The sequence below is a fragment of the Idiotropiscis lumnitzeri genome, chromosome 12 (assembly GCF_059441095.1).
Source record: "Idiotropiscis lumnitzeri isolate Australia: NSW breed Sydney's pygmy pipehorse chromosome 12, RoL_Ilum_1.0, whole genome shotgun sequence".
Classification (NCBI taxonomy): Eukaryota; Metazoa; Chordata; class Actinopteri; order Syngnathiformes; family Syngnathidae; genus Idiotropiscis; species Idiotropiscis lumnitzeri.
This window is the reverse complement of record NC_142402.1, coordinates 8,710,800-8,842,677: the sequence shown is the minus strand read 5'-3', so window position 1 is coordinate 8,842,677 and position 131,878 is coordinate 8,710,800. Positions and strand designations below refer to the sequence as shown.

Here is a 131,878-nt window from a genome sequence, read left to right as displayed (position 1 = left end):
AGATGAGCTTGCCTATTTGGGATCATGAGCAAATCTTTCCGGGCTCATTCCCATCACAAAATATTTTTTTATCAGCCCATATGTCTTGCTGCCAGAAAGTGGCGTACACACTGCATGTACTTAACGATATTCCTGCTCTCTGTTGTTGGTGATGTCACAAACATTTGATGTTTTTTCTTTACAGCTCTCAAAATGTGCCTGTTTAAAATGTATTACTTAGTACACTCGTGATTTCATTCTTCTTCAGCAGATTCCAAATGGTTCTCCTGGCTTTGGCCAATATTTGTGCAGCGGCACTGTTTGATTTTTAATCTTCTCTCAGTTCGCTATTGACAGCTCTCTGATTTCTGTTTTGGTTTCACCTCTACTTTGTAGAACTGTAGTCTGTAGGCAAAACTCATATTTGTGATGACATCACACACTATTTATTGTTTGTATAAACAGTGGAATGGAAAAAAACATTTTCCAAGTAGTGTATCTTGCTTCAGATGTAAATATCTGCAAATAAAAACATAATTCAGCCAACGACAAAAGAAAATACAAAAACATCAAAAGGCTTATTTGGGAGTCAAGTACTTTTATTTGGCGTTGGCATTGGCGGTTAAAAAAAAAAGTTTTTTTTTTTATGTCCCGACACACATCCCAACACAAATGTGCGTGTGGTCTGATGTAACTGACAGAAGTTCATGTTAATTGGCAATTGTCCCTCAAACTTTGTCTCTCTCTGCTACATTATGAGTCATGTGTTATGGCTGAATATTTGCATATTTTAATTAAATAGCCTGAATTTAGAATTAATCACTTCCCAAGTTTATTGGGTAATTACATGCTGGTTGTCCTTGACTTGGCAGCATCGCCCACCCATGAATATATTCATCATCGTCTTTTGATGGCTGCAAAAGTTACGCTGACACTTGCAAACTTTGTCTCCTCCGCTAACCCTTCAATTACCCTCGTTTTCCTTCCTTTCTGACACCATAAATCACATCCTGTCACATTATCTATGTCATCAGGCCCTTGTGACAAATTTATCACAGTGGTGTGTGGGTGGAATCGGTGTGCATTGTCTGAGTGTGTGTGTGTGTGAGAGAGTGAGACTTGGGAGTTCAAACTACTCGGTGCACTTACCAAAATGAACAGCCTGTTTGTCAAATCGGACATTAGCGAGATGCAGTTTGTTTCCATGGTAGCCTAATAGAAGCAAAGTGAAGACTAAAATTCGAAGGGGACAGTTTGACAGTGGATACAATTATATTTATTTAATTAGTTTATCACAGTATAAATGTAGCAAAACATGAAAGTTTGGATGCAGTTAAATATGGTAGGGTTATGCAAAAATAATTGGCAGAATATATTTGCCGTTACTTTGCAGACGACATTAATCTTTTGCTTGCTTTTAGTGGGGAACGGGAAGAAAAGTTAACCATTGAATATAGCTCGCTATATATAAAATGATAATAACCAAACAGTGGCAAGTCTTGCCTCACGCCACCAACATGGTAGACATGCCGATGTGCTTCTGTTAGGTAACTTATATATGAAGTTGGTAATAATAATAATGACAAAAAAACAAGCTAAACCGAACAGGTGATAATTATGTCTTTGAGAGTATAATTTGTTGTTGTATTTTTATGGAATGTAGGATGTAGTCAGAGTGAAGATTCGCACCCAAAATCTCTTGAAAGTTAGGCAGACATGCTAAATGCTTTTCCATCTTGCTGCCAGGAAATTAGATGTGTATCATTTCCTTCCAACGTCTATGACCTCGACAGGACACCTGTTGTCACTGCAAGCGATGAATGAGCAGCTGTTTGGCTTTCCCACAAGTCACAACAATGGCAGAAAGATGCAACACATGAAAAGGAAGGACAAAAAAAAAACAATCCACTTGTCAGTCCTTTCGTATTATATATAATATTGTCTTTGGCTAACGTTTCCTTCAAAGTGGAACACTGCTTATATTATAAATAAAAGAAAAAAAATGATGTCATCCATCTATTTTCCATGACCACCTTCTCTGTTGGGGTTTGCTGTGAGTTGGAGACTTTCCGAGCTGACTTTGGGCGGAAGGCAGACGCCATCTTGTACTGATCGTGATCGCCACTCAATCGCATTAGAAGCAGACAGTCATTCACTATCGCATTCACAGAATCACTGAGTGGGAACTGAATTCAAGCTGCATGGAAGTCAGGCGAGTGAACCGTGACCCCACCGTAAAGGATTGGGCTAAATCTGCCCCATATCAACGGCTGCTCACAATAACATGTTTTGAATCGCGAGCCTTTTCAAACTCACTGCTGTTGCTACAATTGTGACAATTCAGCGCTGGCTTGGCCCCAGTGTAATGCCCCCATCTCACCCTAAAATATCTTTGAGTGCCTACTATCGGAATAAATTCCTGAACCAGAGACGTCCGATAGAATGAAGGTCAATTTTTCAATAATCCCAGCATTGAAGGTCAAAGGTCACGTGTCATTTATCGACATCAGGCATCTCCCTGCTGAGCTTTTCTGAATACTAATCATTTCGATACAACAAAAAAAAAAAAAAAACTGAAAGGACCCATTAGCATTGAATTTGGTATAGGAAGTACGTCTTCCCTTCTCAATGACATTGTGGAAGCGTTTTCACGAAGCAGGAACACGAGATGTCCGATCCTCAACAAGATACCAACCCTGTTCAATGAGACCACATGAGAGCGTTTTTTCATGTGCGCTGATGCTGCAGCTGCTTCTTAGTAACCAAGACGGGGTTATTGGTCCATGGGGGTGCACCAGTTAACCATCTTTCCTCTGGGAGACCACTAATCATTTGGTGCAGCAATGGAAATTTTGACTGCACTAATCTCTGGATTGGAGGGAGATTAACCACCATGTGGGGGTGATGACTTTCCTCTTTGTTTTATTTTTTTTTTTGTGTCTGGGGATCTGCTCGCTGTATCTTATCTCTCTGCCTCATTTTTCCAGGGCAGCTCGCAGCCATTATCAACATCAGCGTTATCTACACGCAAATCAAAGCCTTAGCAGACTGAGAATATGATTAGCGACGGGAATGGGGGGGGGGGACATCTAATGTCGCCCCTCCTAATTCATGCTAATATTACACTGTTGCAATCAATGAATACAGAGTAGGGAAGAGTACACTAAACAGGTGAAAGGATGCAAGAACAAGGTGCCACAATGTGTCACAATGTGTCATGTGTCTCTTGAAACATTTCATCTGCAAGGCTTCCTTTTATCTGCGGGCCTTGAAAATGAGGATTAACTCTCGCCTCATAGGACCCAGCTGCCTGATTCCTCTTCTGACACTGACCTCCTTTGTTTTATTTTTTTTTCTAATGACCAGAGTTGAGGCCTGCCTTTACTTGTACTTGTTTGCGGGGGTGTGTGCGTGTGCGTGTGTGTTTGCAGGGGTGTGTACGCGCATGTGTGTTTTTGCTTGTGTGGCAGCAGGGGTGGCCGCTAAAGGGAGGGAGCATTATAGAGGGGATTAGAACTCACACAGGAGCCCCCACTCGCCAGTAAACAAAAGTAAAAGGTACTGTACTGTATATGTGTGTGCGTGCGTGCGTGTGTGTGTGTGTAAATGTATGACATGCTGGTGACATTACACAAAAGAGGGAAGTGGAAGACTGAGTCCATCTGTGAACGGAGTGGGATTAAAGCTTTGCTCAAGCCAAGAGCTGCATGTCAATCATCAACTAAGTGTATGTGTATGCGTGTGTACTTTACCGTAGGGGTGTGAGTGTGTGTGTGTGTTTTCGCTGTTCTGTGGGGGAAGGGAAGCCCCCCACAATGTTGTTTTCATTTCATCTGGTGGGATGGAGAAAAGCCACAGATAAATCCATCACACTCCGTGGATGAAACACAATAAAGAAATAATAAGAAAATGTCTTTTATTGTTGTTTTTAACATTTTTTTTTTGGGGGGGGGACAAATGACATGCATTTTCTTCATTGTCCCGCAATCAAGAATTTGGCAAAGACCTCTCACTTTTTTATTGATCGTAATTCTTCACTTAACCAAAATATTCTGGACAACTCTATGTCGGCAACTTTTTAAAATCTGGCCTGACTGGCACAATTTGATGGATCTGGCAGAGGAAGACTTTTCGGCATTTTAAAGTATACACCATCAAGTCGTGTGGCCGGAAGTAGTTAATATTGAAATCATGATATCTTCAAAGTCTGGGGCCTTACAGTAAGCCTATGCACAAAGTTCCATAAAGACATGCGTGGATGACCTGAAAGTCTTGACCTTAACACCACAAACTTGCGATTGTGTGCTTGGGGTCCTTTCATCCCCGATTAAACACCAACCCCATAATTTCATAGAGTCTGACTTTTTGTAGCTGCACGAGCACTTCTATGCATATTTTGTATACATGAACAGTGGTGGACACAGGATGGAAATGAAGGTGGGAGCTGAAGCTGGCTTGCTCCCCTCCACCTTTCACCTCAGCTATGGGGGGGAAATTGAAATCGATACTGCCTATGATGAGACGACTGGACTGGGACAGCCCAGAGGAAAGACGGGAGGGAGTGGTGGTGGCGGAGGGAAGTGTGGTGGGCTGGTTTGATGGATGGCTGGATTTAAAAAAAAGGGGGTTGATCAATTACTCTGATGGATTGCTTTTTGGAGATCTGAGAAATGAGATGCATGCATGCATGTACCTTAAAGAACGACTGGGGGGGATATTCAGGATGAGAGGAGCACTCCACAGTTTGCATAACATGCTGCAAGGGTGGAATCTAGTGACAAGTGGCACATGGTCCACCCCTCCCTCACCAGTCTTTTTATTTTTCCAAAATGTTTAATCCCCCCCCCACCGTCCCTATTTCATCTCGCCTCTAACGGCTCCCTTCTCTCTACATTATTCTCTATGCATTTAAATTTTTCTCCCGTCACCGGGGGCCCAGATTCCCCGCCCACTCCCCCTCATTTTAGCCTGAATCTAGAATAGTGAAGCCAAGAAATAGTTAATCTCTCCGGCTGCCGCTATGATTGGCCGCTGCACGCAGCGCCTCAGCCTCCTTGAATGAGAAACAGGGGTAACCAGGCAACTTCAGCGCTGCAAAGGGAGACAGAGAGAGAGAGAGAGAGAGAGCGAGCGAGCGAGAGAGCTAGGAAAGAAGAAGATAGAGCTTTACGGAAATTTAGATTTGGACAGTAAATTAGTTTTAAAACAGCGCGGTAATGTGATTCCACCTTGTGTGCCCGGCAAATGGAATTAACAAATGGATTTTCTTGAACACGCTCTCTTCATGCTCTTCTGTTGGCGCGCTCACATGAAGAGGACACAGATATGGATTAAAACGAATACATGGGACACTCCGCTGGGAAAAGGTGAGTGACTTCCTACTTGCGAGTCTTTCTTTTAAGTTGCTGTCAGAGTGTTTAAGGATGCATGGCAGCTCTGCGCTGTGTCAAGATTTATGGCCAGGACGTGTGTTGGCGGCTAAATGAAAATGGGCTGCGGACCGTCTTCTGTATGCACCATTTAGAGGCTGAAATAGAAATAAAAATGATTCAACTTTAAGATATATAAATGATCGTATTGCTGCTATTCCCACTAATGTTCAATTTGCTCAATTGAATGTTGTGCTTTGGCATAATTTAAGCAGCCGTGTCCCACATTGCATATATCTATCTCGCATCCAGTACACTGGAGGTCATTTTATTTAGACTAATGCGACTATGTGAAATAAATGCATCACGTAGATAAGGTATAAACGACTGAAGCATTTTTAAATTCATATCACCTGCGTCCTAAAATTGAAATGAAGAGATGCGCTAACAGTTCCAAGTACGGTGCGTAAATATTGCACATTCACCGGTCAGTGGATCTGATTGAATGTGTGTTATGTACGATGTTGAGAAGTGACAACTTGATGTCGCGGGCGCACACACCAACGCGCACACACCCACACACGTACACGCGCGCACACAGAGAGGAGCAGTGTGTGCTTGAGACCTGTGGGTGCATGAATGGTTGGATGGATGGATACGCGCAGCCCAGCGCAGTCGTGGTGCACGCAGAGCGAAGTCTGCACTGAAGTGCGCAGCTGTCTAGTCCATGTTCTTCTCTGCATAACATTCAGGGTCATAGGTCGTGAGCGGGATAGACACACCATCGTGTTGCGGAGGCACGGGGGCGTGTAAATCAGGTCAGAGTGTCAGCTGGCCCTCATATTTGGACACAGAACATTTGCTCGGGATCTAGATTGATGTCCGGAATCGTATGTCCCCCCCCCCAGCTCTCACCCAGCCCCACTTGTGCAACTAAATTTGTCTTCTAAAGTCTGGAATAATTAGGTTGGTCGTATTAAATGACCAACTTTCATTTCTTTCTCCTTTTTTTTTTTTTTTTTTTTACAACAGTCTATTCTCTTCGTTATTTCGCATTTTTCTGAGCTGACTTTAGCTTCTATGGTTCCATGTCTGTTTAATCTGCCCTGGGCCTTTAGACTCAATAACGCCCCGTTGGCGGTCAGAAAGGTTGGGGGGCCACGGTGTTAAGACACCAAAAACCAGCTTACAAAATACGTGGCCTGCCACGGCAATCTACTCCTGTCATAATATTAGGTATGCTTCCACGCTCGTGTAATAACCAGTGAAAAATAGTCTCTGAAAATCTTGTCTTTTCAAAGACAAAGTTCACTTTCATAGACTCTGCACTCTTTTGTCATGTCAGATAATCGACACTTCTTAGTATGGTGTTGTGAAGCTGTTCACAACTGTTAAGAACATAAATCTCAATAACATTATTGTAAAAACAATACCTTTCTGACAGTGGCAATCTTTTTCCTGTAGAAAGAATTGTTAATAAACAGTCGCTCATGTATTAGATCTTAATAGATTCCAGAGGACATAGTATCGATTGTTGCTGTTTGCTATATGGTAACTAATTATATCCCACAGAAATAAAAGAGAATAACAACGTTGCTCAAATGTTAGATGAACATTGATGTTGGTCTTCTCATTGTTATTCTATCATGATGTTCATTTTACCCCAGGGCTAAAACTTAATGAGTGGCAGAATGACCAGTTGAAAGATGCACAATTCATTACTGGACCATATGTCTATCACAGCATTGTTTGTGCTTGACAGCCTATGGAAGAGAATGGAATGCAGCCTTGTCATTTATTGTGGACGTACAGCAAGAAAATAGATAGGGGCAATAAAAGGGACTTTTCCTGGAAATTTGTAGTCCAACGTGGTGTTATTGTGGCTTGGTGAGATATACAAGACAATAAAGAAAAGACAAGGTCAGTATTTGAAACGGGAGTTCATTGGTGACCTTTGCCAAACTGCCCCAAGTAATCTCCTTATAGAGGATGTTTTGCAACAGATCTTAAGATGGACTCCCTGACTCGATTTTTAGACAATCGGGACATTGTACAACCCCCCCATCAGCACAAAAACACACTCACATATTTTTCTGTTGTTGTCCAAGCCTGTTCTTTGCTGCATAGTGTGATTTGTGAATCTTAAGACAGGTCTGAACAAAACAGCAGAGAACATCACTTCTCCAGTAAGAAGGTCTTTGTCGGGTTTCCCAGTGGAAACACGACTCTTAATTTAGCTGCTGACAGCAAAAGCTGAGAGTGGTTTGGGGAGCTATATCTCACCCGATTAAGACCATAATGGCTTTTCCACTTAGACACAAGAATTATAGACAAAATAGGGGAAGAGGTTTTGGCATTTTCTTTTCATCACACTTTTGCGACACATGGCCATTTAACAGAAAGTGAACACGAAGGGAATATAAAGTACCGCTGATGCACTGGCAGGAAAGATGTTGGAGTGTCTGTGAATTTTTGTGAATTAATTCAGAAGAGCATTTGGGGGGGGGGGGGGTCAGATATTACAGATGTTGAAAGATTGGACCTGAAACACAACCGCTGTTTGACGTCATCCCAATGATGTTTTGTTTGGTTGCTGTCACAGATCTTCTCCACAAAATTCCGCATAGCTATTTACAGTATGTCAAAAATGTCTTGGGAATATCCTCAGTAAAAAATACTAAACAACCTAGAGTACGGCCTAAGGCTGAACGATTTTAGGATAAAATCATATTTCTGACAGATATTTCGATTTATTTTGCGATTTTCTTCACAATGTACAGCTGTATTTCACGTCACACGCTGAGCAACCCCTCTTTCGCCTCCTCGTTTAAAATGCTACTTGTTAGTGGGGTCGTTTATTTGTCATCACTCAGCTCGTTGCTGCTGCTGTGCACGGACTTGATGATAGTACAAATAAAGCCCGTAGTGCTGTGGCGCGAGATAGCTTAGCGCCTAGCATTCAAGTAATGGCGAAAGAAATTTCTTCCGGGACTTTCGATCCCGGCCATCCTGTGTGGAGTTTGCATGTTCTCCCCGTGCTTGCGTGGGTTTCCTCCGGGTACTCCGGTTTCCTCCCACATTCCAAAAACATGCATGGCAGGCTGATTGAACACTCTAAATTGCCCCTAGGTATGAGTGTGAGCGTGGATGGTTGTTCGTCTCTGTGTGCCCTGCGATTGGCTGGCAACCAGTTCAGGGTGTCCCCCGCCGACTGCCCGAAAATTGCTGGGATAGGCTCCAGCACCCCCGTGACCCTAGTGAGGAGAAGCGGTACAGAAGATGGATGGATGGATGGACGAAGAACAGCGCGACCTGCTTTGTGAATATGGCTTACAAATCGCAGGTTTGACGAGCTTGAAATCGCACTGTCTGAGAACGGGATTTCGGTCCCAAAACGAACATCGTCCAGTCTCTCATTGATTAATAAATTGATTAAGAGGTGCCACAATCTTCCATTATGTTAGGCCATGTTTTGCTGAACACCTCCTATGCTGCTACCTTGTTGCTTCCCCTCTGATCACTAGACATGCATTACCTCCACTTGAAGCGAGGTCCTTTGAGATAATACGGCTGACTAACAAGGTTACACCGACGTGGATGTAGAGTGTTCATATTAGACGCACAGTTTTCAACGTGCCCTGAATCTTTTATGAAAAGAGCTTTAATAACCTTGCAAGATTGTTCTCGTTTGCTGGTGGCCTTATCACATCTATTTAATTCGTTCATGAAGATATGCCCCCTGGCAGAGGCAGGTCAAAGGTGAGGGGGCTTGCCCCAGTTGAACAAAAAAGGCGAGATTGCTCCGATAGTGGCGCATTGTGGAGAGTTGAATGATGCACATGCTGTGGGGACTGAGGGGGGTTTAATCAACACGACAGGTGCTGGGGATGTTGACAGTGCATCAAAAGGGTTGTTTGGGCCAAAAGCACAAAAACGATGTGCTTTTCAAAGTATACTAAGCAAAATAAAACACTGTACACATAATTAAAATGTTAATTTCGTCTCCTGCGAGGTTATATGTCATGATGGAAACGACAATGGCTTATATTGTCACACTCAGGAGTGGCCTTGTAAAACCACAAAACATTTTAAATGAATGTTTCTTTGCCGAGGTTGTTTGGTCAGACCTGACTCACTGATGAGTACGTCCGTGATGTATTACAATACATTTAATTAAATATGACAATCAGAAAACAACATTTCATTGCGTTATTGAACATGAACATACACCAGCTACATAGTCCGCAAATGAACAATTCCACAAAGAAGATGCTATGAACATTTGAGAGGATTGCACTCCGAAATACATTTGTGCCATACTGACTCATCACCAAGTCATCAAATCGCTTGTGCTGCCTTTGAGGCTTGAGTCTCCGAAAAATATTTTTTAAATTTCATTTTATCATTGTACAAAATACAACTAAGTCCTACTATGTTAACCTTGAGTATGGTGACTAATTTGCAAACTTTGCATAACGTTGTTGCATGAAAAGTGTGTTTACGTGATTCATAGTGATAGGCGTGTTTGTTCTCTTATATGAACTGAATCATTTGAATCAGTTCATCAAAAAGAATCGTTCAAACTAGGCCTTCCCCAAATTGTTTGAGTAAAATCCCTCCTCCACCTGACGCTGGCTGCTGATTGGTCAATCACCAAGATCGATATGCGCATGGCTCAGTTCAAATCAACTGTGAAAAGAACGAATCACTTGAGGAAGTGATCTATTAACAACCCCATTGTTCTTTTCAACATGTGTGTCACATGTGGCTCGATCTCCGGAGACGAAGTGGCGATGATTTCCAGGTGCCCGTTCTTAGGTAGTGGTCGTCACGTTGCGAAGCCAGGTACCGGAAATCGCGCTAATTTAGTTTCACAATAATATTAATCTTGCTTGCTTAAGCATGCTTTGTTTAACGTGGCTTGAAAGTGTCGTGTGATGTACACACGTTTATCAGCCTTTTTTTATCATTTAAACACATCCTTACCCAATTAGCCATAGCACACAATAGTGTATCAACGTTGTATGAGGATATAAGCGAATTGAAAGTGGAAAACTGGAGACGAGCAAGGAAAGATAAACTTTTCCTGTGTATTTATTGGGAATCATTTTGGGTTAGCCTCAGGTGGTGTTTAGCCGACACACTGCTGTGAAGACGGCTCAATGACGTCAATCAGTGAAAAAGAAGCAGAACTCCTGGACAATCCCAGGTTCTATTCTTGGGTTAAGCAATGCTAATGTTGACGTTGTTTATCACAAAGACATTAAAAATATAAAGACACCATGGGGTTTTGTTTGATTGATGGGAATCTCTGGTCTTTATAAATATTCTATATACTAATGTCTCTCAGCATAATTTTCAAATCATTAACTGTTAGATAATAATTTTTATGTTTTTAACAAACCTCCCAATGATAGTATTTTTTCAAAAATAAAAACAGTTTTCGTTAAAATGCACTATTTTAAATTATTCTGCATAGCAGTGGTTCAAGACCTTTTAAAAGTAGTAAAAAACTGAAACTAGTCATTTGTTGACTGTGCAGCATTAGGAGGTCATATTTACTGAAACCAAAAGCGGTTTCAAGACAAAACATCTTAACATGTCAGGTTAAATTTTAATATAGGACCTCTTGCATCCTTTGAACACAGTGCAGCACCTGTCAGGTAAACTGTGAAATTCACTAATTAAGCAAGATTTTATTTTTTTTCTTTTATCTTAAACTGGCCCCTCACTCATGATTGTGAGTGTCAATGATTGTCTGTCTCTACGTGCGCTAGGGTTGATGGGTGACCATCCAGAATGGAGTCTGCATTTTGCCTGATGTCAGCTGGCACAGGCAACAGCTCCCAGCCACCGCAAACAGGATAAGTGGCATTAAAAAATGGATGGATGGAGGGCTAGATAGATGGATAAATGGATGGGTGGCCCCTCACCAGAAAATGCTTGCAAAGTTCTGTATTTTTGCAACCATAAGGCGCACTTTAAAGTCGCAAATGTTCCTCTTTTGAGGATATGAATGGCATGAGAGTTAAGATGGGGGTTAAGATCGGGGATGTCGATTGTGGTTATGTAAAGCCCTTTGAGACTGTCTGTGATTAAGGGCTATACAAATAAAATTTACTTGACTTGACTTGACTTGAGAGATGCATGTTTTGTGTTAATTTTATTTCTTTGTTTCATTTTTTGATTGTATGCTGTTCAGAGATATTTTTGGTTTTGATTTGAAACCGTGACTCTTAAGGAGTGTGGTGACCAGTGACATCCCTCCCCTGACAATGTTGATTAGATGTGGTGCCATGCGCGAGCTAGCATGCGCGAGCTAGCATGCGCGAGCTAGCATGCGCGAGCTAGCATGCGCGAGCTAGCATGCGCGAGCTAGCATGCGCGAGCTAGCATGCGCGAGCTAGCATGCGCGAGCTAGCATGCGCGAGCTAGCATGCGCGAGCTAGCATGCGCGAGCTAGCATGCGCGAGCTAGCATGCGCGAGCTAGCATGCGCGAGCTAGCATGCGCCTCGTAGTGCGGTGCCCAGTGTAAGTGTTAAATACAGAAATAGCGCCCTCTACTAGTGCTGCGCCCTTTGATACCGTGCGACTTTTGGTCGTAAAAAATACGGTACACAGAGTCAGAGTTGCTGTGTGGTGTGTTTGTTTCTTTGTTGCTTCTTGTAAAGCTTTAACAACATGAATGCGAGCCTAACAAAAAAACCAAATGCCCAAAAGTGTGAACCCGAGTGTGAATGGTTGTTTTAATATGAGCCCTCAGAATGACTGTCTGACAACATTTAAACATCATGAAAAGAGTTGCCATGTGCCTTCGCACACAGCCCAAATTGAGTTGTCAGTGTCTTGGCAATCTCGTGTTAGGTTGCTCGTAGTCCTTGTGCCTTGTCCTACAACATCTGGTGGGTGAGCGAAGTATTCAGCACGAGGCCAACAGAGTCCGGATGACTAGCATGTTGGGGGTCACAGCCTGCCTCACTTCCAAAGGGCATCTCCAATGCATCAACGACACAAGCCATCATGAGGGACGTGTAACATGCCAAAGCAGTGATTCATTAGGACTCAATTAGCTGGGAGGCATGAGTCGCCTCGCCATATGCCTCGAGGTGCTGCGAGAATCTGTACCAACTCTCCGTACGTTTTCTCTCCGTTCTGCAGTGTTGCATCAGTGGCGTATAGGGGCAGCCCTGTCGAATTCCTCATGCGGGGCTGTCGTCTTTGTTCTATTAACACAAATCAGTAATAGACATTAAACAGCGCAGTCTACAGCCTCCCTTCCTCCGCGCCGGAAATGAGTCAAGATGACCTTCAGCTCAACTCGTGTTGTGCCAGTTGGCACCATGCGAAATAATCATCCATCTCCTGAAATATTCGGCGGCAGAGCTACAGATATTAGGTGGGAGAAAGACCCCGCTCGATATTGACTAAGCACAGCATGCGCTGTCGACAAAATCTATCTGCCTTCGAATCTCGTTTGTCTTCTTATCTGTGCCAAGGTAAACGGACCTTCTCACAGAATTCTCCCACCCACCTTCCAGTCAGTTGTCCACAAATGGTAATAACTCCCAATTAGATCAGTGCCGAGGATTGAACAAGGAAAGTAAAGTCTGTAAAGAAGATATGCGCAAAGTGTATTAGAAGCGAATCCACGACGCATTTTAAAACTGCTGAGAAATTAGGTCATTGTTTTACATTTCTCAAAAACTGCATTGTGTTGTCTCCCTGAACTGAATAATACAACATATTTCAAATTAAAATAATTAGAACACGACACGTTCAGATGGTAAACTGTTTCTTATTCCTTATATAGACCTGATAATATACTAATACAAATTATTGGTCATGCCTGCACTCCACTCTGCTGCAACGGCCAACTAATCCTGGCTTAATTCAACTGCTTTACTTTTACAGTTTATAGCGCAGACGTGGGCCGTTCAAATGTCGGAGGGGCGCACAATTTTGCATCAGTACTACTGGGGGCGGAGGTTTGGGGCACTCAGAGTGGGACCATGTAATTCCAAACCAGATGTATGACAAAAGATATTATTTTAAATATGTACAAGGTGCGTGCCAGTCTGTGAATAGCATATATGTATTATTGACTAACAGGGAGTCACATGTTCACTGATTTTTTCACCCCAATATTTTTAAATGTCTATTTTTGTTTCATTTTACCATATTCACCCGTTTTTCTTTTTTTTTTTAAGACATCTTTGAATAGCGGGGGTCCACTGTGCACGCGCGTCTGCATCATCCTATATAGAACAGAACTCTGCAAAACCAAGTACAGTCCCATCCGCGGAACATTCTCACTTAAGTAATGGCAATAGTTGTAATATGTGTTTATCACACAGTGAATAGCATGCAAGTCCTCGGCCCATTTTTTTCTACACCAACCTTATGTTGTTATATCAAAAGAGAACCAGTTCATCTGACCAAGAATCTCTTCCTGTCATTTTTCAAAGAAGCAGACTCTTCCTCGATAAATGAAACACCTATCCAGTCACATGAGGAAAGCAGGGGGAGCCAAAGAAGAAAATCAAGTTCGTGAAGCTGTGCCCCAGTTGTAGACACGCGCAACCACCCAACTGCAGTCCTGCAGCGTTTTCACCACATTACGCCGAAATGCTGGGTTCGTGTGACCCAATTCATCAGCCACTCCTCCTCATTCATCTGCTCTCACAGTTGCACTACACGAGGCCCCACGAGCAGCGCAGCATCCATCACCTTTGAGTGCTGAGGCCCTTTGGTTGCATCTGGTTGGCCCGTGCTCCAATCCTGTTCCCCGCAGGCGCGACCGCAGCTCCATATGTGGTTGATGATTGTCGTGTGGTGGGCTAGCGGCGGATGACACATATTTGTGTTTTGTCTTTTATGAAATACGTCATCAAATCCAAGCTCAGCAGGGGTTTGTCTTCCGCTGACAGATGATTTAAATATTGGCTCTGAGCCGTTTTTGAACTGCTATACTTTTTCATCTTCAACCAGGAGGCAATTGAGATGTTTAGTTTAGCCTGGAGGAGAATTCTAACTTAATTCCCTTGTCATTTCATGTCATGTTTTCTTTCCTTCTTTTTGCAGCGTTTATCTCTTCTAATTTGACCATTTAACGATTTGACTCGTTGAAATTGAAGAATATCATATCTGTCCATGAGATATTCGATTTCAGCTTCGATCATTTGAAAAACAAAACAACTTGCTGGCAAAAATTGGAACAAATTCAGGATATATTCATGTTGTTGTTTTCTTTCATTCAACTGACTTTTAAATCTTTTGATGTATTTTCATGACCATAAAGCGTATCGTATTTCGGGTGATATTTTTGTATTTAACGCATACATACGGCTCACCGTATTATTGGGCTCAGGCATTGTAAAACATATGGAAGCTTAAATGTAGAATGCATGAACGCTATAATGCATGTATACCAGCGTATGTTTTTTAACTCATTCACTACCAGCCAAGTAAAAAAAAAAAAAGAATTGACGTCTTTATCCGTCAATGGCAGTAAATGAGTTAAAAGGCAGCGGGACGAGAGCAAAACTCAGTTCCGTTGTACTTTTTTTAAGTCATTGCGGCTCCTCAGAAATTATGCCGATGCCACTTCTAGGTCGGGGAAAATTCAAGATTTTTAAGTGCTCCTTATGGTCTAATTCTACAAAAACGTCATCATCAAGCTGTGTAATGTTACTACATAGTTTATTACACAGCTTACTAATATATTCAATGAAGATGGATAAACCAAAATAAACCGTGACACAAAACCGAAGTACACCTACCGGAGATCGGTCACTCGAGTCATATGACGTCGACTCGAGTCACTGCATTTATTATTTTCCAGGCAAAAGCCATACTTTGCATCGTCTTGCTTCATTCTTTCATGATAAATTCCCTTAAAGGAATTCCTAATTATCCCAGTGATTAATATAAATCAGGCATTAATAAAACGTTGATGCCTTTTCCCCTCCTGATGGTGGCTGACATTTACTAAACATCTGTTCCGGCTGAATAATTTGAGCAATTTTGAAGTGCAACCTTTTTAATTAAGTTGAAATCACTTTTGTAGTGGCACCTGCAGGGTACACGCTCTGTGTTTCTTGCTGTGGCGTTGCAGCGAGCAGCGAGCATCTGCCGCTGCGACAGCGGCCAGCGTGACGTCTCCTGACAAGACTCTTTAGATCACTTCTCACCAGAGCATCGCAGTGGGGAAACCACACTGATGTTTTCGCTCTAATCAGCCATCAAGTGTCATGGCTTCGAGGCTTCACTCGAGGTGCTCGTATCTGCTTTCTGTTATGGGTTTACGCAACAAAATGATTTTGAGAGAAGCTTTGCAGAGACTTCCCCAATGCAGTCTGAGCGAGATCTTCACCTTGCTATTTCTGTTGCAACTAGAAGATGTGGAATATTTAATTTATCATTTGCTGCATGATTAGATGCCAATGGGCTGTGCCGGGCATGATTTAATTCTCCCTGGTCTCGAGAGTGCGATAACATATGAGATGACAACAGTTTCACACCCAGTTTCACGCCTCCCATGGCTCCATACGTCGCCGCAGCCTAATCGCTCAAGTGAGAATAATGAGAGACGTTGAGGTGTGTTGCAAGACTCACTAATTACATGCATGCATACTGTCGAACAGCCAGATGAACACACGGAATTGTGAGTGCGAGTCCATATTTGTTTTATGTTAACTTTTGTCGTAAAAATGCACACATACTCAGTGCAATTGGATCATATCTGCAAAAGCATATCCACATCGCAACAAAGTTACTAAATTACTGTTTTAAAAAGGCTCTGTGTACTTTGAATAACCCTCATGCCTTTGGATTTATATAGGAAACTGACTTATAATGGAAGCAAATAACTTGTGAAAAGTCTTGTTAGACATGCTAACTTTCCTTTTTGTATAGTGTCAGTCACTGTAATTTTTCTCGCAGGCTTTTTCTGCCAAAAAGTGCAATCTGGAAGGGAACCAAACCGAGTGTCAAGTTTTCATCGCTTATGAAATGTGTTTCATAAAAGGAGGATTTGAAAGATGTGACTTCTGTAGACGTGTGATAAATAAATGAGTCGCAGTGTAGATAATCACTTTCCCGCTTGCAATCAAACATGTTTGGGACTTAGGGACTGTAGGAAATAATTGGAGTAGGGAGGGCGCCTGAACTCTTTTGATTCTTTTACCGTTCCATTAAAAATATCCAATAGACGTGCTTCTTAACTTGGGAAACAAAATACTGTCTTCGCCTGATAACACTCCAAAAAATCTTACAATATTCTGGAGGAATATACTTCAAAAGTCAAACTATGATGATGCATCAAATTCTGCAATGAAAAAATCTTGTATCTTTTTTTTTTTAAATTTTTGTATTTTTTTGGGGTACCACTAAATAAGGGCCTCAGTGATGCGGGAGAGAAAAGTGTGATGATAACCATAAAACCAGAAATTCTACTTTATGTGACAGATGAAAAGCCCCTCAGAACTGTACAAAATGACTGACTAAATTATGTCTTAATCACACTTCTAATTTTCAATTCAATTCCATCCAAACACAAAATGTGACGTGTTTTCAATAACATAGATAGCAAGTATAAAAGCAAAGGAGTTTTTTTTTTTTTTTTTTTTTGGGAGCGTCTGTTTTGTGCTTCTGCAGTGCTTCATTAACATTGTTTCCTAGACTGTGCATAATGTTTTGGAGCACGCAAGGTTTGATCACGACATCTCAACTACAATGGACCTTTCTTTGCTGGCAGCATGTCTTCACATCATGAAAGACCAAAAGCCGCAATTAGAGAAACGTGTACAGTATAAATAATCGGGCTTGGAAGGTAATGAAGAAAAATCTTTTATTTTGACCTCATGCTCCATTAATTGGGACAACCTTCGACTACGAAGCTCAAAAAGAACAGTGACGAAATGAGAAAAAGAGAGAGGACGGGGGGGCACTTCCCTCATTAATTGCTTTGAGTAAATGAAGTAATGACCCAGGCTATGTAGCCACAGTCTTTTGAAACTCATAAAAGAACGCACGGGTGGGGGCGAGAGCAAAATAAACATGCTTCAGCCTCTTTTCACAAACAGCCAGTCTGTTTGCCGGAGAGCCAGACAAAGAAAATGAGGGCACAAGAGAACCGGATTGGCAAAAATATAAAGAAAGATAAAAATGAAAGATGCTGGAGCGTCAAATAAAAAAGATCACGATGATAATGAAACAGAGGGAGGCCAATGAGGGCGACCACACGGGCGAGTGTGGTGTTTGGAGAGGCCTTTTGGAGACCGACCAGCTGTCTTCGTCCCAGCAAGATAAATAGCCTGTTTCGACAAACAAAACGGTCACAATCCTAATCAACACTACACTAAAGACGCCTGAGGGAAAAAACATCACGTGAGGGGTTTTGGACAATTGGATGAAGCATTTCATAGGAAGGACAAGAGTTCAGTCGTTTTGCACTCATGGGCTCATTTTCAGATCTGCTCTAAGGGCTGCGTGGAATCAAATTAGAACCAAAAAAATTGTGCTTTATTGTTTCCTGTTGCTCTTACAGCTTCTAATTGTATCAGAGAAAAGTAGCATACGAAGAATTATAAATAAACACCTTTCAGTGGAACTTCGAAAGTTGAGGTTCTCTAATTATTTGGACCAGATTTTGGAGCACAAAACTTTGTATTTTAAATCTTGTTCAGTGTTAGAGGGTCACGTAAGGCCTCAGTTCAGCGTACGTCAAAGGATTAGTTTGACTTATTCTTTGAATTTTCCAGACTTTTTCAAGAAGGCTTAGCAAGGCTCAACGGGGCAAGTAGAACATAAACCAAAAGCTGACTCATAGTCAAAGTAGTAGTAATAATACCTTTATAAGAAAAGTAAAAAAAAAATAAAATAAATAATTTGCTTCACATTATGTCTTAATGGTTTCAGCACAGTTTGCTGACAACAATATGATGGGATCAAAAATTCTGATTCGATGTTGGTATTCAATGGCAAATTTGCAACTTAATTCGAGTCATAGTGCCATGTCAAATATTCATCCGTTTATCATTCGCTATAAATGAAATATTGTTCTTTCAGCCGAGTTGGTTAAAAGGGTAATGGTGTAACCAACACGGAGGGCAGTAAGCCGCCCTCCGTGTTGCCGTGCCCGGATGGGTTAACCATGCCCGAGTCCGTGCACAGCTCCGAGGCTCTCTCGCTTGACACAAATCTGCACAGCCAAGCAACCGTGTGGCACTGCCTATTTAGCTTTCCAGCTGTAGCTGCTCACCCCGAAGCAATGGGGCATTGCTCTTCAACAGAAAGCAAATGAGGGTCCTCCAAACATTCAAAATGATTTTTTTCCCCCAATGAGTGCCCAACAGCCCCCACCCCCCCACACACACTCTGACACTTGACTGTTCCATCCGTGTCAGAGGCTCTCCATCTTGTCAGAATGAGGTGAAGCTATGAGCCGTGGTTAAACAGGGTGAGCTCAGATGCTGGCTGTTCCCCCACCTTGGAAGACAACAAAGGCAAAAAAAGAAGAAAGGACCAGCGCATCATACCTTTAGCGCCAGGATTTCGGATTTCAGTTTATTGCTCCATGCTATTGTGCATGTCCCCATTTTCTGCTTCTATTGTATTTAATTGTTATGCTCTTATTCTGTTCTCCTAAAAAAAAAAAAAAAAGCAAGGTTATTTTCTTCCCACTGCCATTCATGCTTCAATATTGAGCCAATGTGACCATTCTTAGTCCACACTGGAATATCACAAAATTTGGAGGGATTGCCATGAAATTTGGTACAATTGAGCAGACAATGTGCCTTCAGTATGAACACTAATCACTTTGCTTGACTTTTCCCCCAGCATAGCCATCTCATCAGTGTGGTAATTAGTCCATGTTAATGAAGCAGAAAGGTTTTCATGCCATCATTCCAAACCGTTGTTGTAAAGATGACATATTACACATGCTTCATGGTTCTGCCTTATTTGAAATTTAAGTGCACGCATCTAAAATAGTAATGATGTGTACTAATTCTTTCAATGTGCAAGCAGCATATGTGGAAGGTAGTGAACTTGTTTCACTCTCATGGTTTTGCATGATTGGGACCCAAATGCGGGGGAGCAAGGAGGCAAGGCAGACGTGCGCTCAAAAAGGCAAATGAGGTACTGGGAGGAATCAGAAATTAATTAACAGAGCCAAAAAAAATAAGATACAAAGTAACAAACTAAATCTAGGCATAGTTTACTGAACACTTGAAACAACAGAATTTCTGGAATTTCACAATGCATGTTAACAAGTGTCAACATTGAGCAGTAAAAAATAAGGAATGCATCATACAAATGTTAAACGTGAGCGTGTCGCTGGTCTAAAGCTCACATTGAAAGCAGACTAAGTCCAAACTGTTAACCATCTCGCGGCAATAGCAGGTAGATATCGGATTTCTACCCATATTTGACAGGCTGATTCTAATCTGCGGCAATTTGATTCCATTTCATTTTTGGCTTTTTCCTACCATGACTCACTCATAGATTTTTGGACTTTGGTGCAAAAAAGTCAGAATTACATTATTAATATTAAAATAAATTATATATATAATATATATATATATATATATATATATTATATTATTATATTTCCATTGTTCCCAGTCTCTCCTACTGTAAAGCTTTCTAAATCTTTTTGAGCTGCTTCAAACCTGATTAACCCTTTGAGTCAGATGGTCACAAGTGTTAATAAACTGCGCATTTACACAAAGAACCGTATGTCAGTCTTCCACTCCTTAAGTCAGGAATCTAATTAGCCCAACAAAGAAAATTAACCTCAGTTTGAAATCAAGGGCTCATAGCAGCTTGTAAGGCCACATGAGACTACCTGATTGTTGATTGTGAGGCTTTGATAAAGACTAATTTCGTACCAAAAAAAAAAAAAAACAATACTCACATATGGCCTGCATATAACACTCGAAAGTGGGCCTTTGACGGTTACGCAGTGGGGAAAGCTGCTTGGCTCGGTTGTGACAGTCATGTCCCGCTCCATAAGCTGGGGGGCATTTTGCAACAAAGATGACCAGTGCAAGGTGCCAAAGCCCCTCTGCTGAACAAACGTTCTGTCGGCCCTGGGCCATGCTAATAGCGGTGGTCCTGCAGACAGGGGGCTCACCATTCCACACAATTCGCATGCAAGCTGTAAAGCGCAGACGGTGCCTCGCATTGTGTGGGGGGGAGGAGGCATGATTGACCATATGCAGAGGTAGATAGTTCATCCGTGGGTTCGCCTTGATGACAAGATCCACAGAGGCGTGTCCCTCAAAATAAATCCTCAGCATAAGATAGTGCAGTCTATTAAAATAGCCTTATACTTTGTTAGTTCTTTCTGCTTAACCCAATTTAGAGGTCGCCGCAGCGATCCATCCCTGTTTTGTGCATATTCGGCTTTAATTCCAGCTGTCTGCAAATCTTCCCTCTCAACATCCATAACTCTGCCCGTTGTTCTTTCTCTTTGCTTTACACCTGGAGGTTGTATTTCCAGAATCTTTATTTCACTTTATCTCATGCCCTTCTGTCCCATATCATCTCAGAGACTTTCAAGTTATTGATTTGCATATTGGATGTGGACAATTATTTAAAATTAATTATCAACCACTAAACAGTCAAGGGTACACAAATATGCTGAACTTGACGCTGTCCTCCACTTGAAACAAATACGCATTTTTTTTCCTTCCTCTGTATCCTGTGGAAACTATAATACCCATAGTTTGCTTTTGAAATTATTATTTGAACTATGCTGTTGATTCTGTTGCCAACCAAAAAAGCACCACCTACCTGGGTTCGTCTTAACTGCAGTCAATCGGCTGTTTTTAACTTTTAAGTTTAAGTTCCTTCTCAGTGTTGCAAACAATGTCATTGTACTGACGATGGTATTTTTTATTTTTTTTTTGCTAATAATTAGCATTCCCAATTATTTTTTTACTGTCAATCAGTCATTAATTTTGTTTGTTCCACCAGATTTAGTTGGCATGCGCAGAAGGCATCCAGTTTTGTCCTTGTGCTGTTCAGGTTTGGTGGGAATTGACTATGTTTTATTATATATATATATATATATATATATATATATGAGGCATTATTTAATTGGACTTGAAATGTTAGATAATATAATATACTTTTATACAGCAAAAATCCACCCCACCCCCTCCAGCAACCATTTTTTGCCCCCTCGACAACACGTCAATAAACACCTTCACATTCACTGCGACGATTATACTTGTCACCACTGTGAATGTCAAGCTTGAAAACAACTTTACTGACCCACAACCACCAGTAGATGGCAGTAATTTACCATTTTAGATATGAGACCAGCCCTGTTTGTGAGTCCACTGGGAGAAGCGACTGCATTTTCTTGAATCTACTTTTGTTGTATAGCTTATCTTCAAAGAAAAGAAAGAACGGAAAAGCGCATATTCAAAAAATGTTTTCACTGGTGAAGAGGAGAGTCTATTCATTCATCTGGTCGATTCGGTGTCTACAATAATAAAAACATAATATCCTGTGGGTTTTGAAAAATGCTGGCAGTGAATTTTAAAAGGCACTTGAAGAGACTGGACTAAATGAGGAATGCAAGAATAACCAGGTCTGTTTGGCTCGGCGTAGCTACAACTTTTTCCCCACACAAATCAATGACATGCATGACTGAGGGCTGCCTAATGTCAAGAAGAGTAGGCAGGTTTTCCTCACAGCATGCCTGTTTCCGTTGAATAGTCAGTTTACGGTGCACAGATCGTGACGCAGGCAGGAAATGAACATCTTCGTAGGTGGTTTGCGAAATGCAGGCCGACTGATAAAGACAGCCAGCCGTAGATTGATGGAGACAAATAATGTGAAATGCTAGCAGAAATGAAATTGACTTCCATCAGTTTTTTTCCCCCTTCACACTGGAGAGAGACGGCAGTAAAATGAGCAAAAATATGAATAAGAGATGGATTTTGTCGAGGGCTTTGACATCCTGTAACAGTCGAGAGTAGTTGGAGGAACGAGCGATGCTCGTTAACTCTGACCCAAATCATACAAGGCAGTGGGAGCTGTTAAAACACAGAGAACACGGTGGAGTGTGGGTGACCTAGATAGCATTGGTTTTACAAAAAAAAAAGCAGTTGTAAATCACATTAAATCACTTTCATCAAATACAATGAGGCGTGTCTCTCTCATTGGTAATGGAAACTGCTTTCTGATAAGGTTTTTTTGTGACAAGAAAGATACTTCCCCCATCGCCATTTAAGGATCGGCCCGTTTGTCTGGACCCGACGAATATGATCGGTCTTTTGAGCGCGCATGAGGCGAGGCACATGGTCGAGACGCATGAGGAGAACTGGTGCTGATGAGGCAACTGCAATGAGCTGCTCAAGGAAATGAAAGGGAAAGACAGGAAGACAAGCAGGCGGTGGTGTGTCTCCATTTGTGCGTTCGTTTGCACGAAGCTATGCATATGTTCACTGAGTAATGGGGAGAGGAACAAATAAACAGATCGCACACTCCAGGGCTCTGCGTCTGTTTATTACGCCGGAGCGACATTTTCAAGAAATACAGACTTTCAGGAAATGTATGAGTTCTTAAAGAATGAGTCACTTATATAATCATCACCATTGGCTTTGCATTCATACCTGTTATGCCGTTGAGGTGCACGATAGTTATAAAGGTATATTACAATGTTTACTTGCCAATGTCATGTGCTTGAACATCACAGAGTGTAGCATTTCTTGAGGAAGTAAGGGATCATTTTGAATTTTAACTTAAGAGAGATGGGAAGAACTATTTTTCATTTTTATTTGTTTGATGGTTGGCTTGTTGGCAGGAATATGCAAAAGCTCTGCAAGTGATTTTAAGGTGAAAAACCTGTAAAATGAATTTATCTCTTGTTGAGATTGATACACCAGTCGTCCCCAAAACATGATAGGTTAAATAAATACACTAAACCAGTGGTCCCCAACCATCGGGCCGCGGCCCGATACTAGTCCGCGGGCCACGTCGGAACAGGCCGCACAAAAAAAAAATAAAATAAAAAAATACTTGCATTACTTCCAGTTAATTTATTATCCAAGGCTGAAAAATAGAGGGGAACCCATCTAATCTTGTTGTGCACTGAGTAAAATGATAATGAAGGGCATTCTGATTCTAATTAAGCTAATATTAAACCCGCAAGCTAGCAAAATGAGGAAAAAACAGACCACGTACGAAGCCCACTCTGCACCCGCCGCTGGTTGACGATCCGCAAAAGACTTGTATAAACTGGTCCGCGGAGGAAAAATGGCTGGGGACCACTGCCCGAAACCATTGCTATCAATCGTAGGCCTGAACCAACCAGTAAGAACACATTCACGTCAATAAAAGTGCTACTTTTGTCCACAGACAAGCGCACATTTCACATTCTGAAATTGTTACTCAGGATTTGGCACCTGAAACTGATGCCGTGAATTCTGAAAGATTTCATGTTTTAAGAGTAAAGCAAGCCCGCAGCGCCACCTTAAAATGAATACCTATCGTAAATATTATTTTTAAAACACTTCAAAATGTCATTTACCAGCTGTAGTTCAAAAGTAGTTACGTATTTATTTTTTGTAAAAAATTAACTTAGCAGTGATAGAAATACGTGTGTCACAGAGCATGAAGTTCAACAATATTTGGGCTTGGTCAGGAAAAACCCTTCTTCTCCAACAAAGACCCATCACCGTGCCAACAGAAGTAGTGGCAGCCGCGGTGCCAGTTTGGCTCTGCGCCATTGTTAGCAGTGGATGATTCAAGGGCATTAAAGCTCAACATGGGGGGTTCCAGTTTAGAGACGGCCTTGCCAGGATTTCTACTGCAGTCTGTCATTTGCCGCTCTCTGTTACTTCCCTTCCCCTTGTGCGGTGGGGCTGATTTTGTAAAAATCAAATAAAGAAAAGTTCTTTGCATGCACGCGCTTTAATGTTCAGTATTTACTCACAAGCAGCACATTAAAATGTTCCACCACAGTTCTCCTACAAGGGTGGCCGCTGAGCAGCACACACTTGCAGCTCTTTCATTAAGGATTGATGATCCAGAAGAGATAATAACATCTTTGTTGATTTGTAAAATCGGTGCCCGCCATGTGTCATGTTAAATTAATCTTGTAATCAACAATCTGGGGACATGTGTCGGTTGAATTTTGAACCACCTCCACTCTGACATTAACATTGTCCCCTCCTTCATCTCCTTGCAGGGTTCAGAGCCAGTGACTGTGAGAGGCTGTCGGATCACGTCTGATGTTCTCTCTGAGGGAATAATAGCCACTCCTGACCTACTGTGAAGAACAATCTTTGATTCAATCAATGCCGCCGCCTCCCTTGCGGGGAATTACTCTCGAGCGATAGGCGAACATTCAGAAAAGAGCACCGGTCGACCATGTGATACTTGACCTTCAAGGAGCCTTACTCCAGAGGATGTCAAATCAGATCTGAAGATTTTCTCGAGAGGATCACCAAGCTCATCAAGCTCTTCATGTGTTGTTTGCTAATACGCGCACATCATGGCCAAGTGAAGAGGGCTGTTTATCAATGCTGGATCTTCATTTGCGGAGGAGTACCAGGCATCACAGCATGAATATGGGATTGATTATTCCGACCGTGAGGTGCCCGTGAGAGAGACGGAAGTAAGGGAATTCAGCTGTGGGAATTGGCGTTGGATTAACTAGTGTGGCCGCGAACCCATGGTGGACTTGCTGTGAGCCGGACACGGGACTCAGCAGTGGAGGATGTCAGCAGAGGCCGAGCTCCAGCCGGGTGTTAAAACCATCCAGAGAAAGGAGTCGAGGAGGATCAAAGGTAAACGATACTCTTGGAACTCAAGGTTTATATTGGCACTGCACTGTCAGTCCACATGAGAACAATGAAGAATCTTACAGACTGATTGCGTAAGGCTGTTTTTACTGGGGGGTTTTTTTGTTTTTTGTTTTTTTGTTGTTTTTGCTGGTCACTGCAATTTTGGATGTGAAAATGTTTTAGAGGGTTATTATATACACTAAATTAATATTGTGAAATTAAAAAAGGGTGGCACGGTGGACCGACGGGTTAGCACGATGGCCTCACAGTGAGAGACAGCATCGGGCGTGGGTTCAATCCCGGCTCCGGCCATCCGGTGTGGAGTTTGCGGCTCGACTCTGAGTCCCTCTCAGATGGCCGAGCTTCTCACCCTGACTCTAAGGGAGATCCCGGCCGCCCTTCGGGGGAAACTCATTTCGGCCGCTTGTATCCGAGATCTCGTTCGTTTGGTCATGACCCACAGCTCGTGACCATTGGTGAGGTTAGGATCGTAGATCGCCCGGTAAATTGAGAGCTTCGCCTTTTGGCTCAGCTCCTTCTTCACCACGACAGACCAATTCAGGGTCCGCAATGACAGTAGGCAGCGTTACCAAAATCTCGTGGAAGCCTCCTTTGAAGAATAAACCTCGATTGATATATCGATAAAATGTGTGACAATCAACCTCTTTGGTAATGAATGTCACAATTGAACTGCATTTAATCCTAGATAAAATTGTGTTGTGTTGTTTGCACCGTGAAAATATATTATGAAAACAACTTTCCATTCCACAAGGATGGAGAAATGGAGTCGAGACGAACAGTGAGCCTGACAGCGTTAACTTTCTCCTCTTTTGGCAGACAATGGAATCTAAAAGCAATGTTTGAAGAGTGCTAAATAATTTTGGACTACACGGCAAGCAGCTTCGCGCGCCGAGAGGCTCCCTGTCTCATCTCAGGGATCCAGATGTAGTAACAGCTATTCCATGTAGCCCCGGGCTTTGGGTAGCGGCATGATTTAGGTGTCACGGACAGGGTAATTCACATCCTGTCGCTTTGATGAACGGCATGCGTGATGTAATAGGACGAGGCATTCTCCAAACAGTTCACTCTGAGATTGAAATGAGACTGAGGGAAGGGAGGAAAAAAAGAGGAAATAGAACAGTGAAAAGAGTGTGATTCAGGGAGACGGGTAAGTGAGCAACAAGAGGAGTCTTTCTCATTTGCCTCTCTCACTTGACTTTAGCCGCTCTCATTTTTACTCATTTTTCCACCCATGAATAAAAACCACTGCAGTCAGTTCAGTAAATCCAGCTTCTGCTGCCTGGCTGTAACAAGGCCGCAGGGCCGAGTCCTCTGTGGCTCTTTCACCGCCTCTGTTGGCCTGCTTAGTTAAATGTCGGTGCTGGAAGAAGCTCCATCGATTCAAGCTAAACGGAGGGGCTATTACACACATGGCCATGTGGCTCATCATGGAGACTATCTGCCCCTGACTTCACCACGTTCATCAGGGAGCGCTGTCTCAATCCACTAAGATGCTATTTAGATCCATATAAATGGAAATGGGGCAACAGACAGTAAATGGATGCTCTGCTTGTGAGCACAGGTGAAGGACACTATCAAGGACCGGGATGATGACACATACTTAAACGAAACATATAGTAGGAACGATGAGAGATTTTAGAGCGTATGAGTTTCTTTGCCACTGGCCTGGAATAACAAAAATAAATAAATAAAAAGAAATGCATTTGATATTTGTAATGTAACGTGAAATGTGCAAGATGGCAATCATCCAGCATGGCAGCTTATTAAATGTCCAAAATCCTTCTTTTACTTTCACATTCTGCTCTGTGAAAAGTCGCTCTTTCTTGGATATGATATTCATATTAACAGTGTGGTGGATGGAGAAAAGCTTCGTGCATTTGGAGCATGTCCACTTAATTCACTTGACGCAGTTTATTTATGTCTTCTTCCGCATTAGCAGACGGGGATTAATGAAATTAGGCTAATTGTTACTGTCCGCTAGTCAGCCTTCCAACTCCAACACAGATATATCATTTCTCTCCCATGTTTTGAGAAACATTTATGCTCGTGTGAACACCAGATGCAAATTACATGAGCAACCCTAGGCATTGCTATTGTCAGCTTTTCATTTTAAGATGAAAATCTGTGAGTTAAGTTCATCCATGTACCGTTGGCCATTGAAAATCTTTTTTGCAGCAGCAGCTGGAGAGTCTCTGACGTTATGAACTTTTTTGCAAAAAGAGCAGACAATTTTCTTAACAGGCTTTGCTTTCATTTCACTTTCAGACCCTCTCATATGCCTGGCAGGATTTTTGGCAAAATTATTCACTATATTCTTGTGTAATTTCTATGTTTTGTTTGAAACTAGGACTCTCACAAACAAATCTTTTTGGAATTGATTATCTTATAGATTAGCCCTTTGATTCCATAATTAGTCCCCGGTGACCATTTAGCTCTAGAACATTGTTGCGTTTCATCCATGAATCACACTGGCTCCAGTTATTTTCTTTACTTAAGCACCACGAAAATGTTGTTATCCTTCTGGTAAAATTGTTCAAGTGGGGACAAAAGCTTCTGCGAGAATGTCCAACGGACAGATGACAAGTCTGGGGTTTAACAGACGAAAAAATGAATCATACAAAGAAAACAACAATATACCGGCTGTGAAATATGTTCCAAAGATGCTTTTCCAAATCTGCCTCCATCATGTTGTGTCCTGAAATTATGCAGGCACGATGAAATCTCCAAACCATCAATTCTGGACTGAAATGTGATACTGAGTGTGAGAAAACCTGGTCTCGGCTTCAGCTCACTGGAACCAGCAACAGGATGGTGAAGCCAAACACAATGGCTATGAAGAGAAAACTGGACTATTCTCAAGAGCTCTGATCTAAATCCAATTACACATTTGTGAAAGGAGCTGAAATATGCCGTCAGGAGTGGGAAAATAATTGTTTTATTAGGACGTTCAAGGTGCCCTTATTTTTTATCCAGCCCAGTTTCATTACATGTTGATCAGAAAACCGTTCATTGCAAAACTAAAGTGGTCATTAGTTAATTTTCAGGACAAAATGATCAATTGTCTTCTTAGCTTTCAGAATAGTGAGAATTGTGAGGTTTGTGGCCACACCACCGGTCATTCCTGATCAAAATATTTGCAAAATTCAAACCTGATGCTCCTACAGTCGAGCTAATGCACCTCTCTCGCCACCGACAGAAATGCTTTACTCTGTCACCATAGCAACTATACTGCTCCCTCACTGTAATCTGTCCACTTGTGATCGGATCACCCAAGAAGACGTATGTCATTGGCATTGTCGTTGGACGGGAGTGGGGAGAGAGAAAGGAGGTGTTGCAATGTCTAAGACAGAGGCAAACAAAAGCTGATCCATCGCATTGGAAAGATAACGCGCCTTAATTACAAGCACCTTTTTCCATTTACACAGTTTCGACAACAACACCACAGAAAATCTTTGCGGCAAACAATTAAAATATTTACTTTTTTGATCATGTAAACAATACCCCTCATTAATTCTGTAAGTGTGTACCATCCATCATTTAACCCTCAGTTAATTTTCGCTGGAGGAGTCTGCTGCCTGTAAAAGTGTGTCTGTGTTTGCTGAGGCTTATGAAAGTTATTTTGTTTGCATGGGGGAGGCAGATGGCAGGGACAGATTTGCCTTCTTCAAACATCATCCATTGGAGATCTTACTCCTGCTTAAATTATACGAGGTCAGGGAGGACACATCATAATGACTGTTGTCATTTCCTCTGCAGGGATTAACTACCCAATGTATAGCGTCAATATCGTAAGTAACCGAGGCACAGGAGGCTTCACCACTGCAATTAGGAATCTCCAGAGGGGCAGTATTATTTTAACGCAAGGAGACAAGCAGACACCGGTACATGCTCGCAGGGGGTCAAAGGTTAAACTTCCTCGATGCCCGTTTCCCCAACAAAAAGTTTGCCGTTGCCAAGTCCGTATATCTGGAGGGACACTTCTGACACTCCATCTGCTGCCATCTGTCCCCTCGCTGTCCCCATTCTTGTGTGGCATGAGCGCTGATGAGAGACAAGCCCTGAAACAGTATGGAGGAGCATGGCTAACTGTCATTCTTTTCTCTCTGGTCCTCTTCCGCAGCCAGTTTGGCTATTGTAGCATCTGGTCAGAGCTTTAACTGTCCAGCTGTCTTCCATTTTTTTTTTTTTATATCCAGCAAACTGTTCCGCAGCATTTTTGAACAATGTTAAAACAAGGGCGGCCAAAGTGGCAAAGGTCTCTGTTGTGCTCCAACCCCTTTCAGACCACCAGGACTTCTTAATGGCGGGCGTGCAGTGCCGTGTTAGGATACACTCAGATGGGGACCAACAGTAGACAATACTTTAGGCAGGCCTCTGTCAGGCACATTATGAGCATCAGGCCAGAAATGTTGTGAGGACCATTCAACCTTGGGTAATTGTAAATCCCAAAAAAAGCCAGAGGAATATGTGTCACCTCACACACATACGCACACACCCCCCCACGCACACACACACCCCCTCTTCCTCGCAGTGTGTGACTACATGAAACTGCATGCCTCACAGCCCTTTAGTCTTCAAATACAGCGCACTCGCTTGTCTTGATCTGAACTCAGAGCACGTTGCATACGAGTTATGCCACTGTGTCAAGACTCTCATTCAGTATGCAAGGTCTATTTTTTATTTATTTAATTTATTTATATTTTTTTTTTTTAGGGCACTCTGCATGAAGCTGTAAATCTCTCCTGAAGTGTTATTAGAGGAAATGGCACATTGGATGTAAAGAAGCAAATGGCACAGAACATCTGGTTAAAGCTCATCGGAGAGAGCTGTACTGAATCGGACGGATGGTGTTTAAAATGTAACTGGAGCAGCATGCATTTTAAAACACATTACAGTATGAGTCAGTAAAATTGGGATAGAATGCTTAACACTATACGAATAGACTGTGGAGCCCTTGTACAAAGGATTGTTTGATCCGGGAACAGTATCGGGCATTTTTGGTTCATGTGCATCTTTCCTGAAGCATTTAAGCGAGAACACGTGATACATGTAGCGCATGCAAATCTAAACGTATTGAAGAGGCTCCCCCACCTTTTTAACGTGTGCGTGACAAGATTCAGTACATTGAGGTTGTATTTAAGACTCATCATCCTTTGGCAGAGAAACAAGTCTAAATTAGGCTAGATTTGACATTCACTTGCTGAGAGACTTTAATGACTTTAGCATCATCAAGTCCTCCCCCAACGTTTGGAGGATTGTGCCCTCATGAATTAATGAGAGAGTGTGCATAGCCAAGACAAGCACGTGCGTTAGACCCAAGACTTTGCATTCATTTGAATAACCCAGATAAGTTTTTTTTTTTTAATTCAGAAAAATTATGTTCCGAAATGAAGAATGAAAATGCAGAGATTGCGAGGAAATGTCTTTGTTATTTGTTGTTGGCATATTACCCTCTGATGTTTTTGCACATGCTGTAGCTGAAACAAGGCGTCTGGCGTTAAGTGATGTGCTCGTGACCTAGAATTGAGTGAGTGAAGGGCCTTGAAAACTACAATTCTCCAAGGTGCTTGAGACCTTGACAAATCTTCTGTGTGCACACGGAGGGGGTCACCAATGTGATGACCCCCGCGCAGGTTACGCACATTGTAGCGCCAGGCTCATGTAATTACTGATAAATATGAAAACGATGCAGATAAAATGATCGTCAACGTCACTGTCATGTGTCAGTCGTCAGCATGGATGGGAGGCGCACAAAACCTGAGGCGATAGACACTCTCGGGAACTAGCCCATCTCTGAATCGTGCTTCCGTCCTGATCGCGGAACGCCGGCTCGCCTTTAAAAGGCACCTATGGGATGATAGGGTGAGGACAGTAAACCAATTTTTTGCTTCATTATTTCCTCACTCGCCGCTAATTTATGATTCACTCTGCATTTCCCGTTCCATAAATATTTATGCCAGAGCGGCCGACTCATGCACCCTGTCCTCTCCTTCCCCCTTTTGTCTTCCCGCCGTAGGTCAGGACCGCACCGAGGCGGGGCTTATTAAGCGTTTCCGTGGAGATGGCGTTCGCTACAAGGCCAAGCTGATCGGGATTGATGAGGTGACAGCAGCACGCGGGGACAAGCTGTGCCAAGACTCCATGATGAAGCTCAAGGTGCAGACTTCAGTGTGTGTGTGTGTGTGCGTGTGCGTTTGTAATTGAACTCTTCACATCTCACTCACTCAGATTTGGACAAGCGATGTGTGAGCATGTCTGAATTGTCAATGAAATGAGTTGGATCCCTGCCTCCGCACTCACAATTTATGATTCACTTGAGCGCTCTAAAGAACTAAAGAGACAGAACAAATAAAAGGCAGAACCTTTTTGGATTGTACTGCAGGATCAATTTTGTCTTCGACAAACTAGCTGCTTAACTTTCATTTGTCCCCTAAAAAGCGTTTTCTGTTTCTCAGCGCTTCGTGTCGATTTGTGTTACCATTTGAACCAAAGTAGCTATGCATTCAAAGATAAAATCATCAAAAATATGAGTTTCTATTTATTGCAGTGAAAATACAACTGTGTGCTTTTTATTTGACCTCTATGGCAGCTATTTGAGTTTATCACGACAAGGTAGCAATATTTTCTCTCTATTGCCAACAGTTGTGCAAATAAGTTTGAAAATAAATGTGGTCGTCCCCTTTCCCTGGAGGACTGTTACTGGAAGTGCAAAAGCCTCTCCAGTACCATATTCACCCCCAGTAGATAAGTCCACGAAAACAACCTTTTCGCAGCCTGGATCTGACATTCCAGCACTAACCTCTATATGACACCAGTCGTGAGCAGCCAACAGCCAGAAGTAGTCAATACACAACTGCTATTATCTGGACTGAGGATAAAGGAGGGGACAGGGTCTCTATTGAGCTGGCTCTCACTGCCGTGAAGCCTAATCCACCAAATGGAGAAGGCGATGGTTGATTGACAGCCGCTATCGACTCTCCCACTGGTCCGTTGCTTGTGCTGTTTATCTGGGCTCGCCCCCACTGCAGCTACGTGGAAGTAAATTTACTATCGACTGTATAATTTGAGGAAAAGGGCAGCCTTTTTTCCACAACAAGTTACAACAAAAATAAATTTAGGTACATTTTTCAGAGAGATTGTCGATGTGGAGTCGCGCTATGAATAATAGTAGTAAGCTTAAAGACTTCTCAAGGCTTTTATTAGATATTCTATTCCAAATTAACAACCTGAAGCAGCAAGGAGGCCCAAAGGTTCCTGCGTTCGGCCACTTCACCCAACTCTTCCAGGAGAATCCCCAGGCATTCTCCACCCAGCCACTAATCACAGTCCCCCAAATGTGTCTAACATCATTGTTGGGGTCATACCTGGAAGACATCACCAGGCAGTTGTCCAGCAGGCATTCCAACCAGATGTTCAAGCCACATGACTGAGCTTCTCCCTCTGTCAAAATGAAGAGCCCAGAAATCCTATGGAGGCCGTGATCTTGTTCTGTTTGTCACTACTCACAGCTCATGACCATACAAGTGGATGGATGCGGTTTTGTCACACACAACAGACCAATGCAGAGTCCACAACTCTGCAGATGTGTTAGACATGTTCACATCCCACACCGAAACGTGAACTCCTCCACTTGGGGTCGAATGTCATCCCTGTGCCGATGAGGGTACTTCACCCTTTTCCGACTGAAAACCACGAACCCAGATTTGGAGGTGATGATTTTTATCATAGCCTCTTCACACCACTCCCATGAGAGTTGAACTTCACAGTACGTGACACCAACAGAACCACATCATTTGGACAAAGCAGAGACCCAATACGCTGCTGCTGTGATGTTGCAGAGACATGACAAGCTAGACAGCTGCACTACATCAAGGCACTTGAGAATCTCTTGATGGATCTCGTTCAATATTGGGTCCCTGGCCCTTAAATCTTTGTAACCACCTCAGAAACCTAGCTCCAGATACCAACCCCTGAATCCCCAGACTCTTCTTCATCATTGGAAGGCATGTACGTGGAATTGAGGAGATTTTAGGAGTATTCCCTCCCACGACCCATTACATCCACAATCTCAGAGTCATCAGGTCTGCATAACTCGATACTTAATGCTGCACCACGGCACTGTCCTGAGCCACCAAAGTCATCCTGAAGTCTTTCTTCATAGCCTCACTGAACTCCTCCTGAAGCATTGTCAACATCATTGAGAAGAGAGGGATTGGCAAGTGTAATCATGACAATGATAATAAAGCAAGAGTCAAGCTCTGTGTGTTTGTCGTAATGCAGATAAAAGAAATCAGAATGACCTGCATGTGCTGAGCTGTAAAGTTTTGAGGTGAAGGGAGGCTGATTACAAATGAGGTCGACCGCTTGTTAATGTCACTGCGGTTTTGTCAGACATTAGGCAGGTCTTTTCTTCTCCTCCCCTTTCTTCTCTGGAAACCTTTGTTCTATGAAAGACACGTCAAACACACTGGTGGTGTCAAAGGGAACATAGTGAAAAATGTTAATAGTGTTTTTTTTCCTTCTTTCTTAATTAGAGTTGAGCTGCTCCCTGAAAAAAAAATTACTTCAAAGGCTGGCTCAGTTGTTCAGTCAGCAATACGTGAGAGTTGCTTGAGCGAACGGGTCCCTGCATTTTCTCCGCAAATTCCGACTTACTGTTGTCACCGAGCACTCCCGTATGACACTGAAGTGCAGTCGACCTACATGAAGAAGATTGGAAAAAATTGGGCCTGAGAGGAGAAAAAGACTGCAATTATAAATCCAACTCGGTGCACAAGGTGAAGTGAATTCCCGTGAGAGTAATACATCCCGAAAAGGCGTCAGAAAGAACAAGATGTCCTATCTCACCTTACGTAACCGCTGTCACCCTATACCCCAATGTCTTCCTTCAACGCCCACTCACCTGAGAAGGAAGCTGCAGACGAAAACTCCGCATTTCTCATTCAGAACTCATCTCACATCCACTTTTTTATCTCCTGCAGGGCACGGCTTCGACAGCACGTTCCAAAGGGGAGCACAAGCAGAGAATCTTCTTGACCGTCTCTTTTGGAGGGATCAAGATTTACTGTGAAAGATCAGGGGTGAGTATCTAGTCAGCGAGGGTACAGGTGCAGGTATTTACTCATCCCAGCTACACCAGGAGGGCTTCGCCAGCTGCTGTACTGGGAAGCTTCTGTGTAGGACATCCAGAGGGCAGATGTTTGCGCACTTGACTACACAATGGCTGCCAGGTCGGCCATCTTGTGAGCTTGGCATAAAACAAGCTCCTGCAACATAGGAGAGAGCTCACTCACAAGGTTATTGTGGTCATTTTTTATCACTGGCTTCCTCAAAGCTTTCCAAAGAATATCTTCCGGCTCGTGAGGGATGGCGGCAGATTTTTGGCAGGAGCTAATTCAATGAAACTGGTTTCATTTATATCCAAGTAAAAGCAACGCTATGCTTGGGGAAATACTTCAGATCATTCGGGCCCTGTCTGCTTGCTAATGATGCAGCACAGTGCAATGAGCAATATTATGGTAATGCTAGGAGACGGGCTGTTTCTACCTCCATCTTGGCCTTTTTCCCCTTGGCGAGCTCACAGGCCTGCTGTTCCATTACGGGATGATCGAGGGGCCTGACTCAAGCACCCACCCACCTCACCTCCCCGCATCCTGCGGCAGAGTGTCAGCTAGATAGGCCCACTCTGCTCATCAGAGCTAACTGATAATTAGCACGCTGTTCCACCCCTTAATGATCATTGCCACTAATACTAATTACACTGCGGCTCCACCTCAGCTGTGTTAAACTTAGAATTATGCAGCATTTGTCCCGTAGCTTTTGACCTCCATGGCACAAGCCCCTACCCGCCTCTATGATAACATCTATTTTGTATATGACTGATGTTGCTAATGGCGTGCCAGCGAACCGGCTCAGCACGTTTGACAAGCCTATTTGTTGTTTGGGAAATCATGTCCCCTAATGCTCGTCATTTAATTCACTGATTACTGGCGGTAAATAACACTTCACTCGCAATCTCTCTGTTGAGTTATTATGGAATGGGGATCACTCCCGTGCAGGCGGTAAGCATTTTGATGGAAACACTTTATGTAAAGCTGACGTGATTCTCGACTGAATGGAGTCGTATTAGTTTTGTATTCTACATTAATTCAAGCGTCGCTTGCCATGCTCCCCGCTGAATTTGTCTGGTGTAAAGCTCCTCCTCTACGCCTGAGCTTATTTCTGCGAATAGGCGGGAAGCAGGTGGGTGTGCATGGGTGACAGCTCCTAAAAAAAAGACCATGTGTGTTTCCAGTATTTTTTAAATTTATTTACGTCCTGATATGTTCAAATTCAGCAAGTCAATGTAATAATTTTACAAAGCAATCTCGTTTTTTTTTAGGCAGCACGGTGTGAGCACGCTTAGCATGAGTTCATGCGAGAATCCTACCACAAAACCAAGCCTGCATGTTAGCTTCAATGAAGACTCTAATTTGCCCATAATATGAATATGAGTGTGAAATGATATTTGTCTTTATGTGCTTTGCGATTGGCTGCTCACCAGGCCATTGCATACTCTGCCCTTTGCCCAATGTCAGCTGGCACAGACGTCAGCTCAACCGTGAACCCGATGAGGACAACCACGCTCTGAACTCTTGCACACAACTACCCTAAACTTGTAGAACTGCAACAGAATGTGTTTTATTTATTAAATTTCAGATTTATTTTCTATTTAATTATTTACTCTTTAATTAACTTAATTGATATATTTAATTAAATTATTTGTTGTAAAAAAAAAAAAAAGAAAATGTTTCTTTCAATTTCTTTCTCTTGTTTGGAAAATGAAAACCCAATAAAAAGAAAGAAAAAGAATTTGCAGCTGTGAGCGATAGTAGCGGCCAGCGGTGTATCCTTCAAACAAGCAGCGAACGAAGGTCACATTTGTTGGCTGCACAGAAGGAAGCCTTTGAAATGAGACAGCCTTCATGTAGCATTTTGATAGCAGAACTTGAAAAAAAAAAACAGGATTGGCAAAACATTACTGAATGAAACACAGTTACGTGCCGTCGTTACGGTGTCCTATATTCAATGCATAACTAGCCACATACTGCTTGTGAGCAAACTGATGATTATCAATGTATACTCAATTACTCTTTTCCCCTTTTATATCCAAATACCATAGCCCTTAAAGTTACACATTGAGGCGCCTAAATATTTCTTCTCTTCCTCTGTTGTCCAGGTACTCCAGCATCAGCATTCAGTCCATGAAATTAGCTACATTGCTAAGGACACCAGGGACCACCGGGCCTTTGGCTATGTTTGTGGAAAGGAGGGCCACCACAGGTTTGTCGCCATCAAGACTTCCCAGTCGGTGAGTATTTTGATGAAAACGCTTATTAACACTGAAATACTCGACATTTGAATCCAAGATGCATTAATCCCAACGAGGGAGCGGGACCGTATGCCAGCTACTCAAATTCTCCGTTGATCCACAATTTTTATTTAATGTTTTGATTCTCATTTATCTATATGACGTATCAAAAATATTAGAAACACCTTTCGGTAAACTGCAAAACAGTTGTACCACCTAACTCTACATCCACAATATGTAATATCCAATTTAGGACATATTTGCTTGCCCGGCTTCCGTTTCCAAATTCTCCTCCTTCCTCGAAGAACTGGCTTACTTTGCATTTCTCACACCGTATTCCTTTGATTTTCACTCCTCTGCACAGGCGGAGCCTCTCATCATTGACCTGCGTGACCTCTTTACACTGATCTATGATATTAAGCAGCGGGAGGAGATGGAGAAAAAGGCTCAAAAGGACAAACACTGTGAACAGGCCGTCTATCAGGTAGGACAAAACGAAAATATTGTTGCATTATATTTCATATTTAGAGGCATGATCACGCATTATAATTCATTCACACAAGATTTCTTTTTGATGATCACAAGAGATTGTGTTTCTTAGCCCATTTAACTGCACACTCACACACCCACTTTATTAGGAACACCTGCAAAGTCTACTCAATTTCAATACAAATAATAAATCATATTCAAAAATATCTCCCTGTCAATGTCAATAAAACTGAATCCTCAATATGTTTGTATATTGGCTTTTCAAATACATCTCCTAAAACGGATGTCATTATATTGAGTTTGTATACACACGCGTGGTGACACAGGAGATGGATTCCCCCAGTTGTCGCAAATTCTGGTTGCACGCATGCTTGCTGGCAAAAAAAAAAAAAAAAAAAAAAGACAAAAATTCCACAGTATTTCACTGTAAAATGTGTCATGTGCCTTTTATTCTCCTGCCGCACAGACCATTCTGGAGGACGAAGCGGACGATCCAGTTTATCAGGTAGGTTTGTAGGCACACTTTGCGAGGACCCTCATGGCTTTCTTGTTTGCCGCAGCTTCTCTTTACCCCATGGCAATTCGAGAGTATTTGATGCGTCATACTTGATCTGGTCTCTGATCTGCTCAAATGAATGATTCAACAAGTTTCACCACCCAAGCGACCCCCAGTGGACCATCTTTGCAGATAGTTTTGTTCAACCATTCAACTTCCATTTGCCAGTGCGATGTTGTAAAACCATATTTTTTTTTATGTTGATTTGTGTCAGTGTTCCAGTTTCTTCCAAAGATCTGCTCCCCCCCCCCAGAATTGTGATTTACCCCTTCGTTTTTTGGCTGCACTTGATTTGATGTTTTTGTGTTTCCGCTCACACTGAATACAGACAACACTAACTCTTACTCTGACCTCATATGTCCAAACACCTCCCGAATCATCTGTTTGTTGCTCTTGAATATCTGCAGTCATTCATTTTGCAGTGTTCTTTTGAAGTTGGTTGACAAAACTCCAGCTAAGGGGTCAGGGATTCAAAGGAACAGTGTCTACATTTTTACAAATCACTTTGATACCGATTATTGTGTCGTCCAGATAACAATAACTATTACAGTATGCTTTTCGTGAATCAAATTTATCCCGTTTATGAAGCTCCGCTTTGAACACTCTACTTTCTTTAAAATGAGTACATAATTGGATCGGATTGCTTTGTGACCTTTTCCAAATTGAATTCAAATGTTATATGATGCTGACGCTCCCGATCAAATCAAAACATGTTTCCTATTACTAAAACTGAGAAATCAATTTCATATCAAGTGAGCTACCCGTCTTTTCATCTTGGAAATTAATTTGTTTGCTTTGCCATTTTTTTTTAACATGACAAGATGTAAAGACATACAGATAAGGCTTATAATTGATGAATTTTCAAGGCTAGCTTCTGCCAAGGATGTAGAGTCTCATGTTTCTGTTGACCTCTGGTTACAACCTTCACATTGCTGTGAACTGCTACCTGACTTATTATACTTGTGCTCTTTCCCCTTCCCACCTTTTTTTTTCTTTCTCTCCTCATGCCCCCGCTCCTCTCTCTTCTGCTCCATTTTGTTTTTTTTTTTACACCCGCCCTGGTCTCTTTTCACCCCCCACTCGATACCACCCACACCCCACCCCCTTGTGTGCTCTCGTTTATTCTCATCATGTGCCCCCCCCTCCACCACCCCCTTATCATCTCATTTCACATGCAAACCTGCCGTGTGTCTCCCCTCTCTGCACTTCTACACTTTGTTCCGTAGTACATAGTGTTTGAGGCTGGACACGAACCCCTCCGTGGCCCCCAGTCAGAGGAGAGCGTTTATCAGGTACAAAGACAAAGCATCGCCCCTTTCCTTCTCCCTTATTTTATGCCCTGTGGTAGAAGATAATAGTACTAACAGCAACCGCCCGTCGAGCTCATCACTTTGAGACGTTTCTGCAGATTCAGGTTTAAATGTGATGTCGAAGGGCCTTTGTTTAAGCCGAGAATGAAAATCAGCAAAGGAAGTTTGCGTTTGAGATGTCAAGTGAAATAGCCTCATGTAGCATCGAAGCGCAGTCAAGGTCAGTTTCTTCTATGCGATTTAGGCTTTGGACTTTTTTTTTTTTTTTCCTCCAGACCGTTTGAAGGAGCAGCTAGAACTTCAGGGACCTGTTGTATGGTTTAATCCGACACCCTCCTCCCAGCCTTCCTTTCTCTCTGCTGCTCTCCTCCTCTTCCTTTTCCTCCTCTGTATCTTCCTCTGAAGATGAAAGATGCAGAGAAAGAGAGCGAGAGAGATTAATCACTTGCCATGCCATTTGATCTGGCAGTGAAACAAGATCAATAGACTTGGGGGGGGGGAAAACATAAGCAAAAGTTAACCAGCACAGGGAGCGGAGAGAGACGGGTGGAGAGGTTAAAAGCGACGGCTCGTTCTCGTAACTGGGAGAGAAATATTAGCTGAGGCAATTTCTTATTGTCAGATAAGCTTTACTGGTGCAGAATAACAATAGGCTTTCTTAACGCTCAGCCAACATCCTCAGCCATTGTTTGCAATCAATATTGATTTAACTAGAATTGATTCAGCAGCACTACTGTAGAATTCGCATAATTCCATCGCTACAAAAGATAAAATTATATAAGAAATGGACTAAATCAAAATGGATGTAGTAGGCCTTTTATTCTTGAGTAGTCTCAGCTCCTGATACGAAATACTCAGCCTGCTGAATGATAAGGAAAACAGTGTTGCCATGCTATTTACATCTGAATCGACCTCCAATCCAATGCAGGTCCCAACCAGTCAGCAGAAGGAAGGGATCTATGATGTCCCCAAACGCCATTTCATGACTGTAGGTGTTCTTTTATTTTTATTATTTGTTTCTATACACCTCCACCTTCAAACCTCTCTTTAGGATCCTCGTGAAGACAATCTGATAGCCGATTGGTCGACCGTGGTCATGACATGTCTGTAATTTCACAGGACATTAGCGAGGCCAGCTGCAAAATCGGATGGCGGTTCTGGCCAGATGGTCCAGACAAAATCACCATGCCGTTTGTCTGGTCCAGTTAACTGGATATTTAAATACAGGGGGAGTCAGTTCCATCTTCCTTTTAGAGGATGACAATGTGAGGTTTGTCGGTGGGGTGTTGGTGCTTTGAGTTGCATGCGGTGTAGCCATTTAGTTTTCACGTAGTCCGCCATCAAGCTGCCCCTTAATGAGAAGCCCTTCATTTAAAAAAAAAAACACTGAAGGCATTTTTCTCCCGACCCATTCAAACAACAAAAATAATTCCATTTCATCCATCATGCAGCGATAACCTCTCCAATTGCTCAGAAAAGCATTTCTCCTAGTTGGCTAAATCAGAAAAGTCCGAGCACAGTGCTTCTCTCTCTCACCACTGTTGTTGTGCTTGTTGCTCAGCTTTATCAAACAGATAACCTGCCCCGGCCCCTCACTATCTCACTCATACAGCCCCATGCTAGTATAAGTAGCAGCGCCTCCATATCTCTAAGTGTTACTGCTTGTCTGTTCATTCAGTCGGAGCTTTTCCAGAGCCAAGAGCTCCCCTGATGTGTGTCAGTGCCTGCAGGGAGAGACCTCAGTGCACACTTGTTTACTTCTCTCCAAACTCAGAGCCATTCCGAGAGCCCTCGGTGGTCAAAAAGTGCAAACTGTGAGCTCCGTTATGTCAAAGAGGACATAAAAGACCTGTTTGCAGCCACACTGATTGCTGGGATGTCTCCCATGTCTTTCTTTCTTTCTGTTCTGGGATTGTTTTGTTTCCACATGCAGCGCCTTATTTACAGCATGCAAATCCTTGTGTTTTCTGTGCTTTTGTGATGATTCATTGTCTGCTTATGCATGGCCCCAGATACATTTCATGCAACGTAGCTCTTCAATAGCTTCCATAATAGCCGTACGCCCGACCCCACCGCCCCCACCCTCCGCGAGGGTCATCTCCACTCATAATGTGGCCTCTTTGTCAAAGTCGCGTGTTTCCAGGAGTTTCTTCCCTCATCCACTCTTCTGTCTCGAGTAGATCTGCTCACACGGTAGCATCAGCATTCAAAATCAGGTCAGACTCTCACAGGACGCATTTGATTGGCTGACACTAGAATATCTAATCAGGGCCTGTTTTATGGAACTCAATAGCCCTTTACCCACTCAATTATAGCGAGCCATGAAAAGGCCCATTCAAGATCCATTTTCTGATAATGGAACAAAGGCATAGTCGTTTCTTTTCCATGCACAGCACAAATGCCCGAGTGAATGGCTGTCTCACCCCGTACCCACCCACCGACTCCACCACCACCGTGGTCTATGTGGTGATGAATTCAAGAATGTATGACTATTGAATTTCAATTTCATGATGTGTCACTGTACCTTTTGCTATCTGTCCCTTGGTTCGTTTCACAGAATATCAACCACTTCGATCTTTTCGGAGACATGTCCACTCCTCCCTCGGTAGGTACTGCCAACACAGAAGCAAACATCCTGTCGTCATACATGTTGACAAAAAACTTTTTTTCCAATGTTATGTATGAGAAAACAAGTGATCTGATTAGAATTAGTGGTAAATACCGAAATGTTTCTGTACCTCCTTCCCAGCCACATTCTGTTCTAATCAACAATGCTGGTGTGCTATCAAACTGTAAACTTCAAATATCAAGAGTAAGAAAGCGAGCACTTTCTGATGAGCCTCTGTATAGCGCTTATATCTGGGTGTACTGCTGCATTAACGACAAATAAGATGACTTCTGATTGACTTTGATGAAGTTATCATCCGTGCCATGTCCTCTCAGATGCCCCCTTCTCCTGCCAACACACTGGACCCGAGCAGGAGCAGCCGCCAGCAGCAGCAGCAACAACCTAATCCTGCCGAGATGTATGCCCCCTTCAGCCCGACCTCTGTGCCATCGGGTGAGTTGCCTAGACTGAAACAAAATTGCTGTGTTGATTTTGTGCAACTACTTACAAATTTGTAATTTCAAGGCAACATTTTTTGCAATGTATAATGTGTAAATCTCCGCTGGTACTGGCGCCAAACCTTGAACAGAAAGTGTTTTTCATTGTTTTTATAATGTATTAATGCTGGAATTGAATGCGAGCACTGACTCTGATACTAGAGTCACCGATTTACCTTTAATAAGCAACATTATTAATTCTCATCCATGGTGACAAAATCTATAAATTAGGCCGATAGATATTTGCTAAGTGTTTTCACAGCTGATGATCATTTTTGTTAAATGAATTGGACTAATGGTCTTCTGGAAATAAAACAGGAAAGCTGCACGTGCAATTCTGTATTTCTTTCCGACTCAATTTGATTTACCGAGGCAATTTAGCAAGTTGTGACATAAATGTTCCCCTTTTATCCAGCTGTAATGTGCATCATTTCCTTTTCTCATTGCCTCACCAGGTTATATGACCATGGGCCCCGTGCAGGCGTCCCAGTGGGCCCAGCAGCCGTTTCCTGGCCAGGCTCAGACACTAGCCTTCCCCGTGCAGGGGCCCCTGCAAGTGGCCCAAGTCCTGCCCGGAGGTCAGCCCCTCATCTGGAGCCAGGCCAACATTTTCCGAGCCACCCAGCAGCAATGGGCAGCCATGGCAGCGTACATGCCGGCCCAGACTGTGGGAGTGGGGGGCCATGCCATCCCAGCCGCCATGCTTCAAGGCTTGGTACCCATTACCACGGTGTGCCCCCAAGCCTGCGACCTGTCAGCCCCCTCCTCGGCCATCACCAGCCCGCAGCATACGGCTGACCCCGGTCTGCTTCAGAGGCAGCTAAGCCTGGGAAAAGACGGCCTGGCCATGGACTTGGATGCAGGGGAGGGCCCGTCGACATCAGGGATGGGGCCCGGTGGGGTTTCAGTGAGCAGGTGTGCGACCCCAGGTTTCGTGGGCGGATCCGAAACACTGGTCTGCAGTCAGCCGATGTCGCCCCCTGCTGCCGCCGCACTGGAAGACGAAGGCAGTGACCTTGATCTGTCTCGGATGACCTTGAGTCCTGGTACATCTACATCGCCTTCTACTGAATCACGTGAGTGTTCACGATTATTACGCTTACATAATAAATCAACATCCACTGGTAAAAATGGAGCAGCGTTTAATTTTTTAACCACAGGCACTGATAGAAAACTTATTATTATGTCAAATCTATGCTGAGTTTGTTTGCTTGTTGCCCTTTTTGTCATTGTTTGTCCCAAGACCCAGCAAACCTTTGGCAAGATATTTGTTTACTCATTAGCACGCAGTGAGGTTAAATTCACTTGGAGGGGAAAAAAAAGCAAAGATGACATGTTGTAAAGGCCATGCAATGGTCCACTTGCAGATGTAATTTACAAGCCAACTCGTTCTCGAATGAAGCTCTATTCTAACCTTTCCAACTTTTAATGTCACCCAACGAAGGACTAAAATACCACCTAAAAATTCACTTTGCTCTTTTGGAAAACGTTACACACATATATAGTCATTTTAAACTCACACGTCTTAATTTGACTTTGATTAATGTATCTTGATCAGGTCTATTGGGGAAAAACATGCTTGCAATCTGCTCTATTATTCAGCATTTTTGTTATGCACTGATTCGGCATCATATTTTGGAAATCCCTGTTCTATCCCAACCCCTCATTTTTTTTGTCACGTCGACCTCTGCGCCCTCAGGTAAAAAACTGTTCTGGTTGAAAAACTGCATCTTTTTCCTCCAATTAATACATAAAAGGGAGCAGGTGTTTTTTTATGACGTACTTCTGCTTGAATCCAATTAACTTCTGTGTTATTATGTGTCGTCCCTGAAGGACTATGCTTCGTATTCATATGCATAAGTGAGAAAAAGTACAGAAACTTGATTTTCCCATTTATAAAGTATTTCTATTTACTCTTACGTGGCCTTGAATTGGAGGGAGCAGCAATTTGACTTTATGCTTAACCATCGCAACCGCTTGTAAATGCTTTGCACTTTCATTGTGTTTCTTCAATTAAAAACACTTTCATTTTACAGCATCCACTCCAGCTCCTCAACAGAGCTCTTCATCCGATTGCCCCCCCTGCCAAGTGAGCACCATCCCTACAGACCAACCCCATGTCGAGCCCGAGAGTGACTCCAACCATGTCAACAAGGAGCAATCGGTAAAGCTCCAAACCCTGTGGGACACACATCTGTCAATAAAACACAGGGATTTGATTTACGTTATGTTCCGATCCGTCATCCGCTGTTTTATATTACCAAATAGAATATTATGTGATTAATATGGCCAAGTAGCTTTGAACAAATTGAAAAAAAAAATCATGCCTGTTCATCAGGCAAAGTTCAAATAATTTTTTAAATATTCTTCATGCAACAACATATCACTCTTGCGATTTTCAAAATGTTCAAGTGGATAAATATGTAACCTTCTCTTTCATAGGACTCTGCTGTCGCAAGGCCAACCTCTCCATTGCCCGGTGGAGCCAGTGATCCATCTGAGGATCAGGGGTGTCCACAGGAAGACAGCTAGAGAACAGAAGAATGGGTATTTCATCATTCTTGATATATCTTCCAAACGCTTCCCTTTGTGTCCTTTATATCCTGCTCTTTTCATCTCCCGTTAATTAGTTGCTCACTTTCTTTATTAGCCTTATGTTCTACATTCCTCTTTTTTGTATGTTTTTTTCTTCACGGATGACTGTTTTGTTAGCAGTCCATAATGCCTCCCTGCATTCTGTCTTTTGCTTGATAAAGAAAGGCACGTTGTCGCCATCTAACGGTCAGATTTGTAATGACATTGAGCGTTAAAACACTACTCTTCTCTAGGAAACAGAGGCTGTGAAGGTCAAAACAGAAGCTTGAAAGAACTAAAAGAAAAGGGATATGTATGGCTATGAACATTTCGGATGGATTACAAAAAAACTTGACTTTTTTTGTTTTCTTTTGTTATTGTTTTAAGCTAGTTGTCAAACTAGTTGGCCGCATAATGAACTCCTTCAACATGGTGAGGACTATCATCCAATCAAGTAACCTTTCAGCCAGGAAGTGACCTTTCATCTTTGCCCCGAAAGTGCAGCGGGCGGCAAACTGCACTTATGTCTGTGAGGATGACTCAAGCGGCTGTGATGATGTTGCTCACTAATAAATATTTTTTTCAAGAGGAGCAGCATCCTTAATGTTTGACCTTCACTCTGTGGACCGCCACCAGCAAAAGACTGTGAAAAGAACTGTGAGCTGATGGATGATGTTTTCAATGGTGTCACCATGTCAATCCATTCAACCATTTGCATGAGCAAACTTCATGTGGATTTAGCAGGCTCGGCTGTGGAGAAAGAGGAGTGTTTGCGACTTTCTTTCAGGTCTGATACCATTTGTGTTAATTTTAATTAGTCAAGACAGTTCTTTGATGACATACAGCTCTTGGCTGGTGACAACAAATCAGCAAAAAATGCATTCATGTACAAATCAAATTTGCCAAACTCTTCTTTTTGTACAAAAAAAAAACTATTAAAAATTGGCCTAGCGCCCAGTCGTTAGCCTCTGTGCCATAAAATAGTGCTCTTGGATGCACCTCAGCCTTTGACATCTGGGTGTTTGGTTTTGCTCTTTTTCTGCCATTTTTCTTTTTTTTTTTTCTGGAAAAATGTCTTTGTTTATGTTTGGTTGGTGAGATATGAACTGTGAATCTGTGTTACATGCTCGATCAAAATAAGGCCTGCTGTACTTTTCTCGCTCGAAAAAGGGGTCCTGCACTTGAAGAAAAACAATGGCAAAAGTCCACAGGTCTCCTCTTAAAAGGTCGCAGGCCTTTTTTTCTGGTAAATACATGACTGACTCCTATACATCTCTTTGTTGTTTTCATCTTCTGCTTTTTGGGAACACTGTATGTCCACCCCACTGAATCAAACCGCTGAAAGAATTTTATTTATGTCGATCAATGAAAATATCACTATAAATTGCTAGAGTTACAATTTAAAACTGTACCCCCTGCTTGTGTAAGAAAACATGAAATAGTCCAAAATATTTTGTAAATTTTATTTATGGATTTATGAAATATGAAAAAGAGAAGGAAAAAAAAGGGACTTTTGTACATCTATTCCCCCATACACTGTACCTGTGCCACTGTTAAGTCACAAATAAAATATCATGTGATTGCCAAATCATTTTTTTTTTTTGCTTTTTCTTTCTCTATCACTTTTCATGGCAGTAGAACAGCCCTGATAACATTTACAGTGTGAGCTGTCTTTTTTAGCCTTGATCGAATCTAAGACATTTGTATTTCGATTTTGCTGGAAGAAGTGCCTGGCAGAGTGACAATTTGGCGTCAGGATGTCAATATGAACTTTTTGTCTGCTCAGACCACATCTAACACTTGCACGGAACAGACATCTGGTCAATGAGATGAATTCTATTCCTAAATATGTCAAGAGTAGGGATGAAACTCACTGAATGTAATCTATTTGTTAAGTATTCCACTGTGCGACACAGCTTTAGGAAAGGTGGTACACGAATGATCAGTGGTGAAGACTTTATGACACAGATTTGCTTGGTGGTCAGCAATTAAATGCAATGGAAGGAGCTACTTTGACTGGCCATGAGTGTAATTGGCTGTGATCACTCCCTCAACGGCGCCCCCCTCCATTTACCAAAGTGTTGTCAAACTCAAGGCCCAGGGGCCAGATCTAGAATGCTAATTCATGCATGTCAACTGTCTCTTACTGTGTGGCCACTGTGCTAACCAGTCGGGCCACCGTGCTGCCCTTGTGAAGCTTAATGTTTTTTTTAATATTATGTGGAAGCGATGAAACAGTGATATGGTTTCACCATCATAACGGTTCAACATCATTGCCCGCCACAAAAAAACGAGTTTGACACCTTGCACTCGGAGATCTGCCGTCTCATATTCAGAATTACCAGCATCAGAGCCAACCCACCTCTGCCATTCGAGTTTATGCAACACATTGCGCGGAATTTATGATGGATACAAAAATAGTGTTAAAAGGAACTCCATTGTAATCTGTATTTACGAACGTGTTTACTCTAAATGATTTATTTGGTTGTTAGTAGCATAACTACAAAATCAAATTTTCCCAAATTATTTTCAATTTATTAAATTTTATCAATTTTATTTGCGCATCCGATGACATGATTTAGGCTGTCTGAAAACAGTCATTTTTGATGAAAAACAATAACAATGATAATACAACAATGAATAAGGATACAAATAATGCATACATTGAATTATTTAAATACCAAGTGTTTGTTTACCAATTTATATCTTCCCAAAAAGTCTTTGTTGAATTACCTGTTTAAATGTCCTTTAGTGTTGCTTTATTATTTGCTTGAAAACTGTTTGTTTGATTTTTTTTTCCTATCATATACAATTTTTGTTGTTGAATTTCGGAGCTAATTAACTAAGATGCTTTGAAGTGAAAACGCCAAGGGCTGATGATAATTATTAGTTGACATGTGGCACGCAGCTCTATGGGATTTAGCAAGTGACTGCATTAGTGTTAGCTCACTGAGTAAACAAAGAGTCACGGGATTGCGTCATTCTGTAAAACAAGTGAGGCTAAACAAAGTTTAAAGGCCAATCGTAATATCAATAAACATTTGTCACAGGAATGTACTTCCTTACAAAATCATGTTTATTCCACCATTGCTCATTTTAATCCAGAGTGCATAATGTCTGTTTGTCTTTGATTCAAACAGCATTGACAGAAAGTATACAAAGGAAAGTAGGTAGTATTGAACATGTTAGTTTGGTAAAATCATTGCATTTGTGAACATTTTTGCACATTCTTCATTCAATGAAACTTAGTAATACAGTTGTCTAACACAACCAGGCCGTGTGACCCAGGGTCACTCTCCTTGTAGGTACTGAGGTGTTGTGAACTTTTCCATTGTGCTCCACCTTTTTGTCTGGTGGTGAGCAGCGTGTTTACTTAGAGCTTAGCATTAACATCTCGACGTTCCCTAGCTGTCACAACATCCCATTATGTTTTCTGCATGTGTACTCTCTTTGCACCGCTGTCTCCTCACATCTACACTCATCTTGTTGCTTTCAAGGTAAGATGCTTTCAACTTGATAGAGCGGATGGGCATTTTCATTTGTTTATGCAGATTACCAAAGATTTTGCATGCAGGCATACTGTTATGTAAAATACAAATGTCTGAACACTCAGGAAGCTACTCCATGAAATTATATATAAATACAGTATATATATATATATATATATGTCACCATAAAACCTTTAACACACTGTACACATATTTTATATATCACAATAGAGTTGATGCCACATCAGCCGGCATTGAGAATCCGAGAGGCCGTGAAGCTCGATCAGTTGGTGGCCAGGCACTGGTTTCGCCAATAGATTGTGTACTGTCAGAGTGGAGTCCATGGTCACGCTGTGATGTTTGTCAGGGAAAACGAGTAAGTACAAATATCACACAATGATAAGCAATGGGACTGAATTGCATTATAATCTCAATTTTGTTTAACACTGCTATCAATACTGCTAGTCATGTAGAAATGCACTGTCACACGATGAACTAATCATTAAAAAAAATTCCGTAATTAATTGCAATTAATTACATTTTTCAACTAGTTTTTGTGAAGCTTGTAACAGATATTTACTTGAATAATATCTGGATTGATGTAAAATCACCAAATATGAAGTATATTTTAATTCACAGACTGTTCTAATGGCTTTCTTTGTTCTTTGAATACAATCAAAACTGAGTCATCTTTACAGTCATTTTTCTTAGAAACAAATCTCCAAACTTTTACTGTACATTTAGTTCTTCCCACAAGCACCACACTTCAGCAGTTTTGGTTTGCAAGGCACAGTAGCAACTTGAGCTGGGTATTTTTGTCTGACATGATGTGCTAAAGATGTACAGCTAATATGGTACAGTATTTGGAATTGGCTTTGCAAAGTATGCAATTTATTTTTGGCTCTAATATGTAAGAAGCTGAATTAAGCAATTAACATCTTTAAAGGCTAAAATTAGCATATTCATGTTCACACTCTTTGTTTGCACAACTTTTCTATCATTCCCAGAAATTCATACAATACATGTATCAAAATTGTCTAATCCCATGGCCTAACAATATTACATATCACAAAAGTAGATGATCTGGCGACACCATGAAAATTTCATGACTAATAAATCACATCCATTAAAAAAAATTGTGAGTCCTCTTGAACAATAATAAAAGTGAAAATGGTTTATATTATTAAAAGTTACATTACATAGAGACACCAGATTTAGACAAATCAATAATTTAGATCAACTTATATGTTTTGTACCGCTCCACTCCATTTTTCCCCTTTTAAAAGGGGCCAGATTAAAAGCTTTGACATGACAAGGTGAAAACAGCCCACTAATGCGATTTCAGCTGTTATGGAACCCTGGAGCCCACTTTAAGAGCTCCTCTGCTACCTCTGCAAAGGATTTTCCTGTCTTTCTCTAACTGTGTTTCACTCCCTCTCTGTCTCTGTGCAACAAAGTACCGCTATGCCAAATTGAGCCAGCCATCACAGTTTGGAGGGGAGCCGTGCCATTTTCATGGCAGGGAGGAGGAAGGCTGTGAGGTTCCCGCACGTTACACCTGTAACAACATTCCACTCTGTGAAGGTTTCCTTTGCAGCCAAACAGGCAGGTCACACGAACCGTCCAGTCCCTTTCTGAGCCTTTCACTCCCATTAAATGTGGTCTTTAGTTTGACCTAATTTTGGCCTATGACATGTGGTAGACTTAAGTTAATAAAGAAAAAACACATCTCACTATAAAGAAATAGAACAAGGTGATATTTTTCAAGCCAATCTGCAAAGAAAATATTCTAAATAAATAAATAAATACACAAACAAATAAATATAAAAAGCAATGCTAGTGAAAATATGTTCCTCTTGTATATCTTATTGCATTCTGTGATTAATAAAAACAAACTAAAAAAAAAAAAGAAATACTACATAATTTTGGGGGACTGCATCTAAATGGAAAAAAAATGAAACAAAAATATTACTGAAGCAACAATACAGCAGAGTGAACAAGTGGTTCAAATGCCTACTCACAGTTGAGGTCTCGGGATCAAATATCAGATTTAGAACCTCCTGGGTCGTGTTTGCATGCTCTCCTTCTTTTGTTGCTTCTTTATGACACCCGTTCACTCATAGCATTCTAGTTAGGCTCACTCAAGACTCCAGTGTGAATGCAGTGTGAATATTTTCGACGAGCAAAATAACAGCAGCAATACCCACCTGGGCAAGACTGAGTGAAGTGAGCTGATTGGTAGATGCAAGGAAAAGAGCTGAAGAGAACAGAAGAGAACAAACTAAACCTAACATAAGCAACAAAAGAACGACGCATCATGAAATATAGTACATATATAAAAAATGTGAATGTCAATATTTTTTGGGGAATAATAAAATGTTTTAAGTAGAACAGACTTAGATATTGAATCTCAATTTCCTCAACTAAAAAGCTGAAAGTCCTGTTGTAATATACAGTAAAATTATACAAGTGTACTTGACTTCTCTCGTGACTTCACTGGAGGTTGTTCCGGGACAATCGGATAAAAGAAATGCTACGTATTTGTAATGCCGAAGCAATTCCGTAACATGCTCTCCCGGCAGGTCGCTGTATCCCAAGAACGCTGCAGTGTAACGGGGAGGATGACTGTGGTGACATGTCAGACGAAGCAGGATGTGGGAGGAGTCAGAAACCCTGCAGATATGAGGCTGAGGAGTACTGGGGCATTGAGAACCTTGCCATGGGGTCAGTACACTCCTTCCAAGTGTCATATTCCTCAGACATAAACATCTTGGTCAACTTTTTTTCTCTTTCATTTTTCTTTAGAATCAACATTTTGAATAGCAATCTGCAGGGAGTGATTCTCGATAACAGATACTATGCCGGAGGTTGTTTGCCTCACTACATCCAGGATGTTCGCTTCAGGAAGCCTTACAACTTGCAGCAGTACACTCTGCAGGTACAACAAAGCCAGCAATCAATACCTAAGAATTAAGTATGAATTGTTGTAAGTAATCGTATTTATGAGCGTCTTCTTCTGACCTTCTGACCAGTCTGTTGATAATATCCAATAAACTACCATAATGGAAACATTTCTTCATAGACAAAAGGCTCTTACGATTTCAACCTTGAGGCTTTTGAGACGTACTCCGACTACATGGATCACACCATTAAAGAACGGATGACCCAAACCATTGTTTCCTACGGCTTTGGTATTCCCGGCATTGCTGAATTTGGCTACAACCACAACAAAGCCAAATACTCCAAGTGGGTCCAGAAGATTCGTCGAGCCTCTGGCAAAGTGAGGTTTTTTTTTTTTTTTAAATTGCAAAACCATTTAGCATCCTTGCAAGTAAATAATGCAAATCCCAATCATCAGTCTTACAGCTTCATCAAGGCCAAAGCTGAGCTGGAGTTGGCCCAGTATATGCTCAAGTCAGACAACTTGATGCTGAGCACCGAGTTCCTGCAACACCTTCGCTCCTTGCCTCAATCTTATGTTTACGGCGAATACAGGCAGATCTACAGAGACTACGGTACACATTACATCACAGAGGCCACCATCGGAGGGGAGTATGAGCACACCATCATCCTGGACAAAGAAAAGCTTGAGAAGACAGGTAATGGAGGCTTGAGGTCACCACAAATCAACTCATGTGAAGCTTCAGAACTGGAATCCTCCAGTCACTGATCAAAATCCGGAGAGAGCAAGAAAAGTCAAAGTCCCTGACCGAGTCTTTGTTGCTCTAGATTATTCTTTGACAGACTACAAATCATGTACGCAATCAGGACTTAGGGTTGGCGCCAATATATATGGCGTTTACGTGTCTGTGGGCTATCAAGGTGGATCCTGTGACGGTCTCCTCAATGAGATGGGAGGTAAACTGTAATGCAAACACACGCGACACTTTGGGCCAAATTCACAAAGAATGAACTGCTGCCACTTGGAGCACCTTGAATTGCATCAGTTAGCTCTAAGCATCCAACTGCGTGTGGCTATTAGCGTTGGTGTTAGTATACAATGTAATAACACCGGCGCACAGAGACACATTTTGCTTGGCAGCGCAGTTAGTGAAGCCTTTCACCACATGTGCGTGATTTGCAAATTAGCTGCTATGCGTTTGCTCAATTTTTACCGGTTAACGCCACGCATAGAGCATGCAACATTTTGGAAATTTGGCCTTTTGTGTTTAGAAATCTACAGTGAATTCACATTCAGATCAACTGTATTGTTCCAGAGGACACCTCGGATGGTAGCATGGTGGAGGACACTGTGGCGGTTGTCAGGGGCGGAAGCAGTGAATCCGTCACTGCTTTGGTATCTCAGAAGCTTCCGTCGCCTCAACTGATGAAATTGTGGGGCGAGGGAGTGCGCTTCAACCCGGACTTCCTTCGCAGAACGGTATAACACTGTTTATTCACAATTTACTCCCAACACTTTTTTGAATGGTGCCCTGTGACTGGCTGGCGACCAGTTCCAGGTGTAGTGCGCCTTTCGCCCGTACTCAGCTGGGGTAGGCTCCAGCACCCTCCCGCGACCCTGTACAGGATAAGCGGTGTGGATAATGACATGACATGACTTTTGAATGGCAAACTGCCTCTTTTCTTTGACTACTAATTGGAGAATATTTGCCAGACGTAGTTAAGTCACACAGGCATGAAGAGGCCACATACACTACTTGGCAGCATTTTCTATTCTGAGGAATTTCCACTAAAGATGGATAAGCCTGTATTCTGAGTTTACATCTTTATTTTGAGATTCCAAAACCTGACCCCATGCAATACTACTTTTTTTCTCAACAAATGCCACTGTGTTCAACTGGAACCCATCTTTCAGTTTTACAGCAGCATATATAATCTTGCATTTTCATTATGGCAGTATCTGTGGATTGTAGACTTCCTAAACTAGACTCGACACATTTAGAGAAAAAAAAATGTCTCATGTTAACAAAATTGGCATAGTACCTCAAGGCAAAGCAGCTGGCTTGATCAGAGCCAAGTTTGGGAGTAAACAGCAAACAACGCCAAATGGAAAATGTTCCAAATGAAGACACAGTCAAGGTTCAGTTGATGAAGCGTTCACAGTTGTCTCCCATTCCAAGAGTCTGCATTTGCTCATCAGACTCGTCCTCTGTATGAGCTGATCACCTCCAGAGACTTCACCCATGACGTCATCTTGAAGAGAAATCTGAAACGGGCCCTGTTCGAGTACTTGGAAGAGGCCAGCTCTTGTCGATGTGCTCCCTGCCGCAATAATGGAGTGGCTGTACTAAGAGGTATTTCATATTGGTCGTCATCTATTGAGCTGTATCTAACAATTGATGCTGCATGAGGCATGGTTCAAGTGAAAAAAAAAATTCCAAAGTGGTTCTACACCTCTGCAATCTCGATAATAAACATATTGTAATACTGACACCAGTATTGCATTGCCTATGTAAAATCAAACAACTCATCCTAATAAGTCGACAAATACATTATTTGTTGCCAGTGATTTGGGATCGAATTCGAAAATGACATCATTGAAATTCTCAACAGGCACCAGATGTGACTGTGTGTGTCCTGTTGGCTACAGCGGCCGCGGCTGTGAGGTCACACGCAGACAAAAAGGTTAGTACATACTAAATGAGGAGTGTTTCTCTTGAGGTTGGTGACAGCGTGAGACATGTTATCATTTGACAGACGTCGCCATCGATGGCAGCTGGAGCTGCTGGGGATCGTGGTCCTCCTGCAGTGGAAGAACAAAGACGAGGAGTCGCCAGTGTAACAACCCGGCACCCAGCAACGAAGGCCTGCCATGCAGAGGCTTGCAGCAGGAGTCCACAGAATGTTTTTAAAATCGCTCAACTTGCACAGATCTATTAAATCACCATGTGAGAATGCTGTTTAATTTCTTTTTTGCTTTATCTGCGCTTTGAACCCTGCGGCTTTAAATATGATGCGGTTCATTTATGGATTTTATTCATTCATGGATGACCTTAATACCGTCAATACATTGACTGATAATCTCGTCATATCTTGACCAATGAAATTGCACAGTGAAACAATAAGATTGTCTGAGGTGGCGCTCAGGGGCGGGTAAACTTTTTGATTGATGGGCCACAATGGGTTAAAAAATTTGACTGAGGGGGCAAATGGATGTAGTGTTTTGGTTACCTCACCTCGTTGGAGAAAAAAAATACATTTAATTTTAAATGAAAGTGAACAAAAACATTACAAAAAATATGTATGTCTTTGACACAACACAGTATTTAGAAAATAAAACTGTAAGAAGGTTTATTCATTTAAGTTTTTTCAAGTTCGGCGGGCCGGAATAAAACGTTTAACGGGCCGCATGTGGTTCCCGGGCCATTGTTTGCAGAGCCTTGTATTCCGATTTGAATAAAACCGAATGGCCAAACGGAATGAAAATGCTGTTTGCATGTGATGCGATCTTATCCCACCTGTCGTTTACATGCGCCACTTCTACTACATTAGCAAAACAGCTAACGTGTTACATCACATGATCTATCAAGATGGACTTCATTTGTCTTTTTAGCACAGCAGTGGTGATTGTGTTATTCTATAATGCACTTGTGGGGATTCCTTGTCAAATTTATCTTTCCTGTGTACTCAAACAATTTTCGTCTTACGTACTCAATCCTCAAACAGTTGTGAGGAGCTCACTTGTTTTATAGCAAAATGACAAAAAGTGTTTGAACAGCTGCTGTTAATCACAATCCCACTACTTATTTGGCCCACAATGTTGGATTTTGGTAAAATCATGGACAGAATAGGAAAGTTGTGGATATTTTGTTGTGGTTTTCTGTGAAAATAAATAATCATTTACATCCGGCTGTCACCAAAACAGGTCCAGGATGACCCATGGCATGTTTACATTTTATGTCTGTGTCTGTTTGTGTTCCACATTACACAAAAAAAAAAGCAGATCACAAGTATGTAGGCGTCCAAGGAGAGATGTCATAGTGAAGGAGAACTAAAGCAAAGAGCTGCACTACTTGAAGTAGAGGGTGGGTTTAGTCTTGCTCAATAGCACCTCAACAGTACTCTGGAAACCGATGAGGGAAATCACAATTAAAAATGGTTTGATTCAGGAAAGTCAACTTCTTTCACAAAAATAATAATAATGATAATAAAATGTGTGATTTGCAGAATTATTCATTTTATTTGAAACTTTTCAAGTGAGGCCTTTTCCACAATTACATATAGAGCACGTTCCTTCAACAATGCTGCGACTGAGAGGAGGAGCCTAGGCACGTAGCTCCGCCTCCTTCAGGTGGCGGATTATTACAAGCCCTACTACGCTGTTTCCTCCCTGATGTACATGCAGACCAAACTCCCCAGCAGGACCATGATCCATCCGTTCCTGTTCCTGTTGACAGGATACAAGTATCCATCCAGTCATAATGTCCACATTTTGCAAGATCACAGTTAAGTAATCGTATTTTTAACATGAATATAACAGAGTAAAATCATTCAAACCGCGCTGCTTCTTATTGTCTCACCAGATCGTCGCGTGTCCTCACAGGCTTCTCCTTGGTAGCCTGGTTTACAAATGCAGCCGCAGGATGTACCAGTGAGCACAGGGATCCCATTATGCCTGCAGGGGGCGCAACGACAAGAGCTGAACTGCTGCAGATACTCTTCCAGTCCCCTCTGGAGGTTGGCCAGCCTGGCTCCAACGTGATCTGATGCTGTGCTGAGACGCACAAGCTCATAGATTGGCATGATCTGGCTCAATGTGGTGGAGGCAAAGCAGAGAAAGCAGATGTTTCATTACATCAAGTGTAGCATTCTTTTGTTTTGTTTTTTCTTTTTTTTTTTTTGGTCATGAGCCATATCATGAACAAAAGTAATATGGACGCAGAGAAAAAGGTCTCTATGCATCCAGTGACGCAAGTTGGCTCAGAGAAAGCATTTTTCAACAGATATTTCGAGGAGTTAATGCAAAATGTCGGGGTCTCACCTCCTGTTCAACAACCGCTGGGTTGTACTTAAGGCTTGCCCCCCACTTACGATAGGTGTCAGGATCTCTGATGACCAGCAAGCCACTGCTGGTGTCTGTGTAACCCCCCTTCACCAACGTAATAACGTCCTTAATTACAGCAGAACCTTTGTCTGTGACTTTAGGCAAAAGTAAAACAACAAAATGGAAAAAAAAATTAAGAAAGGTCAATAAATGTTTAATAATCCTATGGCAGTTCAATTAAATGAGACAAAGTTTTACGTTTTGAATTGCAAGCAAATGGAACAAGGTGTCACTAATGCACATTTGGGACTACTTTTCCTCTTGGATTCTATCAATAGTCCCATTGCATCCACCTTCTAATTTTATACCTTTGTTTGACTTGCTTACTCACCATGTAATAAGGGTCCACCTTTTTTACATAATTCACCCCCCACAGTGAGATCTGCTTGTCCATAGCTGCCGAATGTACCGCTCAAACCAATAGAGGCACCTAGGCATGAACCAGCCTGTTTCCATTCAAGTTCTGCAAAGTAATACATAATGATAAAAAGGCACACTAAATAGTTGACTTCAAACAAGAAAGCCAACCCTACTTGATTCAGCCATGGATGTTTTGTTGACGACCACCACATATTCCAGCGTTCCTCCCATTGCTCCCTCAGTGACATAGTGGGTGCCAAATGAGTTGAAGAAGCGAGAATACAAGCCAAAATCATATTGCTCCGGGAGTTCCATAAGTGACAGGTAGAAATCCTCATGCAGCATCAGCCTATTACTTCTCATCTTGAAGTGAGCTGTTTCCACTTTGGACCAAAGCCTGATAAAACCAAGGTCCTGACAGGAAAGATTAATCATATGTGACATTGTAGGAGTATGTTTGAAGATAACAAGGCTTTTTTCCACCTTCAGAATTAAACCATTTGCTACAGCTAAGCATACATTGACAAAACATTCAAGGACAATTTCAAGTCTTCAGTTGGTGTTGATGTTTTTGAAATGTGGGAGGAAACCGGAGTGCTTAAAAAAAAAGTCCACGCAAGAAGGATAACATACAAAATAAACACAGGAAGGGCTCGTCAGATTCAAACCATCAGCCTCAGACGTTCTCAGTCAGACCTGTGAGGCAGATGTGCTCGCCACTGTGCCCATAGCAGAAATTGATATACATGTTTATTCGGTGGAGCAAGAAGTAGCTATTGTTTGGGTCGCCATGGCAATCACAAAGATGTAATTCTCTTTATTAGAAAGCAGTGTGCCATGCAAACGATGGTGAACTTGTGTTTAAGATTAAATTTCTATCGACAATGGAACAAATGTAATTATTCTCAAAGAGTAGACATGCCAGCTGTTTTAATTACCTATCTATTTTTCCCATAGGAAATAATCAAAGATTAATTAATTAAATCCATGCTCAACTTGTCACCATTATAAAATGTTGATTAACTGCACATGCAATATTTTGAGTGCAGAAAAATAAAACTATAGTATTTGCAAATACCTGACAGACACATATATTGTGAGGTTTTCGAGCTTGATGTTTTGACTGATTTTTGAGGCATATTTTTTTTCTTTTTTGGGCATTTTGAATCAGGAGATTCAACTGTGTATATATGCTGTCATCGGACGTAAACCTTTTGCCATTATTATAATTATTATTATTTTCATCATTATTTATTTTCAAATCAATTTAATACTGGTCAGTCCCCATATGACAAACGACAACCCAATGTAAAATGTTGAATTTGGCTTTCTTTTTTTGCCCAACACCAGTGATTATAATATAGTAATAATTAAGATAGTGCTTGTTTGTACATGTTGATTTGTAACACACTGGATATAACAGTACCTGGCTTTTATGCTGTGATATATTCCTTAGAAACTCCGACTCCTTACTTTCACTCAGTCCCACTTGCACATAATAGATGCCGACCGAGACGCCGGCATTGGAGGATCGCATAGTTTTCCGTGCGTTTAACAGGCTCACCGCGCTATTGTAATATTCCCGAGTGCCCTCTGAAGTAGCCTCTGCCTGCAAAAGATAAACTTGCATTGCCATGTATCCGCTGAGTCCATCCAGTAACCTGCACACAACAATAAATCACAGTACCACAAAGCGGTAGGTATGGTAATTGAAAGGTTTCCTGTAGTTTTTCTCATCTTCATTGTAGTGCAGGTTTTCACAGAACGAATCATAGGTGAACTTTCTCCAGTCACCGTTATACACATAGTCACATTTTCCTCCAAAGTACTTTGGGTCCAGCACGCGATCCACAAATTCTCCAGTCAAAGCGTTGTAGCTGAAACAAGTTACAACACATGTTCATTTATGAAGATAGCAGGAAATTATGCCCAAAACAAACAGTTGACTGTATGTTTCAAGTAATTATGTACACGTCGCTAAACCTCCTGTCTGTTTGATTCAAGCTTGCCAAGACCTGTGGAACGCGACTCTTTTAGGAAATGACTGCACATTTTAAGAATCATTATGTTGTGTACACTTCAGCATTTTTCAAAAGATTAACATCTTAATTTGTACTAACTTGGCTATGGTCCTAGAGCTGTAAACAAATTGTAGAAAACAGACTAAAAGACTGGCGTCGATTGTTTTATTTTCTTTGTTAATTTTTTCTTTTTTTTTGTTGAGAGCAAAAATCATGGTTTGATAAGCATCTTAACTCATTTAATGCCAGAATTTTTCACGAGAGGAAACGCCTCAATTCCCGCGTTTTTCTGGATTTTGACTGATTTTGCGAGGCCAACAGAATACTGTGTTCTAATGCTATAAAAACACGGAGTTATGACGCAAAAAAAAAAAAGAAAAAAAAAAGGCTAAGACGTATAAATACGTCTTTGGGAGGCAGGGACTACATTTTTGAAAACATATATTTATGTCTTATGGATTGAATGAGTTAAGTGCTATGTTTCATTTATGTTATTGTAAGACTGTTTACCCCTGAGTGCCACGCTCAGCACCAGGAATGGCGAGGAGGGCGGAGCACTTGTCATTCCTCCGGTTAAAGACTTCACAACCATCTTCATCTGAAAAATCATCACAGTCTACCTCACCATTACAGCGAAGGGATTGGCTGATACAGCGGCCTGCAACATACAAACAAAGGAAAATATGTTTCATTAAACTTGCAAAAAGAAATGTGCTGTGATTGAACCTAAAAATAACACCTTCATAATTATAAGCCATTATGCTGTCTTATAAAAGAGGAAAAACAATAGCGTCTCTGTCAATTCCATGAAAACCACCAAAAAGTTTCACCACAGTATTGTTGGACTGCTTTCGCATCTTCTAACCAATTTGTCTGTAAACATTAACGTAATTAAATATTGATAGAACTTGCCAGTTTCTTTACAGGTGAAGCTCTCCCCACAGTAATCTGGTACCAAACATTCTGCAGTTGATGTTGGACATGCCAGTGTTTCCCACAGCGTCTCAAAACAAGGCGTCCCACCAAATTGTGACGGTTTCTCCAGATATCGGAAACGGAACTGAGACAAATATAGATAAGGAAGAAATAAAGAGGTTGAAACGGATTGATCTACTCGATCGATGTACAATCCTCATTGAGTTCACTTTTAAGATTCATATTCAGTCATTCCATATCTCAAAGAAATTCCCTTGTAGGAGATTACTTGAGCAAGTATTGACCCTCATCCAGACTGACAGTCAACTACAGAAAGTATTTTTTTTTTAAAATGAACAGAAAATTATTACACAATCCAATCAGTCTAAAGCATATTTACAGCAGCACAATCACAACAGAGTATTACATATAAAAGGCAGCGTTATGCCATTAAATCAGAATAAATATTCAACTGTACCTTTTGGTCTGTGCAAGAGTTACATGGTGTCCATGCTGACCAGCGCCCCAGTTTGCAGTTGACAGGTATTGGTTTGTTTACAGCTCTAACCCTCCTAGCAGTAGCACCACTTGTCCTGGAAAAAAAATATTCCCAATTCCATTTTCATTTCCAGGATTCATTAAAATCTCAAAAGAATGCATGCAGTACCTGTTATGTGCTGAAATCCATTGTCTCCTGTACATATTCACATTAACATTGACACTGATTGAAAGATGCAACGTGCACAAACATAGGAGTAAATTAATTACAGTCGCCATGACGGTATGAGGCGAATGTTGAAGATAAAAATGAAATATCATAGAACAAGTGTTGTCATCTTGGTGGTCTTCCTACCAATGCAATCTTGACTAACCACGGTGAATCATTGATAAAGAGTAAACAAAAGCTCTTACAACAGTTGGGAAAGTTTAATCATCTCGCATTAACAACAAACCCCAACAGGAACACAGAGTTCCATATAAGATAAGGTTTAAAACAATGGAAGATTTGTCACATTTGAATCATGTTATTGTGTTCAAAGGCTTATCTGCTTTTAGATTTATTTGTTTGCATGTGATGATCAAGCTACATTTTGAGCCGCTCACATTAGAACCTTCTTTAATGGGAAGTCATTACAGTTTCTTATGTGATTTCATACTGGAATAAATATGTGGAACTCATTGACTGGCAAAAAGTCTGGTTGTCACCCAATCTTTATCTGTTGACCAACAAAGTTAAAGATAATTCATAGGTTTTACCCCTCAAATGAACACATTGTTAAAACATTTAAAAAAAAAGATGTTAAATGCTCCCTCTGTTCTGGGGATACCGAAACAGTGACTCATTTATGCCCTATTTATTGTTCAAACATTTTGGTCTGATATATGTAATTTTATTGCTAACAATATTGCTAAAGATGTTCAGCTGTTTTGGAAGGATATTCTGCTTTGTGTATATGACTTTAAAAGAAATAAGGCAAAGTCCAATGAAACTTTTATTATCAATCTTATACTTTTTAATTTAATTGATTTCCACAGTGAAGTCAAGCAGTACACCAAATAGTTTACCTTGAATATCGGTAATTTTGCACATTTTGATGTTTTTTAAACTCTTATTTCCCCTGGCATTTTAGTGTTTTATTTATTTATTTATTTTGTTGTATTGTTTTTTATTTGGTTGATATTCAAGAATGGTGTTTTGTTTATTCATTGTACTAATACAGCTGGTTGTAAAACTTTTTTTGTAGGATGTGCAAATGTTAATAATTAAAAAATGGAGTTATATGTATATTAGTTATTTTTGTAAAGTTAGAAACGTTATCCTTTTTTATTTATTTTTTATCTGATTAGATAAATGGAAAACAGAATAATGGGTCTGAAACGTGTATGCAGTAAACTTTGTTTTGTATCAACTTGTCAGTAAACTACATGGAAAATGGAAACTAATTCTGCCCTAATAATTAACGTCGCTTTCATACAAATATCGTGAACGCGCACGCAAACAGTGACGTGTATTACGCATGCGCACCACAGCACCCGCACATTCAAATTGTTTGTATTAGCATCGTCGAGGATTAGCATTTATACGTACGTCACCTGAAAGTTGTCTCCAGACTGGAAAACTACGAAAGCAATCGACGTTCAGGTTGCAAACCCGAACAGTGATGAACAAAACGAGCTACAATGGAGGAAGTAAGGAAATACGTGTTTTGTCGGTTTATTTTTCTAAATGCAGAGTTAGTTTCATTACCTGTGCTGTCAAAGGCGAGTTGGCGACCTTCGGCGTGCTTCCTCGGTGCTGGAGTGTCGCGTTAGAATGATTTTTGTTCTGTCAATATGCGCCACTAACAACCATAACTTGACAATTATACCCAAGTCTATTGAAGCACTTACAGAGTTACATGTCACTCAAAATGACATATGAAATGAATTACAGATAAGCTATTGTTTGTTCCTGTGGTTTTAACAGCGGTCAACCCCCAAATTGTGTAAAATCGAGATTGAGTTTGATAAAATGCATTCAACAATTATTAGCATTATACATAAATTCTTTAAAAATAAACATTCTAGATAAAACGTTATTCTGGTCTTGAGGTGCGGGAAATGGTGTTAGAGCAAGCAGTGATATATTCCATTCTTTGTGTTCATGATAAATTATTCTCTTGTTTTTTTTTTTTTTTCAGGAGAATCAAATAAATTTCAAAGCTTTGAGGGCCAAGTTTCAGGAGGAAGCTCTTTTGGCTCAGTCCAAAACCATTCGACCAGCTGTAGCGGAAAAACCCAAAAACCTTCCTCCTGCTGGAGGCCACTGTAGTTCAGTGGTTAGTAGTATCAATATTGCCACAGAAAGCAAGACAACAGTTGTTCCCAGAGTTATCTTTAGAGATGAACTGCGAGCCTCTGGGGGGAAGCGACCAATTTCTTCTCCAGTAAAACCTCTGCAGATCTCCCCCTCTTCTCAGTCCGCTAATGGAGACAGCACAAAAAGGCAGTCCTTCAAAGAACGGCACATGCCTCAGGTGCTTCCTGTCCTGTATTCTAAAGAACAGAAGTTTGAGTCGCAACAAGAACAAGACATGGCGAAAGAAATCCCACAAACAAAAATCAAGAAGAATAATTTGTTCCTTGCTTTAAAGTCTTCTCGAGTGTTAAAGTTTAGCACAGAAAGCGAAGAGGAACCCACATATGCCGAATTGACCACCAGACCTTCTAGTGCACCTGGCGAGTTGGCCTCTGCGGAAAAGCAGACCTCAGATGATGGTGTTTCGCTCCAATGGGACCAATTAAACACAGCTCGGCGTCTCTCCAGTCCCGATGTCTCGGTCTCTCCTCCATTAGTAGAGATGAGTGTTGACTGTGACAATCGCATCATTAGCACCTTGGAGAGGGCCAAGAGGAAGTTCTCCCGCCGACACATATTGATTTCCAACAAATCCAAGAGTCTGCGTTCTCCTGACATTGCAACATCCCTTTCGCCGCCTAAGAACATGGAAAATGTGGAGCCTGACCTCCCTCCGCTTCCACCTCCACCCGTTGGACTCCCACACCTTGCTTGCATTTCTGCCCGACCTTTCTCCAAAGTCAACAACTCTGCCCGAAGTATGTTGCAAACATTGTTCTGTAACTGTATGCCTTTACTTTTTTGATATTTGTATAATTATGAATGTGTGTACAACCCCCCCCCCCCAAAAAAAAAAAAAGAATCTGCATTCATTACGCAGTATCGTCCAGACAAAGTGGAAGGTCCTTCTGTCCCTGCTGAACGCCCTTCTTATTCGGCTCCTCAAAAGAATCCGCTGCCTGACTTGAGGTCACTGGGGCCAAAGCCATTGAAGACTCCCAGACCACCATTCATATCGCTCAAACAGTACCAAAAATCTTCAGTTACTGGTGTGTTAACCTTCTTTTCTTTTTATTTTTCCTCCGGCCTCTATTTCGTCTGGACATCACTGTCATATGTTTTTTTTTTTTTTGTACTGCTATTTGGATTTAGCATATTTGTGGTGAGAGTGGACATCTGCTTAAGTGCTAATACCTCTCTTCATAGAAGTGTTAAAGGATCGCAACCAAGAGCCAACTAAAGGTCCCGAGTCGGAAAAGCCCATATGCAGTGCTGTTCTGGATGCTCCTGTGTTTCCAGACTTTGAGAATCCAGAGATGGAACCCGCAGACTGTGGAGCTGTAGATCTTGCCTCTTTAGACCTAGAGGTTCTAGATTTGGAAGGCCTCAGCTCACCACCTCCTGTGCCCAGTGACTGCGGAGTCCCTGAATCCAAGGCTTCACAATCTGACACGTGTACTTCCGCAGGGGCCAGTGAAAGCTGTCTTGTCCAACAGCTGAGACTTGGCAGTCTGAGCGGAATACCTTCTCACCCAGCCAGCTTCCCCGAACCATCAAATCTGGCAGAGTCCGTCACACATGACCAAAGCAGCCAGAGTGAGGAGGTGATTGTTCCTCCTCCTCCTACCTGTCTTGCTGATGAGGCCGAACTGTCAGTTGCTGTGTCCCACTCTGCCCGAGATGAAATTGAGCTCAGTCGCCAAGCAGGCCCAAGTAATGATGATACACGTACACGTGCAAGGTGAGTGAGAATCAATGAATTAGAATCCAACTTTGTATTCATGTTTTTTAAATCGGATTGCTTGTTTCAGTGAACAAAACTATGAGTGCGACAATGTCTATGAAGATGTGGAAAACATCAACAAGTTCTTCCTGTGCCAGAACTCACGCAAGCAGAAAGGCAATTTGAAGAGTAAGGATACTTCCTTAATCCTTTATTTTCCTCCCAAAATCAAACTTGCACACTTAAAAGGAACTTTTTCTTTTAGATCCATATGCTGACAACAACCTTCCTTTGGTAAATAACTTTAAATGGGATTTATTCTATCTAATTTAAATTCATATTGCTTGACTTTACGCAAGACATCTGTGCCTGTAAATAATAACACATTGTTTAACTCAAGAAAGAGGAGGCGTCTCTTAACATTTGGCCACGGAACCCTTGGTATGAGTAGTTTTCTTTTAATTGACTTTGATTTTTGCCAGATGGAGGATCGTCGCCTTTGTTCATTTTTTTTTCTCACTACGTTTATTAAACAGGGGCAGCATATCAGGCGAACAATCATCCCATAATCATCTCCACAGGTATATTGCACATCACTCACTCATGCTTTCATTAAAATGATACTTTCTTTGTACTGCAAACTACTTCCATTTGCTTTCACATCAGTCTTGGTCCATGGCATATGGTTCTGTTCATGCTCAACCAACTGTGCTTGTAACTTTTAATGGAAAACAAGCCTTTGTTGCCGCTGAACAGTCTTTTTTTTTTTTTCTTCTTTTTTTCAGTAAGGAACGCCAAAGCCCCAACACAGCTGACTACAAAGAACTGAAGAAGAGAGAGAAGCAGCGGCTGGAGAGGGAGAAAAAGGAGCAAAAGGAAAGGGAGAAGAAGGAAAATGAAATGAAAAAGAAGTTCAAAGTAGGTCTGGATGATACTTGGTGAATTATTTTGGAAGACGCTCATGTTATTTGGTGCACCGCATTTCCTCATAATAGCAGACACAGCCATTTCAGGTAGTATATTTTCTCCATTCCAGAGAATGAGAGCCAGATCATAAGGTGAAGGTGTTTCATTAGGGTGGTGGCCTTCATTTATGTGTGACGTTTGACACCACCCCCGCACCATCAACAACAAAAAGCAATTATACAAAAAACATGAATTATGAGAGAGATGTAATTAATACAGTGTGCTGAAAAAGTTTGCTTTTTTCCCTCGTTTCATTTTAGATAACATTTTTAAATCATTCTGACAGACATGAGACCATGCTGACATGGAGCAGCATTGCAAAATTGTCTTGTCTTGCCCAGTTTTTCTAGTGATGCTGCTCCGATATCAATTGGCGTACCATGTTCAAGGGATGATGTTTTATTTAAAAAAATAAATAAAAAAGCCTCAGCTGTCAAAAGCTGATGCCTTCACATTCAAATGATACCTGGAATAAAATAGAAAAAAGGATTGGGAAGTGAATTTTGGTATACTCTGTATATGATTTAAGTGCTTTTTTAAAAAATGTTTTAATTTAACTGTGGAATTTAGCTTTAAAGATTCCATGTGTGCATTTCGGGTGGTGTGTGTTGTGGGAAAAGATGGCCAACATGTCATAGTGCGACTACTTGTTCTAGTTACCAGAGGAGGCAAAAAAGAAGCATTTAGTATGCCATTTATTTATTTGTATAAGTGGACCTGGCATCTATTAGACAGGAGGTCTTTAAACTTTCAATGTATTTGCTGTTTATAATGTTAACTCAGCAAAAGATGTTGCATGTTGACATTCGTGGGTGTGTTGTGCGTCTCTAGGTGACCGGCATTGAAGAGCCCATGTACCACGCTAAGGTGACCGTGGCTAGCAAAGTCCGCAAGAATGACCTACCTGTGAAAAGCGGGGACACCGTCAGCATCATTCGCACCACCAACTGCCCCAAAGGCAAATGGTTGGCACGAGATGCAAGCCACAAATGTGAGTTTAAATGCGTACACAGTTTTTTTTTTTTTTTGGGAGGGGGGGGGGGGGTTCTGTTGAGTTGTTGAGTGGCTGTACACTGTCTTGGCTTCCACAGATGGCTACATCTCAGTGATGAATGTGGAGCTTAATATCAAGGAGATGTTGGAACTTGGCAAAAAGGCCCAAGCAGCCGGACGTGGTGGCAACCAGGATGGGGACACCATCAGCATTGGCAGCAGGTACATCATAGTAAAGCATCAGTGAGCATCATCATCCGACATCACTGTTTCTTTCCTTTTGCAGATCATCAAGCCACATTGTTGTCACAAGCAGTTGTGAGTATCACAAGCGTATGCTGGCATACCGTAGCTGCCCTAAATGATTGCCAAAATCGGTTTGCTAAAATAGTTTATTATATTTATTTGGTTATCAATTTAAAAAAAAACAAAAAAAAAAAAAACATTTGACCCTTTGAAAAGTTTGAGTGATTTATGCTTGATTCCTTTCAGACATCTGAGAAAGGTGAATTCAGTTTCTAATTCTACATCCCTTCTCAAAATTGTAAATCATTCAGAGTTCAAAGAAATTCTGGCATGATTTTGTCAATACCCAAGGATCAAGATATATATTTTACTTCAGTTTTTTTGCCCCTTATTAAAATTCACCACTGATTGACTGATTCTTTATGACACTCATGCAGCCAGCACTTCATCACCAAGCCGCCGAGTCAATTTAGTGTGCAGGTACTCATAAGTTGTGTACAAAGCGGATTCATTGCCAAATTCATATTGGCCCCCTCCCACTCATCACAACCAACATTTCTGCCATGTTTCAAAAGCCTGCGCTAATGTGCTTCCAGCTGCTCTTACGTTTTGGCTTTGAAAATGATAGTTTTCCTGTAGTGCTTCCTTTGCTTGAACGTGCGTGGGTGCATGGGAAAAGCAATTCGGTCTGCAAGGTATTATGTAAATGAGATGAATTGTTATATTAAAATTCAGCTAGTTTACATTGGGAAAAAAAATTGGGGTTATCTTTATACTTCTATCAGAATATCAAATAATACTGTGCATTATTATTAATGGTCAGTTAAAAAAATATATATACATTTATTTTTTGTTACAATTAAATGCAAGTGTATTGAACATCATTTATCCAGTTTGTTTTCATCCAAAACGTAAATATTTATTTTCTTCATGTTTTCAAAACAAAGAAGAAAGACCTTTCACATTTGGCTCTTGTGTTGGAAGCGTCTTGTTGAGCCACAAAACGCAGTTGCGCCAAGCATGGGAAAGATACCTTAAAAGCCCCAAGTGACTTGACCTAAATACCTTGCTACCCCCGAGATGTCCTATAATCAACAACTGTTATTTTTTGATTCGGAAGGAATTTAATATAAGCATTGGACCGGCGGTCTCGGTTGGTAGCCTGTCAAACCTCAGCCGTCAACAAGAACACTGCTTAACCAAAGCCATTTTGTTTTTCCTCAGTCACAGACGACAGTGAGGAGTGGGCCTGTGAAGACGAGACGCTCTCAGCCTGTTACGATAGCCAGTAAGGGGGAGAGTCTCACTTTTCTCTTATTTCATTGAGGATCAGTTGACCAACACAAATGAAAACCTAATCCCTTGAGTTATACGGTCACAGATATTCATAAGAAAAATTAATAAATAACAGCCATATCGTGATAAGACGCGTTGCTTCGAAGAGAAGAATGAACTCGGACACTTTGTCCACACCCACAGGCACACATAAGGCGCATGATTGGTTACCGGCTTCGAGATCGTCCAATAAAAGCACGAGTGGCTTTATCCCGTGAGCTGATTGGCTGCGCATCATGGCAGCATCTACCCTTATTTTATCTGTCAGTCTGTATTTATACAGTAAACATGGCACTTTTGAACAAGGTTCTGTTCGGGAACCCATAACTTTATTCAAATGTGCCGTTCTGTTAGTCAGAGGGACTAGTGAAACGTTAGCGTTTGTTAAAGTTTGTCTTAAAACGCTTACCTTAACTAGAATCTCGCATTGAATTTTATCGCAAGCTCTTGTTAATAGGGGCAAAGTGAGAGTTAAACCATGATTACTTCCTTTACCGTGCATCTTCGTGTGTTTAAAAGAACGAGAGAAAGAAGAAGAGAAAACAAACATTTTTTGTATGAATGTCAACAGGTTTATTGTACCTTCTGCCATCTTGTGGAAGAGCATTGTATTGTTCTGCCTGTCACTATACATTGCTCGCATTGATAGGGGTACAAATTGTAAATAGTAGTGTCATAATTTTCAGACGGATAAAGTAAAATTGGATAATTTACAGCAACATTCCTGATAATCTCTCACAGCAACCCGGTTGTGAGTCGCTGATTTATCATACAAAAAAAATAAAAAATACTGTCCAACCTATGATGAGCAACTAACGAAAAACAAGTCAAACCGCTGTACTTGACTCTACAAGTCTTGTTTATGAGTGATTTTTGTTTTTCTTCATCCTGGCAGCATTCCCCATCAAACCACCTCATTGCCTGATGTATGTGAGTACATTTGATACGTGGTTCTTTTGAAGTTCAACACCAGAACGTTGTTTCCCCTCAAGTCAGCATTCAAAATGCAACGTGAGCTCTGCTCGTGTTCACTGTCTGTACTGTTTTGCAATAACAATGTGGATGTTCTTTACTTCGTCTGTCTTTTCCGTTATCTCTTGCTCGCACTTTGTGTCACTGCCCCCATCCTTGCTTTCCTCTGCTCCCCTCTGCTTTTTGGTGTGTCAGCATATGACCTTGCTAACAAGCAGCACAAATTGAGTGATGCCAGCCTTGAGGATCTGAACACTCAGTAAGTCGAATGCGTGGAATATTAATGGAGAGACTCTAGAAATCGTTGACACGTCTGTCAATGTGGCTTGGCTTGATTTACAGTACATTACTTTCCGTGTATTAAAATAATTCATATCAAATGGTGGAAAAGTCATATATCTTGTAGAGGGTATTTTCATTCAAAATTAATGTATTAAAAGGTTTGTCATGCTAGAGAGAAATAGTTAGTAAAATTCCCTTGAGTTTTGACAAATTCCTAATTTGAGCCAAAATAATCATCAAGAAATATAATTCTACAAAATTTTGTAAACTCATCTATACGGCATATAGTGGTTAACTTCTTTTTACACTTTTGAGATGCTTAAGGTGCATTTATAACAGCACAGTTAAGTACACCACATACAACACTTTCTCAGTAGTGCTTTTTTAATATACGGTCTATTAATGTGAAATTGACAATAAAAATGGCTATAGAAAATAGTTTTTAGAATGGCAAGAATTTGACCCTTGACACAATAAAAAGACTAAGTAAAATCTGAAATCAAAATAAATCAATCTCACAACAGTGTTTTTGATATGAGGATGTAAATTACAATTCCGTGTGGATAAATTTAATATTGTTTCCTCTTTTTTTTTATTTTTTTATTATTTGCCCCCGCAAGGAAAAGGCATGAAGCCCTGCAGAAGCTTGCCATCTTCTTTGAACAGAGCATAGATGAATTTGACGATGTTCCTGATAGTGGTGCTCCAACTCCCACCAAGTATAGTATTTAATTTTATTTTTGTGGAACATTTCCAAAATGCTTTTATATGTATTTTGTGTTTTCATCAACCATTTTCTCCCCCCTCCCCATCTTTCTTTTTCTTCTGTCTGGATCCCAAGCACTGAACCACCAAGTAAGTGTTTTCATGGCTCCACTGTTGTCGCCACTAATGTCAAGCTCGCTGATAGCAGAGATGCTTCGAGGAGGCTACAAAGCAATCACGTTGAAGGACAATCTCTAAGACGTTTTCAACTCTTGCCTATGTGAAGGCGTGGAATCTGTGTGACATTTCTCTCCGTTTTCTTTTATCCAGGCTTCTTGTGTGCTGTTGAAGAGCCTCCTTACCCGTGAGTATTGGCCTAAAACAACTGAGGCGATGCTGATTTTTTTTTTTTGTTTTGGATTTGGCATGCTCATTATATTCTTGCCTCTGGTATATTGAAAAAGACTCAGTTCATTTCGCTGTTGTTCTACTTGACAGTGAACAAGAAGTGGACTTCTCAGAGCTGGAACTTCTTCCTCCGCCGCCTTTATATGCTGATACTGACTGAGTTAAACATCTGGTATCATTAGAAGCTGTACGCTTACCTGAGTATCTCGTGTGTATGCAAAACTGGAGAAAAAAAAAGCCCTCCCTGGCCAATTAAAATAAGCATCCTGAATGAAGTTGACATTTTTCTTGTACGCGCTAAGTTGTTCATGTGGGTGTTTTCACTTTGTTTGACGATACATACCACATCTGGATCACATTGTTTCTTTGGTGTGTTATTCAACACTGTTATGTTGTTGCACAATACAAATCTCACATGCAGAAGATAAAGCATGTCTTTTTGTACGAGTGTTTTTCATTTGTGTTTAGCTTCAGGGTTCAATTTAATAAAAAGTGTAAATAAACTTGTATGTAGTTAAAGGATGACAGTCACTGAGGCTCTTCCGTCAATTGATTCCAACATGCGGTAACAGGATGCACTTGCATTCAAGTACCCTTTCATCTCTGATGTGCCTTTTTTTGCCTGTCATCCTCAAAGAGATCACAGGCTCACTTAAGACACATCAAAGAGCAACAACTATTTACAAGGAGTGCATGGCCTCACCGTCGCTATCATTTTTGTAGATAAATTGTTTGCCTGCAAAATTGCCTTGCCAGACATAATGTTGAGTTATATTTGATCTAACAATTTTTATCATTGCGGTCGTTGCATTTCAAGAGACCTAGTTCTTTGGGTGTGGAGCACAGCTGAAACTGAACTCCCACCACTGAATTCATTGTATGAAACAAATTCTTAAATGACTTAATATCTTTAATGGTCAAATTGTTTATAATTTTGTAAGGTCGAGACCGTCACTTTATAAGTTCACTCCTCAACTGTGAAGCTACACGCGAGGATGGACAGTTCTACATTTTGCAATACTGCAGTTGTTTACTTTAAGAAAGAACGCATTGTTTGAACCGAACTCTCGGGTATGTAAAGTATGGAATGATTTATCAAACAGGCTCGTCTCGATTCCCTCTGGGAGAACCTCTCCTCATGCGTATCAATTGGGATGGGAGTGTCTGGAGGAGTGGCTCCCCTCCTTCCCCCGGTGGGCAGTTAACTTTCCAAGACTCTTACTGACTGCTTCCACAAAGAAACAAGGCAGTGATGGTTACGCGAGCACTAACTGTTAGTTACTAGAATCTATTCGAGTAAGACTATTTCTCTTTTGGAGAAAAACATTCCGACAAAGCGCATTCCCATTGATTTGCTAAACGAAACGAGTCTTTAAATGCAACGCTGCTTGATTTATGAGAAAAGTATGGCAGCCGAGACGAAGAACGGCGTGACTTCTCTGAGCAACTGTAAAGACCATAGCAGGAGAAAATTACTGGTCGGAGTGGACCTCTTCTGCCTCTTTTTAGGTAAGACCGAACTGGATCCATTTCACTTTAAAAATGCATTTTACGTGACGAAACGAAGGGTGCGTGATCCGTTCGTAACTGAACGCTCACGAGTTCTTATTGACCAGTTATTTCTACCACTGCACATTAAGTCATATACAAGCGTTTATTAATTTGAGTGGGTTTATACTTTATTTTTATTTTTTTTACAGAAAAGTAATACGGTATAAGTTTGGAAGTGTTTCGTTGCAGTAGCGTTCCTTTTTTAGACGGACAGTTAACAGCGGTCAGTTACCTTACTTCCCACAAATATCAAGCTAACTGCCTTTATAAAAGTGTAAGTGTTAATTTCAATGTATAATTTTGCCAATAAAATTATTCGCTTTTTATTTTTATTTTGTTTTTTTTAACTGAAATCGTGTTTTTGGACTAATGCTAGTACTGGCTTTATCACCATAAGGTCAAGTCTAGAGTATCCTCCAATAAATTCTCCCAAATGATTAAATTGCCTTGATAAAGCATTATTTGTGTCTTATCTTGACAACTTTCATGAGACGTCTTTCTTTTGAAAAGTCTAACAGAAGGTGATACACTTATTAGTGGAGTTCATTATAGTTCTTTATTCTCCACACACCTGAACTGTACCTCTGGCTTTTATTCCTGAAATTTTCCAGAATGTCTTGCATTCCTCAAGGCAGGAATTTTCTTGATGTGCACATCTGGCATTATAGGTGTGTATTTGTGGAGTAATTAAGGGAAGTGGTGAAAGGGTCAGTGGTATGTGTGTGTGTGTGTGTGTGTATGTTGGAATGTTTCTTAGCCCTGGTTCTCTGATGTCAAACAGCTGCAAACACAGACTTAAGGTTGTCATTGTGGCTGAAACACTTATATTCCCTCTACAGTCCTCTTAAAGGTGTGTTCCTCCTCGCGGCCTACGCTTTATCTATTTTTACTTGTTTAATTTTTGACCTCATATCACCACATGTTTTGAATTTGATATTTTTTTCCAACTAGATGGTCATGGACAAAAGAAATGTAGTACAGATGTATGGAATGATATAATCGGATGTGTGCAGTTAGTTTCCTCAGATTGTGCCCAATGTAGTGATAAAGGTGAATTTTCAATATTGTGGCTTGATTTATTTAGTTTCTATGTTTCATTTTCTTGAAAGTTAGATGCACTTGTATTTGGGGTATTTATAATTATTATTTTTGTCGGAGACCAGTCGAGAACCTTCCCTGTAGAAGGTTAGTTTTGGCTCGGGGTGCACCATGGTCAACAATAAAATAAAACTGGTGAAACAGCATGGGAAAATGATCATGCAACTATTGTTAAAACAATATCGTGTGAGATTTACAGTAAGACAATCTTGGTCTGTCTCCAGGGAGGGTAAATCTCCATGATTTGTGCTCTGAGCGTACCTCCCCACTGAGAAGCTTGTCAACAAACCAGCAGTTTTTTCTGGCGAGACATGCGGTTTAAAGGGCCGCAACCACAGGGAGGAAATGGTGGGCCAGAACTGGTAATCACCACTCCTTCAATTCTCACACTCTGATTGTAGTTCAAGGATCACTACACTCGCCGGAGATCACCCACTTACACACACCGACCATCAGTAGATATGCTCTTTTCAATTACGTTGGAATTTCCCTCATGCAATTGGACCTTGACAACTTTGTAAATGTGTCATTTGTAAACCACAGCAAGGGTGTCCCACTGAATTTTAAAACTTTCCAAGCTTTTTGAAGATTCGAGCCATCACTTGGCCACATTTTTTTTGTTTGTTTGCTTTTGCTTTGACCTACAAGCAGAAATTCAAGATATGAGAATGATTCGGGAATCTGCTTGCTTTAAGCTGTTTACTGCTGCTCCCATTTGAAGAGTAAAGTGAAACACTAAACATAAACAAAGATAATTACTTGTACAGCCAAAACAGTGGAATCAAATGCTCTTAGGAAAATGTGCAACTTTAATGCTAATAACGGGCAAAACGGCATAACACGGGCCCATGGCACCCATATATTTGAGTTGTTACCCTTTGATTAAAGGATTTTTGGACAAATGGTTCTTATGTCACTGGCATATATTCTTTATCCTCTGCAAAAAAAGATTAATAATACTGCTGCCGAGTGAGCTGTTGTGACTGTACTGCCCCCTGGAGGTGGCTGAAGCATACATATTTCTTGTTAATTATACACAAGTTAAAAACAAGTGTTTTTAAGGAAGCTGGTACGGATTTTTGGCATTTCCATTCATGTGAATGGAGATAAATGATTTGAGAGAGTCTTTTGAGCCATGAGCATGGTCACGCAATTGAAACATCCACCCAAAAATGTTTTTCTCCCATACTATGGTGGGATGATATGGTTGGTTTGATCAAGCCATGGCGTTTAGAATTACCAATTGGAAAATGGGATACAAAATACATCTTTTTGCATCTCAATAAAGACAGACTACACTCAGTGTCAATTGAATGCAAATAAATCAGGCTTTTCCTGTGGCACAGAGGAACTGGGAGCTACGTATGTTGTAGTGTTGGACAGACAGGGAGTAGGTTGTGTGGCACGTGTGTGTGCGTGTACCACAACTGCCTCAGACATGTACACATTTCTGCTCCAGACAGTGAGGAATCCCGAAGCATGGAAAATGTGTGTCTGTTTATTTGAATAGTCACACCTCTTGGTATTTTGGCAAATCCTGCAAAATATGTAGGTACAAACAAGAAAGTGTGTGAGACATGAGAAACAGTGTTCAGAATTTGATGAGAACGTTGTGCTTCATTTAATTCATTTCTATCAATTTAATGTTGGGAAGAGAAGAATTCAAATGATACTTGATGTTAAAAGCAGACCAGACAACCTTGATTTATTTGGCTTGTCTGCGCTAACGCAAAAAAAACAAAAAAAAACTGCTTGCTGACTGTTGTTGTTCCTGGCAGGACGAGGACACCCCACCACCACCCTCTCACCCCTGGCTTTTTGGAGTGGGAAGGGGGTGAAGGGAAAATCCCAAGATGCTGAATTCACTGCTGATGTTGCACTGTTTAGACGGATGGAGAGTTTGCAAGGTTGAGAAAAATCCCTAAATGCGTCTCTGGAAAACAGGAGCTGACATGGTCTTGGTGTGATTGCATTTCTAGCTCTTGACCCCTTTTATGTCGTTTAAAAGCTTTTGTTGACAACCCATTACATCACCCATCTATGTGACTGCTCTTCTCCGTGTGGCCTTCAGTGGTTCCTGTGTCTTGTAACCCGACTGTACTTCTTTGCAGCATGTTGTTAGCGGGAGACATGAGGACTTATAGAAAACTGATGGTTGGGTAATATTTTCTTGAGATCAGATCAAACATCTAAGGTTGAGTACGCTTGGATATTTGTACAGTTCCATAAATTCAAAACACTACGTTGATTTGGTTGAGGATGCTTTAAGGTACCCGCTGAATTTGTTTGAGGAATGCGAATGCAAACAGAAATGTTAATCGTGTAAATCTTGCTGAATGTGAGGGGAAGGCAAGCGCTGTGCAATTCCCATCAAGCGATTCGGTCACACAATCGTAAGCCAGCTGGAGCTGCAAAGGCCAGTCAGGTTTGTGTGTGGATGTTCAGGGTTAAGGGGCTCAGAAACTCGATTGTATGTTTGGGTTTGGTTTGACAAAATAATAACCTCCAGCCACTAGCAGCGCTGACCTCCCCACCTGAGTGCTTTGAACCTTCCCAGATGCAGACGGAGCGTGGATGTGTGGCATTCAATGAATTATTCAAAGAGTGACTTGAGAGAGTCAGCATCAAGTCGAAGACCACTTTGAAGCCATTTTGAAAGTGTTTTCCGAATTTCGTCTGTGCCAAGAGACCTCTCCTGGGGATAAGTCGTCACTCAGGTTTCAAAGTCGCTCCACTGCAGCCTTTCGGTAACTTGAAGGGGGGAAAAAAAACACTGTCCAATTCCCAAGTGCTCTGTTTGCTGTCACCAGATACTAAATGAGATCTCTTGGCCACTTTAGGTCACAAAAGACACTAAATGAATCAGATACTACGCAGCCATTTTTAAAGTGGACATTTTCAAGTGATTTTGAAAGCATCTGCCGGAAAGTGACTAGGGTTTTTTTTCTGCTCATTGAGCAGTAAGGCTTTCTCTCTCTTTTTTTTATTTTATGTCAGCCTCAGCTCAATGATTGATGTCGGTTTCTTTCAAGCTCAAGGAATCTTCTTTGTCCCTTATGATCAATTTTGAAAATGGGATCTCCTATCATGTAGAAAAATTAGATTTTTTTTCTCCCTTTGTCATTTTATTATTCTTTTCTGCGCCTTTCTGTTCCTGTGAGTAAATATGTTAATGTACTGATTCAACTGTTCACTGTTTGTCCAACTACGCAGTGATGCTTGTCGCTGTGTTTTTGCACAAATCACCTTTGCCGCCTTACCAGAGAGGATTCTTCTGCAATGACAACAGCATCAGTCTTCACTATAAGAGCAGCACAGTGTCCAACACGGCGCTCACAGCAGTGGGGGTCACTGTGCCTGTGGTTTCAGTAAGTTGTGTTGTGGTGCAGCCGGAGAGGGGGAGAACATGCATCAGGATGCTCTCAGTTCAAATGTTGGCTTGTCTCACTTCATTAATTCATAGTTGATTAAAGAAGCCATGATTTTGCGGTGATCCTTACTGACACCGACGCTATACGTTTCCACATTCCTTTCCGGGTAGTTTTTTTTTTAAATTTCTAATTAATTCTCATCTTGTCATAAAAATTTTAATGGAGTGTAAAAATATTTTTAAAAAATAGTGAACCCAACAATGAACACAAATGAACTAAAAAAGAAGCAAAAGGTCATCCTTAAGATAATCACTGTGCTGGTGTACATGCATTTCAGTGGGATGTAAGTTTTCCTGAAATGTTGATTCCACTTTGTATCGAAGGTTAACATCAGTAAACAAGCAGTTGTTGAAGGATCTTCAAACAGAGAAATTTTTTTGTATGCTTAGTACGATGCTTTACTGGAATTGGATATCGCAACCAGTTCACCATGATTTTGACATACCAAAATATAGATAGTGTGTTATTTGTGCAATTTAAATATGCTTTAAAGAAATTTGAAATAGAAAATTATTTGCTCATGAACTGCATTAAAGCTTGTTTTATGATCAATAAAGTCCATATTCCTGCTGAAAAGCAACATCCATAATTCATTCTAACAAAGATGAGTAGATTGGCCACAAAATGGATTGAGTTAGTCCAGATGCTGTTCTTTTATTCCCTCCTGTTTGCACCTATGACCTGTATAATATGCATATCATTAACCCGGCTCCTCCATCTCTCTTTCTTTCTTTCTTTCTCCCCACCCCTTCACCAATCCCCCCTGACTCCTTCTGCTTTCTCCATGTGTCGCTCACTGCATCTTCACAATAGCCGGCCTGCCTTTCTTGGTCATTGAGACCAGTGCTGTTCAGCCTTACCGTAGAGGGTTTTACTGCGATGATGAGTCCATCAAGTACCCAGCCAAAAATGGAGACACCATTAGCGATGGTGTGCTTAGCGCTGCTGGCATTCTTATCACCATCCTCTCTGTAAGTCCCGTCACTCACTAATGCCATTTTCACCATCATCTCTCAGCCACCCTCACTGCTACTAGCAGCACCTACTGACAACTGTGTTTATTGCATTTGTGTGTGTTGAAGTTGTCTGTTATGATGTTCAAATGTTTTTGTATGAAAACCTGTTTTGGCAATTGCAGTAGACACATTCACAGCACATCTAAAGTCAGGAGAAAACCAAGCAGGTGTAAATATATATCAGGAGATGTTGGACATCACATCAAAATGTTTAGCTCAACCCAACGTTATTTTTTGTTAATCCAATCCACAGCATCTTTTCAGATTTTATATAGATTTAAATTCCCGACCCAATACCCTGGAACAGACCCCTCTTGAAATTCTTGTACTTTAAAAAAGCAAAATGAGTTATTTCTTCACATAAAGTTGAGGAGAATATGGGGATGGTCAAGTCAAGTCTAGTTTATGTGTGTCATCACAAAAGTGCCTCAAAGGGCTTCAGTGACATCCCTTGGTCGAGACCTCCCACAAGAAAATAGAAGAAAGCTTGAGAAGCGAACACAGACGGAGGGATCCCCCTTCCAAGTTGGCCAGTCGATAATGGAAGCCAAGTGGGCAACATTTATCACATGCTGTACAATATTAACTCATCTTTGTCAGCCGTTGTCAGAGCAACCAACTCTGTCTTAGAACATTTTGACGGACACACAGCAAATCAAATTCTATGATTGATTGCACACAATAGTAGGTTGGTTTCACAAAAATACAGCCGTTTCTCACAGAAAGTGGAGAAAACTTTTTGTGAAAAGAAAAATATCATCTCGACCAGTGACTTTGACCATCTAACATCTGAACAGTGGTTTCCTTATATAAAACAGCAAAAGCAGCATTTAGGAATGGCTTTTGATCGCAAAAAATAGTACCGATAGTCATTGGATGACATGTCAGTCATGGCCTCAAAATGTTAAGTCGCTTTTTTACCTGACTTTTTACTTCCTTCCCAGATCTAAATCAGACTGTCACAATCACGAAACATACACGTCTGCTAACTAACATGACAGAGTCTCTGCTAATACTATTAAGGTTCAGACTCATACCCAAAATCCCCATTCGCTAGTTGTGTTTACCCGAACGATCACATTCAGAATGACTCAAATGGGTTACTCATTGTACTTTTCCCGAAATACCCGTCATGGTCCAACAAATGAAAAATCCAATTTGATCATATGTTAAATGGAGTGCACTTATCTACACCACATGTTGTCCAAATTGCTTTGCAAAGCCTCATATTAACTTATTTGAAAACATATCGGCGTGCATACCGGTGCGACAACCAACGGAAAGCTTTTCCTTTTTTAGCGTAAAATAGCTTATTTTAGCTGACAAATGTTTTTTGCTTTTGGTCTAATTTTTAATACGTACGTCGCACAAACTGAGACGTGAGTGATGCCGTTCAAACGTTCCTCTGTTTACAATACAATCAGAAAATGGTGATTTAAGTTTGATTTTTAATGACCAATTTGCATCTCAATTCGAGTCGCCACCGATTCGTGCACATGCCTAAATACGATAAATGTACATACCCAATTTGATTGTAAAATGCCTAAAGTTGTCAAAATTCCAACCTGTGGCCATTTTCTCCCTCGCAATCTCTTTGGACTCCAACTCTTGGCTCGAAAATCTAAAGTACTGGTTCGCTGCCATCTACTGCTGTTCAGCAGTACAGTTGTTTACAAGCTTGATATTTACAGACCAAAAGGGTCAAAACCCTCTACGACCCCTCCCCATTGACAGATATATTTGACAAGTATATACATCGGTGGCAGTAAATGGTTGGATTTCAGTTGACTAATATAAACTTCCATGGCAGGGAAAGAGTTGATTAAAACAGCATGAGTCTCCATTTAACGAAATGAAGCACCAACGGGGACGTGGGTGTCCTAAGTACCTGACCTGGTCAGTCGTTGCAGATTCCTTGCAACAACAACCTCACTTCAATCATTTCCAAGAAGAGGAAGACAGAGGGAGGTGAGAGGAGAAGTGGCAGTAAAATATCCCAAAATCCAGATGTTTGGTTGTGAGGCAGGCTAAGCGGTTAGTTGCACACTAGGTTTGGCTGTTAAAATAAACAAAACTGGGTTTGCATTTTTCTTTACAAACTCAAACGTCTACTGTATAAACGCACATTTACAGTGCCTCACCAGTGACTCACTGAACAAATACTCAGTGTAAGACCACAGTTTTTGAGAACTACTTCACAACTGTATTGCACGGGGGTGACCAAGTCCAACCTAATATTCAGTTCTCTTCGTGTTCTGTGTCGGCAAAACAAGGTTGATCATTTTTTTTCTTCACTTTTCGATTTGAAATGGAACATGCCGTGTTTGTACAAATATAAACTGTAACAATTTTGAGCAAAACTCACATTTTTTTAAACACACACAGTAGGAGGCTAGTTGTAGATTTGACCTCTTAGACTATAACCTCAGAGTGAGAGGCAGTTGTGGGGATATGTAATTATGGTTGATCCGATCGTTGTTCACTTGACTACTGTAATTGCCAGTCTGCAATTGTGGCAAACACCCCAAACAAGAACTTGAGCTAGCTGATATCTTATTTTCCCCTAACATATTGTAACATTTTACAAGACCTTTCCGAATGACTGTGTTCTGACCTTCCTTTGTGCTGGCCAAGCCAGGACGCCACGATTTTCAGTTGGTTGTCGCATTCACCTCAGCTGGCAGGAGGCAACAACAAAAAAACAAAACAAAAACACCAGCGTTTTGTTTGAGAAGTTCAGGACCTTTTAGATAAGCCTCAAATTAACATCCCACCCCGGTGATTGTCTTTGCGGTTTCAGCAGCATGTTCACTCAAAAGGGCGACCTTATGACTTTTTCCCATAACCCGGCTCTAAAGGCTTGGATGGTGCAAACTGTTGATTCTTCTCGAGGGCTATCCCTGAGCAAAGCGTTTCCCAGAGTGAGGCTTATTTCTGCGCCCTCTTCAAGAATGTCTGATGAAACCTAGGTACTAACATGAAAACACTCCGACATGCCTCGTGAAACCAGAGCTCTTCTGGAGAGACGGGAAAAACAATCGTGGCCCCCGATGTGCGCCTGCTGGCGTCTGCTTTTCCAAAATCCGACCCACTGTCGAGCTCAGCGTTTCTGATGATTAGAAGCAGCGGTGCCTCCCCCACTCCCTCCCATCTTTCCCTCCCACTCCACTGCTCATTCCTCCATAAACTTCCTTCCTTTACTCCCCATTGTTTGTATTTTTTTATTTTCCGCTTTTCACATTCTCCTGTCGTTCGTACCTTAAATCATACAACCACAACATTGCGGTCGATTCTCTCTGCATTTTTCACTTGCGCGACTGGACGACAACAGCGTCGGCGTGGGTTTGAGGAGCATTACCGAGCATGGACAGCTGTTGTGAATTAACGCCCCCCCCACACCCAAGTCCGTCTAACATGTCTATCGCGAGTTCTAGACGGGTTTATTTACACTCGTTCAAAAGTTATTGGTATGCCCCCTGCGTTGTCGACGTGTTCTCTCATGTTTAAAATTGTACCAGGTAATAACACATTCAAAGTTACCCCTTTTCAGACCTCCAGGAGAAATACAGTCCCATTATATCTGTTATTATAGCAAGACAATTACCAGATTGAACCTATTCTTAATTCTGGACAATTTTCCCTTAACGCAATAATAGAAGAATCTGTTCCAGGGTTTCACTTGCCATTATAAAACCTTAAAATGTCATTTCAGTCATTTTTTTCTTTCTCGTCCTCTGTTGAGGCTGTTTCCAATTTGAAGTTTTTCAGCTACAACTCCATCTCATAGCACTAAAAGTCAATTCTCAAAGAATAGTTTCTCCATTTTCTCACAAAATGTCATGCCATATTAACATACTGTAAGTCTTAAAATACTTGTAAAAAAAAAATAGGTAATTCATTTTTACTTAGCACAAAGGAGATCAGTGATGGAATTCAGGTGTTCAATGTCCACCAATAATCAGAAATATTGCCGTGTGCCATCAGATCATCATTGGCGAGAGCTACAGGATCTACTTCCTCAACGAGGGATCCAAGTCATTTGTAGGGAATCCCTACATTTCCGCCCTGTACAAGCAGGTGGGCGTGTTTGTCTTTGGCTGCGCCATCAGTCAGTCTTTCACCGACATCGCCAAAGTGTCAGTGGGCCGCCTGCGCCCCCATTTTCTTGACGTGTGTAAGCCCGACTTCACCACTATCAACTGTTCTCTTGGCTACATCACCGACTATCAGTGCCAGGGCCCCGAGAGCCGAGTCCAGGAGGCCAGGTATTGTCGTCATTACTAATTATCACAATGCCCGTGTTGATTCAAAATGGTGCGATTACATTTTTATTTTCTCCTCAGGAAGTCTTTCTTCTCTGGGCACGCTTCCTTTTCCATGTACACCATGCTTTATCTGGTGGTGAGTTAATTCTTTATTTTCAAACTCCAAATTTATGTTAAATGGGTAGTAGTCATCCCGCTGTGGCCTGGTAAACACTCAAGTACCACAAGCAACTCTTTGTGCATGGCATGTTGTCTAAAACTCTGTAAAAAAAAATCACCCAAAATATATCTTCAATTCTTTTATTTCAACAGTTTTACCTGCAGTCTCGTTTCACTTGGCACGGCGCGCGGCTGCTCCGCCCACTGACCCAGTTCACCCTCATTATGATGTCCTTCTACACTGGCCTGTCCCGTGTCTCTGATCACAAGCATCATCCCACTGATGTCCTGGCTGGCTTCGTTCAGGGTGCACTGGTGGCCTACTGCGTTGTGAGTAGCTCACTGACATGGTGGTTGAGTCGAGCTTTACATTTAGCAATACAGCGGACCCCCGTTACTTGGGGGGATCGGGATTGGAACAGCCTGCGAATAGTGAAAATCCAAGAATACAGACGGGTGAGCGGACAAACGGATAGACGAATTGACGGATATAGTAGTAGGCAGTGTTTGGGCGTGAGATTGACATTGTCCGTGAATCTACAGAGTTGTTTTTCCAAACAGCGTTGACTTTATGTTCAATCGCACTTGAAACATGAAACGAAAAGCGGACATTTGCGGTGATTTGTACTCAGTCGGTTAATTTATTAGGCACAACGATGATGTGACGTCATCTTTAGCAAACTGCATGAAATGAGGAGATGGAAAAAAGCCTCGCCTCAGTTCTCCAAAATATTTCTACTTCCTCCCACATCGCTCCTCTGTTGATATGAGATGATAAAAAGATGAGCACCTTAATGCTGAACCACATTTACTTCCGTAAACTGTCATGTGACATTGTCTTCCCTGTGCGTCACCCCTCGTCTCGCTTTGTAGAAGCGCTCCATTCATGTTAGAAGTCACATTCAGGCGTGTCAAGGAAGTAACTAAAATCAATTTCTGGAGAAGGTTTCTGATCAACATTCAGTTGTGTAAAATCACCACACCTGTAAATGTTCACATAATATGCCCATAATTAATATGCAAAAGGGAACACATTCTAAAACCACATCATGTCCAACTCAGTGTGGATGCATGATAAAGATAATAAAACAAACAAAATAACTAACTTATTTATTTGCTCTGCAGGTGTTCTTTGTATCAGATTTGTTCAAGGCCAAAGGGAGACGTTCTGCCTTATCTCTGACTCCTGTGAAGAAAGACCTCGTCCCTCCAGTCGACATCAGAGAGAGGAGCAATCACCTAATCATGGCATAGCATGCACTGTAAACGGCCCAAGTATAAATCACTACGACAGACGCTGGCCGCACAAACTTGGACCAAGTGAACTCCAACAGTGTGGAGGAAGCAGACAAATAACACATCTTGGAAGATTCCCTAAGATGAGAAATCGCTGCGGAAAAAAAACATGCACACCGTCCTTTCTTAACGGAAACATGCCCGTGTTTGCTGGGTCTCACAGCAAAATTCCATGTTGCAAGCGAGAGGACAGATCAGCCTACTTCTTTCTGAAAGACATCATCTCGGAGGCCTCCTCCATCTGTCAAGGCTGTTCCATGCGCACGGGTGAGGAACAGCAGCTGCATCCACTCGCTGTGTGGCTGATTCAAACTGAAAAACAAATTCCTTGATTTTAGGAAGGATGTTACTTTCTTTCTCTTTTGTTATCGCCCATATACAAATTGTAAAGGAATGTTTGATTTCTAGCACTATTTTAGCTCGACTCATTAACGACCGTTACCACTTGAATGACCTGAAGTGAAGCTTTTGGAAAGCTTTGTAAGCATTTATTGTTGTTTGTAACGTTGCATCAAAGGTGCACATGAGTTACAGTAGATGCAGAGTGCATGTGTGTGTGTGTGTGTGTGTGTGTTAGATGTGGGCCTCATTCTGCTGGCTAGGACGAGCCCCCCGACTGAGCCATTTAATGAAATGACTGTCTGTTCCATGTAGCAGACATGCGTGTGAGGGAGAATGTGAGTGACTTTGTCTGAATGCACATGCTTCCCTGTCTCCATATGATGTATTTTAGCGTTTACAGCCTGCCAATGTGCCTCTCTGTCCAGTCAGAGATGAAACACCTGCTCATGGGGACGTAGCACTGTGGAAAACAAGCGTCACATGCCGCGCGCCTACTAAACTGTTGTTAATCCAAGTGATGATTCACAATCACTGACAAATCCTGTGACAACATACTGTTTTATACCCAGGCGTTTAGAAATTTAATGAGAACAGGAATCGAAGCACAACTTCACAATACAGTAACATTGACGAATAACTTTTTAAGGATTTGGCACATTGGAAAGCGTTTCGGAAAGCTTTGTACAGTCATAACGAGGTTCTGCTCGCTTTTGGATTAATTCCTAGATTGGCTTTTTACACGTTTAAACAGGTTTTAATGCTATTTTTTTTTGTATAGAAAATAATACTCTGAACCACTGATTGAAAGTTTCATCTTATCTCGTATGTGGAGTGCCAGTTCTTTTCATGATTGTCTGTAAAAAAATTATACTGCATCAGAAATGTATGTGCAGTACATTACTATAAATTGTATCATAAGTGTATGTGTGCCTGTTGTGGAAACACCCACTAGGACTTTGTGTCTACACCTGTGTAAATGTTTGACATGCTGCTTGAGGAGGTGATCGTTATTGTGAATTTGGAGTACTTAAAAAAAAAACTAAAAAACTTAAGCACATTTCTGTTTAAAGTGCCTTACAGTATTTTTGTATCGCCATGTTGAATTGTTGTACGATGACACTACAGGATGTAAAAGTGTCTTGAATAAAATATACAAAGATGAAGAGATGTTTTCGTTATTTTTTTTCAAAAGATGCCATGAGAAGTGGAAAAAGAAAGTCTTTTTTTTTCTTTTTTTTTATGCAGTGATTCAGAAGTGCACCAACTTTGAAGTGTGATAGAGAGATCTGGGCGTGGGTCGATGCTCGACTTCCATGCTCGGCTTCCTGTGGGGAAATAGTGCACATTCCAGACTATAAACCCTCTCCCCAAGGGCCCTCTGGAATAATATAGACTGCATAGCTACGGTAGAGTAGCAGTGCACGTTTACTTGTGAGAATACAGTAGTTGCTAACGTGTGTCATACACAGAAAACATCTTAAGGTTCTAACTGGGTCCGACGGAGCTTGTTTCAAACCTGCACGTTCATGTGACGTGCCAAGCTGACGGATCTGCACGTTACTCAAAAGCAGATTAGTGTTGATTAGTTTAATAAGCTGCAAAGTGTGTTTCGTGTGCTGTGGCTTAACCTACTTGAGGTGAAAGATGACTTGCATCTGAAGACAAAAGCATGTTAACATGAACTGTATGCTTAAGTGGACGCATTCAGAGGCGATGCTTTCCGAAATTAAGTATGACCTGTGTCAGAAATGTTCCCTGAAGTTGCCTCCCTCAGTGAGGGCCAGATGTTCAACTGGCATGTTTACAAAGATACCCTGTGGCTTTTGCTTCGTTCAGTGCGTGAGAAGAGGAGTACATAAAGGCATACATTAGGAGAGAAGGCTAGAAAAGTGTGTTGTATTTAAAGCATATTCCTTCAAAGCAGGCGTGGGCAAACTATAACGTTTTAATCCGGCCCCCCGAATTTGAAAAAAATGAAATGAATAAACCTTTTTAATGTTTTATTTTCTAAATACCGTGGCCTTTCAAAAACAGTCATTTTGTTGAAATTATTTTGTTCATTGTCATTTAAAATTGAATGTATTTTTTTTCTCAAATGAGGTGAGGTCCGGCCCCTCTGTCAAATTTTAGAACCCATTGTGGCCCACCAATCAAAAAGTTTGCCCACCACTGCTTCAAAGGGAAAAATGTGTCGTTTGGATTTAAAATACATCTCGGCAGTTTTCTGTTTCACCATACCTGACAGATTCTTACATTTTTAAACTCTGCAAATGACCACAGCCTGACATGCCTGTGAACTACGTTTGACCATTGAGCCATCATTGAGGCAAGATTTCCTCAAAGATATCTCCAGACGTAATTGACAGTGAACGAGACTGCATGCGGCGTCCATTTTAACCAGTTGATGGTCCGTGCAATATTCCACTTTTGCACGTTTTCAGCCGCACGCAATTTTCCTTTGGCGATGCAAAACGGCTTTCTTGATCTTAAATGCTTTCAACTCTAATAACAGGATCCTTTTCATGTGGTTGCAGGGAAGAAAAAAAACTGTTGTTGAGTTCCCACCAATTTAAACCCTATTAATTATCCAGCGTGATTTACAGAATCCTCTCATGAACACAAATATGCAGCGTGAGCATCACAAGCAATTAGACGACTAAACTATTTGATTTTCTCGTCTGTGTGAGAAGAATATTGGAAATGAACAAATTGTGTCTCGCACCCACTTTGGATCACTAAAATAACTCAACCTTGGGAAAATTTGGCCACTCCGCTGTTGGAGTCAACTTGAAGCCAGTCACGGGGTTCACTGTCACGTGACTATATTGGCAGATACAATGAGGTCATTTGTTTTCTTCCTGACAGATGGATGGATGAGTGGCTCGATGGATGCTGAGAGGAAGTGGGGCGCACCCACCCGATGCCCTTACTGATAGGTGACCTCATTACAGCGCCACTGGGCTTGTTTTCCTCCCTCAGAGAGCACCACGATGATGGCTGGCTTCCATTGAGAGCTTTACTCTTAAGCCGTGCCAAGCTCTGGCACTTTTTCGAGGTTCTTTTTAATCCATCATGCTGCAGGATTTGCAACTTGAGTACTGCACTGCATCACTGAGGGCTGTTTGTAGTGTTTAATAAGGCAGTGTTTCCAAACTTTAACTGAGCCAAGGCAAACACTTTGCAATGGAAAAAAAATCTCACCACACACAAATGAACTTAAACATCACAAAATGTACGTATAATGAAATATCGATGCTCATTCACAAGCGAGAATGAAATCCGGCCTGTTTAGTCCAACACAAAGCGATTATTCTATTGTATGAACGGCAAAAGGAGGGTGTAAATTTTAATTGTGTAAGAGCATTTAAAATGTGTCACTGATATAGAAAGATGGACAAAGACACATTCTTTAGCTTTATGTTGCTGAACAACTAAAATAAAATTCTTTAAAAATTCTTGATAAGACAACCATGTATGTCATTATTTACATGTACCTTAAAGCCACATTTATCATCGCTTCAACAATTTCAATGAGTAACATTTAAGTCGCATGTTCGGTGTACATTCATGAACAAATTAGTTGTGAATATGCTCTGAATAAAACTGGGTACTGCATCCTGCACACATAATCTTATATATCCATCCATCCATCCATTCGGGCGTGCTGGAGTCTATCCCAGCGATCTTCGGGCAGTTGGCGGGGTTATCTCGTATAGGCTCTCATTAAATGATAATTAATAATTAAATAATAATCTATCGACCAGTAAGCATGTAATAATCCTTTAATTACCCCCCCACCCCCAAAAAAAGAAAATTGTCTCTTGTACTCTGTATTTTCTACTCTTTCATCCTCCTTTGTGTCAGCAGAATGTAAACATTCCGTGGGAGGCTAAATCTCTTCCACCACAAGCTTCCATGAAGCAGATTTGGGCTCACAGTGTGATTAGGGTTCGGATTGTTATTGCCGCAACATGCTATTGACTGTTTGACGCCCTCCTGCAAGCCTTCCGGTCTTAATTGCGCCATTGTAAATATGAGATTGTGCCAATGTTGACCACCCTTTGTATGCAAAGTTGTTGTTTTCTAAGCTCTTCAGTGTGTTTTCATTTTTCAATCAACCCATCCTTAAACCTCAAAGGATGGGGGGGGGGGGGGGCGCTCAGAGAAGACCTCAACTCTGATTACCCAGTAAAGAAATGAGAAACACGTTCAAAAGTAGGCCATATAAATATTTAATCTAATTTCATAGTGCTCTTTCTTAATTTAGTGAGCTCTCGCACACGTGATATTGTGTTGCATGTTTACCCTCAGCACGCTCCCAGAATAACAACTCACCCAAATTCCACAAGCTTTATTTCCCGAGCTCAGAATAAGTTAAGCCAAACTTTTATTTGACATCCTTACTTATTTACTTTGAAATGCACCATTTATACTCCACAAAGGGAGAACGCTTTGTGCTTGTTGTGTTTCACAAACCCCTCCAACATTTTCACATTATTGGATGTGTTTCTCTGCAGACAATAAAACTTGTTTTTCTTTTTGCTATTATCTGTTGTTCACCACTTGGTCACGTTATGATGTGATGTTGTGCGATCTGATACAATACATTACACAGTACAATCCAGCAGGATAAACTTGGCTATGAACTGATACAATCTGATACATTAAAGAAAAATCCAACATGGTACAATTTAATGTGATCTGTGATGTGATAAAACATACGACACGACCCATTGCCTAGATTTGATGCATGGCCTTTTTGGTGGAAATTATACAGGTCACAGTTTTTTTTCAGTTGCTTTGGTACATTTCTCAGATCCAAATGGAATACAACTACTTACGCAATTTTTTTTTTTTTTAGCTTAATGCTAAAAATGCATTCCATTCAACGTTTTACTGCTGCTAATGGCGTAACACATGTGAAGTGTCCCTTTAAAAGGGAAGTAAGCCTAAACAATTTATTTAAAAGAATATGTTTTATGCAGTCCCACTTTTCGAAAAACAGCATCTTGATCAATATTGTGTTTGTGGAATATGAGTTAGGCAGTAAAATCCACCCATTTTTAGCTACATCAAGGGGCAGCCATTTTGTCACTTCTGTCAACTGAAAATGACATCACAGTTGCTTAGTGCTCAGATCACGACCAATCATGGCTCATCTTCAGAAAACAGGTGAGCTGTGATTGGTTGTTACCAGTTCCCGGAGGAACTGTGATGTCATTGACAGAAAATGACAAAATGGCTTCCCCCCAAGAGGGCTAAAGATCGATTTTGCTGCTTAACTAATATTTGACAAATGCAATATTAATCAGAAAGCCATGTTTACATTAGTGAAGTCGCATAGAACACATAGCAAAGAATTTTCGGGGGTTGACTTGCCCTTTATTTGTCCATTTACACCAGAACACGACAGACACTGTCATTTTATATTGACATGACTAAGCAATTTGACCCAAAATGACATGTGCAGAGGAACCAGTATATTTTGCCATATTAATGAATTGTTTTGAGAAACCGAACTAACTGTTTTGCAAATTTCAAATCTGATCTGAGAAATGTACCAATGCGACTGAAAAAACCTGTAACACAACCAAACTGGCAATAGAAAGTAAGTTCCGAATCAATATATAGAAAGTCAGAGTACGCACACAAGCACACGGAAAACACACATTCCACTCAGATACGTTCAAACGTAAACCGCATCTCCTGACTGTGAGGCAGACATGCTAACCACAACACCACCGGGCTGCCCATCATGACTATATAATCCATTAATCATCTTGTGACTGCGTGATTAAGGAAAGAGTATAAAAGTGCTTACAGTATAATATTTTGAAGCTAGAAAAACATGACACAGAAGCACATTTACTTCTTATATGACAAGATACTGTACGTCTTTATCCACAAAGGGAACATTTCCACTCACACACATCATTCAAGTATTTTTTTATGCATAACAGAAGTTCTACACGCTGCTAATTCTGTTCCGGGTTGCGGAGAGTTGGAGCTTAACCCAGCTGACTGGGCAAAAGGCGAACCGTCAATGAGCAGGTACCTAAACCACACAAGTCAGGCAAATGAACAACAGCATCAGTCACTTGTAAATAAAACATAATTGAATTGGTTCTATCTCATATTTCTGAGGTATTCTACCAGAAACCTGGTGCCCCAGTCATGAATTTTGGCATGTTTACATTTTTTTATAATAGTTATTTTCAGTGTTACAGTCAACCTACCATATGGAGTAAATTTTCTCTCATGTTACTGTTTAAAGGAAAACTGCACACCCAAAAACCCTATCGTCGACCCCCCAAATTTAGACCCCCCCATCCCATCCGCATGATTTCCAACCCCAAAATCCCTGAGCTATTCCCCCCCCCTTTTCTTTCTCTCTCTCTCTCTTTCTGCTGTGGAATTTTGAACAAATGACCTCCATATGTGCTTAAAGCAGCCCCATGGGAAGAGGGCTAAGAAGAATATACTGCTGACTGAACACAAACATTGACTTCATCAAACATGGAGCTGTGAAGCTCTCCATATGCTCACCTGGCACAGCGGGTCACTCGCTGACTGCTGCATGGCGGCATCTTGTCAGTCTGCCTCGTTATCTTCCTGTGGCACATGTTTTTGGATGTGGTTGCCGGGAGGGGGTGTTAAGCGCTTTGCTATTATCTATCAAATAACATAAATGCGTGTGAGGAACGTTATGGGCCATTGGATTTTTTTGAAGACTGTATGAATGGATTCCCCGTAAATGCACTCTTGAGACATTGACGTTTGTGTTGGTTTACATCGGCGTACCATGGAAAGCCATTTGAACATTTTATTCAATAAGCTTAATACGAGGAGACTCATCTACTCTCAAGCTCCGTGTTTTGGCTACTAAGTACTCTCGTAGATCGACTATGTCATAGGAATAATGTTTTGTTTTTGCACTCCAAGTGTCCCTTTTGGCTAGCGTGATGACCTTAAAATACATTTCAAGGATATTGTCGAACAACTACAAAGTAACATGTCACTAGTGAAGCAACTGTGCACTAGTTGACAACTGTATGCAAATAGTACTCTTCGTGTCACTAAAAAAAAAATTCTTGTTTACACTTCAGCAGTCACAAGTAGAAGAACACAATTTTGAAGAAAGTTGTACTAGTGAAAAGAAAAATCTACAGCAGTCCTTCTCAATTATTTTCTGTTACGCCCCCCCAAACAAGAAGAAAACAATTTGCGCTCCCCCACCACACCCCACTCTCCGCCGCAACTATAATAATATAATAATAATATTTGCCTTTTCATTGCACAATGGGCAAGAAGAGCGACACTGCCAACTACTGGAGTGGATGTGCAATTACACTTTATTGTAGTACAGTGGAAAAAACGGCACGTTCCACAGGTTTACATGCGCGCCTCTCAGCATCGCATCATTTATAATATACTGTATGATCAATGATGCATAAAGGGAATGAAATCAATCAAGTGTTGGTCATTATATGAAGGCTGATTTTGCTTGGCACCTCCGCGATGTTGCAGATTTATGGCATTTGCCGAACAAACATTTCGATATAAACATTTGGTGTTAGATAAGAAGAAGAAGAAAGCAGCTGGAATATATGACCGAGTATTGTTGTACGGTACAATGTATGTTCGAGTAGAAGTAGTTTAGAATTACTTTTAAATCTATCCAAATTTCTGTTTGCCCTTCTATGCCATTTTGCATAAACCATTCGTATTAGAGTAGCTGACTCTCATTAGATGAAATGATGGTGTTTAAATCTACAATGTTTAGATCTCTTTGTTTTATGGGTCAGTATTACATTTAACTTCAACTGAGAGTGACAATAAAAACTGATTGAAGCAAGCACATTCGACTTCTTATTTGGCAAACTATTGGTCTAGTCTTCAGCCATCACTGCAATATGTTTATGAAAACGGAAGAACAGGATCTAAGCAATACTTTAAAAAAAGTGTGTTTTTAACTTGGAAAAAATTGCCTCCAAGTACAACATTAGTAGCCCGTGGAAAAAGAGCTCACCAGTGATGGGACATTGCGATTTGTAAAAATTACCATTTGAAAAGGTAAACATTAACAGGGATTTCCTAGTTTTTGTGAGAAATCATTGACAAATTTAGCATCTTCACAAAAATAAATATCAGTTATTAAAAATCACAATATATATAATATAATAATGACATTATTTTAAGTAATTTGAGCAAATTTGTGATTTCCAAATTGTGGGTCAAACTGCAGGGTGACCTTAATCAGGGCCCAAGAAGTAGCTCTCAGTTACAAAAACGTTGGTGATTGCTGTTATCAAATAATTGTTTTATAATATCACAGGATTTCACCTCTTCCTGTGGCTTTGGAACATCCCCCCCATTGGAGTTCACTGTAAAGCGTATATACTTGAACATTTATGTGGCGATGGTGTTGAGAAAGCCGCCCTCCAAAGGGCTTTGCGTGTTTTCGTGAAGTAACCAAAGAAAGAGCTGAGGGTGAAACATGACTCTCAGCAGAAAAATAGCAGAAAAAGTCAAAAAGACTTGCAAGCCTTGAGTGATTTACTTCTAATCTGACACCCCCCCCACCTGAAACTCTGGACCCCATGTTGCCTTGGGACGACCGCCAGACGCCTTTTGATTGTTGTTCAACTTCTTTCTGGTGTCAGTCGACAGGCGCTCACTATGACCTTTGCAGCGATGAATAAACCTCACGTAAAGATCACTTAGGAGGGAGCATTCACCGACGCTGAGGGGAAAAATCGACCAATCAAGCGAGGCAATATTTCACCTCATCATTAATATGTCTCCTCCGTCACGGTTGATCTCCACCATCATGGCATGTGTGCGTCATTGTGGGGAGGGCTGGGGGGTGCTATTAGGCTCTACTCCTATCTAGAAGGCTCCAAGCTGTGCTCTGAGTGTCAGTGGTTTGTGTCTCCTCACCATCTCTATCTCAAACGACATGACACACTCAGAGAAAGTGAGGGGGAGAGAACCTCAAATATTTGGCAAAGAGAAAGCCTTAAGTTACGGGAGGGGGGGGGCTATCATGACGCATTTAAGTTTACACCATTGGTCAGCTTTTGGAAAGGTTTCGCATATCCGTGCGTGTAGAAGATAAGCATACACACTTGGAAACAATGAGGTGAAAAACCATTTGGCAATAACGGCAAAACTGTCTATTGACTCATTATAATCACAAGGCAGACAAAAAGTACGTTTTATTATTAGGATTTAAAAAAAATAAATAAATAAATAAATTATGGCCTGACAAACCTGTTTAAGAAAGACTTTCATTAGAGAACAACTTTCTCGTAGCAAAAGTAGACCTTATGCAATAGTTCTGTACTAAGTATTGGCTCACACTTACTCATATAGGAGGGGGTTTTCAAACCATGCACAGTAAACGTGAAGATAACTGTCTTTTGTGCTTATTGTCTAAAAGTTCCTTTGGGAAGACTTTGGCGTGCGTCTGTGGGAACTTTTGTCCATTTATTCCAAAGAACATTTGTGATGGTCAAAGGTTACTGTTGTTGGATTCGAGCGGGCGCCTGTCTTGCAATCTCTGTTCTAGTTCATCCCAAAGGTATTAGATGAAAAATGCTGCAATTCTTCGCAGCATGCCCAAGACACAGATATTATGGAACAGAACATTTCCAAAGATATTTCCACAAAGTTCAAGGCATAGAATTGCCCTTACATATCTGGAAATCCACCAAAATTACAGTTGGTACACAAACCCTGGAAAAGTCGAGAATCGGACTGACATACAACAAGTCCCCGCGTCCTATCAAAGTCAGCAAATTATCCGACGTCAAGAGAAACCTTAAGTTGAAGGAGGAGCGGCTGGTTGGATCTCACAAGCATATTTTTTATTGTGAAAGCTCCTGTGATACAGCACGGCGTTTTGAACTGGTCGTTACATTTGTGATCTTGTGACACCTTTTAGTCATTCATTCATTAATTCATTTGCTTTTCTTCTACAATTCAAATTCCCAATTGCAGCAAAACCAGTTGCTGTTGCGGGACATCGCACACTCACACTGCGCGTCAATGCTATCATTTCCAACCAAATCATTCAGCATGCAGCTTGGCTAAGCATTACTAATGTTGGGCAGATTCTAGCAAAATTTGTAAATGTCAAATATTGTGCTATCACTCCAAAAACTATATCTTCAACATACATTTCGTCTTGTACGCAAATGAGCAACTGTGATGTCATTTCAGTCGACAACAAGTGACAAAATGGCCGCCCCCTGAGATGGACTAAAACAAGGGTATTTTACTGCTTAACTCATATTCCACTAACACAATATTAACCAGAATGCCTAGACTAGCGGGCTTGCATGGAACAATTTGTTGTTGTTTTAGGGTTCTTCACTATATAAGACCTTATCACCCCAGCTTACATATTTGAACTCTTACTGCCAGTCACATGATTTGGCTACTTTTGAGTGTTTAAACATTACGATCTGTTCCGCTCCTCCTCACGAGGGTCGCAGGCGCACTGGAGCCTATCCCAGCTGTCATTGGGCAGTAGGAATGCTATCTCAAAGAAAGCCAATGGAATCACAAATTGATTTTAAAATATATGGTGATTTTTTTTTTTTCATGGTCCTCAAAGATGTCAACAGATGCCACAGTAATGATTGGTCATTCTCCCAGGCGCTGGAAGGAAACTCCTGTTAAACATCTCGACAATAATGTTCCCTGGGGTTATTTATTCAGGAATGTTAATGGGCTTAGAACCTCGTGCCCCCGTGGCCTCTGGCTCACGTTCCTTTGGGCTTTTCCTATCTAGCGTTCGATCGAGCGCTGTACAAATGCTGTGGTGCCGCTGTCGTCTGTCTTAGCAACAAATATTCATGCAACAGGAAGCTTTTTATTAGCATGCTGCTGTACGCTGCCAAACACACTGAAATCATTCATGTCATTAAAAGAAATTTAAGAACTTTGCTTTTCGGACGCAGTAACTCGAGTACATGTTCCCGAAAATTTGCTTTATGTCGAGTAAACATAATACAGTCAGGGAATGTTTATGGACTTCGCTCCATACATATAACATATAACTTCAGCTCTCTTTAGGTTCCTAAATGGAAACAGATGCACAGAAAGATTTCATTCCTTTACTAGAAACTCATGAGGAGTGTTGAATTGTTCTTTCTAACGCCGATCACTTCACTTGTCCGCTTGAATGCAGATGTCTTTTCTATACTGTGCACCGTTCACTGTTTGACTTCTGACCGATTTGGGCACATATGGAAGTTTAGCGTTCTATGGGGACTTGGATGAAATTGGGGATTTTGTTGGGGGCTTAATTGTGCAGTAAAAGGGCAATATTTCTCTCCCTTCCCTTGTGGACTTCTTCAGACCGTGTAAAGCCAGAGGATTTCCTGGCCCACTGGCCGCATCGCTAAAGCCATTTTTTTTCTCCTTGAATGTAAATGTACGTATGCACACTCATATGATTAAAACATTCTGTCTATCTCAGTCTATATATGTATGTATTGTATATATGCATGTATGTATGTATTATATCTATCTATTTGATATCATGTGAAAATCGATATAGTGCTCAATAGGTCCGACATGCCAAATATTGACGCCACTCTTAATTATTTTTTTTTTATTATTATTTTCCGTACTTTAAAGCACATCTATATATAAACCAAAGCAAAAAACAAAAACAAGCAGAAAAAAAACCCAATATACAAGCCACATCAGGCCTGTTCCATGTTGAAAAAAATTGGTTATTTACTGCACGAATAGAACGATTTTGTACTGTGAATGCACATAAAGGTACATAAACAGATTCTTAAAACAGTGCCTTTTAACACAGCAAAACTTTGCTAATTAAACAGAACAGGCCCAAGAGAAAAAAAAAAATCTAGATTTATTTAGCGTATTTTCGGAACTATAGAGATCCCCTACCGGTGAAAGAAACATCCACAGAAAAGCTGCACGGTTGTATTAGCCGCATGGTTCAAAATCTAGGAAAAAAGTGGCGGCGTATTGTCCGGAAAATACGGTAACTGTGAATCAATGCTAAGAGTTTAAAATTGCTTTGTTTGAAATCTATGATTATTGTCTTCTAGCAATAAATAGTTTTTTGCAATGGCACCCTTATGATTAAAGCTCACCATGATCCTTGTTTTTTTTATCACCATGTTTCGTTTAATTTCTATGAGATGTTTTGCGCCTATGGCAGTGTTATTTGCATATGTCAGGGATTTTGCCACCTGGAATTGGGCAGAACAGCTGCCCAAATAAGCGCCGAGCTTCTTTATGATTACCCCTAAATCACTTGTAACTGCACAGACAGATGCAGTTAAATATTATATGTTCATAATGAAGGCCTTTCAACAACCTGCACATTTTTTTAAGCCATTTGAAATGTTTGTTCAGGTTTATGATTTTCCTCAAACTGGAAGTTCGGCACACTGACTCATTAAAGACATAATTCTCTCTGTGTGCCACATTTTTATGGTTACCCACTTTCTCATGTAGGACTGACCTCAGAGTCATTGCCTCCCTCCCCGGTAAATTTATGTGTCTGCCTCCCCACTCCCTTCTCCATTCCGAGGAAATGACAGCATTCTGTCAGGTATAACAAATTTGATGTCCGATTATATTGTGGAACCTCTTTGCAGCAATCAAGCATCATGGTCAAAAAGATTTGGAACTCATAGTGCAGTACCGCCCGTAAAATGACATGACCTCTTTATTGTGGAGGCGATGAGTCATTGTGTTGACCTAGGCTCAGTTTTCAGGGTTGCTCAGAGTTGGACTGCCACGACGGTGCAATCCAATCTCAGTTGGGCCTCATGAATCCCAGAGGTAAAAAAAAATCAGGCGTGACCGTTCAACCCTGAGAGCATCATCTAACACCTGTGCACATAAATGTATGATGACTGCTGCCCCCTACAGGCCATTTCGCCTGTCATGTGGTTTGGAGGCCATCTCTTTAGATGGGGATCACGTCAGTTGTAAGTTACGACCAAAGGTCATCAAGTGGCAGGCTCCGCAGATGTCCTCTTCCACAGAGACTCCGCTGTGTCTTGTAAATATGTTGCAGGCAGCTCATGTGCAACGAATATTAATGCATCATTTTTTTGCATGCGAGTGAATTGAGCAATGCTATTCCTAGAGTATTTAGTAAAGAGACACGTACTTTTCTAGCACTACTGACAACCATATGATTAATAAATTTTTTTTTTTAATTATGTGTCAGTATTTATCCCTATTTTTCTATATTCTTTTATTACTTCCATACTTCCTTGGGTATTTTTACTGTGCAGCATTTTGTAGCCTAGTCACCTGCGCTTTAACTTCTCACTGGTGACCACAGAACAGTAAATGGGACTGTGGCATTTTATGACCAAACCAGAGGTGTCAAATTAATTTTGTACGGTAGTTATCATTTCCTTCGGAGGGCCATTGCGACTGTGAATCCAAATAAATGTATGATTGCCTCATATAACGCATAGACAACAAATTGATGAATAGCTAGTTTTGAAAGCAGAGGCCAATAAAAGCTGTTTGTTTTCATGGTATAATATTTATTTTAAAATGAAGATTACAAACAAAAAATCTTGCAATGTCAAAGTTTTTAAGAATCTTGACAATTTGAAATTTTGGTGTTTTAGCTCCATGATTAATGCACGTAATTTGCTTTCACGGGCCACATAAAATCAAGTAGTGGACTGGACCCACCTCCTCCCCAGTCCTTGAGTTTGACACCTGTGTTCTAAACTGTGGAGTGACCCCTTTGGGCGGCTCATGGTGGAGTCGTGTAAAATTGTCATCTTATTTCACACACATCAACTCTCCACCCTTCTGGACTTCGTGAGTTATTTAGCAATTAATTCGATTACAAAGAAGTATTCAGAGCAATATAATGCCATCAATCAACGTAATCCCCTCATGATTTTGTGTGTTGTGAGTGTGACACATGTGCTGTACTGTATGTTGTTATTATCGGTAAGTGTTTGTTTTTTAATTTGTCCTTTGGTGAATGTTTGCCTGATACCAAATAAATGGTATGGGCATTTGATCAAATTTCATTACTTGTAACTCTGTGGAAAATAAATGATTGCTTTGTTATTATTATTATTTTTTTAATAACTTCTATGGGGTGAGAGGATGTCTATTTCATTGCTCGGAACTCCGATTCAACAGTAGATGATTCAGTGTTAAAGTATGCCCCATTTGCCTCCATTGCATTGACACACAATATTGACACATTTCACAATCAATTAATGAAATGATAGTATAGTATAGTATAGTATAGTATAGTATAGTATAGTATAGTATAGTATAGTATAGTATAGTATAGTATAGTATAGTATAGTATAGTATATTTTGCGTTTGTACGTATGAGTTGGAAACATCAATGTTTGTCTCCCTCTGCTGGCGCATTTGTTGTATCATTTTTATTACCTGCCATGCCAAACTACAATTGGAGAAGGTGGTAGATGGAAATTACAAATTTCACGTGAATCATTTCTTAGATTTAATTACGACATATGATCCTATTTTTTTCACATTTCACTATTTCATCAAGAGATGGCCGGGCAAATGTTTATATTTGATTTTTAAAACAGGCCATTCGCTGCTGAAGTACTGTACTGGAAATAATTTAATGAAATAAATAATAGTACAAATAAGCGAATCTCAAATCAAAAAATAAAATAAGACTACGTAATGTGCGTTTCTTTATATTTTTATATATATTCATGATCCACTTAATTATGTTAAATGGTTTATTTAAACCCCCCAAAAAATCGTAATTAATGCTAATTTTCACAACTGTTTTATTCATGATTCATTTCATTACAATTAATCAAACAGTGATTTAATTAATAAATATTTTACTGTGCATTATGGGTTTTTTTTCCAACTCTTGCTAATCTAACTGCTCAATAGGTCAGATTAAAGAACAGAAGAGGTTGGATGTCCCCTGCAGGCTATACTTTGCCCATCCCTGTGCTAGCATGTCAAATAGCTAAATACACCTCACTTTGTGTATTTAACATACACGTATGGTATAATTACATAGACCATATGTTCTTACCCCGATTGTCATACTGTTGACAGTTGAAGCCGGTTTGTGGTCACATGATCTCTCCCATACATTACAGGTATGGAGTCATGAAGCTTCTGAATGTGACCTGCGGAATGAAAGTCCTGACATTGTTTGGCTAAACCACACAAAGAACATTTCACCCCCACAAACCAGCAACATCTGTGGCGTCAATGCATGGTGACATTGTCACTAATTTTTGTTTCTCACTCGTCATGTTGATTGTGCCCTTTCTGGAACCTAAAATGTATTCGCATGTTGGATGTTTTAGAATTCCGCTGAGGAGCTAACTGCTACCCCGGTGGCTCTAGGATTCACCAATCCATCTTTTAGTAATAGCTGGAGGTAAAAAGACAGACATGACAGAGGAGGCTTGTGTTAGTACTTCATTTCCAGATTTGAAGGAGCTGGAAACTAAAGTTGGCCGTAAAATACCTGAAAGTCTTCTGCTTTGGATGAGAGATGCTGCAGACTCGGAAGATGGCGAGATAGAGGACCAAAACTGCATTTTCAGTGATTCGTTAGCCAAAAAATTGAGCAACCTTAAACAAGAAATGGTAGGCAGGATTTTCTTCATCTTCGTATGCTTTATTAACAATTGCGTTCATTCAGTTAAGCAAACAGACGAGCCTTTATGTTTTCTGTCTGCATTGGTTTTTGCTTTGGAACTCTGCCATATATGTCATGTTTTTGCCCAGTCTCTTTCTCATCTGAACTTAACAGTGGTGAGCGAGGCCTGCAGTTTTTAGGATGTTATTTAGGACCTGCTGGTTATGTTGTCACTATGCTCTTGGGACCAGGAGTCTTAAAGCTTATGGAATGGCTTTGTAACACTGTCTCGGCTGATCAATGTCAATTACTTTATTTCTCATCTGTTCTTGAAGAGCCAGGTAACTCAATATATTTTTCTAAAGAAATAAAACAAAATTTGATAGTCGCTATGTTGTCTTTGTCTGATATTTTCAAATTTTTATTTGTTTGATGATCATAAACATCAAAGTGGGGAAGTATGTGTAAAAAAAAAAAAGAATTTTTTTTGTGGCATTGGATATTGGAACTTTTTTTGGAAAAACACACCTCTATAAAAGTAAACGAATTAAAGCACACAAACACTTTCCCTTTTGATCTGTATTTTTACTATTGTCTTTACTGTCTATTCAGAGGTGGATGCGCTCTGCAGATGTGAGGATTCTACGCCAGCTGGTTGCCGTGCATGAGGGTATAGAATCCATGCATTGGCTCATGACGGAGCGGAGCACTTCAGCCAGTCGTGACAGTAGCCTGACTGGAAGTCTAAGCAGTCTGGTGACAATAGAAGAGCATGAACACTCACTGTCTCCATCCAGGTGCGGTGTTTTATGATGGTTTTATGCAATACTGAGCTATTCTCTAAAGTATAACTGCTACAATTGTGCTTTGGTTTTTGATGGTCATGCTGCACAGAATATTATACACCCTTAATTTTCTAACAGGGACATTGCAAGAGAAACATACTCCAAAGATTTGCCTGTTAAATGTAATCAAGAATCATCTGATCCATTGCACCATTCACATCAAAAGAGCTGTCTTGAAACCTCAAGGCAAGAGTCCAGACCATCCACAAGTTGTTTAGCTCAGACCAACTTCCAAGAGTCACAACCTCAGCACTCAGAAGCTCACCCTTCACAGGAACTAAAAGTGGACGCTGACCCAATCAAAGAAGTTCAGCTCGGATCTAACAACCCTGACCTGACTCAAGGATCGCAAGAGTCAAGGCAACAAACTCACGACTGCATATCAGAAGAGGACGTGAAGATGGCGGCAGTTTTGTTTGCGTATGATGCTCAGTGGTGCTGGATAGAGTCACAGGATGATGTGACATTTTTATGATCTGCAATTAGTGTAACTCAAATACATATCTCTCTAATATGAGACCATTTTTCCTACTGAAAAATGCAGCCTGTGCTGCAGTGAGTAAATTCATATAAATGACAACAGATTTCCTTTTAATTTTTGTTTTATTATCTGAGGAATTAATGGAAATCACAATATTTTAATTATTGAATAATGAATTTTGAATTTGTGTTGATGAGCTTGTTGTTACTATTGTAAGAGTATATTTCCTGGGGATGGTGAGTGTGACTGCCTGCCTCTTCTTCCAGCGTGACCCTGGTCACCTCTTTAAACATATTTGTCTCCTCAGAATCGATATCCCTCCGCCAATACAATTCCATAACAATAGTACAATTGAAATCAAATAGATCCACACTATATACATCCATGTAAAAATAAATCCTCCTACGTACTTTCCTTTCTTCAAATGAAATTTTCCCATATCTAATTATCCATAATATAAATAGCTGTCCAGAAAATAAAACATCTTACTATTCTTGTGCTTAACACAAAGCACATATCCTTCTTCACACCGCGACTAGAAAACAAAGACAATGATATTAAGATTTAGAACTGACTGCACATATACAAATGATCAACATCCACAACTCATATGTGCAATAAACGTAGATTTGTCAATAAATAATCCAAAATTGTCTGCGAGAATGATTTTGCTTCACTAAAATTAATGAATTATCTCACTGAGCAAGCCTCGTGTGCCGACATAGGCTTTGAGGTGTGACGTAATGTTTTTATTTTTTTAAGATTTTATTGACTCAAAAGAAAAAAAACAATACAACAATAGCAGGTGTTGATATTTGAACTGAACAAAAATTATGTTCTGATTTTAGAATATTGGTAAATATTGGAGACAAATGTTACGTAATGTGGCGTCTTGCTCAACGTCAGTGTGACGTCACGTATTTAGAGTAGGAAACAGGAAGTGGAGCACAGGGGAAAGAGCGTCTGTCAATAGAGCGATCTGACATTGAAGCTGACAAAGGCGCGATGTAATGCTTCAGATAGTCGAAAAGGAAACATGGCACTTTATTTCCTCATTTTCTTGGCCCTTGCAAAGGCGACATTTGGAAACGGTAAGAAATAAATAATTTAGAGGGTTGACGACAGCAAGTTAGCCACTTGGCTAAGATCCACGAGACAAGTGCACTAGAATACCCGAGTTCTGAGTTCATTTTAAAATGTTGACTTTTTAAGGTTTGGATTATTAAATATCTAGATGGATATGTATTTCCCCAGTGTTTAAAAAGTTGAATCATATTTGTGTATGAAAATGGCTAGTATACGATCATGTTACTGAGAGCTTCACAGTCCTTTATGAACAGAGTAATGGCCCGATTGTATATATGCATTATTTTGAGTGTTGTGTACTAAATACATTGTATATAAAATTATTTTCCACATGCAAACCCATCACAGATGTGGGGGAGGTGACATTTGTATCCGAGATCTCGTCCAAGCCGCCTCAAAAGTTATCCCAGTATGGTTGGTATGGCAACGCCAGGTTGCAAAGATTTCATATTCCAGAGGAGACCGCCGTCGCCCGCTGGGTGTTCACTGTTATCAAAGGCCACAGCTTTCACTGCAAAGAGCAGACTGTCACCATGTAAGATTCATATGTATTTTACTCACTTCTCATATTGCCTGCTGCAACTATGTATCATTCTCACTTTTTTTTAATAGCCATATTCGACACGGTGCTCCTCCAGTAATAAACCCAACGGGAACCGGCTTTCCAAACATGACAATTTGGACCCCCCCTCGCACTCTGATCCTCCCAGTGACCTTGCTCAGCTCAGCAACCACGAGCTTCTCTTTTCCTGCCTCCGGGGATTGGTTTGTTGCCTCCCACTTGGCTGAAGATGATGGCCGCATTGAGCAGAAGGTCTCCACACATACTTTTTTGTCTCTGTCCACAATTTTGTGTACATCTTTAGAGTGAAATACGATGAATATAAAAAATATATATTTTCTAAGGGTAGTTAATGGTTAACTGGTACCTTTATAATAACTTTTTTTTGTAATGTGCATCTCTACATCATTTTGATATTTCTTTTTTTGTCAACCATATTGAGCTATACTGGAGATTTTTTTTCTTTTTTTTTTTTTAATGCCCAACCTGTTCCACCAGAGCAAGTCCTTGATTGACTGGCTAGTCTACATTAACACCATTTAACCACACTTGTATGTCCAACTTCTTTTAATCCTGAAGGAAAGCAAGCTGGTATATATTTTGCGAGAATCTCTCACCTTTTTTGCATCTTAATATTCTTCAGGGCTTCCCATCGTGTTCCTACTTTTTCGGGTCTCAGCTATCCATCAGGAGGGCAGTTGACACGCCCATAATTCAGCCAGGAATTAAGCTCAAACAGCAGTCGGGCCCTAACAAACCCGCACGCCTTAAGTATGAAGTCAAAATTTGTGATCATGTGTCACCATTTAACGTGAGAGTGCTGCAATTAATGTCGTGCATGTTTTTGTGTTTAGGTTGTATGTTCCACAGTTTACCTCGTCTCTCTCCTTGTTTGTGGATGGTTGTTCCTCAGCTGAGCCTCTGGGAAGTTCTGACTGTTCTCTGGCTCTCAGTCTGGGCTCAAACCGTCTTTTACATGATCTGGCTCGAGTGAACTGCTCTGGGCTCGAGTGTTCCGCTTCTCTTCCTAACCCGCCTTGGGACACCTGGTTACGTGTTGTCGTAGAGAGCATTCAAGAGAACCAAACAGTGATTTTCAACATTGAATCAAATTACACAGGTAATACACACCAAATGCCATGTTCACCGGGTTGTAATGTGCTGTCAGCTTGTCGCAATATGATTTGGAATTATGTCTTCTGATTTGACTTGTTTTTCTACTACCGGGTGTGTCGGCAAGCTGTTGAGAGTTGTGTAAGATAATAAAACAGCGTTGTGTAACCAAGCACTAGAGTCAACATAGAACAGCAATGTAAACAGAACGCAGCGATGAAAGACAAGAAATTCGTCTCGTCTTGACCTGTTGCTATTGATTTCAAGTTAAAATGGGGGTCGCCACATTAGAGGGTGCCTGGCTCCGTACTTTGGGTACCCTTCAAGTGTGCCCCAAAACAGTGTTGTGATAATACAATTCAATCCAACTTTATTCATACAGCACATTTCATAAAAGCTGGAGCTGTAACAAAGCACTTTCCATATGGTGTAATATAAATTAGCAGTTAATTAGAACACAAATCAAAACATATTTACAGTAGACACCAGAAGAACAGCAGAACAACGACAGTTTGTTGAGTCGTAAGATAAAGAATAAAAATGTGTCTTCAAAGGAGTTATAAAATTGGACAGATAGGGGGCTTTATGGAAACTCATTCCATAGAGAAGGACCAGCAACAGAAAAGGGGCGATCCCCCCTGAGGCTCAGCCTAGTCCACGGTACCTCCAGCAGAATTTGGTCCGCAGACCTGAGGCAACGAGCAGAGGTGGAGGAGCTCAGAGAGGTTCACTGGGGTGGGGTCATTCACAAATTAAGAACACAGAACACCATAACGTCTGTCTTCTTTTTGTTGGAAATCAAGAAATGAAGTGACATCCATATTTTGATTTCCTCTAGACAAGGCAAAAGTGGTCTCAAGATTGCATCAGTTATTTTGGTGCCCTTTTGAACAATGGAAACTTAAAAAAAAGAAAGCTGCCAATTTGACTGGACAAAAGCAAAACACATAATGCGGCGGAAATGGGACAGAATATAATCCGAATTTATTTCTTGCTGTATTTCAGAGGGGTGTAAGCCAAAGAGCGTTGGTCTTGCAGTCAATGATGACGACAGTCTCAGCAACCGCTCTGTAGTGATAGACTCTGTGGTGATAGATATCTTAAGCAATCAGTCGCAGCCGCAGATTGATTTGCCTTCTGAATGTGTACGGAGCATCCCAGTGCTCTACGAAGAGACCGATGTTCTCTCACTCCGATTCACTCCAATCACTGGACGAACGGTCAGCGTCAGAGCGACCCACCCCATACTTCTTACATACCCTCTGCCTGCGCAAGTCACCGGCGGGACACTCAACCTGCGGCTCACACTCAACACTGTGAGTGTTAATAAATTGCATACACTATGTAGAATACTGTTTGCGTCTGAGTGAAGTCTTGCTTTGCTTCTTTTGTAGACAAGTGTACAACCGGAGAGCAGCAGCACTGTGGTGGCCTGCCTCTCTCCCCGAGCACCAGTCCTCCAACTCAGGAACTCCCTACAATGCGACCCAGGTAGCACCTGCTTTCTAGCGAGTTTAACCACAATGCATATTGTAACCTAGAACAAGGAATCGAATGACTGAATACCAGCGCTGATTAAAAAGGGATTTTTTTTTATAGTCATTGTTGTTGACCGACATTGATCAGATCAACTGAAGTGATGCTTTTTTTTATGTCCTTTACTCATTGTAATCTGGAATCGGTTTCTGCCATACTACAATTTGCTGTCAAGATGGATGTCCAACCTAATGCCCAATTATCTTTTAATTACTTGTATCATATTTTTGTCCTCGGCTATTTTGGGTAAACTTCACCACAGACATCCACTCCAGCTCCTTTACAAAAGTGCTCGTGTTGATCACGTGGCTTCTACATGCGAGCTCTCAACACTGCTGCGACACCAGGAGTGGATTCTCAAACGGGCTGCTTGTCTATGAGTGCTAAAATCTGAGATTTGGGATGTCGTCCGATAAAATCTGATACTGTTTTTTGGTGGGTGGCTGACATCAGACCGATATACGATACAAATGTCGGATAGATTTTACATGAATGGAACGCATTCACTTATATATGTGCAAATGTCCTAATTGCACATAAATAACTAGACAAGCAGCAATTGTGGCAAGTGACAGGACAAAATAAACTAATGAATAAATCATCCAAAGTAATAAATGCTTCATATTGTTCAGTATAATTTTTAAAACGAGTTTAACCTCCTCATTAGTCAGTTGACTATGCTCTGCATTTATCTGCAACTATCTCTATCTATGATGCATTGGTAAATATAAATTTTAAATATTGGATTATTAATCCACATTTGATTCCTGAGGTTATCCATGCGTATGTGGGTTTTATTCTCTTGACACAGCAATACATTACAATACAACTTTATTTAACAACAGCTGGAGCTGTAACAAAGCACTTTCCATATGGTGTACTATAAATTAGCAGGAAATTAGAACACAAATTAAAACACATTCACAGTAGATGTCAGAAGAACAGCAAAACAGTGACAGTCTCATGTTTAAACCATACAGTGTAAAACAAGAATTATTTGGCACCTCTAAACAGGCTCGTGTGCAAGGCCTCCAGCTGCGTGCTACCGACTGCCATTTGAGTTTGAGCTTACATTAATGCTTTTATGTGTGTTTCTGAAGGAGTGGATCAAGGGTATGGCGTGAATGTCAGCACCAGTTTTCCCAAAGCTGTCATCCGACTACCTTTTCCTCTGTCAGTAACATGGTACCTCACGCTGAAACTCATGTGTGACGGGTACGTAGCGCTTGCATTTATTTTGGATGGAAAAATAAAACCAACATGGTTTAAAAATAAGTTGGACACAAGAAGTTGTGAAATGATTTTGTCAAACCTTTGAAAATTTAGGTTACAACAGTCATATACATTAAAAGCTTGTGTATAAATTATGTACAATTATAATGCGCCATGGCAGGAACAAGGTTTAAGTATTACTCCAATTCCAGATACCGTCCTTTGTTGTTCCTCTTTTGTTGCTGGTCTGAGAACATTGTTGGCATATGTCCACTGATATAAACGTTCAATCGCAAATATATTCCTGGTTATGCACAAAACTTTTTTTTTTAACATTTTGTTTGTGCGTCTGCAACAGTGACTGCGGCAATATGTCCGCTGTGGGTGTGATACCAGAGGTTTTCGTCAGTCCCTGTGTCGAAGACTGTGGCACATTTGGCGATTGTAGACTGCTCAGGTCCTCCAGCTACCTGTACGGTGCCTGCGTGTGCAAGTTTGGTACGACATGCACAAAAAACATGCGATAATGTACTTTTGTTTGCGAGGCCCATTGTTCTCACTAAACCCTTATAACTTACCATTCTGCAAAAGAGTGGCGCCTTTGAATTTGAACATTTGTTTATGTATATATCGATATCTAGCTATATCAGTGGATATAGATATAGAAAGATAGATATAGATAACTTATAAACACACTTTATACACATATAAAGGTGACAGTTCCGTCACACACCTTGCACAGAATGAGGAAACTGAAGTAGTTTTGCCACACCTATGCAACACTTCTCCATCATAAGTGTCGAGTTAGATTTTGTGCATAGGAAGTACAAGCCACATGGTTTTGGAATCAGTGTTTCATTAAAAAAAAAAAGAAAAAACAAAACAAAAAAAATTAAAATGTTATAGCCACAGACTTGTTTGCATCATTTTTATAATCTGGCCTAAATCAAAGGTTTACACCATACTTGTTTGAAATAATTTTGTGATGCTGTTGCATTGAATCTAACCTTAAAAGACTGCAAGTCAAAGTGTTCAGCAAATAATTACATAATAATTTCACGTTAAATTGCCTTTATTTTGTCATAAAACTGAACTTACCCAAAACCAAAACAGTTACGTTTAATAAATCGTATATTCTTTTTTTTTGTAATAAAGATTGATTTATGTATCATGCGTGTTTAGATAAAATACATGTGAGGAGCACAACACAAAAAATAATACATATTCAATCACAAATGCAATATTGAGTGTATATATAATAAATAATAAATCTTATATTATTAAATATTATTTTTTGTAAAACAGATTAATTTATGTATCATGTTTGTTTGAATAAAATACAAGGAAAGAACACAACACAAAAATTAATCATCACAATTGCAATATTGAGTAAACAAACATAATTAGATGATTTTTTTTTTAATTGTTCAGCCTAATTTCCTTGTGTGTTTAGGTTGGAAGGGTTGGGGCTGCACCAACGGCTCAGCAGCTCTGTCGTTCACCCACCAGGTGACAGCCACTCTGCTTCTCACGCTCAGCAACCTCAGCTTCCTGCCAGCAATTGTGTTGGCCGTCAGACGCTTCTACATTACAGAGGCGTCCGTTTACCTCTTCACTATGTTCTTCTCTACGGTAACACTCAAACACACAGTTGAGAATAAAGTTGGGGAGCAATTTTAGTACTTCCTTTTTTTGTGTGCGTTTTCTACAGTTCTACCATGCTTGTGACCAGCCCGGTGTAGCTGTGTTGTGCATAATGAGCTACGACACCCTCCAGTACTGTGACTTCCTGGGGTCTGCCTGTTCCATATGGGTCACTATTTTATGTATGGCTCGCGTCAGGAGCACAGTGAAACATGTAAGACAACGGACCGTCTGCTGTCATGCTGTTGCTGAGTATTTTCCTTGGCTAGACATGGTTTGCGCCTCTCTGTTTATGTGTAAATAGACTCTGTTTCTTCTTGGGACTCTGCTGATCGCTATGTCACTGCAGCTGGACCGCAGAGGTCTGTGGAACCTGCTGGGCCCCATCCTTTCCGCCATAATTATCATGGTGGCCGTTTGGGTAAGGAATGCACATGACTATGCCCCGCATGAATTTGTTTACGCAGCCATGGTGGCCGAATAGCGCCAGCGGCGGGCAAGGAATTTAAAATGGAGAGTAGTGACAACACTAGCATTTATCAGTCAACATTCCATCTGAGCAAATTCACTTCTCACTTTCACAAAAATATGACCATAAAGAGATACATGTGCAAGCTGCTCATGTTAGGTATTATAGATCCCTATCAAGCTAGGAGTGTTTTTTACAACTATTACTGCGGCAGATGGGGAGAACCACAATACTGCTGAGTGGCGATCATACAAAGGCTTGGAAGGTAACAATTTTAGGGTTACGGTCTATGTGTGCCTAGACATGCTTGGCTTAATCTATGAGACAAGCATACTAGCAGAATCAACCACATTGCCTCTGAGCCAGCGATGCGCTGGCTGGCAGGCAGGAAGCAGCCCGACTTGACGGCGGTGCCGTGTAAGAAAGACTCATACGTTCCCAAGGATAACTGAAAACTCCTGCCCTTGATTGTTTTCGTCAGTGGCAATAGGGACTGGTGAATTAATAATTCTCAATCTGGCCCTCTTTGTGCATTGACAGGTATACCGAGGAGTTAAGCGTCGCCAATGTTACCCTCCGTCCTGGCAGAGATGGGTCTTCTACCTCATTCCCGGATTGCTCTGTGCTCTCATCGGGATAAGTTTGTACCTTTTTGCTGAGGCAGAGGACAACTACTACTACACACATTCCATTTGGCACATCCTGGTTGCCTCCTGTGTGCTGTTCCTGCTACCGCCCCGTGAAAGGAACCTAGCTGATGTCAACTGGACCATGGGTTGCTGGCCAGATTGGATGTGGACATGGGGCTGGACTCCTCACATTTGTGGGTATACACTGTGCCAGAGTAGCAAAGATGAGCGCAATACCGTCACATGACGCTGACACAGTGAGTCTGTCAAACTGCTGCGACATTCACACAAGACGCACTCTGAAAATGGAGTGTCTGCTTCCGCAATGTTTTCCTCCTCACGAGTGTCAACAATGCCTGCTGCCATTTTTAATCATGTTTAAAATCTGTCCTCATGAAAGCTAAACATTTTGCAGACCTATTAAAATGACACTCATTTCATTACCTCCTGATCCATGGATTCATTTTAATGAAATGAAATATATATTCAAGTAGCCGAACCAGAGGTTTGTACTATTATTTTGGTAGTCGATATATTGTATCCTCCAAATATTTATAAATGATATAATTCAATGAAAATCCTACTCAGTGACGGTGTGAATGCAAATGTCTCTACGTGCCCTGTCGGACTGGCAACCAGTCCGGCGTGTTGTCTGCCTTTAACGTGATGTCTGCTGGGAAAGGCTCCCCGCAACCCTGAACACGATAAGGAATATAGTGTAGAAAATGGATGGATGAAGTCGAAAACATGTCATTTGAATGACTCCTGTCAGGTGTGTTTATGCCCTACTCATTCGGAAGCACTTTTATGAATGATGTGATTTCTGTAGTCCTTATCCTCTAATGAGATCTTGAATGTAAACACATGTACTATACAGTTGTGCTCTTAAGTTTACATACACTACAGGTATGTGAATTTAATCAGCACAACTGTACATATGTGCCTCCCCATTTGTCCAAGTTTAATGTGTTTCTGCTTCTTACCTTGGTGGCTCTTCCAGATTTTGTTTTATGTAAATTATATGCGCTCCTTATTCTGGGTATTGTCACCATATTCATTTTTTTGCACTTCAGATGTTCAAATCAATCCAACGTTTCTCACAGTGATCTTGGGCTCCCTTTCGTTGTTCATGCTTATGAGAGAGAATCACATGTAGAGATCAGCGAACCTCTACCTCACGGAACAGTTGCTCTTTGAATATATTTGATTTACAAACAGCAAAAATAAATCTGTAGTCAACAGCATTGTCATTTTTTTTTTTTTTATTGTTTTGGTCACTCCAAAAAAAAAAAAAAAAGCGTCTGCCCTGGCAATTCATTGAAGTGTTTGTTTCTCTTATTGTTCAACACACACATTCATATGTGACTGAGTAAATTGGAAATGGCGAGAAGCAGATTATCATAATCCTCAGAAATGTGGAAAGTGTTTGAAACACACTCGGCCCTGTGTGTATGCACGTGCAATGCCTTGAGTCCATTAGCAAAATTGATAGACCCATCAGGTCCTACAAAGCTGACTGAGTGCTGAATACTGTCTCACTGATGGAACAGTTTATTGTTCACGGTGTAGGCAAGCTTACTAACTCACCTTTTTCTACGATCATCATTGAAGGGCTCTATCTTGAAGACAATCCGGTTTAATGGTAGAACTGAAACCTCACGTGTCCACGTACACTATGGCAATATTAGAGGCTTAAAAATATGGAGGACTGAGAGTGCCAAAATTTAATAAAAAAATACACCATGAAATGTTTAATTAAAATTGTCATTAATGAAATGTTTCATTTAATAATTAAATATGGAATTAAATAAATATGTATATCCTTGCAAGCACACGTAACCGTTATCCTTCCCCTGAAGAACGCGCAACACAACGTTGGAAGCTGTATGTTTTATTGGGACGTAAACATGCTCATGCCAATCAAATTATCATTTACACAAGCGTACACATCATACAAACAAATGACAATGAGCATTGTGCAGCTCATTTTACTTAAAAAGAGTAAGATGTGAATCCGGGGTGAATGTAAGGGACCAAATGAACATATTATGGCTGAGAGAGATTATAGATTTACAACAAATACTATGCAGGATTTTCCAAAAGCGCTATACTGTGGCGTGTGAATAGATAGCTGTGTACTCCACAAAAAGATTACATATTCAATATTGCATATTGTGTTGTGTTGTCAGAGAGAAAATAGCTTCATGTCAGACTTATAAGATAAAGATGATTTTGGATTGGCCCTTTTCACCAGAGAGTGGGGTCTCACAATTTCCGATTTAATGACTTCACTTCTTTTTATTCCAGCCACCACACATCTACAGCAATACACTCATTACTTTTTTTTATATATATTTGACATTTCTGTATTGCAGAGGTGGGCATTCTCTCTGTTCAATTATTTGATTGACCGCCGATTGACGGATAACTTAAAAAAAACTGATGGACTATTCACCACCGGAAGTGGATTTTCACCCGTCAGTAATCGGGTCAGTACTGACCGACCTTCTCAGTTAGTCATCGACGGACTCCCATTCCACTGACGACTACCAGAAACATGCTCCGCGCATCATGTGTTTGTTCGCAGGGTCGAATATATACCGGGGTTGCTTCAAGGGGACTACGTTGACTTTGGGCTCATCTCATTCGGATATTGCACACTCCTAGATCCTCGCTCCACTGTTTACTTGCCAGCACCTCCTACCAGAAATTCCATCAAGGATGGGGAGATGAAAAAGGTGCGAGATAGTTATATGTACTAACCGTCATGGTTGTGATTTTCTGTTAAATCTTGATGATTTATTTCAAGAATATAGCGTAAACAATGACATTCGGTTCGTCGGATGCAAAGAAATCGCGATCTTTATGGCTCCTGTGATGAATGTTTGCTTTAACTACTGCTGGGTTACAAGGCGCACAAGGGTATGTTATATTTAGTTTTTTTTTTTTTATTGAATGTTTGAGCCAAAGAAATTATTGTAAATATTTATTGTAAATACTATGGAATATTTTTGTTTTAGTTTTCGCGTTACGAGGCGTAGTTCTTTACCGGATTAGATGTGCTGCGAATGCGTGTGATGTAGGAAGTAGTACGTTCTCCACACCGAATGGGTGCCACCGCCAAAGAAGAAAAAGAATATGACGGTTCTAAAACAGTAGCGACGAACTGTAATTCCCAACGATCGAAGAGTGGTAAAAATAAGGATGGCGGATTGGTTGAGGGTCCAAAAATAGCTGTGACAAACTTTAATTTAGCGGTGACAGGTGGCCTGGCTGCTGGCGGATGGCAAATGACGGAGCTGCAAAATTAACTGATTCTCCCACCTCTGTTTTATTGTGCCACAAGATGAAGGACTCTCAGACAAAATGATAGCACAGATGAGGATGGAAAGTGAATTGCGGGCTCAGTTTTTTTTTCCCCCGAGGAGGCGTGAAGATGGAAAACTGGAATCATCGGTACGAAACCAGAAAGTTGACTAAGTTGATGACAGAGACGTAAATGAGACCAAGGTGGACCGGTTATGTTTTTAGTGTTTTAGCCTGGCATCAGACGGCCGCAGAGCTGGTTCCTGCCTGCCCTGACCCTTTGGCGAGTCCGTCTTCCTGAGTGACGGCCTTTGCGGGGGAAGGGCTTGAGTGTCGTTGTCTCCTCATAAAGGGGAACACGCTGACAAAACGGAGAAAGGAAGGAAAGGTCTGAGTACCTATCAAGGCATTAAAGGTGTGAATCCGTGTTGTTAATCAATGGCGCAAAGATGCACGTGAGTTTTCACCTTTTCTTTGTCTCCTGTGGAATAATAGCCCTGGCCAGCATGTTCTTGTAAAGGTCAGATTTAAGATATCTGGGATAAGAGTCCTGTATACACACATGCAGGCACACAGAGCCAACAAGGATATAAGGCAACATTAGCACAAGTTGTTTTTTTAATTCAAAGTTTTAAAATTTAAAGATTTCCGATTGAAGATATTTAAGATTCAGAGTTTCAGGTTTGAATTCTGGGCCCGATGCTATTTAGTTATGTTGCAACTTGCAAGACGAGTTGCTTTAACTCCAAATCTGGCCACGAGATTTTGGAATTAAATGTATATTTAGAGAACAGGAATTATTACATATATGTATATTTCTCAATATATTTTTTATTTCATATTTCTAATTGAAAAAAATAAAATATAAAAAATATACACATTTTACTGCCTTCTAAATATAGCCTAAGAAAAATCTTGACATCTATCTGCTAATATAATGAGATCCACCTTTTTCATGAGGAAGTAGATGTGCATTTGTGCGTCATCCATGACAAAGCGATGAGGGCGCTGGATGCCCTCTAAAGTCGTAGCCATGGTTTTACTGTCAATGTTCACCCATCGGGCAGCTCCGGGCGCCAAAAAGTTTCTGTTTCACATTCAGGAGAGAAATTTGACACTAAAAGGAAAGCAACAAAGCGTGTTTTTGTGTGAGTGTGTGAGAGTATGCCTGTTCTTACTTGTATATTTCTTCCACCTTCTCAATGATCTTGGAACTTTCTCCATGTCTAATGTCCTCACAGGCCTGCCAGAAACACAAATTCTCCGCTGGTGAGAGAAAACAAATGTCGGGTGTGAATGGAGGCGACAAACGATTTGACACAGTGGAAATTTCTGAAGAAACTTCACCCAAATAGGCATTCCAACGATATTCTCTTACCACTAAATTCTTTCTCCAGGTAAGTCATGAATTCCCGTCTCCCCATGGTGTCAATGAGAAGTGCCATGAAGCTGAAGCTCCAACGTTCCACTCGGAGGCGAGTCGGGGTTTGCACGCTACTCGCAGAAACACAACATGATTTTTAATTATCAAACTAAGTTTTGCATTTAGATCAGACGGAAAAAAATAGCAGCGATTAATCGTGTATATACTGAAATGTACTAAAATGTATTTCTGCCCAACAATCTATTCTCTATTTTTTAATGCTTCTGTTGACTGTCCCGTTTCAAGTATATTGCATATGTATATCGGTTGAAAAACAATCATGTCATGACCCTCACACATTAATACGTTTAATGTGTGGTGAATATGATATGTTATATTTCAATTATTCTGTATTGGATTATCTAATATATATTAGATCAATATTGATTCTGAACATTGTTTTGAACTTGTTTTTTGCCATGACCACATGTGGCACATTTATCACCGTATTTCCCTCGTTTTTATCTTAAAAGGTCTGCTCTAGCCTATCTAAAACATAAAACAATAAATTATACCAGTAATTCCCAACCAGTGTGCCGGGGCACATCACTTTGCAGGATTTTGCCCCAAAAATATCTTTACAATAGCCATTTGAACATTTATGACTTACACATTTTATAAATAGCAGATTAAAACTTTAGCGGTCCACGGTGGGTATTTTTGCAAGCCTCTGGAAAATTATTTTTAGACTGGAATCGGGTTGGAATTTGCCACGCTCTATCTGCAGCGTCACTGGAAAATTATTTTTAGACTGGAATCGGGTTGGAATTTGCCACGCTCTATCTGCAGCGTCATGAGTCACAGAGTCACGACCAGAAATTTGAGCGTTGCTGAGTACTGAAATCAGACTCGGGCTTGAAAAACGACGCACAAATGGCTTTCTTATTTCTCCAAAGGTAAAAAGTGATGATATTGTCGTTTAGAATGTGCATCGTGCCCGCGGGGAAATGAGCATGCAATTACATTTTCCGGCCACAGGTGGCAGTAACGATTAGAAAGTCAAAATTCTGCGAGGGCCGCTTTAATTGGTCAGATGATTTTTTTTTTTATAACAAACAAAATCTTATGTTGACTGCTCAGACTACGGTGAATGTGTATATTGTCTCACATATCTGCATTCATGTTCCAAAGTGCGGTGTCATCAGAGATCCAAGGATTACTGGGAAGACAACCCTGCATTATGGGATCGTGGTTCTGGTACTGCTCGCTGAATTTCAAAAAACTGCTCACACACAGACAGGACACACACACACAGTGTATTATTGTATTAGTGCTTCAGATCATGGGAGTTAATGGGCTCTAATTCCAACATGCCTCAGGAAGCATCCATTAGTGGCTCTTCTAGCGAGAGCACTAAGCCTTCCTTATGCCAATGTGTAGTTGTGTATGTGTACTGAAGGAGCAAACTTCTGATCATGAGACTTCACAGCCATTTGAGCATGCGTGCATTTGACCATGGTTCACTCTATGCGTCTGCATTAGTGCACTACACACCTTTCCAAGCAAATGGATGACTTGACACGGTTTCTTCCAAGAGCCCTCCTACTAGTTTCCATCTGTAAACACACACATGCGACGTATGTGAACAAAAATCATCCTTATTTAATATGATTAATAAAGACTGTCATTTAAACATGATGTTACCTCTCTTTTGTAGTAATCGCTATTCTAGATCTGTTCAAGACAAAAAAACATCAATTAACTTAATAATAAGTTCATGTTTATTATTGTACAATTATATATATATATATATATATATATATATATATATATATATAGTATGTATAATTTGTTTTTTTTCCTCATTTAAAAAAAACATTAAATTCTCAAACTGCATTATTTAGGATTTAATAAAGTAACTGCCGTAAGTAATTTGGACACTTACTTTGAAACAACACCAGCGGCAAAAAAAAGAGGGAAAAACAAAACGGCATTGACAGAGATTGGCATTACATTTGACAAATATAAAACAATGTGTAGGATAATGCTATGTGACGCCTTGACTGACCAGTGTGACTCGTGAATTGCAGTTACTTGGCCTTTCCAGACCCATGTCGAGCACATTATGCACCCCAGGCTGAAAGAAAACAACAAGCGTCAGCACATTAATAGTGTGTGTGCGCGTGGGTGTGTGTGTGTTTGGACAAAATGCGCGTGAGTGAGCACTTAGCCCGCTCTGAGCTTTCCGCGCCACTGGCTTAGACTTTTTATTCCCAAGTTCCCCTTTCATTTTGCCCGTGCTCTCGTTCCTAATTCATAAAGGCAAGCCAAGATGGAGTCCCTCCTCCAAAGACTTGTCCTTAGCTTCCCTCTTGTATCTTTATTACAGGAACTCACATCACCCCTTCCTTTCTAAAGCCCCTCACACTGTTTTTTTCCCCTTTCAATTCTATTAATATCATAGAAGATGAAGAATATGACATCCAAAGAGACATGACATATGATAACATCATAATGTATATTCGGACCCCAGCACTTTTGCTCTGATTTTTCTCTCTGTTACGCCACAGCTGTCAGTTGAAGCTTTTACCAGATGGGTTGAATATTTCATGCAGGAGGCAGAATGCATTGAAGCTGAACATTACAGTGTCCTCTGACTTCATATAAGGTAGGCATGAGGTTAGAATTCAGTAGTTTGAGAATTGCAAAAAATAAGGTAGAATATTTGATGGAGTTACTTATGTAGCTAGAGATAGACTTGCACATCTCTTGAGCTTCAATTATAAGAAAAGTCTCAATGCCCATGAAGTCATCATAAAAGTCAACCAAAATGTCTGGAGAACTAGTCTAATCTAGACAAGCACAAAACTAACAAATAAGGCCAAAAGATCTGCAAATCTCATACGAATTTTGCTTCAAAGAGTTGACTCCAATTGCATTTGGCTTTTTCTGTTTTACTGTTTGTGATGGCAAACATAAAAAGTATAAACGGGAATAATGGAATTTACACACATCTCTGTCTTGGCTGCACGGTACAAAATGGCAGTAATAAAACAGTAATAAAAGAAGAAGAGAAAAGTCATATTGAGTCAGTCAGCCTGTGAAGTGACTCACCTCACAAGCAATTATCTTTTCTCAACTTGATGCGTGATGGCACACTTTATTGTTTTTAACTTTTAATAGGTAATGTTGTTTATTTCATGTATTTCATAAGGCAATTAGGAATGTTAAAATACGTGTTGCTTGTATGGTTAATAAAGGTATTGTGTCGCAACACTTACAACCAATTCTCATTGGTAATAGCTCCATGATTCCCTTTGTTTATTATTTGATCATCATTGCAAAGGCAGGATATTAGACTTCCTTTATTGCATCTCGGTTGACTGTGTCGGTGCGGCTGGTGAGTATAAATGTGGCCCCATTTCATTAACATGGTGGCTTACCCTGGGACCAATAACGGCACTGCGGCACGGCCGTAGTAATATTGGTCTTGTGTGGCCACAACCGTGCTAATTGAGGTGACATAACCTGTGGCCCACAATCTAGCAATAGTTCACTATCGTGTGTGGCTTACAGTACTGAAGGCTACATTAAGATAAATGGGAAAAGTAATCGAATCAGCAAGGGAATATAAAGACGAAGCTCCAATTACAAATCTGCTACATCAGAACCTTGGACAGCGCGCGGATTTATTGGCACTTGGCTCAGAGACACAATACTGTGCTGATGTTTCCGTTTCAGTAAGTGGAATTTGCGTCAGAAATATTGGAATCAACCGGACATTGGGTAATTCTCTCAACCCATGTGAGTTTTATCACTCGGGTATGTCAAAATAGCAACAAAACAAAGAGATTACAAATGAAGTACATTTTTCTTTCCACTAAGGTTTTGGGAGAACATGGCGACTTTTTTCATATGAGTTTGAGTTTCAGGTACTCGTGAGAAATGAGTGGCTTGACTGAGCGATTTTTGGTGAGGTGTTTGAGTGAGTGACAGTTTTGGGGGTTTGTATGAGAGGTTGTGGGAATGAGTGAGTTTTTGGGTGCCTGTGAGAGTTCATGTAAGGTGTTCTTGTAAGTGTATAGTATTATTTTCTTATCCAAGCAGTTGAGCTGTTTTCCAAAATACCAAAATTAAATACAAATCTTGCAGAATTACTGAACTTTTGTCGAACATGATCAGACTGAGCTAAAGCATTGTCATAAAACATTTTTTGTGTTTGATATGTGCAAATCATCACATTTTTTTCAGAGAACATTAAAAACGGAACGGAATACTGAATAGATCCAATGAATTAATAATGAATCATTTTAAGAATTTTGCAGAATCTTTTCATTAGTTTATGTTGAAAACAGGCTCACATTTTAGCAAGGTAACAATATATAACATGTTAAAAAAGAGCATCAGATTAAATTTCCTACTACGCTACATCATGCAGTTAATGAGAGAGAACATACCGGTGGTCTGTTGATGAGCCAGTAAGCCTGTTCCTGACACTCCAGAACAATGCGGTCAGCCTTCCGCCTCTGTTTGGATGCTCTACATAACAAATACACTGTGAGGTTCTGGACGAGCGTGTGTGTGCGTGTGTGTGGTTACTACACTAGTACTGTATATCATGCGTGTACCTGAGTTGCTCTCTGGCTTGCATCACCACAAAATCCCAGGTATGGTTGATCCTCTTGTGCAACAGACTGTACTGTTCCTGAAAAGGCAGCAGAAAATGCTGAATGTCCGACCTTCATAATAAATAGGCAGTATAGTCTTACCTTTTCATATTCCATCAACTCTCCTTGTTTTCTTATGTTCTTTTTAGCCAAGTAGATTGCTGATGAGGTAAACGAGAAAGGGGGAAGCAATATTAAGTGGCTTATAAATGTAAATAATGTTACAAGAAAAGTATCATGAGAATGACCAGAAACGCTTAGGATTTTTTTTCTTGTATGTTTTACAGCCAAGAATGTTGCCCATTAATTACTTCAACACAGAAATGCCAAACTCAACATTTGTTTTATCTTGGCAGACGCGTGTGAAATAAATACTGTACTGTTCTGTCACCTTTTAATGTTGTGTCTATCAAATGTTTCAAAGGGGAGAGAAGTTTTGCTTTTGCTTTTATTTTGGTGTTTTAAATTCTCTTTACAATTGTTTGACTATTACAAATACTCAGAGAAGACGTTCCTACATGCCTGCAGAGGCAATTAATGGTTTTGGAAGAAGTGTTGGGGCCCTATTTTGGTAGACAGGCATCACCGATTTTGGTTCCAAAGCGAGTCTAGATTAGCATGTTCGTGAATTTGGTAGACAGCGCTACACATCGCTAGGCGTTCCAGCTGACAATTTCTATTAAGCTCCCCCAGCTGCCAATTTGGAGAGAAAAAGTAGACGATATTGTAGACCACCTAAATGTGGTCTCAAATCCTGTGTGCGCCTAGACGAACTTGATTTTAATGCAAATCTGGAGAGCCATCACAATTAACCAGGAGCCAGCTACATCACTTCCCACAACGGCGCAAACACCCCCCTTACACTAATTTCTACCTGTGCAAAGTCTAGGGATATACCAAAAGGTGGAAAATTCCACCCATACACACAATTATTTTACACTAAACTTGCGCTGAGCATGAAAATAGAGCGCTTTTTGTCAGTATAACGACATTACTGCACACTTTGTGTTGGTGTGGTTTTGTTCTGTGCGTTTGTGTCCAAAATGTTGACTACTACATATTTTGGTATTGTGGCTTGTGTGCAGTAGTACTGTTAGCTCCAACTACCAGAGACACATTTCTTGAGTGTTTTAATATATACTTGGTCAATAACAATGCATCTGGTTTTGATTATATTATAATAATATACTATAAAGCTGTGTGATTAACCCTAGTAACACCTTCACCTTCACCTTCTTTATTGTACAGTAGTTTCAATTTTCACTTACCATAGTCCAGCTCAGAGGCAGGCCACCGAGTACTGGTCCAGAAGTAAGGAGTCTGAAAAAGACAACTCTTGCAGCTCAGTCCTCACTCCAACTGAATCCATGTTAATGGAGGCCTGGTTTTCCATGAGGAATAAAACCTACCTGGAAGCGGTATGGCGATTCATCGGGACGCAGCACAAGTAATCGGGGTTCCTTGAGAGGGTAAATGTAGCCAAACCTCACCAGCATGCCTCCAAGATGCAGAGCCTCTGGAGGGGTCACAAACCTGTCACTTTATGCACAAACCCTTGGGTGATTTTTAACACTAACCCTCAATTTGGATTATTATATATCCTCAATACAAGATCATGAGCAGATTAGTTTGACACTGTGGAAAACAGTGGGCCCTAAAGTGCAATGAACTGTGAACCCAGATTCGCACCCAGGACCTCAGGACTGACGCACACGTCCATCCTGCTCAATGTCATTACAGTGTAGTAATAATGTATTCTGACAGTGATACTGTGGACAAACAGTTTTAATGGATGACCCCTCCCCCCCTTTTAGTCCATTAAATTAAAGTTCCACTGTACATTATTTGCACTTAATTTTTACTACGACTATTACTGCGACTACTAAAAATAACAATAACCTATGTAGTGCAATTTAATCAGTTCCCCCTGTCTCTTCCTCACCTACAAGAGCCAATGCACCACATTTTTTTTCCAGCCACTAATTGAATTGACGAACCATAAATACTCCCAGGGGTCCAAATCTCCACATGGGATCTTAATCAAGTCAGGTCGCCAGGTGAGTTAATCAAACTTGTATCCTCTGGAGTGCACATTCCTGTTTGCTGGAAACAGCAAGTCAAGTCAAGTTTTTTCATATCGCCCTTAATCACAAGAACGTCTCAAAGGACTTCTCAACAGCAAACCCACGACACACAAATGTGACTTCTCCCACTCGGCTGGCGAGAATGAGCACCATATCACTCAAGAAGACATATGGAAGTCATCCTCAGCTTTTTGTAGGGACACCGACCCAAAACGGTTTGTAATATTCTATCGATGCCACAAGATAATGGTGAAATATTATTTCTTAGTAGACATTGCTATGGCCTATTGAAATGAAGTGTTCAATATAGTTGCTTGACAGCAAGATGGTGCCAAAGCATTAGTTGTTAAATCAGACATGGCACAAAAACAGTAAATACAAAAGGTTGCAAAAAAATCTGTGAATAGGTAAATTCACAAATACCTAACAGTAAATATGATGAAGACGTTTTTATGAGCTTCTCACCTTCCTCGCATATGTTGTATTTGTGGATGAGCCAATCGATGATGTCACGGCCTGCAAAGTCACGAGACAGGAAAAGAGAGGGAATAAGAGGACAAACCTCCTTGCTTGCTCTTTGCAAAGCACACTGTTCTCCAAAATTCATGGTTGCATTATGCATGAGCACTGGGACAAACATGCTGCAGCGGGCATTTCGAAGCACACACATGCACGCACACCTGTCATGGCGTGTGGGATGACTGTTATAAGGAGCCTCTGGTTTCTCATCTTAACGCCCATGTCCGGGTCCTGCATGGCCACAATCACTTTCTCCATCTAGAAGTTCGGCACACATACATGCAAGTTAAACACACCATGCAAAACGATAAAACGAGAGATACACAGGTGCAATATTCCATCCCTTTATGACTTGTTTTCTTCTGAGCAGGTTTTTAATTGCACTGGGGTCAGACAGGGTTGCTTACAGTATCATCCCAGGGGTTGTGTCGTCACCCCTAAATACAGTGCCGTGGCGTACAACAATCACATCATGACATTCGATGCTGAAGAAGGCAAATATCCATTAACTGACTTTTGACAATCGACTGACATGGCCTCTTTCCCTATTATTCAGCTTAACAAGGTCCTGATGATAATATTATAAAATAGACCGTATAGATTTACTGCTTTCCATGCTGCTATCAATCATGATTGATGTCTGCAGCAGAATTACTGGCCACACACGTCCCGGATCACTGCAGGGTCTCCACAACAAACAATAAAACGGCGGAATCCTTCCTGTGCGTCCAATGATTCCCATCCATTAAGCATTACTTTATGCCATCTGGTGACCTCCTCAAACCGCACTGGACTTAAATCGGCAGATTCAAGCACTCGCACTGAGCAAATGCTCAACTTACTCATAGCGCACTCAGTTGATATTTGAATGATTCATTTTACTGTATACTTTTGTGGTGTTCTGTACAGTGCAAAGCTTATGCAAATGAAATAATTATTTTCATCTTTTTGCGGCAAAACCCAGTGGCTATTAATGTCAATTATCGTATTAAACTGTTACGTCCAAGCAAAATGTGTTTTGTTGGAGGGTATTATGTCAAACATCTTTTCTAGTTTTTTATATAGCAACCTAACTGTATTGTATGGATTTCAATGTATGTATTATGTAATAAAATGTATATGTAATTGAATAAGAACATTTATTTTTTTATTGTAATCGAATGATTAAAATCACCATACTATATCACTGTCAAATTGTATTAGATTTGATTAAACAAATGTTCACATCTGCTCAGTGATATCTTCAATTTATATCTAACATTGAAAATAAATGAATGCAAAATTGGAACTAATAATTGAATGAATTCAACTCATCTCATAATTTCTGCGATTTTGTGTATTGTTCTATATATTTTTTTTTTTTGTTATCATGCATCTGGATCATTGTGCACTGATTTTGCCGGTAACAAATTTTCAAGCTCATGCGAAGGTCAGACAACTCTCCAATACACTTTCTGCTAACGAAAAATAATCAATTTTTACAAAACAGTTATTCGTACCTTCCGAAAGCATGCCATTTGTTCCCGGTGCCAGCCTCCTCTAGCAAGGGTGTTGATGGTCATCTTGTATGCTGCTTGGGGTAGCTCCACTAAGTCGATGGGACAGCATGAAGTGCGAGAGAGTGAAGCGATGGCGGCGGGAACGCGCAGAACAGCGTGCACGGTTTCCTCTTGGCAGTCACGCGCACCCCAGTGGCGATAAAAGCGGCGATAAAAGCGGATTAGAGGATGGTGGCAAAGTGATTGGAATGGATAAAATATTCGATATTAGAGGTGGAAAGTAACTGTACGTGTTTAAAACAATTAAGTAAAAAAATTATCCTATATAAATTTGTTAATATAATGTGGAAAAATTGTTCCTCCCCCTCCCCTCTCCTCATCCTATGACTACTACTACTACTACTACTAATAATAATAATAATATTTATATAGTTATTCTGAAGTCATTTATCATCTTCACTTTTGTATGCCAAGTAAATACACTTCTCTTCTACTGCCTATACGTTTAATATAAATGACAATTGTACCCAATTATTGTTTTTGTGGGGGAAAAAACTCGCATTTTTTGATATCTCAAATTGCTAAAAATAAACGAAAACAAAACGAGAGAATATAAAGAAAACATAATGAGATTTTTGGATACTACATCGAAAACTACCCTTGGATGCAAATTGAATACTTGAGGTATTTGTGAGTTTACAAAACCGTGGAGAATTTCTTTGAGTGATTTACGCTTCGATTTGAGCTCTTTTCAGTTCCGAGCCTGTGTAAAAAACGTAGTCTACTTTGTATAGGCAATGTTTGTTTAAAGACCGATTAAATAATTATCAGTAGTAGAAGGCATATGCAAAAGCTCTTGCACCGTGTATCGTTAATAATTTGCATTTCATGTTGTAAATGCATTTTGTAAACACTCTACCATAAACCGACAAGGAGAAGGTAGCATTTTTGTCCTACGGAAGCTTCCGTAGGTACCCGGAAGTTGCTCTGACGATGTTTCGAGGCCGTTCACTCGGCGTACTATCAGTGTATAATTAAACGAAAATTGTGACTTTCATTCGAGGTAAGAGCTTATTTTAATTCACTTGACACGTCTTTTACTATTATGTCAGTAATTAATGCGCATTTGTTTTTTGTGTAATGGAAAACGTTGACGTTAGCTTGATTTGCTAACATTAGCCGTACCGGGATGCCGGACACTTCAGGGACTCCCTTAGAAACTCTTAAGAAATACCAAAGGAACTTATAATCCTAAATACTTGAAAGTGAACATCTGAAGCCATTCAATCGTCTTTTGGAAGCATGCACTCTCCAAGGGTCCGTACTGGATTCTTGAATGTTATTATTGGTGTTAATCTTCAATATCACATGATAGAAACTCATAACAAGACTTGAAATCTCAACAATAGATAACCATGCATAGGGTCACATTCCAAGATAAGATCGTGTTGACCATGATAATTCTCAAATATCGAAGCGACTACTGAGTATGTAAATAACACATAAAATGAAAAGTCATACTGGTTCGTTCAACCTGAGGGTGGAGTTTGTAAAATTTAATGTGTGGGTCCATCAGGTAGAGATGGGGGACATACGTCAGTCCTTGTTGCCCCGTGATGTGTTGAGTGCTGCCAAGGAGCTCCTGTACCACTTGGACATCTACATCAGTAACCTGATGCAATCGGGTAGACAGCCTCCTCAAGTGGACACAAAGACCTTAGAGCTGGTTGAGGAATTCATTCTGCATGCACCAAAGGACAGAAGCGCACTAACTAGGGTAAGGCATGACGCATCAACAATATACACCATGTTGATTTCCAACGCAGGTGGCTGATAACCGCGTTATTTCCTCTCAGAGAATGAGTGCACTTCAGGAGCTACAGCTTCTGGAGATCATGTGCAGCTGTTTCCAGGAACAGAGCCGTGATACTGTTCGTCAGCTTATGTTCTCCGCCCTCTTCAGCCTCCAAGGGAACCAGGCGGATGACAGCCGCATGGGACTGCTAGGCAAGCTGGTCTCCATGGCAGTTGCTGTCGGCAGAGTTCCCATCCTAGAATGTGCTGCCACCTGGCTGCAGGTAACCGTTTTAGTACCAAAACACACACTGAGCTAAGACTCTTTGTGCCTGTTCATTGGTACATTTGTTCAGTGTTATTATTTGCGCTTTCCTGATGAGTGATTTTTTTACATCATCGGCCACATAACACAATTGATATTTTACAATATTTTGGGAAAACAAGAAAAACATTTTATTGAACACACATTGGTATTTTCTTTGCTGCTGTAACACTTCAAATTTCCCCATTGTGGGACTAATAAAGGACATCTTTATCTTTATCTTTATCTTTTTCATTGGGACGTTTTCCTTTCGCTTACTTGTTAACCCAACTGGTTGAAGTTTTTGTTACAATATCAATAAAAGAAATAACAATTTGTGTTCTCAAGATTATTAAAAATATATTTTATTGTTTTACAAAATTATTGAAAAATGTTTTTATTCTAGTGGCCCAAAACAAATAATTTTCTAGTCTAATAACATAGACAGTTGTCACTCAAATTATCCCATTGCATTCAGAACTGCAGCAAGCATGTGAACAAACTGATCTCACCAAACCGGCATTTGTCGTTTTTGGCGCAGTCTCTTCCAGTTAATTTGCAAATGAACTGCAAAAGTTGATAGTAAAAGACCAAATAATTGCAGTATGACTTGTGTTTTTCTGCTACAGAGGACCCACCGTGTGTATTGCGTGCGGCTGGCACAAGTGCTGGTAGACGACTACTGCAGCATGATGCCAGGTTCAGTGCCCACCTTACAGAATATCCACAGTGCCAGTCCACGCTTCTGCTGTCAGTTCATCACTGCCGTTACCACGCTCTATGACTTCACTTCAGGTTTGGGCAAAGGACAATTCTTAACATCTTGTCAAAATACATACAACTATAACAATACTTGACATCTATTAGAGTTAAGGCATTCATTCGGAGGGAAACATTTATGCATACAACTCTATTCATTTGAAATAATACGCTGTGGTGGCTTAAATTGCCATCATTGATTTTGCTTTTTGCTGCAAGCCAAATTTTTAGGTATGACAGTACCCTTAAGGGCGCACATTCAACACATAATACTGTATTTATAATAAATTGACTTTACAAGAGTATTGTTTTTTTCTTTATTCATACTATGCAGTGCTATATTTTCTTTATTGAAAATACCTGGACTTTATAATGGCATTAATTTCAGTGGGGAAATTTTAATTGATATATATCATTTGGTGGCGGCTCTTCTCATTCCCTTAGAGTTCAGCTCACACCCAGGGTGGTTCTTTTAAAAATATATTAAAGGTGATAATGAATTGATTTCTCGGATGATTCAAAGTGTTTGATGCACGCTTTCGACATATTCATGAATGAAATCCGATGAAATCCTCCAAACATGTCTGCAGAGCTCCGAATTTGTCTGCCTGCACTTTGAATCACGTAATCACATATTGCAACCTGTGCCAGTACTTACATCTACTTTTAGCTGGTCGAACTTGTAGTCTACCTTCTGCCACCAAATTGTCAGGTGGGCTGGGGGCATGCAAAAGAAAACGCCCTGAGTCTGCCAGAGCGCCTAGCATGGCACAGTGCGATCTGCCAAATTCTCAAACACTCAAAAGGTTTACTTGCATGAAAATCAAGATGGGCCAGTTTTTATGCCTAAGACCACTTTCTATGTAAATAAAGTTATTAAATAATTAATTTGGATTAAAAAGGGGGGTAATGAAAAGCAATGTGAATTGGAAAATCATTTTTTTTTATCTAGAATGTGTGAGTGCATCAAATAGAATTAAATAAAATCTTTCCTGTTTGAAATGTGCCATACTTGTATCACAGTGCAGTCCATGTAGCGACATACGTATCGACTTGTCTTTTATTGGAAAGATGACGACGCTTAGTATTAAATCTCAAGTGTCTAGGTATTTTAAATTAAGCCAACAATCCAATTTTTGTGATTTATTTATTTTTTTGGTCTTCCAGAAGAGCTAATCCCTCCTCTCGAGCTCCTCCAAATGATTGTGTCATGGATCCAAGAGGACCCTCACCTTGTCCTGGTCACCTTCCTGAACACGCCCCTGTCTGGCAGTCAGCCACTCAGCTCACTTGATGTTACACCTCTAGGGGGACTGGTGCGCTGGTGCGTTAAAGCCCCCCTGGGGTACAGAAGGGACAAGAAGCAGGCGTCCATCCACAGCAACTCAGAGAGTGAGCAGGAAGTGGCAGGCCTTTTCTCTGCACTCCATTTGAGTGTCCTACAGGTCAGTGCCTTTGGGTTTGTTGTACGTACATACATGTTAAACATAACCCAACTTCAACATGCATGTCATGGTCCATTCTCTATTTTTTAAGGTCTTCATGCTCCTGCCAAACTTACTCAACGAGAAAGGCATATTCGGTCGCCTGGCACTCCTCCAGATGGATTCTTTGGCTTCGCTGACCTCCGAACTTTCCCGACAATTGGACCAGGCCGACAAACACACGCACATCTCAACCGCTGACATCCATGTGCTAACGCAGCTGGCTCTGGACAGGCTGGCTCAAGCCCTGCAGGTTGCCATGGCCAACGGCGCTTTGCTCTGCTCGAGAGGTGCGTGTGTGTCCATTATCAGAAGAAACGGCGGGAAAGGGGGAGAAACTAGATTTGAGACTTCATGTGACTTAAAATGACCCAAATGACGGTTTGGTCTTTTGCTGAAATCCCCCTACACATTGCAGCTTTGTTCTTGGGAATCAAATGAACATATTCGTTATTGTGTAAAGGTCTTGTCGTGTGTTTCTGATTTGCTGGTGCCTTGTGTTCACAGAGGACCTGAGAGCCATCTGTTCACGCCTGCCACACAATAAGTAAGAAACCATCTGCACCCCATTTGTAATTGCCTCTCAAATTTCAGGTTTATGTACAACTACATTTCCTTGACGAGCACTGCATCATGTAGTGTAGTCAATTCCCTTGAAATGTTTCATCTCATACACACCGCCTCCTTGTGGAGGAGAAAAAAAAAGACACGCAACGCAAACTGTTGGATGCTGGGCGCATTGCGTCCTTTGATTTGTCTGGATTTCCAATTATTTTTTTTCTGCTAAGAAATAATTTAAATTCATTTGAAATGTAGTCACATTTTAACACAAACATTATAAATACTCTAATGTAACGTGGTTAATTTTGTCATTGACTATCAAATGTTCTCTCACCCATTAGAGGTTCAGAATAGTTTTACCGAAAGAGCAATTTATAACCCAATTTCTGTACCACCGCAACTTGATCTCATTCATAATTTCTGCAATAATAGCATATTTTCTGACACAGATGAGCATTTTATGCAATTTATTTTAGAAAGACATTTTCTCTTCACAAATAGCTCAATAGAAATCCATCCATCTCAGATTAAAAAAAAAAAGACATCACGAGTCTTTTCTATTGCAAGGAATTTTGCCTAAATGGCAATTTGTAAAACATATGCAATACCACCACACTTGAACACATTCAGAATTTCTGCAAGAACATACTTTGTGATATCGGTGAGCAAATGAGCGTATGCCCTCTAACAATGTTCTCTCACTTGTGTGTTTGCTTTGGCAGTTTGCTCCAGCTGGTGTTGTCAGGCCCAGTGATGTACTACAACAACATCCACACGCCGCCTCTTGCCTTCAGCCCTCACGCATCCCACTCCCCCATTGCCTCGCACCCCATCCACCCAGCACACGCCCCCCACACGCCTTTGGCCACCCATCCCTCGCCCCATCCCACCACGCATCCCCAGTACCCAGCGCAGCCTTTCATGACTGGCATAGCATTTCCTTTCCGACCAAGCCACTGAAGAAAAAAAAACAAACTCTTGTCCTCTTTTGTGAGTTCAACTCATTCTTGTCTTTGCGTGTCCATGAAATGTGTGTTTGCATGTATGATTAAGTGGTTGTACAACGTCTAATGTATTATAATGTTAATAAGCACAGTGACTTCTGAAAATATGTGTGGCTGACATGTTTCTCCAATAAATATTTTTGTACTTATCCTTGTATGCCATTTTAGCTGATGTGCTTTACTCCAACCACTGGTGGTCACTATTGTTTCATTTCCAAGTTGGAAAGCTGCATCTTGCTCTCCAGACATGGGAAAGACAGATACATACCTTTGGTATGCCTGCACAGTATTATGACATCTATTTCAAGAATTATAAACAGTTTTGCACAGGTAATAATGCTCAGTTTTGCAAGGTATTCATTTCATAATGTGCCGTAACCGAACACAATGCACTGTTAACCATAAGCAGAGTATGCATGTTAGTTATAAACCAGGCTTTATAATTATAAAAAAAAATATTTTTCAGGTATATTTGTGCAAATTTAGAAAACGTATTGACGACAATTTATTGTCTTTGATTGTGAATAGAAGACCATTTTTTTTGTTGCCTCAAACAAATTGAGTAGCACGAACTATGAGCCTGCTACCTCACAAGAATAATAGTGCTTATTTATTTAGTTATTTATGTTTATCTTTGAAACGGTCAAAGTCTGTAGAGGGGCACAACATGAGTCGTAGTAGTTCAGCCCTTCATCAATGGGAGTTATGACATAACCAAAGATGTCACAAGTATCTTGGCTCTTTGCCATGTGCATATGTTTGGCCTCTGTTTTCAGACCGATAGCTAATCATTAGCCTTCAGCACAGCCTGAAAAGGCGACCAAACCCCTGGACCCCAAGCTGCCTCACCCAACGAGAGTTGCATCAGCCGTTGTAGTTCTTCAAAGCTGATAATGTCGAAGACCGACTGACTTGCACACATGACAATGTAAAAGATGAGTCTTTAACTTGTGCTGTATCTGGTGCTCTTTATTTTTTTTATGTTTTTATTTTGGTAGAATATCATGCTGAAAAAAATAATTTATTATTTTATTACTTTAAATAAGTGAAACCCTATATAGATTAATTAATTTCAGAAGATCAATTCCTAATTTCTTTATTTAAAAAAAAAAAAAAAACCATGATTACCAGTATGTAATATTCAAATTGAGAGTGATGGGCAAGTTTCATTATCTCTAAACTGTAATCATCAAAATCATACAACATAAGTCAGCTGTGTGAAGTGAATTTATGTAATGAGTTTAAATTTTCTATTTTTATATGTAGATTTTTCTTACCTGATGTGTTCTACTACAGACTTTGAAAATCAACACCACTGCAGGTTTTCATTAGTAACTTTAGTCAACTTTAGGATTTTGTCTCAACAGTCACGTCATGAACTGTTAGCTTGTAATGACTCAAGGGTGGGGAAGAGATAACGAGATGTTTTTCTGGGATAATGCTACACATGGGGGGGAGGAGACGCACAAAGATACTATTCAAATGAAAAAGGCGGGCTTGAAGGAAATATGTTCATTTGGACTGTGACAATTAAGTTTCTGTTTGGCCGTTTTCCTTGAAATGTACAAAGATTTCATGGCAAATCAAAATGATATATTTTTTCTTGCAATCGGATATTCCCAAATATGATATCAGCATGTATGATACTTTCTGCATTAAATCCTAGCACCTTATTATTTATTTTTTATTATTAAAAAAAAAAAAAAAAGGCTGCCAGGATGGCCGAGTGGTCTAAGGCGCCGCGTTCAGGACCCAGTCTCCCCAGGAGGCCTGGGTTCGAATCTCGAATTTCCCCATTGTGGGACTAATAAAGGGAATATTATTATTATTGTTATTATTATTATTATTATCTCACTTGATCTATTCTGTCCCTACACATGAAGAGTAAAAACAGCCCTTCTGTGCGTGAGTGAGGTGAAATCTTAGTTTTGGTTGGTCCTGTTCCTCCTTTGCAGGTGTGTGACAGTTGTGCGTGATTAGCCCTATCAGCAGCTGCAGAATCGTCATTTCCTGGGGGAGAATGACATTGCACTGTCAACAACACATTCCCCTAAACCAGATAAGGCCATCTTAAATGCAGATGAATTTAACTTGTACTTTTAACAAGGTCAACTGTGAGACCAGGTTATTGTACTGTAGTCGCTTTCTTTTTTTTTTTTTATTTAATCATGGTTCATTTCTCACTTTTGGATTGGAAGACAAATGTTGAGTGGTTTTGGTGTTTACTTAAATCTTAAATCCACTTGCTATTTTAGTTCAAGCCTAGCAATACTAACAAAAAATAAGAAGAAGTGGTCATTGTGTTTTTTTGGGAGATGTTGTAATTAAAGTGTAAGTGGGCGATTATATATCCTGCGAGGCTTTTATCTTCCGTATTTTTTTGTAATTAGATTTTGGTGTTTGACCGTTTTAAGGAAAATCCAAAACATTGTAATTTACTGGGATTTCCTATTCTGTGGGTAACACAAAATATTTCTTTCCCGACCTTACTTCACCATCTTCAGCGAACTAAAATCTGATCTGACATCTGCTTGGCCACAATAATGTGCATACATTGTGTTTCAAAAGGTAAAACATTCATGCACATGTTTATTTACACATAGACGCACTAAACATACACATATGTATAACAAAAATGTGGATTATTTCTTCAGCTATTTAAATGCAGTTGACTTTTTAAGTGTAAAAACTCAAAGAAAATAACTCAACATTTTTTTTCAAAGCCCAATGATGTTTATTGTGTGCGAAGAGAAGCAAAAATTATTCCTGATTCTTGAGAAAACTAAAACTAGAAAGCTCGTCAACATAGAGCAACAGAATTGATCTGATTCCTGGTCCCATGTGACGCTGGTGTGGCCACATGTTACATTGCAAAGTTCTTTAAGGGCTCATTCCAAACTGCCTCCGAAATAGATTTGGCATATTATTATAAGTTCATAATTAAAGAATTGTAATTTGAAGCACCTCAGCCACTGTGTATTAAAGGGATCTTCCAGCCAAGAAGGTCCATTTTTTCAACAACATGCTCAGTTTATGTATTTTTTTCTTTAATCAGGAAAATGATATTAGCTTGCATTTTCAGTTTTATCAATTTGAAAAGGAGAAATTAATACAAAACGTGGGAGTTTAACAACGCCTCATGGTAATGAGCAGTATGGCCACGCACCCCTCGCCTCGTCACAGCAGTTACTGAGTCAAAATCCTTGTAAATACGTCGCTAATAATGTGAAAATATTGGGTCCAACCATCCCCATGTCTTGTCTGTTTTTTTTTTTTTCACAAGTCACCATGTTACGGAAACAATGTGTTCCGAGAGGCTTTTCATAAGGTTAATTGTTCGTAGGTTCGGAGTCGACCTCCTCGCTGGAGCTTGGGTACTCAGAATTTTTCAAAGTCTGTCCGTCCATTCATCCATTTTCTGCATGCATAACCTCATTAACGTCGTGCGTTGGCATTCTGGACTTGGAAATGTCACCATTGCATGACAACCAGGTTGTCCTGAAGCTGAACCTCCAGGGCTTGTCGATGAGGTTGGTGGTCATCCGGAATTGACAGACACTTGCACCGCGATGCTGACGGCTGCAGGCAGGGGACGCGAACAGTAAAATGCTATTCTGCTAACCTCGTCTGTTTAGCCACTGAAAGCTAATTCTTGCATTGAGCAGTGTTGTTACTTTTAACACCACCACAGTGGCTACTAACCGTGGGGGGAAACATCCATGCCAGCCGCCGGCCGACCACCAGATGCCTCCTTAGACTTAACAAAACTTTCAGAAGCAAAATGTCGGAAAAACCACAACCAGTTGCCACCGATGTGTGCACATTCGTGCTCTTGTCCAATTCAGCCTGCATAAGTGACGAAGCGAATGGAACAGTGCTTTTTATTTTGTGGAGGTGATCATGGTTTTTAATCATATGATCTCACGTTTGATCCAAAATGTCACGCAGAACGCTTTTATATTTTCACAGGTTGAAATGGAAAAACGTAGTAATGTGCATTTGAATTTTGGTGGCGATTGGTCACCGTTTTAGAAAACAGAACTGACTAACCAGGCAATGTCCCAATATTTGCCTCCCTGCTGTGACGTAGACATCTGAGACTGAATAAGATAACAATCCCAGCTCCCAAAGGGGGCGTGCCAAAGCTCATCCCAAAAAGCCCTTAAATCACTATTAATAATGTCAATTTTGAATTTTATTCATAATGTATTTTTTTTTTCATGCACACCTATTATATACATGACAATATTAAGCTCAATCAAGTGTCTCATTAAGTAAAGATTACATGCAAGACATGTAAATCCTCTCCGACAGCTCTATGGTGGCTTCACATTCCGGGCCTTCGATGTATGAA

The 131,878-nt window shown here is 40.7% G+C and overlaps 9 protein-coding genes across 16 annotated transcripts; 7 read left to right on the top strand and 2 right to left on the bottom strand.

The window, feature by feature from the left end:
* Window positions 1–4,956: 4,956 nt before the first annotated feature.
* dab1b (DAB adaptor protein 1b) lies at window positions 4,957–46,150 on the top strand. 4 transcript variants are annotated; one of them, XM_088311345.1, is made up of 15 exons: window positions 4,958–5,345; window positions 24,557–25,157; window positions 31,192–31,331; window positions 34,157–34,255; window positions 36,394–36,525; window positions 36,890–37,009; window positions 37,481–37,519; window positions 38,797–38,862; window positions 39,809–39,868; window positions 41,438–41,485; window positions 41,824–41,941; window positions 42,441–43,061; window positions 44,022–44,149; window positions 44,428–44,532; window positions 44,947–46,150. In XM_088311345.1, exons 2-14 carry the CDS (start codon window positions 25,088–25,090, stop codon window positions 44,515–44,517), a joined length of 1,731 nt encoding a protein of 576 aa, XP_088167471.1. In that variant the 5' UTR covers window positions 4,958–5,345; window positions 24,557–25,087; the 3' UTR covers window positions 44,518–44,532; window positions 44,947–46,150. The 4 variants fall into 4 exon arrangements, with proteins under 4 accessions (XP_088167472.1, XP_088167471.1, XP_088167470.1 ...); XM_088311344.1 differs by having other exon boundaries at window positions 4,959–5,345; window positions 44,814–46,150; XM_088311343.1 differs by having other exon boundaries at window positions 4,960–5,345; window positions 44,428–46,150.
* A 1,723-nt stretch (window positions 46,151–47,873) lies between these two features.
* c8b (complement C8 beta chain) lies at window positions 47,874–53,903 on the top strand. The gene is made up of 12 exons (XM_088311349.1): window positions 47,874–48,056; window positions 48,279–48,423; window positions 49,505–49,652; window positions 50,630–50,771; window positions 50,853–50,985; window positions 51,130–51,327; window positions 51,406–51,646; window positions 51,777–51,905; window positions 52,265–52,428; window positions 53,149–53,302; window positions 53,562–53,633; window positions 53,706–53,903. The coding sequence occupies exons 1-12, from the start codon at window positions 47,986–47,988 to the stop codon at window positions 53,858–53,860; spliced, it is 1,752 nt and encodes a 583-aa protein (XP_088167475.1). The 5' UTR covers window positions 47,874–47,985; the 3' UTR covers window positions 53,861–53,903.
* Window positions 53,904–55,165: 1,262 nt separating this feature from the next.
* On the bottom strand, window positions 55,166–60,215 carry c8a (complement C8 alpha chain). 2 transcript variants are annotated; one of them, XM_088311341.1, is made up of 11 exons: window positions 60,016–60,215; window positions 59,827–59,941; window positions 59,346–59,493; window positions 58,944–59,091; window positions 58,100–58,289; window positions 57,839–58,021; window positions 56,586–56,826; window positions 56,384–56,515; window positions 55,990–56,147; window positions 55,529–55,754; window positions 55,166–55,395 (listed from the first exon to the last, which is right to left on the bottom strand). In XM_088311341.1, exons 1-11 carry the CDS (start codon window positions 60,165–60,167, stop codon window positions 55,244–55,246), a joined length of 1,845 nt encoding a protein of 614 aa, XP_088167467.1. In that variant the 5' UTR covers window positions 60,168–60,215; the 3' UTR covers window positions 55,166–55,243. The 2 variants fall into 2 exon arrangements, with proteins under 2 accessions (XP_088167467.1, XP_088167468.1); XM_088311342.1 differs by having other exon boundaries at window positions 57,839–58,073; window positions 58,242–58,289.
* A 1,145-nt stretch (window positions 60,216–61,360) lies between these two features.
* LOC148325746 (uncharacterized) lies at window positions 61,361–70,348 on the top strand. 3 transcript variants are annotated; one of them, XM_088311340.1, is made up of 19 exons: window positions 61,361–61,538; window positions 62,030–62,945; window positions 63,048–63,236; window positions 63,655–63,928; window positions 63,999–64,099; window positions 64,176–64,204; window positions 64,311–64,351; window positions 64,447–64,491; window positions 64,696–64,828; window positions 65,708–65,867; window positions 65,968–66,091; window positions 66,156–66,187; window positions 67,340–67,403; window positions 68,346–68,380; window positions 68,618–68,681; window positions 69,325–69,423; window positions 69,546–69,559; window positions 69,740–69,773; window positions 69,908–70,348. In XM_088311340.1, the coding sequence occupies exons 1-19, from the start codon at window positions 61,530–61,532 to the stop codon at window positions 69,975–69,977; spliced, it is 2,433 nt and encodes an 810-aa protein (XP_088167466.1). In that variant the 5' UTR covers window positions 61,361–61,529; the 3' UTR covers window positions 69,978–70,348. The 3 variants fall into 3 exon arrangements, with proteins under 3 accessions (XP_088167466.1, XP_088167465.1, XP_088167464.1); XM_088311339.1 differs by having other exon boundaries at window positions 63,487–63,928; XM_088311338.1 differs by having other exon boundaries at window positions 61,362–61,538; window positions 63,394–63,928.
* A 679-nt stretch (window positions 70,349–71,027) lies between these two features.
* Window positions 71,028–84,138, top strand: LOC148325745 (phospholipid phosphatase 3-like). Of its 2 annotated transcripts, none has more exons than XM_088311347.1 (6): window positions 71,028–71,326; window positions 76,711–76,868; window positions 80,898–81,178; window positions 81,257–81,314; window positions 81,491–81,667; window positions 82,463–84,138. In XM_088311347.1, the coding sequence occupies exons 1-6, from the start codon at window positions 71,194–71,196 to the stop codon at window positions 82,589–82,591; spliced, it is 936 nt and encodes a 311-aa protein (XP_088167473.1). In that variant the 5' UTR covers window positions 71,028–71,193; the 3' UTR covers window positions 82,592–84,138. The 2 variants fall into 2 exon arrangements, with proteins under 2 accessions (XP_088167473.1, XP_088167474.1); XM_088311348.1 differs by lacking the exon at window positions 76,711–76,868 and adding an exon at window positions 75,680–75,834 and having other exon boundaries at window positions 71,029–71,326.
* Window positions 84,139–95,879: 11,741 nt separating this feature from the next.
* Window positions 95,880–99,923, top strand: LOC148325744 (uncharacterized). The gene is made up of 4 exons (XM_088311251.1): window positions 95,880–96,032; window positions 98,366–98,611; window positions 99,216–99,400; window positions 99,527–99,923. Exons 1-4 carry the CDS (start codon window positions 95,880–95,882, stop codon window positions 99,921–99,923), a joined length of 981 nt encoding a protein of 326 aa, XP_088167377.1.
* A 928-nt stretch (window positions 99,924–100,851) lies between these two features.
* pgap6 (post-glycosylphosphatidylinositol attachment to proteins 6) lies at window positions 100,852–109,424 on the top strand. Its single transcript, XM_088311944.1, has 13 exons — window positions 100,852–101,020; window positions 101,364–101,550; window positions 101,628–101,829; window positions 102,221–102,348; window positions 102,432–102,697; window positions 103,696–104,006; window positions 104,085–104,181; window positions 105,327–105,441; window positions 105,797–105,936; window positions 106,892–107,070; window positions 107,150–107,296; window positions 107,387–107,503; window positions 108,092–109,424. Exons 1-13 carry the CDS (start codon window positions 100,966–100,968, stop codon window positions 108,425–108,427), a joined length of 2,280 nt encoding a protein of 759 aa, XP_088168070.1. The 5' UTR covers window positions 100,852–100,965; the 3' UTR covers window positions 108,428–109,424.
* A 781-nt stretch (window positions 109,425–110,205) lies between these two features.
* rgs11 (regulator of G protein signaling 11) lies at window positions 110,206–121,770 on the bottom strand. Its single transcript, XM_088311757.1, has 17 exons — window positions 121,619–121,770; window positions 120,281–120,377; window positions 120,066–120,116; window positions 118,926–119,032; window positions 118,785–118,836; window positions 117,619–117,677; window positions 117,478–117,554; window positions 117,307–117,388; window positions 114,918–114,986; window positions 114,554–114,577; window positions 114,404–114,465; window positions 114,018–114,131; window positions 112,865–112,980; window positions 112,665–112,752; window positions 112,435–112,573; window positions 111,954–112,036; window positions 110,206–111,847 (listed from the first exon to the last, which is right to left on the bottom strand). The coding sequence occupies exons 1-17, from the start codon at window positions 121,679–121,681 to the stop codon at window positions 111,727–111,729; spliced, it is 1,404 nt and encodes a 467-aa protein (XP_088167883.1). The 5' UTR covers window positions 121,682–121,770; the 3' UTR covers window positions 110,206–111,726.
* A 779-nt stretch (window positions 121,771–122,549) lies between these two features.
* ints15 (integrator complex subunit 15) lies at window positions 122,550–127,673 on the top strand. The gene is made up of 8 exons (XM_088311411.1): window positions 122,550–122,681; window positions 123,195–123,395; window positions 123,475–123,696; window positions 124,346–124,511; window positions 125,643–125,920; window positions 126,012–126,249; window positions 126,467–126,506; window positions 127,243–127,673. Exons 2-8 carry the CDS (start codon window positions 123,201–123,203, stop codon window positions 127,478–127,480), a joined length of 1,377 nt encoding a protein of 458 aa, XP_088167537.1. The 5' UTR covers window positions 122,550–122,681; window positions 123,195–123,200; the 3' UTR covers window positions 127,481–127,673.
* The last annotated feature ends 4,205 nt before the right edge of the window (window positions 127,674–131,878 follow it).

Coding starts and splice junctions, on each gene's coding strand:
- dab1b (XM_088311345.1), top strand. CDS start 25,088: ATGTCAGCAGAGGCCGAGCTCCAGCCGGGTGTTAAAACCATCCAGAGA. Junction 37,010..37,480: donor GTGAACAGGCCGTCTATCAG/GTAGGACAAAAC, acceptor CCTGCCGCACAG/ACCATTCTGGAGGACGAAGC. Junction 44,150..44,427: donor ATGTCAACAAGGAGCAATCG/GTAAAGCTCCAA, acceptor TCTCTTTCATAG/GACTCTGCTGTCGCAAGGCC.
- c8b (XM_088311349.1), top strand. CDS start 47,986: ATGTTTTCTGCATGTGTACTCTCTTTGCACCGCTGTCTCCTCACATCT. Junction 49,653..50,629: donor TTTCCTTTGCAGCCAAACAG/GCAGGTCACACG, acceptor CTCTCCCGGCAG/GTCGCTGTATCCCAAGAACG. Junction 51,328..51,405: donor TTCGTCGAGCCTCTGGCAAA/GTGAGGTTTTTT, acceptor CCCAATCATCAG/TCTTACAGCTTCATCAAGGC.
- c8a (XM_088311341.1), bottom strand. CDS start 60,167: ATGATATTTCATTTTTATCTTCAACATTCGCCTCATACCGTCATGGCG. Junction 59,494..59,826: donor ACTCTTGCACAGACCAAAAG/GTACAGTTGAAT, acceptor TATTTGTCTCAG/TTCCGTTTCCGATATCTGGA. Junction 58,022..58,099: donor ACCATACCTACCGCTTTGTG/GTACTGTGATTT, acceptor TATCTTTTGCAG/GCAGAGGCTACTTCAGAGGG.
- LOC148325746 (XM_088311338.1), top strand. Junction 62,946..63,047: donor AGTCAACAACTCTGCCCGAA/GTATGTTGCAAA, acceptor AAAAAAAAAAAG/AATCTGCATTCATTACGCAG. Junction 63,929..63,998: donor GATACACGTACACGTGCAAG/GTGAGTGAGAAT, acceptor TGCTTGTTTCAG/TGAACAAAACTATGAGTGCG.
- LOC148325745 (XM_088311347.1), top strand. CDS start 71,194: ATGCAACGCTGCTTGATTTATGAGAAAAGTATGGCAGCCGAGACGAAG. Junction 81,179..81,256: donor AGCCGAGTCCAGGAGGCCAG/GTATTGTCGTCA, acceptor TTTTCTCCTCAG/GAAGTCTTTCTTCTCTGGGC. Junction 81,315..81,490: donor ACACCATGCTTTATCTGGTG/GTGAGTTAATTC, acceptor TTATTTCAACAG/TTTTACCTGCAGTCTCGTTT.
- LOC148325744 (XM_088311251.1), top strand. CDS start 95,880: ATGACTGCTGCCCCCTACAGGCCATTTCGCCTGTCATGTGGTTTGGAG. Junction 96,033..98,365: donor CAGAGACTCCGCTGTGTCTT/GTAAATATGTTG, acceptor CGGTGGCTCTAG/GATTCACCAATCCATCTTTT. Junction 98,612..99,215: donor GCAACCTTAAACAAGAAATG/GTAGGCAGGATT, acceptor CTGTCTATTCAG/AGGTGGATGCGCTCTGCAGA.
- pgap6 (XM_088311944.1), top strand. CDS start 100,966: ATGGCACTTTATTTCCTCATTTTCTTGGCCCTTGCAAAGGCGACATTT. Junction 104,182..105,326: donor CTCCCTACAATGCGACCCAG/GTAGCACCTGCT, acceptor GTGTTTCTGAAG/GAGTGGATCAAGGGTATGGC. Junction 107,504..108,091: donor TTATCATGGTGGCCGTTTGG/GTAAGGAATGCA, acceptor GTGCATTGACAG/GTATACCGAGGAGTTAAGCG.
- rgs11 (XM_088311757.1), bottom strand. CDS start 121,681: ATGACCATCAACACCCTTGCTAGAGGAGGCTGGCACCGGGAACAAATG. Junction 120,378..121,618: donor AAATGGCATGCTTTCGGAAG/GTACGAATAACT, acceptor CCGAACTTCTAG/ATGGAGAAAGTGATTGTGGC. Junction 112,981..114,017: donor TGGAACATGAATGCAGATAT/GTGAGACAATAT, acceptor TTCTGCGAGTAG/CGTGCAAACCCCGACTCGCC.
- ints15 (XM_088311411.1), top strand. CDS start 123,201: ATGGGGGACATACGTCAGTCCTTGTTGCCCCGTGATGTGTTGAGTGCT. Junction 124,512..125,642: donor GCTCTATGACTTCACTTCAG/GTTTGGGCAAAG, acceptor TTGGTCTTCCAG/AAGAGCTAATCCCTCCTCTC. Junction 126,507..127,242: donor TCACGCCTGCCACACAATAA/GTAAGAAACCAT, acceptor TTGCTTTGGCAG/TTTGCTCCAGCTGGTGTTGT.